The following is a 144,179-nucleotide window of genomic DNA, read 5'->3' on the forward strand; positions in this document are numbered from 1 at the left end:
TGTAGCAGTACTTGCAAAGGTACGTGCATCTTCATAATCCTTCATGTAATTTGAAATCTATATCTTCATGTAGTGTGCCAAGTCCTCCTACTTCTCCTCTATCATCCTTCACTTCTTCCTACTATTGTTATATTGCGCATACTTCTCTAAGTTCTCTAGATTTGCTCCTTGTTATAGGATGATATTTGATTGGTATGGGTAATTCTCTACACATAGATGCAATACTAAATCTTGAAATTGTATCATCCTATTTCAAGAAATATACCATTGCTTTAGGTTTTGCAAGAAATTTTAGATTTCTACCATAAAAGAGAGTCTTTTTAGGTTGAGTTTTAAACCAGAGGTTTAGGAAAGCAATGGTAGGATTGCCAAAGTGTTACAACCCCTAATCTGTGTAGAACACGTAATAGGGTTATAATGTTGTACACAAGATTACAACAGATTATTGCACACAATGCAAAAAAAGATTATATCGTATTAGGTAATTAATAGAAAACTCAAATAGAACTCTGAGAATACATCATAAATGAACCATAACATCATAATGAAGATAAAAATCAGAGAATACAACTAAGAAATGGTAGAAATACGGAGTCTCTTTATGGTGCCAACTATCAAAAACTTTCTATTAGAGAGGAATCCCATCATAGGTCAACTCGTAATAAGGATAAAAAATGACACATACAAGACACCCTTTCAAGCACCACACCTGTAATAGCATAAGCAACTACACTTCATATGACATGCTACGTCTACTTACATCGTGAAATACCAAAGACTAATGTGTAGACCATACTAAGGGGAGTAAATGCAATGTAGTAAGCCATTAAAGGAGAAAAGCTTTTACATATTTGCAACACCATTCCTATATGGCTCTACATGTAGTCCTAATGTATGAGCTACCCTAAGCAAGCAAGGTATTGCTTAAAACAAAAACTAAATTGTTTATAGTGATACAAAAATAAGTGTTACTTGTCCTAGGCTACTTCAATTGAGCACGTAGAGAGATTTGAAGCTTTTTGCATTTTGATGAATACTTCATCGACACTTAGTTGTATGACCAAACCAGGACCAAACTCACGCTCCTTGGTAGCTACATCAAGCTATTCCCTAATTCATAGAAGGAATATTGCGGTTTTCACGAGGCCTTAGTGGTCTATTAACTTGTTTAGGTAGAGGAAGGAAGACTGCTTAGAAATGTGTCTCACCCTCTTCAAGAATCCACTTTTGTTATGTCAAGAAGTTTCTTTGCAAACAGATAAATAGAGAAGATTTCATATCTATATGATTTACAATTTATGGCAATGTTTATGAAAACTTATTTGGGAGGCTATACAAAAACCTTTGACATTGCCAATGGGGTTGTATCCCAAGTTGTTTGAGTGTGTGGGTGTGTACATAGGTGGGTGAGTTAAAACCCTAGATACATACCTCGAGGCATGTTTCTAATTTTAAGCCTTTTGGCAGATAAAAAAAACCTTTGATTTGAATAATTTATAGGTTAGGGTAAGGGGGTTGATAAGATAGCACCCCCCAACAAAAAGTGTTCCCTTCTGGCCACCAATAAGGTTACACCTCATGTTGACAAGATTGGCGAGCAAGCTATCACAGAGCTATTTCTTCACTCGTCTTTCATTGGAACCCATTTTTAAACATGGTAACCCAAATTGTTCCCGGCATTTCTTGGGGCAATGTTTCTAAGCATGTCGAGTGAGAGGTTTTTCATGGGTCCGCTCATCATCCATCATGAATGTCAATAGATCGAAGAGTGTTCATTTTCATGACACCATATTGGCACCGTTACCCAATTAATTATGTGGTTTTTTTACATGTTATAACTAAATTATCTTAGGATTTAGAATTAAAAATTTGGGTAAATTTTAACACTAAACCTTGGCTCCCTTAACCCTGGGTTTTGCGTTTCGATGCAACATTGGCGACTGTTATCACCCGCATTTCGCTACCCGGCTCAGGCCTCAGCCTCAGGCGGATCGGGGAACAGGACGGAAGGGCGAGAGCGCGAGAAGATTTAGCACCATGCCTACCGTCTCGCTCGGTCGAGATCGTCTGTTTGCAGCCCTGGGAAGGGAATACAGTAAGCATTTCCCCATTCTGCTCAATCTTTGTCAGGCCCTTTCAGCTCTCATAACAATGTCGCTGTCCTTTGGATCAATACTTCGGTAGTGGTAGTCCTCAAATGGCCCTTGAGGGGGCACATAAATCGAAGCTCTGATCGTTGCGCACTCAATGATTCATTCGATTCGATTCTTCAGTAGTGGTAGTTCTCAAAACGGCCCTCGAGGCAGCACATAACTCGAAGCTTTGTCCATTAGACGCTCAAAGAGTCATTCATTCCTCTCGATCCTCAGCTCCAAGGTGTGCTATTTACTGCATTGACCACATGCCTTCCCAGACCCTGTCCTGCATAGTATATAGTGGATTATAGTTGAATGACCATGTCCTCCGAAAGACATAGTGCACTATAATTGAATGGCTAGATGTTATCTGCATGCAAGCACATCATTATGGAGCACAGTTCGGAAATAGAACTGGAGAATGCTTTCACATCCGCTGTAGATATCCTTTCGTTTGAAAATGTAGCGTGGAGTTCAATTATTAATGGGGAGTGGCTAAGACGCTTAGGGATGATATTGGGTAATCTGCAATGATTGCCCCAATCTTCTTTTGATGACATGTATATGGATGGGGTCCTCACGGGCTTCGGGCTCCTGGAAGCCTGATAAATAGGTCCCATCTCCTCTTGGGAGATCCTAAATGTGGCAGCCAAATCAAGAGATATGAAGTTTGCCTTGGTAAGCTACAAAAAATACATGAAAAATCAATCCTCCATTGTTGGCGAATTTATGTGGTTTTTGTACAATCCCGGGAATGTAAAACTCAAAAATTCCTTAGTGGGTGTTTATATCACCAACTCTATTTACAAGGAACTAGGGGAAGTGACACTTCATCCCATCATGCCACATAGCCAAACTTTCATTGTTAGTATCCTCATTGCCTTCTCCAAACCTGCAACTCTGCAGTTCCAACCATAAAACATATAGTACCCTGATTTAATTACCCCAGTCCCTCAGCTACTGTCACGTCATTGCTTGCTGCTGCCATGACCTATCTCTTGGCAAAAATACAGCAGCTGCTTCCCCAATCGCTGCTTAAGATAATATGCACTGTTGCTCCAGGTTCTCACGCTGCTGCCCTGCATCAAAACACAGCAGTTTTCGACTTCTTTCGTGTGAGAACACTCTAGACAGCCACACTACTGATCTACACAGCCACACTGCTGTTGTACTTGTTACACAACCATCTCCATCAGAAACCCAGCATTGTGTCCTCCACACTGCAATCAACTGTTGACTCCAACCAAGCAGATCTCCTTCATCATCGGCATTAGGAAGTACCAGTTTTGGGTCCGGGTGTGTGTGAGTGATGACACACTCATCATGTTGTTTGTGGCATCATCAACTCCTCCTTAGCACGTCACAATATTTGACCAAGTTCGGCCCTATTTGGGCTTTGAGTATACACCTTTGGTTTGAGTGTACACTCTTAACTAAAATGAGGTGCATTTCTTGGTTTTGTTGCATTCTTTTAACAGATCATACTATCTTTGAAACCTTTTCAGCAAAGCATAACTTTGAGTCCATTCATATGCCATGTTCGGGCTTTCTTTATGATACGAGACATGTTGCTCACTTGGGTCCTAAATCATAATACGATAACAATATTGCTCCAACTGTTTTAGCAGTGGCATTGCATGGTTATTTTGTTGTTACATTCCAATTTTATTTAACTCATCTAGGCACAATCACAAGTGATAGGGGATGGGGACGACATTAAAAACATTCAAAATACACTTCAAAATTAATAGTCTTTTAACTTTACCTTTGTCCAGAATGTGCATCATCAAAGTAACATACAAAGGTATAACTTACACTAATTTATACTAATAGTAGGATGCAAATGGCTGGAGGGGACACCCCCCAAGGCAAGTACTAAGCTCCAAATAAGTTATAGAGAATGCCAAGTAAATGTGTCATGACTCGCTCGATAAGTTAGCATTGATAATCAAATTTCAATGAGTACAAAGTTGAAATATATAAATAAAGGGCTAGCGTGACTTGATTGAAGTAGATAGTTTACTCTGATAAAATCAAGATGTCAAATGACAAAAGAGTCAAGACTAATGCAAATCAAAATGACAAAAGGGCATATCAGGATTCATAAATGCCAAGACTCAAGATACATGGAGCAAATATAAATCAAAATGGACCATTAGTCATGCCATAGTTGCAAGCATCACTTGGAATCCTCTTTGTCATGATGATCACTGTGATCCTCCTTATCCTCATCTTGATGATACTTCTTTGGCTCTTCCACTCGTTGCTCTTCCCACTCCACAAAAGAGTCTACTTTTGCAATCGTGCTTTTACCAAGTATACCAAATCATTTGCCTTTTGTGTGCCAAGGCGACTTCTTTTTGTTGATGCTATATGGTTGTAGGAGCTCCACAATTGCTCCTAATAAAATGAACTAATTGCTTGAGTCACTTGACTGAGTACACGCGTTTTCAGCCCGGGCCCATAAGCACCAAAACTCTCCCACCATAATGTTGCTCCAATCTTAAAATGGTCCATAAGTACATTAAGACAACCAAAGGAGCCCTCTTGCTCTCTATACTGAGCTACATAATTTCTAATTTTCCTCGTATCAACATCAAGTAACATTCTCTCCAGGATAGTCCTCCAACTAACTTGCACTTCTTTATCTTTCATTTGATTGTCGCCTTGAAAACTTTGGATCCAAGATAATTGCTGTTGCATGCAAGGGAGAATAGTAGGAACTCCATCTATTGATGTGCAAGTCAACAAAACCCATGACAAGATCTCTGCTAATAAACTTCATTGTATCTACCCATTTGCCAGCAAGTGTATCAGCTAACTATCCTGTTCTTGGAGTATCATGAGATGAAATCAAGTACATTTCACCTCGAGAGTAAGCGACCACCCCATGGATAGATCTCCTGTGTGAGTCACTCAATCCATTTGCAATGAGTGACACATTGTTCTTTTGCCACAAGCAATGCAATACACAAGGTCTCTAATGAAGGAGCATAAGTTGGGCCATACTCCCTAATCTTTTTGCACATTGCTTTAAAATATTTTGACCTCACAACATTAATGCAATGTGGTCATGAAAAAAGAACATTGCAATAGCAGCATCAACTTCCTCTTTTATTTGTGGATCATCCTAAATAGCCCCAAGAGTGCATTTTTGCCTAGGATATCAATCAAGGCTTGCCCAACGCATGCTTTTATTCCAAATGCATCTCGAATAGATGATGTGTGAGTAGTATCATTACTAGATGGTGCTTGAGATACTTGAGAGCTTGACGCCATTGCAAATGTAGCACGGTCAATGATTGGCGGATGCGGTGGTCTTCTCGTTGAAGATGAGGCTCGTAGCCCCACATCCATCTCTATGAGCTCCCTTCTCTTCTTGGGAATAAACCGTTTGTTAGCATGTAAATCAATTGCCCATCCTTTATTAGCATGCACATAGTTCTACATTAAAACATTGGCCTTGAATAGCATTCACTTGTTGAAACATCCTTTATAGAAGGTGAATTAGCATCCCCGTGTTGCAGAGGTTAAACACATTAAATCTCGAGGTTTACCTTGTAAGCTTAAGATGCTTACCTATATCCTCACCATCAACATCTAGGCCTCCATATCTATAGCACCTCACTCTTTAATTTCAAAGGCTGAATTTACCAATTAAATCCAAAGCCCAATCAATACCGCTAGAATAAAGCATCAAATTTCTACAAAAACCACCCTAACAACTATGAACAACAATGTAGATCTAACATGCATGGCACAAGTAGACCTACAATCTTATTTCTAACCTACATGGTTAGAAAGTATTATTATACCTAAGTGACATATGATACCCCGTGCAGCGATGCCCAAACCTAGTTGACAAAAGACCTTGCATGCTACTCACGAGTCAAAACCAGCAAACTACTCCTTGTATGCTACTCAAAACCAACAAAGGGGAACTAAAACTCTATGTGTTGTTGCTACAAGTCATGTGCTAGTGATACAATCATAATATAATGGCAGCTTTTCTTAGTGGGCATTTCATTAAAGCTTTTAAGATCCATGAGGCAACATCTTTCTTGATGGGCAATGCATCGTAGAGTGGTGGTCTTCTTAGCTTCAACAAGGAAGTCTTCCACTTGAATGTATTTCAAACAAGGTGTTTTCTTCCATATGGTTGACACTTACTCTTAAGGTTGATATTAACACAATGAAATGTATTGAATGCTAAGGATTGTGCATATGGCACGTACTTTTGGTGTTGATGTTAAGACAATTCGCACAGATTATATGTTAAGGATTGGCCAACCTTGATGCATAGTCACAAGTAATGGCCGGGATGGACTTGTGGGATGTGGAGTGTTAAGAAATGATTGAGCAATGAGAGAGAGAATAGGGTTTGTAAGGAGAAACACAGAGTATGTATGGCAAACAGTGAGGAGAGAAGATAAGAGTAACTCAAATGAATGAATGAAATAAGGAATTGAATCTGATACAAGGGTGCCATAGCACGAAAGATACCTTGGAGTAGGGAGACTGCTGAAGAAGCCTTTGAGTTTGCAAACACAGGGATGAAAAGGTGCCACATGGAGTAGGGAGACTGTTGTCAAAGAGGAGACTTTGAATTTGCAACGCAAGAATGAAGAGGTGTTGGCTAGAGTAAGGAGATTACCATTGAAGGGTGAGGAGCCTCTGAGTTTGCAAATGCAAGGATGAAGAGAGGTGAATCTGGGTTGTCAAATGCAAGCTCTAGTTACCATAATGTTGATGCCAATCGGAGGTGAAGGTCGCCAGATGTTGAAGAAGCCAACATGATGCTAAATGCAAGATGCAAGCATTGGGGGTGATATCGATTGGTGAGGGTGACGTCTCAGACAATGAAATGCAAATGCTAGATGACGCCTGGGTAGGTGCATTGTCGCCTAATGAAGGAAGGGATAGAAATCAACACAGGCAAGGTCCAGTAGCCTTTGGAGATGATGATGTTAGTTGAGGATGTGATGCTAGGTGATTAGGAGTGTCCATAGGTTGTAAACACAAATCAAGGGACTATGTAGATGATGCTCGGTGAGTGGAGGGCTGATGCTAAGGTGGAGGAAGCTATCGCCAAGCCAGGGATGTTGATGCTAGACTGAGATGAGTTGCTACCAAAGTGGAGAAGTTGACGTTAGCAGAATGGACTCCAAATGCAAACTTGATGCAAGGATGTAGGGTGCTTGAAGAAGAAGATGGAAGGAGAGGGGGGAGAGAGAGAGAAGATGGTCTGACGAAGTGAATGAGTGTGGTGAAGAAGGAATGGGAGGCGTTGAATATATAGGCACGAAAAATCTTGAGTCTCGCCCATTGAAGTCTCTTAAGTGGCGCTTTGACTCTCTCAGAGGCTCTATAAGCCTTTTTGGGGTTGGAAATTGAAACCAAAAATGGAAATGAAGAAGAGAAATTGTAGGTAATGATGTGGTTTCTGTCACGGGGACGTGAAATTTGATGCTTTAATCTTGCCAATAAGATTTGATTAAGCTATTAATCAAATGTGCAAGGTTGTTTAGCACATATGATGCACATGACAGTTATTTCATGGTAACAGGCCAAGGACCCTAAGGATGCAGTGGGTGTCAAAGGCAAAAGTTGTGATAAGTTATGCTTGTTGGGTTTTGGGGGTCAGTTTTGACCCTAGGATAGTTGTTTGGCCAATAAGTGTTAGTGGTCACACTAGGGACTAGCGTAAATCAATTAATTGATTAATGCCAATCTAAGGGTCAACAGAGGTTGGGACCACTCCATGTTACAAATGGCCTAGCCAATTTAATTATGGATGGGCACATTTAATTTTGGGCAGGGTTAGAAAGGCTGAAATTAATTTTCAGGATTATTTAATCTTGAAAATTAATTAAATGGCTGGATAATACTGAAAAATGTGTTTAGAACGTTGCTACTTGGCCCATGCAAATTGAGAAAACGTTGGGGGTTGGGCTGGGTCTCAACCATTCACTTAGTTTACAGCCTAGGGGAGAGAGAGAGAGAGAGAGAGAGAGAGAGAGAAGAGAGAGAGAGAGAGAGAGAGAGAGAGAGAGAGAGAGAGAGAGAGAGAGCTGTTGGCCTATTTTCTAATCAGAGAACAACAATTTGCTGCAAAAGACAGCCATGTGGGAGCCTCAACAAGCAAGGGGCAGTAGGGAGACACCTTCTAGGGGTTGACAACAACATTGCTGATAAGGTGACAGCATTTTGGATATGCGTGATAGTAGGTGACTGCATTAAATGCATGTTGGAGCAAGTAGTAGGTAGATTTTAGGGCTTTCTCGCGAAGAAAATTAGATCTCTCTCATCTTGGCTTTCTCTCACCTTCTCTAGTAATTTCTCAAAGGATCTCAACATTTCTCAGCCATTCTCAATAGATCTTAGTCAGATTTGGGGGATATTAGGAGGATTTCTTCAGTAACCCTAAAATTTTGCAAAAGTTAGTTTTTGACAGTGATCTTTGCACCCGTGCCAACAGGAGAAGGCATCGTACACTACAATCAGCACCTAAAATCCGTAGAATTGATAGGGATTTCAAAGGCCAGCCCATCCATTGTAATTGGGGCAGCATTTGGCCAGTTGATGGTTCCATTTGTGCAAGTCTTGGGTGAAAATCAAGGGGGGATTGGCCCAAATTGCTTGCTGATTGTATGTATAGCAAGGGGCTTTTAGATTAGCAAAGGAGATTGTGGAATCTCAACTTGTACATTGTCCATTAGCAATCAAAGTTAAAGAAATACCGAAAGGCGTGCTAGTTATGAGGCCAACTGGGTGTCTATTGTCCAAGATTGTTAAGGTAATATGTGTATTTCAGTTTATGTTCAGTTATTAATTGCTATAATTAAGTTCTTGATTAGGTTTGACCACCCTATTTGAGAAGAAAGGCTAGTTTCATGGTTCTATTGCTAGGATACCACTCTATCCCTTGATTTGGTGGGCTCGAGGCACTTGATTGCAAGCAAAAGCTTTTATGCTAGTGTTGATTTTTGCTTTCAGCAGAGAAATTATAGCAATATGTCTTCATATAGTGAGATGAAATCAAGCAGTGATGATGCCTCTGAGTATGAACATTCACATGGGAATGAAGAAACGCAATGCATGATATTGGACAAGGCTCAGACCATGGACAACAATCTGGAAATGTTGTTGTTGGGCAAGATGTAGGACCTGCATGGCATAATGATGTTGATGACCAGCAAAATGAAGGAATTTGATAACTAGTTTAAGAATTGGATGAGGACAACAACAAATCTCTTTGCTGAATTGGCATAGGATTCTTAGTTCACCTAGTAGATTGGTCATTTGTCGGTGGAGATGCCATGGTACCACAGTAGCAACATGTAAAAGGAAGGGTGGGAAGGAGAAAAATGATCTCTCCCAATGATGCAGCGGAAGTAGAGTAAAAATTAGATGTTGATGGTGAATTTGCAACCTATCTTTGCCTTCTCTAATGATGCAGAGGATCTTCGTGGCTCAGTGAGTGCCTTTGGCTCTAATACCATGTCAAGAAATGATTGAGCAACTAGAGAGTAGGGTTTGCGGGGAGAAACATAGAGTGTGTACGGCAAACATTGAGAAGAGAAGAGAAGAGAAACTCAAATGAATGAATGAAATAGTGAAGTAAATTTGATAGAAGGGTGCGGTAGCATAAAAGATACCCTAGAGCAAGGAGATTGCCAAAGAAGCCTTTGAGTTTGCAAATGTAGGGATGAAGAGGTGTCGCCTGGAGTAGGGAGACATCCAAGAGGAGCCTCTGAATTTGCAACGCAGGGATGAAGAGGTGTCACTTGGAGCAAGGAGATTGCCATCGAAGGGTGAGGAGCCTGTGAGTCTACAAACAGAAGAATGAAGAGAGCTGAACCTGGGTTATCAAACATAAGGTCCAGTGGCCCTTGATGCTAACTCCAACTGGAGGTGAAGGTCGCCAGATGTTGAAGGAGCCAATAGGATGCCAAACACAAGATGCATGCATTGGGGGTGATGTCTATTGATGTGAGTGACCTCCTAGATAGCAAAATGCAAATGCTAGATGACGCTTGGAGTAGGTGCAGTGTTGCCCAATGAAGGAAGGGCAATAACTGACAAATGCAAAGTTGATCAGTCTGCAGTGATGATTACGTTAGTTGAGGATGTAATGCTAGGTGATTAGTGTCAGAGTGCAACGATGCGGAAGCGTGGGACCAAGACTGAGAGAGAGAGTGAACGCAGAGAGAAGAGGGAGAGAGAAAGAGACAGTGGAAGATGAAGATCTGCTGTATAAAGTGTGCTATATACAAAGATATGCATATATGTACACGGGCGTAGTGTGCGGGGCTGCGTGTCTCCACCTCGACGATGCAACTTGCTGTTCACCTCGAAGTCCGCTGCAGTTTGCACGATCTCCAGCCTGAAATCTGCAAAATAGAAGTGTGTGGAAGACTGCAGAATGTCGGCTATAAATAGCCAGCATGAATGCGCCCTGAAAAAACAGGTCGGCTGCATTAAATGCAGCCGACTGACCAGTACAGGTCGGACTGCCACGTGGCAGTCCGACTGGTTAGTCCGACCAGGTTGCCGTACTCTATGGCCAAGAATCTGATCATCGCTAATACCCCCTATCAGAGCCTGGACGGGGCAGAAGCCTGAGGGATCTGGCATGTCTCCGAAGTAGAGCCTGGGGAAGCGCCTTCGTAAATAAATCTGCAAGATTGTCCTTTGTCTTGCAGTACTCCACAGCTATGGTCTCATCCAGAAGCTTCTCCTTGATGAAGTGGTACTGGATCTCTATGTGCTTCGTCCGGGCATGGAAAACAGGATTCCGTGCCAAGGCAATGCAACAGTCATTGTTGCATTGCAGCAAAGTAGGATGAGTCTGGGGGCAGCCAAGCTCCTTCAACAATCTCCGAAGCCACACAGCTTCACATGTGGTGAAAGACGCGGCCCGATACGCCGCCTCAGTAGACGAAAGGGCTACCGTGGGTTGCTTCTTGCTACTCCATGAGATAACACCTGCACCCAAGGTAAAATAGTAGCCTGTAGTAGACTGCCTATGGTCCACATCGCCAGTCCAATCCGAGTCGCTCCAATCTGCAAGTACAAGATCTAAACCACCTGTGCCTGTTGGATAATGAATCCCTAAGTCAGATATCCCCCTCAAATACCGAAGTATCCTTTGGGCAGCTTGCCAATGCACCGACTGAGATTCACTCATGAACCCCACCAAGAGACCAACAACAAAACAAAGATCAACACGAGTGTTGAGGAGCCAGATCAATGATCCAATCAATTGACGGTAGCGAGAAGCATCCGCCAAGGGAGAATCAGAATGTGAAGTGGCCTTCTAGTTCGGATCCGTAGGAGTAGAAATGGTCCGACAATCCTCCATCGCAAAAGAAACCAAGAGCTCCTGTACATCTCTCTGCTGAGAGATGAAAATCCCCCTTTGAGACTGATAAATCTCATGGCCCAAGAAGAAGTGGAGTAGACCCAAGTCCGTCATCTCGAACGTCTGATGTAAAGCTGCCTTCGTCTCTTTGACCTTCTGTGCATGATCACCTGTGACAATCAAATCGTCAACATACAACACAAAAAGCACACAACCAGCCTTGGAAGTGTGTACATAAAGCTGCGGATCGGCCTTGGAATGCCGATAGTCCAATTGTGACTGAAGGAACGAATCAATCTTCTCGTTTCATGTACACGGAGCTTGCTTGAGGCCATACAAGGCTTTCTTTAATTGTAGACGTTCCCATCTGAAGATCCAAAGCCAGCAGGCTGCTCTACATAGATCTCCTCCTTCAAATCACCATTGAGGAAGGCCGACTTCACATCCAACTAGTAGACAGGCCATCTCCTATGGCCAGCCAAGGCAAGAACAGCTCGAATAGTCGCTATATGAGCAGTGGGGGCAAAAGTATCATGACAATCAATCCTTGGGCGCTGTGCAAAACCTTTAGCAACAAGGCGAGCCTTGTGCTTGTCCAAAGAACCATCGCTAAGGTACTTGGTCTTGAAGACCCATTTGACGCCAATCACCTTCTTATTCGAGGGGCGAAGCACAAGATACCAAGTGCCATTCCTCTCAATAGCCTCCAACTCGGCTTGCATAGCTTTCTTCCATGGTGCGGATTGTAAAGCCTCTTTCACGGAGGTTGGCTCTCGATCCTGCATAACACGGGTCATCAAACAATAGTTAGAGCAAACAAGCTCCGTAGAATGTGCCTGGTGCCTCCGTGACTGTTGCAGACCATCCTGCGGTCCCCACTCCTTAGGGACCCCCTCGATCCCTGAATCTCGGAGTGTGTCAGGGGCCCAACGAGGAGGAGGCCGGACCTCTCCTCGTCGCTCTCCATCAATTGAAGACTCTGGAATATCCACCGGTGGTAACTCCTCGGGGGTGACCGGTGGAACAGTAGACTCTGTATCGGAAACAGAATGGGAATCAAAAGGCGGTGGCTCCAAAGGAACTGTCTCGGGAGCCCAACTCTCCCCTGGATCTCCAAGAACGGGATGCTCCTCACCCGCTGCTATGGTCGGAACCTCCACGAACCGCACATCTCGACTGGTGTACACATCCCGCTTGACGGGATCATACAAATGATAGCCTTGGGACTGAGAGCTGTAGCCAACAAACACTTGTCTTCGGGAAGTTGCTTCAAATTTATCACGATGAGTCTTGGGAATGTGAGCATAGGCATCACACCCAAAAACCCTAAAATAAGAAACATCGGGCTTAGTCCCAAAGTAAGCCTCAAAAGGTGTCATCCCATCAACGGCCGAAGTGGGGGATCGATTAAGGATGTGGACTGTAGTCGCCATAGCCTCGGCCCACAGAAACTGAGTGTGTGTCGGTGCTCCATCATGGTGCACGCCATCTCGATCACACTTCGGTTCTTCCGTTCAAGAATGCCATTTTCTTGAGGAGTGTTGGTGTTAGCAAACTCATGGTGAATACCTTTATCTGCACACAAACGAGCAAACTCATTAGAAACAAATTCACCTTCCTTGTCGGATTGCAAGGTCTTCAATCGCCGGCCCGATTGGTTCTCCTCAAAGAGAAGCCAATCCTTGAAGTGGGAGAAAGCCTCCGACTTCAACGCCAAGAAATAGGCCGAAGTCATCCTGCTATAGTCATCTATGATCAACATGAAGTACGAGCTTCCTCTCAAGGACTCGTTCCTCATAGGGCCACAAAGATCCGTAGATACAAGCTCCATCGGTGAAGTAGACCGCCGCAAAGCTTTGTTGGGAATCTCATCCCTATGCTACTTCCCACGAATGCAGGAGACGCATGGCTATTGGCTCACCACTATGTCCGGCAACTTGTGAACAAGCTGTCCACGTGACACTCTCCGAAGATAATCATAGTTGAGGTGACCAAACCGAGCATGCCATAGCTCTGATTGTGTCTAAGAGGTAAGAAGAAGAGTAGGGAGTGCGGTAGAAGACATCAATTTGTAGATGCCGTTCTCCTCATATCCTAATGAGAGAACCTTCCTTGACCCACGATTAAGGACTCGCACCGAATTACTGTCAAACTCCACCAAAAGTCCAAGTGAACAAATCTTATGAACCGAAAGTAGATAATACCCTAAACCTGGCACATGCAAGACCTCTGAGGTATGGGTACCATCACGTCCATTTGGAATAAGCTGCATCTCACCCCGTCCGGCAATAGACACCAAAGAGCTATCTCCGATGAGAATCTGCCCAGCGAAGGTCGCAGCTGGGCAACACCAACTGATGAAGGAGTCATGTGCCGGGAGGCACCACTGTCAACGATCCACTCTCGAGCCTGGGGAGTTGTCATCGCAGCATCAGAAGCCTTCGGTGGAGAGTCCTCAATGACTGCTAGATGAAGAAACGCAGCTGATGAGGGTGCAGCCACCGCTCCAGAATCCTTCGTGTCCTTCTTGTCGGTGTCCTTCTTGTCTTTATCGGGGCAATCCTTCTTCCAATGGCCGGTCTTACCACAAATATGGCATGTGGATTCTTTTTCCTTGTCCTTCTTGGACTTGTTGTCCTCCTTCTTCTTCTTTTGGTCCTTCCCCTTCTTCTGAGAGGCTTGACCTGTCAAAGCTTCTGACTTGGAAGCATGCTGTTCCTTCAGTTGTTCCTCTTGGTCCAAGACCATAGGAACCAACTCTTCCCACCGAAGAGTAGACTCACGCCCCGAAGCAATAAGGGCGGAGTAGAAAGCACCGAATTGTGGCGGCAACTGGGACAAGAGTGTGATCGCCATGTCTTCAGAGGAAATCGGCTTCCCCGCATTCTGAACTTGCATCTAAAGCTGTCTAAGCTTGTTGATGTGCTTCCGCAACGAAGAAGACTTGTTCACAAACAAGGTCCGCATTTGCACCTCCAAAGAAACTCGCTTCATAAGGGTCATCTGGTTATACATCTGATCAAGCTCCAGCCATATCTCTCGAGCCACCGTCAAGTGCTCGATGTGGGCTATCACGGCTGTAGTACAAGATAGAAAAAGAAAAGAACGAATCCGGGCATTCAGTTTGTCCCAGTGAGATTGTGCCTTGGCCAACTCCGCACGAGCATCGGAAGAGAGTTTGGACTCATCTCTCACCGAGGGCCGGTCAATCTCCTCCTGCACAAGCTCCGCCAAATCGTAAGACTCAAGGATGGCCAACATCATCACGCGCCAGATGCGGTAATTGTCGCCATCGAGCTTTTGATCTGCAGGAAGAGCCGGTAAGACAGGCACCTTTCGATCCATGATCGTCTAGAACTCCAAGTCAATATCTGTAGACATCTTCACTTGTAATGCCTTCACCAACGCAAAAGCAGCCCCCTCTGACTGTGAAAATGCAGCCTGCTAGGGCTCTTTCTTCCACGTCCCGTACCTTCTTCACCCGCTGGAGGCGATGAAAAAGCAAGACCTGCACTTGAAAGCTGAAAACTCAGCCTTCCTCCTCTTCAAACAGCAGTAAACAGCAGCAAATCCACCAACTAGACTCCTTTTCCGTGCGCCCATGCTTGCTTCAGCCTTGTTCCGATACGCAGCCCTCCCGCTCGCCCTCGAACGCTGGAAACACAGCTTTGTGTCACGATGGAATCTCCTCTTTAGGTAGGTTCTTCACTCAGTCAGCCCTTCTTCACTGCTCTGATACCATGCCAGAGTGCAGCGATGCGGAAGTGTGGGACCAAGACTGAGAGAGAGAGTGAATGCAGAGAGAAGAGGGAGAGAGAAAGAGACAGTGGAAGATGAAGATCTTCTGTATAAAGTGTGCTGTATACAAAGATATGCAGATATGTACACGGGCGCAGTGCGCGGGACTGCGTGTCTCCACCTCGACGATGCAACCTGTTGTTCACCTCGAAGTCCACTGCAGTTTGCACGATCTCCAGCCTGAAATCTGCAAAATAGAAGTGTGTGGAAGACTGCAGAATGTCGGCTATAAATAGCTAGCATGAACGTGCCTTGAAAAAACAGGTCGGCTGCATTAAATGCATCCGACTGACCAGTACAGGTCGGACTGCCACGTGGCAGTCCGACCAGGCTGCCGTACTGTACAGCTAGGATTTGATCATCGCTAACAATTAGGAGTGTCCGCAGGTTGCAAACGCAAATCAAGGGATTGTGTGGATGATGCTAGATGAGTGGAGGCTGATAGCAAGGTGGAAGAAGCTGCCGCTAAGCTAGGAATGTTGATGCCAAATTGAGATGAGCAATTGCTAGGGTGGAGAAGCTGACGTGTTGAGATTGCAAGTTCAACACGTGTGGACATTGATGATGGACCGCCTGGCTAGATAGGTCCGCATGTCTACACTTAGCACGTTGGTGGTCATTATGATACTCACATGGCCATCGACTTATCACTTATTATATTTAGTTTGTTACACGTACCTACAGGCTACAGCTAGCAAAGATATTGTGCCAATCGATTAGTGTAGTCTGTTATGCATTGTTTGACTTAGTAGACCACTTTTCTTTATGTTGTATCTTATCTATACTTTGTGTACATTGTATAGTGTGTGGAAGAAGAGGAAGAAATCAGCAAGAAAATGTTTTGGCCTCCATCTCTCTTCTTTGTGTTCTTGAGTGAGCTTCCTCTTGTATATACAGTGTGTGTTTGGCGCAGCAGCTCAAGCAAGTCCCCCCACCACACGATTTTTGACATGGTATCAGAGCCGTGGTTAGGGCTCTTGATCATGGTGTTTTTAAAAATGTATGTAGCTATATCATTGTATGCCTTTAGTGTGTTTTAGCCATTCCTTTTTAAAAAAAAAATCTTGCACTCTCATTATCATTATGATTGCAAATGAGGGAGCTGAAATTTTTGAGGATTACAAAGCGGCCATCAACATCAAATGAAGGAGCTTTGTATTATGGAGGATGAAAATGGAGTTTTTCACAAGAAGTGAGTGGAGCCATTGTCATCAAAGAAGCGGCTAATAGAAGTCAAAGGTATTTGGTTGTTTTTCTTCTTCAGTTACAATTTATGAGCATGGAAGAATGCTCAAATAAGAGAAAGGTTGTTGTTTGTGGACATTGTTGTCCTATTGGCTCTTTCTATTGAGCAAGGAGCATGTAAAGATGCATATGCTTGTTGTCATTTGAATGGCAAGTGGTGTTGGGTTGGTTGCAATCCAAGTTGGCACATGTAGGTTGAGGTATGTCTCATGTGTATGCTCAGGGATGAGCATGTGGAGTGGAAGTAAGGAAGGCTTTCACATAGTTTGCACCTTAAAGGCTTCTCAAAAAGGAGAAAAGCTTGTGAAGAGCACTCTTGAAAGTGCATTTAGTTTTGACAGTTCTAAGCAAGGCCAAGGAGGCAACACAAATACATTTGGTACCATTGAAGGAAGAGTTCATGAGAGCATTTTATAGTCCTAATTTGCATTGCACCAAGAGACTGTAGATATTGTGTGGTTGAAAAGAAAAAAGAGAGGAAGGTGAAGGTGAAGAAGTTGTGCTTCAAGCAGAGAAGGAGGCTATGAGGTGGCATTCCTCCTCGAGCCTGCAGTTCCGGTCACGATGTCCCTCAACCCTTGCCCATAAAATGCCTCCTCTATTGTCCAGTCTGCTCCCATGTGGCCTCCTTGGCAGTCCTATGGTGCTCGCAACAGCAAGCTTGCTGCCATCACTATTGTCTCAAATTATGTTACATGAAAGCTCGTACTGCTATAACGGCTTGGTAGTTATCCTCTCATCTGAACAAGAGTACTGCAAGGCTTTCAAGCCTTGCGTGTATCATGCGTCTACCAACCTTGCCTCTACTCTCAAAGCTCTATTGCAGCAGCATGGTCATAGCAGGGCCCCCGCCATCTCCATGACCTATGAAGTAGGTATCAGATTTTTCCTTGAGGAAGACAAGGAAGGGAGCTGGAAGGTAATCTACAGCCAAGAACAAGAAAACAAGAGTTTCATTTCTGATCATCGAGACGTGGCCAGATTGATGCCTAGAAGATGAAGAGGCGTATTCTGGAAGGGAGATGCATTTTTAAAAAAAGATGGTAACTACATCATCAGACTTGTGAAGGACGTGACGGCACACGTCTACAGTGATGGAAGCTTGAAACTGAACCTTGGGAGAGAAGACACTAGCTTCGTGTCTCCATGTTCATAAGAATGTGAAGGCATAGTCACAAAGTCATGGTTGAAACGTCCAAGGCCTCGACCTAGATAGAACCTGTAGATCTTGGATATCAATAGGTGAGATGGCAACTCGATATTGACCACGCTATCCAAGGGAATATGAAGAATACAAAGGCTTTTTACTAAGGTGTGTGAAGAACTGCACAATGAGTAGTTACCCGTTTGAAAACAAAGATATAGGATCCCCCTTCAAAGCCCCCTTTCAATGCCCCCTTTGATAGAGGTAGGGAATCTAAAAACTCGTGGATCGCAGTCTTCGAAGTGTTTGATGACAAAGGAAGGACCACTGGTGTTGCTAAAGAAGGTATTTGAGGTTGCAATGGAATAGAGGCCAAACAGCTCCTAGAGGTGGTCTCTTGAAATTGAGTAGAAGAGGGATGGGTAGTAGGGGTATCACAGGTAATCTTCTTGATGTCCTCATTGGAGTTAAGAGTCCATGGAGCCATATGAAGGAGGAGGGGAAGTGTGTAGCTCCTATGGAGCCACGAGGGGGCAACAACTTTTGTCTCTCAGCGGAGTGGAGTGCAGAGTGGAAGGAGTCGGATGTCCCCTATTTTTTGATGGAGTTGTCCGAAGTGGATGTAACAAGGGAAGCATAAATAGATGTTGTAATAAACGGCTGAACACAAGGGCAATAGAGGAGAAAACACAAAAGAACATTGCAAAGAAGAGAATGCACAAGAATGCTCAGGAAATGGAATCCATGTACCAAACACGAGAATGCCCCGTACATTAGTAAGTCATTGGCTCGTAGGCATTGGCATCAGCTCCCTCTCTCCACAGAATGTATAGGTGATGATGTGACTGAATGAAGAGGGAACCCAATATAAATAGGAGAAAACAATGCTAAAATAGTAGCAAGACGGCCAGTATAAAATGCCCAAATAAGCATCTTAAATGCCAAAATAAAATACCTAAAATGCCTAGACATGCATTGCATAACTCCGATTCACATAGGAGCTATCTAGACTGCTAACAGGAGCGAAATGCCAAAAAGGTGGTATCCAACAACCTCTATCTCTCAGTGGAGTGGATTGCAAAGTTGAGGGCCGTGGAAGCCACTAAACCTGAAAGTAGGTGGGGGAAACCTCCGTAGTGCATTGCAGTAGTCTCCAAGAGGGCTTATTGCCTCGTGAGGTCTTAGAGCCTCCTTTTGCACAAGTGCTTAGTGATGTATTGCAAGCGTCTTATTACTTGGCTCCCAAACACTAATAAATGATACAAATGAAGCCTTTTTGGGGCTATAAATGCAAACCAAATAGGAGTTAATGGAATACAATGTACTTAATGACTTTGGTACTCAACAATAGTGAGGGATAGGTAGGTGTGGTTTGTCTCGATCGGGCAGGGGAGATGGTGAAGGATCTAACTCACTCTACTGTCTCAATGTGACTAAGCACACAGTCCATTGTGTTGGAGCTGATGGGCTAGAAGCAAGTAAGTCCGCCAAATCAGGGGCACCTCTTCATTGTGATATAGATAATGAGATGATGTCGTGCCTTTAGCAAGTAGGTAATGACCATATCAATTGCTATCTCCTCCAATGTCAGTTGATACTTGGTCTATGCTGGCATCCTCTACATCCATCAACTGCAGTCATATTAAATCCTCAAAGTCATATGTGTCTCATTTCTTGCTTTGTGTCTTGGGGTTAAAATCCCCCACTAAGAGAACGACCTCCACTTTGATCCATGTGTATCGTGCCTCGGGATCTTGCACCATGATGCTATAACTCTAACTTGCAAATCTTGTTTGATCAATATTGCTACTCCTTTTGATCCTTGGCTGGTGTCTCGGTGTCTTTGCAGCTCTTGTATACAGTCTCCCAGACAAACCCCTGCACTCTAGGTAGTCCTCTCTTACTTAGGGCTTTGGTGTCTTTGTGCAATCATAATTAGGTCGTGGTTTGTCATTACCTCCTCCATTCTCCTTGGATGTGTCCAAGATGAGCCATTACAATTCCACATTGGAGTTTGCAGCGTGGAGTGTTGTGGAATCGAGCACTTGAGACTTGAGGCTTGAGGCTTGATGACAATACAATAGATAGAGACAAGGGGAAAAAGAAAAGAAGAGAGGGAAGGAGAGAAAAACCACTTGAGGGGATAGGGAGGAAAGAAAGGGGAAAACTCCATTAAAAATATGCCTTAAAAAGCAGGAGTGCACTAATGGGAAAGGAGATTTAATGTGTCAAAGAAAAGATTTAAAATGACTTGCCTGATAGCTTGACGCCAGCGTAATGGCCACTGCATGTGCGGCTCGAGGCATTTATTATGTTGCAGTGTTGCACTTAACTTGAATGTAGAGCCCCAGTCACTCAAGTGCTCAAAAGCACTTGAGCACAGCTAGCTCATAACATTTGCTCGGTTGAGAGCCCCTTGATAATCATATGCAGTGAAAATATACGTGATATCCATAGGTTTTTACCATCTTCTTCAGGCATTGAATCCTCTTTCTTGGGGATACCATTCACCCTTGCTTGCCTTATTTTCTCCTCTTAAAGAGTGCTATTGATGATGTGTACCTCTTCTTTACGATGTTCCTTTTCCACTTCCAATTTGATATTCTTCTTGATGACCTCAACCCATCCTTGTTGTGTCCCCTTAAGCTTGACATCCATTGCTTTGCTGATTTCTTCTTTGAATGCTGTCAATGGTGTCGTCTTGAATCTCCCCTTCTTCTAACCTGGTGCTCTTCAATGCTGCAATCTCTGATTTTAGTTGTTGAATTCCCATCATCATAGCCACCTTTCATTTCTCCATTCTTCTACTTCACCTTTCAAGCTTGGTTAGTTTGTCAAGGAGACTGCGCTGTACCTGGTTTATGCTATTGTCTCGGGTCTTCTTCATATTTGAGACCAGTGACTTCAGCACTTTATCAAGAATCAAGATTATCTAACTTGGCATCTACACTGACCTTTTTCCCCACACAAATTTTCTCTGTCTTTAATCCTGTTTCTGCCCTGTTTTCTGTCACATGTAAACGCCTCACCTGTGTTTGACCCGTTACCCGGCGCCCCGGTTCATCTGCGCGTGTCTGTCCTGTTCTCCGTTGCAGTCCTGTTGCTGTAGCCGGGTGGTGCATTGATTTTGCAGGTCTGCAGGACCTGCACAGAGAGAGAGAGAGAGAGAGAGAGAGAGAGAGAGAGAGAGAGAGAGAGAGAGAGAGAGAGAGAGACGCCTAGTTCCAGACCTGCCCCTTCGCCTTTGTCGTAGTTCTGCCTCAGCTTAGAGAGAAGCATGGCTGGCCTGGATATGGCTTTTATTGAACGAACGGTGGCCGCCCTTGGTCCGGATTTTGATGCAGAGGAACCGAAGGATATGGTGCCTTGTACAGAGGAGATGTCTCCTACTCCTGACTTTCGGCCTGTGGGTAAATGCTCCAAGCATACGCCCGAAGAGACAATTGGTTATCAGGATCGTTCTTATGCTCACGTGGCCTCTGATTCTGTGGATTCGCAGGAGATTGACTGGGAGCATTTGCTGGAGTTTGCCAATACGTTGCTTGGCGACTATGTCCAGCATAATCATGAAGCTTTTTCTGACGCGGGAACTGAAGAGGTTCTGGAGGCAACGGTGGATCCGAAAACTGTCTTGCGCTCTTTTTCAGTGTTTAATGATCGTGTAGTTATACTCTTCTTCACTGGCAGGATCCCAGTGCTTTCCCATATTCGCCAGTGGCTGCACCATTTACTGCAAGGGGAGTGTGTTGAGGAGATTTTTGTTGGGCCTCGAGGCTTCTATGAGGTGCTGCTGAACTTTGAGAAGCATCGGGCTGAGCTCCTGTCCAAACTACCATTGTTCTTTGATCCCCGTTTGGTCCATGTTGTGCCATGGCGCGCCCTATGGCAGACTTTCAGCGCCTGCTTCAACGTGAATGCCCGGTATGGGTTGAGGTGGAAAATTGCCCGGTTGTGTATTGGCCATTGTTAAAGTATGCCATGGCCATTGTGGAAACGGTGTTGGTCCCCCCAAGCCTAAGGGCAATGAATAGAAACCGTTTGTGTATGTTATGGGACAGTGCCAGGAAGAGGTCTGCGTGGCTGCGCCTTAATTGCTCTGGCATGCATCCTTTGCATTTTCGCTTGAAATGGGGCAACTTTGCGGGACAGTGCCTTTCGTGTGGTAAATTGGGGCACTTTATGGCCGAATGCCCAGAGAGGCAACCATCTTCAGATAATGTGCATGTTGTGCCGCCCAGGGATGACATGGTGCTTGATGCTCCGTCACAGGAGGAAACCGAGCCATCCAGTGTTTTGGATAAAGGTAAACAACAGGTTTTGGGTTTGGATTCCCATAGCAATGATTGGATAGAAGCAGGTTCCAAAAAAGGTAAAAAGTTGGATGCTGGTCTGCCGGATTTTGGGTCTACTGTGTCACAGGATTCCATGCGCACGTATATGCGCAGGAAAGAAATGTTCTCTTCACAGCATGCTGCGTGTACTATGGTTCCTTCTGCTCCCCGTAATTAGTCTACGAGGAGAGTATATACAGACGGTCCCAAGGGCCCGCCTGCTAAGTTGGCATTTGATTCTAGAGGCAATGTACACCCTGGGATCGTCGCTATCCCCGTTCCATCCCCAAGACAGTGGATATCCCATCTACCTCTAAAGCTGGCCAGCAGAATTCTTTTGCAGTGTTAGCTGATTTTTTGGATGACGGTGTCCTTAACATTCTAGCAAACAAGGTTAAATTGAGGCAAGTGGTCCCTCCTTCCTGATTTTCTTTTTACAGATATATGAAGATAGCCATTTGGAATGTGCGAGGCATTTGTTCTCGCCATAAGCAACATGCCATGTGGACTGTCTTGCATGAGAATCAGTGGGATGTCTTGTGTGCGGTGGAGCACAAGAGTCACGGTGAAGCAGGAAAAGTTGTGGATTGCCATGGTTTTGGCTTGTTTTATGCAAGGACACATGTTGTGCATTATTCTAGTGTGCTTATGATTGTCCATGAGAAATATTAGCCTGTTCTTATTAAAAATGATGTACAGGGCTGCTTTGTGGTAATTGTTATTTTATTTGAAGGAGAGATCTTATGGTTGCTGGGCCTCTATGCTCCGAATGACCCTTTATCTCATCAGGATCTTTGGAAGACTTTGCAAAGCTCCATGTCACTTGGCAGAAGGGGTTTCTTGATGGGAGATTTCAATGTGTGTGTTGACTCTTCATAGTCCACTTCAGGGCATTCGGTGATGGATGCTCCGGAAAGTCGGGCGTGGAATGCCTTTGCTCTTTGCGGCACTTAAGCAAGATCTATGGTCTTGGTTATAACCTTCATCTCCAGGGTTTACTTTCCATTCCGCACAGTATGCATCTACATGGTCGCGGTTGGACCGAATGTACATCATGCAAGATGATGATTTTCTTCCTGAGATGCTGGAAATGAAAGTCTTGCAGCAATATGCCTTATCAGACCATTTCCCTCTCCAGCTTGAGATACTGGCACAACCCATTGCACTTTTTATGCAGTTGCTGGATAGACTCCCTTTATGTTTCAACTCGTCTTATTTGAAGCATTCAATCTTTCAAGGCTATATGCAGCAATTGATTGAGAGATTTTTATTGGACTTTGCCCCTGAGGGCAGAGTTTCTTTTGAACGACTGCTCTCTAATGTGCAACGGGTTGCTCGCCAGTATGGGATACATCATGCCTCTCTTTGTTGGCGGCGTCGACATGCAGCGGAAGGCTTACTGGCTTTGATTCGTTCGCTATTGGTGGATACCCCAGATGATGAATTTTTGTTGTCAGTGGCGCAGCGTTTGGCTGATCTTATTAAAGAATTTCAGTTGAAATCCTATCAGTAGGCCAAATTGCACAATTTGACTGACAATTTGCAAGATAGTGCTTGTCAGACTCATAAGTTCTTTCGCACCTTGCATGCTTCTCCTGCTCGAGAAAATATGACCAGACTCTAGGATTCAGAAGGTCGCATGGTCACTGATCCGCATACCATTGTCAATATGTGCAGGAATTATTTTCTGGATCTTCTTGGTTCTTCTCCGTCGCCTTCTGACCAGGTCACGTATGCACGTTTAGTCTTCTAAGATTTGGTCCGCCATCAGGTTCCACTTGATATGCAAGCTACTTTGGAGGCAGATATTTGTGAGGAGGAGGTTATGGATGTTTTGTTACATCTGCCTAAGGATAAAAGCCCTGGCTGGGATGGTCTCACCAATGAATTCTTTGAGAGCTCGGCTACCCAACTGGTGAAGCCATTGGCGGCTATGTTTCAGTAGGTTTGGGAAACAGGGGTCATGCCTTCCTCATGGAAAGAAGGCCTTATCAAACTGGTTCCAAAGGTTCCTTTGCTGTCAATGTTGCAACAGTGGAGACCAATTTCATTGATGGGCTCGATGTATAAAATCTTTTCTAAAGTGCTGGCTAATCAGCTCCACAAGCACCTTCCAGCTATTGTGCATCCTCTTCAATATGGTTTCATTAAGGGCCGCAACATTCTGCATAATATCTTAAATGTGCAAATGGCCATTGACTATGCAAGGCACTCTAAGAAGTCTTTCATTGCTGAACTTATGTCTGCTATGGGTTTTGGTACTCGGATGTCCCGATTGATCTACACCATTAGTGCTGCGGCTTCTTCGCGTGTTATGCTCAATGGTGGGGTTACAGAGCCATTTGTCCTTGCACGCTCGGTGAGACAGGGTTGCCCTTTGAGTCCTCTCTTCTTTGCCCTAGCGACCCACCCGGTTCTTTCAATGTTATCTTCAATGGCAGCTTCTGATCAGCTGGCCGGATTGTCTCTTCCTTTGGGACAGCACTTCATTAGCCAATCTTTGGTTGATGATAGCTTTATGATTTTGCGTGCAGACAAGGACAGCATTCGCAAGGCATTAGATGTTTGGACACTCTTTGGTCATGCTTCGGGTCTTCGCATCAATGCCTTCAAATCAGCCATTCTCAGCTGCACGGAGTCGGATTTATAGTCATTGGGCTGGCAGGGTCAGGTTGTTCCCTGTGGCTCCATTGTCAGGCATCTTGGGTACCCGTTGGGTGTTGATGTTCGGCCAAAGCAACTACTGGAGTGGATTTCACAGAAATTGGCAGCTAAGTTTATATATTGGAAGTTGCAAGCGTGGCCCTTCCATGTCCGCCTCAAAGTGGCTCAGACAATCATGCTGCCAATGCTCACATATTTCTTGCCATTGCTGCCATGGACTCTTACTACTTGGAAGGCTCTCACTCGCCCTATTCGTTTCATGTTATGAAAGAAGAATTCATTGCACGTAGGTATTTCGTGGATTTCGTGGTCACATACATGTACCCCCACATGCTTGGGTGGTGGAGCTATTTTGGATGCTGAAACTCATATGCTGGTTCTTTGTTGGTCTCTTTTTTGCGCTATGTGCGTGGATCATCACCTGTGGACCATTATAGCCCGTTATTTTCTTGAGGACAGCGGGCTTCGGCATGGCAATACACAAATTCGGGGCTCTTGGTTGCATGTCCTTAATACAGACTCTCGGTTTTCCAGCCCCTCCTCTTCTTTGTTACTGCATTTGGTCGGCTCCTGGAAAGTGGTGCTCCAAAAGGCACATTGGCATCCAGCAGAGGACCGCTTGCATACTAACACCTTTCAACTGGAATTGTTGGCAGTCTCGAGATTAGTTTCATGGGAAGACAAACATGAGCTCAGACCAAAATTTAACCGCATGGCCCGTTTGGGTGTGACTTCAGTTGTGGATGCTACCCTTGCCAGTCGTAATGTCTTCGCATCGTTTCGTACGGCCAGGAGACTTTTCAGAATCCCGCGTGGATACCATGACATATGGGAGCAGCTTTTGTTGGTGCTTCAGAGCATGCAACCCTTTCCTGCCCTTGCAGTGGATCGTCCTTGGCAGGACTGGGACCTTGCAGGCCGGTTGAGTCTGGAAAAGGCCTCTGCTAATCAGGTGTATCATCTTCTGATTAAAGATCATCAATGGCTGGGTGTTAAAGCTAATACTGTATGGGGATTGCAGAAATCTCAGTCATGGTGGAAGGCAACTGTGATGGAGGGCTGGTTGAAAAAGACACCTTTCAAATGTAAGGTCTTTCTTTGGCGGGTGATGATTGGTGGTCTTCCTCTTGCCTCGGCCCTTTCCAAGCGTCGAATCTCGAATGGCAATTGTTTCTTCTGTACCACTACTGTGGAATGGGCCCGACATCGATTTATTTCTTACCCGCTCGCCAAGATCTGGTCGCTCTTGTCACAGGTTTGGCGTACAGTGGTGGGGTCCTCTCTAACCCCTTTCAATTGGGTTTTTGTGCGGCCAAAAATACCCCACACCGCCACAGTTGCATATGAAGATCTTGTTCCACTTTTTTAGATACTGGGGATGCTGGCACAATTGGACCACTTGGAATGCCTTTCTTTTTGATTTGGCCTCTAATGTACCGAGACACATTGCCCGGCTTAAAGGCCTCTTGCATTGGCAGATAGATCTCATTCGGCACTCGGACTTGCTTCCTCGGGAGGACTTGCTTCCCTGGCATATGGCAATTTCCTCTGGGTCTTTGCCATGACTTGTGTAACTTTTTTGTGGCTTAGTACTGGGATCTTACACACGTTGGCTTAGAGCCCTTGTGTATCTTGTAATCATGTAAACTTGTACATTTTTTTCGTAATTAATACAATTACCTTTTACGAAAAGAGAGAGAGAGAGAGAGAGAGAGAGAGAGAGAGAGAGAGAGAGAGAGAGAGAGAGAGAGAGAGAGAGAGAGAGAGAGAGAGAGAGAGAGAGAGAGAGAGAGAGAGAGAGAGAGAGAGAGAGAGAGAGAGAGAGAGATGGCGGGAGAGAAGAGCGAGGACGTGCAGGTCGCCTGCAGCGTCGCCATCGCCTGGTGCCCCGTCGTCAACGCCTGCTCGTAGCCGTTTGCAGCCGCCGTCTGGCCGTCGCCCGCAGGCCCGTCGACGGCCTCTGAAGCCCGTCGCCTGCCTCTGACGCCGTCGTCGCCCGCAGGCCCATCGCCTGCCTCTGACGCCATCGTCGCCCGTAGGCCCGTCGCCTGCGGCTGATCCCCCCACCCTGCTGCCTGTAGGCCCATCGACTCCGTCCCTCGCCCTGCTTTCGCTCGCGTGAGCTGCAGGCTCTGCACCTGCGTCTCGCCCGTTCGCCCTGCGTCTTAGGGTTTCTGTTGGCGAGGCCCCTGCCCTGCGCCCTCGACTACCCCACTCTGCCGTCGACTGCCAGCCCTGTGTTCCACCCTCAGGCCCCTGCACTGTTAGGGATCCGCCCTGCCACACGCGTTCTTGGGACAGGCCACGACTGAGGCTGACAGGTAAAGTTCAAGTTTCATCGTCTATGCTTGTGGAATCCGCCCTTGGACAGCGCTGCTGTACTGAAGAGAGAGAGAGAGAGAGAGAGAGAGAGAGAGAGAGAGAGAGAGAGAGAGAGAGAGAGAGAGAGAGAGAGAGAGAGAGAGAGAGAGAGAGAGCGAGAAGACAGCACTATGGCTGGCTTGGATATGGATTTTCTCGACCGGACGGTGGTAGCCCTTGGCCCTGATTCCGATGCAGAGGAGCCAGAGGATATGGTGCCATGCACGGAGGAGCTGCCTCCGGGTTCTGAACTGTCGGGTGCTGAACTGCCGCCTGCTGGCAAACGCTCCAAGCATACTTCTGATGAGCCAATGGGTCCTCAGGAACGTTCATATGCGCAAGTGGCCTCTGATCCTGTGGATTCGCAAGAAATTGACTGGGAGCATTTGCTAGACTTTGCCAATACTCTGCTTGGCGATTATGTCCAGCATAATAATGAATCTTTTTCTGAAGCGGGAACGGATGATGTTCTGGAAGCCACGGTGGATCCCAAATCAGTCTTGCGATCCTTCTCGGTATTTTATGATCGTGCAGTTATACTTTTCTTCACTGGCAGGATCCCAGTGCTGTCGCATATTCGCCGGTGGATGCACCATTTATTGCAAGGGGAGTGTGTTGAGGAGATCTTCCTTGGACCTCGCGGCTTTTATGAGGTGCTGTTGAAATCGGAAACGCATCGAGCTGAGCTCCTGTCCAAGTTGCCACTATTCTTTGATCGCCGCTTGGTCCATGTGGTACCATGGCGCCCCATGGCCGACTTCCAGCGTCTGCTTCAACGAGAATGCCCGGTGTGGGTGGAAGTGGAAAATTGTCCGACGGTCTATTGGCCAATGTTGAAGGATGCGATGGCGGTTGTGGGAACAGTGCTGGTTCCCCCAAGCCTCAGGGCAATGAACCGCAACCGTTTATGCATGTTATGGGACACGGCCAGGAAAAGGCCCGCGTGGCTTCGCCTCAATTGTTCAGGCATGCATCCTCTGCATTTTCGCTTGAAATGGGGCAACTTTGCGGGACACTGCTTTTCATGTGTTAAATTGGGGCATTTCATGGCTGAATGCCCTGAAAGGCAACCGTCTTCGGAGGATGCGCAGGTGGTGCTGCCCAAGGATGACATGGTGCTTGATGCCCCGCCCCAGGAAGCCCTTCAGTCACCTCATGTCATGGATAAAGGCAAACAACAGGTCCTGGGTTTGGATTCCTGTCGCACTGACTGGATTGAGGCACGTAAAAAAAAAGGTAAAAAGTTGGATGCAGGCCTGGCGGATCCTGGGTCTACTGCTGCCCAGGATTCCGTGCGCACGTATACGCGCAGAAAAGAAATGGTCACTTCACAGCAGGCTGCGCGTACTATGGTCCCGTCGGCCCCCCGTAATCAGTCGCCAAGGAAAGTCTATACCGACGGCCCCAAAGGCCCTCCTGCTAAGCTGGCGTTTGATACCAAAGGTAATGTGATTACGCCCTGGGATCGGCGTTATCCCCGCCCCACTCCCAAGGCAGTGGATTTCCCTTCTACCTCTAAAGCAGGATGCCAGAATTCGTTTGCAGTACTGGCTGATTTTCTAGATGAGGGCGTCCTGGATGCTCTCACGGAAAAGGTGAAATCAAGGTAACAGGCGCCTCGTTCCTGACTTCCTTTTTTGAAGCTATATGAAGATAGCCACGTGGAATGTGCGAGGCATTTGCTCTCGCCATAAGCAACATGCCATGTGGACCGTCTTGCATGAGAACCAGTGGGATGTATTGTGTGCAGTTGAGCACAAAAGTCATGGTGAAGCAGGAAAAGTTGTGGATTGTCATGGATTCCGTCTGTTTTATGCAAGCACCCATGCTACGCACTATTCAGGCGTGCTGATGATTGTCCATGAGAAATATCAGCCTGTCCTTATTAAAAATGATGTGCAGGGCCGCTTTCTGGTTATCGAAGTCTTATTTGAAGGAGAGATTTTATGGTTATTGGGCCTCTATGCTCCGAATGATCCCGCATCTCGACAGGATCTTTGGTCCACTTTGCAGGCCTCCATGTCCCTTGGCCGAAGGGGGTTTTTGATCGGAGACTTCAATATGTGTGTTCACTCTTCTCAGTCCACTTTAGAGCATTCGGTCATGGATGCGCTGGAAAGCCGGGTGTGGAATTCCTTTGCTTTGCACGTACTTAAGCAGGACCTTTGGTCGTGGCTTCACCCTTCTTTTTCAGGGTTTACTTTTCATTCCGCACAATATGCAACTACTTGGTCGCGGCTGGACAGAATGTATATCATGCAGGGGGACAATTTTCTTCCCGAGATGCTGGAAATGAAGGTCTTGCAGCAGTATGCGTTGTCGGATCATTTCCCCCTCCAGCTGGAGACGCGGGCACAATCTATTGCACCTTTTATGCAGTTGCTGGACAGGCTCCCTTTACGTTTCAACTCCTCTTATTTGAAGCATTCAATTTTTCAGGGCTATATGCAGCAATTGATTGAGAGGTTCTTATTGGACTTCGCCTCTGAGGGCTTGCCTTCATTTGCACGCTTGCTCTCTAATGTACAGCGGGTTGCTCGGCAGTATGGGATCCATCATGCCTCGCTTTGTCGCCATCGTCGATCTGCAGTAGAGGAGTTACTGGCTTTGGTCCGTTCCTTGCTCCTGGATTCCCCGGATGATGATTTTGTGCTGTCATTGGAGAGGCGTTTGGCCCATCTTCTTCAAGTATTTCAGTTGAAATCTTATCAGCAGGCCAAGCTGCATAACTTGACTGACACATTGCAAGATAGTGCTTGCCAGTCTCATAAGTTCTTTCGTGCCTTGCATGCGTCTCCGGCTCGCGACAATATGACCAGACTCCAGGATTCGGAGGGTCGCATGGTCACTGATCCGCAGACCATTGTCAATATGTGCAGAAATTATTTTATGGAACTTCTTGGTTCTTCTCCCTTGCCTTCTAGCCAGGTTACGCATGCCCGCTCGGTCTTCTATCATCTGGTCCGCCAACAGGTTCCATTGGATATGCAAGCCACTTTGGAGGCGGATATTTGCGAGGAGGAGGTTATGGATGTTTTATTGCACCTGCCGACGGATAAAAGTCCTGGCTGGGATGGTCTCACTAATGAATTCTTTCAGAGCTCGGCCACGCAGTTGGTGAAGCCATTGGTGGTCATGTTTCAGCAGGTTTGGGAAACAGGGGTCATGCCCTCCTCATGGAAAGAAGGCCTTATCAAACTGATTCCAAAGGTCCCTTCGCCGTCAAAGCTGCAACACCGGAGACCAATCTCTTTGATGGGCTCCATGTATAAAATCTACTCCAAAGTGCTGGCGAATCGGCTTCACAAGCACCTTCCCACTATTGTGCATCCTCTCCAATATGGTTTCATTAAGGGCCGCAACATTCTGCATAATATCTTAAATGTGCAAATGGCTATTGACTATGCGCGACACTCCGGTCAGGAAGTGGTATTGATTCAATTGGACTTGGAAAAGGCGTTTGATTATGTGGACTGGTCTTTCATTGCAGATCTCATGTCTGCTATGGGCTTTGGTACCCGGATGTCCCGATTGATCTACACCATTAGTGCTGCGGCTTCATCCAGAGTTATGCTCAATGGTGGGGTTACAGAGCCCTTTGTCCTTGCACGCTCAGTCAGACAGGGTTGTCCTTTGAGTCCTCTTTTCTTTGCTCTGGCGACTCACCCGGTCCTTTCAATGTTATCCTCCATGGCAGATTCTGCTCAGCTGGCAGGGTTGTCTCTTCCTTTGGGCCAGCACTTCATTAGCCAATCTTTGGCTGATGACACCTTTATGATTTTGCAGGCGGACAGGGACAACATTCGCAAGGCATTAGATGTTTGGGCGCTTTTTGGTCAGGCCTCTGGGCTTCGCATCAATGCCTTTAAGTCAGCCATTCTCAGTTGCACGGAGCCCGATTTACAGTCATTAGGCTGGCAAGGCCAGGTGGTTTCCCGTGGCTCTATTGTCAGGCATCTTGGATACCCATTGGGGGTGGATGTACGACCAAAGGACCTGCTGGAGTGGATTTCACAAAAACTGGCGGCGAAGTTTATGTATTGGAAGTCGCAAGCGTGGCCCTTCCATGTCCGCCTCAAAGTGGCTCAGTCAATTATGCTCCCAATGCTAACATATTTCCTGCCATTGTTGCCATGGACGCCTACTACTTTGAAGGCTCTCACTCATCCCATCCGTTTCATGCTATGGAAGAAGGATTCACTGCAGGCAGGCATTTCATGGATTTCCTGGTCACATACATGTACCCCTAAGCGCATGGGTGGTGGAGCTCTTTTGGATGCAGAAAATCATATGCTAGCTCTCCGTTGGTCCCTTTTTCGTGCCATGTGTGTGGATCATCACCCGTGGACCATCATAGCCCGTTATTTTCTTGAGGACAGCGGGCTCCGCCATGGTAACACCCGGCTTCGGGCCTCCTGGTGGCATGTCCTTAATGCAGACTCCCGTTTTTCCAGCCCCTCTTCCGCTTTGTTACTGCACTTGGTCGGCTCTTGGAAAGTGGTGCTCCAAAAGGCCCGTTGGCATCCGGTAGGGGACCGCTTGCAGACTAACTCCTTTCAGCTGGAATTGTTGGCAGTATCGCGACTACTTTCATGGGAAGATAAACATCAGCTCAGACTGAGATTTAACCGCATGGCCCGTTTAGGTGTGACGTCGGTTGCGGATGCTACCCTTGCCACTCGCAATGTCCTTGTATTGTTTCGGACTGCTAGACGACTTTTCAAGATCCCGCGCGGATACCGTGATTTATGGGGAAAGCTTTCGTTGGAACTTCAGGGTAGGCAACCCTTTCCTGCCCTGGCTGTGGATCGCCCTTGGCAGGATTGGGACCTTGCAGGCCGGTTGTGTCTGGAAAAGGCCTCTACTAATCAGGTGTATCATCTTCTCATTCAGGATTACCAATGGCTGGGTGACAAAGCTAATACTGTTTGGGGGCTGCAGAAATCGCTGACATGGTGGCAGACAACGCTGATGGAGGGCTGGCTGAATAAGGCACCTTTCAAATGCAAGGTCTTTCTTTGGCGGGTAATGATTGGTGGTCTTCCTCTTGCCTCGGCCCTTGCCAAGCGTCGCATCTCAAATGGCACTTGTTTCTTCTGTACCACAACGGCGGAATCGGCCTGACATCGTTTTCTTTCTTGCCCGCTCGCCAAGAATATCTGGTCACTCTTGTCGCACATTTGGCGCACTGTGGTGGGGTCCTCACTAACTCCTTTCGACTGGGTTTTTGTGCGCCCGAAGTATCCCACACCGCCACAGTTGCATATGAAGATCTTATTTCATTTTTTCAGATTCTGGGGATGCTGGCACATTTGGACCACGCGCAATGCTTTTCTCTTTGATTCGGCCTCTAATGTAGCGCGTCATATTGCCAGGCTTAAAGGCCTCTTGCATTGGCAGCTAGATCTCATCCGCCACTCAGACTTGCTCCCTCGGGAGGATTTGCTTCCTTGGCATATGGCAATTGCCTCTAGGTCATTGCCATGATTGGTGTAACTTTTTAGTGCATTACTACGGGGATTTCCCACACGTTGGCCTAGGGCCCTCGTGCCTCTTGTAATCAGAAAGAGAGAGAGAGAGAGCGAGAGAACTTCTTCACCTGATGGCTTAGTGTCATCAACTATCTTGTAATCAAGTAGTCTTGTATTTTTTTCGTAATTAATACAATTACCTTTTACGAAAAAGAGAGAGAGAGAGAGAGAGAGAGAGAGAGAGAGAGAGAGAGAGAGAGAGAGAGAGAGAGAGAGAGAGAGATGAAATGATATATTAACGTCTACAAAAGGCCAAAATGACCTATGAGACCATGAGTTACAATCATGTGTATGATGGTACAACTGTCTGGGCAAAATATGTAGCACAAAGCAAAGTAAGAAAGGAAACTAACTATGGCTATGTGTAAAACATAGAGCTCTATCTAGTAACAATGAGCTCCAAATGGTACAATCTCATGTGGGTACGGAGGGCCTAGCTCTAGCCCGAGCAATAATCCCCTGTATCCGCCTATGAAGGTGTTGTTGGTGTCTGTATCGAGGCCTAGGACGTTTGGATCGGCTAAGCTGAACGGCTCGATCAATCAGTACTCCTTGTATGTGTGTGGATTGTGGCGGTGAGAGAGGCTCTCGTGTGGACTGTGGCTGTAACTGTATTGAAGTCTTCGGAGTCTCCTTGGGCTTGGATGTCTTGGAGCAGTTGTACTCCTGAGGCACATGTCACAAAGCCATCGTATCTCAAGAAGAAAGAGGCCAAGGCATCGATGATCGGTAAAATCCATGACTCTGGATAGTGGTTCAAATTTGTCTCTAAAGAGGTAGTGGAAACTACCACAGACCTCATCATATGCTGGGCAGCAGCGGTAGATATAATGCTCCTCTGTCTCTGGCTCTAATTGGCATATCTGGCATATGCGCTCCTTTGGTGGGATGGATCTATGTCTGCCAGTCTCAATCTCTAGCTGATGTGAGGAGGTGTGCAACTGGCCAATAGTATATATGATCCCATGGGAAACGTGGGTGTCAATGTATCTTGGGCGAACAATAAATCCATCATCTGTAGTATGAAGGAAATGCTCGCGGTAGAAAGCCATGTTTGTCCCTAGCTCCTGGCCTAGCATCAACCATGTTCGCTTGATATCCAACTGGGTAAGATCCATCCTGATGATCTTGCGGATCTCTAACCTGCTCAAATCAAGAGATGGTGCATTAAGGGAGTACTGGAAGGGGGGTAACTTGTCCATGCTAAAGCCATGTAGCTCAAACTAGGCCAACATCTGTGCATATCAACACGAAGTATCACCCTCTTTGGCAAGCTGCCTGGAGGACTCAAGGGCCAACCGTGCATGTCTGTGTTTGGTAAGTCCCATAGGCTATGTATGTATGTGATCGATTGGGTGAGGGCCTCTATCACAATCGGTGTAGTTGCTAGCTCGGCTCTGATGATCTCATGTGGCACTGAGGCCTTACATCTGATCATCCTGGATATTATAGACACTAGGGGTTTCTCCATTGACCTCCATCCGTCATAAGTGTGCCGTGGTCTGCTACGGTGGTCAAGACTGGGCTCCCATATCTGTACTCCATAAAGTAGTGTGGATGTGACTAGTGTATTGAAGAGCCATAGCTTGGTGCGGGGTTCTTGGAATTGCACATGTGAGCACATCCTCTCCAAACCACTTAGTGCTGTGTATCCACGAGTCAGTCTAGTGTCTGCTGCCTCTCGCATAGAAAAGGTGGGCCTTGCGAATAAGACTCCCAAGTATGTATAAGAATCCACATACTCCAGCTCCTCAAATCCATATGTGAATTTAGGTGCTGATCTCTTGACCCACTATGGTGTAGTATTAAATACCATCACCTTGGTTTTACCAAGGTTCACTGAAAGCCCACTGTCCAAAGTATAGGAGTGTAATGCATCCAAGTGTCTCTGTAGACCCTCTGGAGAGTCAGCTATCAATACAATGTCATCTGCATACAATAGGAGAGGTATCCAAGTGCTAGCTAGTGGAGCTTCTCTATCTCCTTCCTATGAAATATAATCAGCCATCCCATCAATGTACATGCCAAATAATGTAAGAGAGAGGGGGCATCCCTACTTCACCCCAATGGTGGAGTAAATAGGTGTTGAAAGGCCCTCAGGTGTCCGAACTCTGCCCACAACTCTCTCATGCTGTGCCAAAGTACCCCAATTGAGCTCTTTAGGTACTCCCACGGCATGCAATCTATTTATCAGCCTGTCTCTCGGTACTGTGTCAAAGGCTTTGCGTTAGTCCACAAAGCAGCAGTAGGTCCGTTGGCCATGGGCCCTTCTCTCCTCAATGATTGCTCTGAGTGTGATGACTTGATCCAATGTGGAGAAGCCTCTCCTAAAGCCAGCCTGTCCCTGTGCTCTAAGACTCCACATCTCTTCCCACCTGCTTAACTCATGCTCAAGGATGGAAGCATATAACTTAGCCAATGTATGCCCAACCATGATAGTCCGATAGTTACTGGGTAGAGTAGGGTCCCTTGACTTGAGGATAGGCACAATAGTTTTCGTGCTCCAGCTTTCTGGTAGGCCTTCACACATGGCTTTGTTAAACATGTAAGCTAGGAATCCTACCACCAAATCTCTAGCATGGTTCAAGTGCTCGGCTACTAATCCATCATGGTCTTGTGCCTTTCCTCTGCTAAGTCTGTCAATGGCCTCTCGGACCCTACTTTCTGTAAAGAAAGTGGTCTCTGGACAAGGCTCAAGTGGGTCAGGAAGAGGTGGCTGACCCTCCACAGTATAAAGACTAGCTGCATACTCCTCCCATACAGTGGTGGATGTAATAGGTGTGGTCGGGCAATGCTCTCTGAAAAGCCTCCAAGCCTCTTTAGAGTCCTGGCTTAAGAATAACTGATATAGGTCTCGCTTGAGCTGGGCCAAGAATGTTCTCTTCTTCCACCGTGTGAGGCGTCTAAAGAGTATCTGTGCCTATCTGTGGGTAGTGGACCCCAGTGCTATCTCTCTTTGTAGCCATGCTTTGGTCTCACGGCACTTATCATCATACCAGCTGTTCCGAGGTGTTATCCCGGTGGAGGCTCTCTGTGTGGGTTGTGAGTGTGGGAAGGCTACACCTACAGCGATGTGTAGGGCCTCACTAAACTGTCGAGTTAGCTCCTGTAATGAAACGTCGGGGTTTGCATCATGTAACAATCTAAGGATCTCCGCCTCATAGATATCCTCTGTCTCTCTGAAAAAGAGGTATCTCGGGTGTCGGTGAGTTGCATGATGGGCCTGCGTGATAGTGAATTGGAGGTCGATGGTGAATGATAGGTAGGCATGGTCCACTGCAACTCCGAGAAGGCGTGGGGATACTGAGAGGTCCTGGATGTGAGATATCAGCATCGGTGGGGCAAGAACATAGTCTATTGTGTTGGCAGCGTGTCGGTGAGGATAACATGTGAAGGTGCCGGATAACGGGTATCTAGCCAGGCCATTGGGAATGACCAACTTGTGTGTTGTGCCCATCTCCACAAGGCATCTCCCATATTCGGTGACATCTCCCATATCTTGAGATGTCCTCTCTAGCTGTAGCTTTGACACATCCTGCTCTTGGAGCATCTCCTCAGATGCATCTAAGAAAGACACTTGATGGGAGGTTGTCCTGGCATTAAAGTCTCCTAGCAAGATAACCTCTCCCTCCTTCAAGTACTCCCAAATATCCTCATCCAAAGCCACATATGGTGATTGCCCCTTGGGTGGGGCGTATCGGGACGCCATAGGGGGGAAATAGCATATGGCAACATACAAAGTGCGTTCCTCACCACACACTCTCACCCACATGTATCTGGCATGCTCATCTCTGCGGACTACTTGGATCATTTGTTGTAGCTCCTCCCTGAATAACACTAACACTCCTGACCCGTGATTGTTGTGGTCTGTGTGTGTGTCCTTCTTGCAAGCTGACTCCCCACCTACAGCTTGTCATCTGTGGAAGTGTAGTATGTGGTTCTTGATGTGTCTCTGAATGTCTCCTCAAAGGCTCCCACATCCAATCGGAGGGCTCCATTACAGTTCCAAACTGCCATTGCAAGGCTGGTCCCATAGGTCTCACACTGTCATTTGTGGGGCCTCTCCATGACTACCACTCTCCCTCCTCTGTAGAAGGCGAGTTCACCCTCCTCCCTGGCTGCCTTAATTTTTGGCATGCACTCCCTCATGTGGGCTAGTTGGGTTGGTGTGAGATCATCACCCAAAAACACACCGGTCCCCTTCAATGTACGGCGTTGAGCTAGGAAGTCTCTCCTAGCCTCCATGGTGAGGAAGCGGAGAATGAGTGCATGCTCTTTTGAGCTCTCCTTTTCTGTGCTTTTCTTGCCCACTCTCCAAGCGGAGACATGCGTGTCTTTCTTAATATTCATTAACATGTATAGCACCTTGGTGTTCTCATCCACTTTTTCATGCATCTTCAGCCTCGTCACCCGAACATGGAGTGCTCTCATTTTCCTTTTTTGTTCCTCCTCCAATGTGTCATTGATCATGGTTGTTGTAGGTGCATGTGCTATGTGTTTCCCCTTCTTTGCAATTTGAATCCATTGCTCCACCGCCTCGTTGTTGGGTTTTCTTGGGCATCTCTGCCCAAGAAATAGCCTCCTTCGTCGTCGTCTCCTTTTTTTGGAGTTGTTGTACTTCCTCTTTGATGCGGATGAGCTCCTCGGTCATGCTAGGTTGAATTTCTCCTTCCTCTAGCTTGGGGCTGAGCTGAATGTCAGTCAGTAGCTGTCTAAGTGATTGAATCTCCCCATCTTGGACTTCTATCTTCAATTCCAGCTTTTTAATCTCATTGTTCAGCTGCCTATTCACTATGCTCAATCCATTGTTATACTCCTTGACTTTGTTGATGGCATTGGTAATCATCTGCTCTATCTGGACCTTCTCCATTTTGGGGGCGAACTCCGTCTTGTTGTGTTGGGTCTGTGGGGGAGCTCGATTCAGAGTTCAGAATAGAGGATAACCATTTCAATGTATGTGAGGAACAACCATTTCATGACAGATTTACTGTCTGCAACAGGAGGGACTGTGGGGCTAGGAGATGGCAGCAGGGAATTGGGGGCTGCAGAGGTGGTGGGTGGGGAGCTGATGGATGGTGGAAGAGGCTTGCGTTAGGTGGCGCAGATAAAGTAGGCGACAAAGGGCTGAGGTGGCGTAGGTGACAAGGGGTTGTGGGATGGCGAGGGATCTAACGGCAGGGCCGATGGGTAGGAGCTGGCTAGCAGGTGCTGTCAGCAGAACAGGATTGCGACCTGACGTGGAGCTGGACCTGCTGTGGAGCTGTCGGATGAAAACGACCTGTCCTGTCGCGAGTGTCCAGCTGACATGGCCTGAGAGAGAGAGAGAGAGAGAGAGAGAGAGAGAGAGAGAGAGAGCGATGGCGTCCCTGCGTCGTGCCGCCCTGCCCTCGCCTGGTCTTGCACGCCCTCTCGTCGCCTTCATCTGCGCTGTCGCAGAGTGAAGACCCCTCTGTCTTCCTCGCGCGCTCGTGTTCCGCCCAGTCGCTGCCCGCCTGACGGTCCGTTGCTGCGCGCCGGTTACTCGTGCCTCCTCAGCCCCGTCGTCGCCTGCAGTTCCGTTCTTCCTGGACCTTCTTCGTGCTTGCTCCCTGCGCCGCCAACGACACCCATCGCGCCCTGTCCCTGACGCCCTACGCCTGCCGCCGCCAACGCCTTCTTCGCCTGGCGCCCTGTCCGTAGCCGCCTCTGACGCCCTGCTTCAAACGCCCTGTCCACGGCCGCCCTTGCTGCCCTGTCCCTTGACCTGACGGATCCCTGCCCGGCACCTTAGCCTGTCCCGTCGTGCCGTTGCGACCGACAGGCTGTTGTTTCGCCCTTCTGCCCCTGCACGGTGACAGGTACAGCTCAGCTTTTATTAGCCGTCTTTGCAGAGTATACCCCTGGACAGCCCCTCTGTATAGACCAGCGGGCAAGAGAGAGAGCGGGAGAGAGACAGGGTCAGTCCTCCTTCAAGATCAAATTGTCACACGATGGCTGGTTTGGATCTGGATTTCATAGACCAAACAGTGGCAGCACTTGGTCCGGATTCTGATGCCGAGGAACCTGAGGACATGGTTCCGTGCAACGAAGAGATGCCCCCTGGTCCCGACATTCAGCCTGCGGGTAAACGTCCCAAGCATACTTCGGAAGAGATAGGTGTTCCTCAGGATCGTTCCTATGCTCAGGTTGCTTCGGATCCTGTGGACTCCCAGGATGTTGACTGGGAGCATTTGCTGGAATTTGCCAACACGTTGCTTGGCGATTACGTTCAACATAATCAAGAAGCCTTTTCTGACTCAACACCTGACGATGTTCTGGACGCCACCGTCGACCCAAAAACTGTCCTACGCTCCTTTTCAGTATTTTATGATCGCGCTGTGATACTCTTCTTCACTGGTCGAATCCCGTTGCTTTCCCGTATTCGCCAGTGGCTGCACAGTCTACTACAAGGGGAATGTGTTGAAGAGATTTTTGTTGGCTCCCGAGGGTTTTTTGAGGTTCTGTTGAAATCAGAGACGCACCGTGCTGCTCTCCTGTCTAAACTGCCTTTATTTTTTGAACGCCGGTTGGTTCATGTGGTTCCATGGCGCCCAATGGCAGATTTTCAGCGTTTGCTGCAACGTGAATGCCCTGTGTGGGTAGAAGTGGAAAATTGCCCGGCGGTTTATTGGCCACTGTTGAAGGATGCTATGGCCGCGGTGGGCACTGTTCTCGTCCCTCCTAGTCTCCGGGCAGTGAATCGCAACCGCTTGTGTATGCTATGGGACACTGCAAGAAAAAGGCCTGCTTGGTTGCGCCTCAACTGCTCGGGCATGCATCCGTTGCACTTTCGATTGAAATGGGGCAATTTTGCAGGGCATTGCTTTTCCTGTGGACAGTTGGGGCATTTTATTATGGCTGAATGCCCGGAACAGCAACATACCTCCGATGTTGGCCATGCTGCGCCGCCCACGGAAGATATGGTGTGTGATGCCTCGTCGCTGGATGCTATCCACCAGCCCCAAGTTCTGGCCAAAGGTAAACAACAGGTTTCGGGTCTGGATTCCCGCGCCACTGATTGGGTGGAAGTACGTGCAAAAAAAGGCAACAGGGTTGTTGCTGGCATGGAAAATACTGTGCCTACTCCCTCACAAGATTCCACGCGTACATATATGCGCAGGAAGGAAATGTTGTCTTCCGAGCGCGCTGCTCCTGCTATGGTTTCCTCTGCCCCTCGTCATTAGCCTGCCAGAAAAATGTATTCAGATCGTCCAAAGGGTCCCCCTGCTAAGCTGGCATTTGATACCAGAGGTAATGTCATTACCCCGTGGGACCGTCGTTACCCCCGTTTCAACCCCAAGCCAGCAGATATGCCGTCTACTTCCAAATCTGGTCCTCAGAACTCTTTTGCTGTGTTGGCGGATTTCTTGGACGAGGGAGTCCTGGACATTCTTGCTGACAAAGTCAAATCGAGGCAAGCGGTGCCTCGTATCTGATTTGGTTTTAACTACACATGAAAATAGCCACGTGGAATGTGCGAGGAATTTGTTCTCGCCACAAGCAACATGCCATGTGGACGGTATTGCATGAAAATCAGTGGGATGTCTTGTGCGCTGTTGAGCACAAGAGTCACGGTGAAGCCGGAAAAGTAGTGGATTGCAATGGCTTTCGACTGTTCTATGCAGGGACACAGGCCATGCATTATTCGGGAGTGCTCATGATTGTACATGACAAATATCAGCCTATGCTTATTAAAAATGATGTTCATGGCCGCTTTTTGGTGATTGAAATTTTATTCGAAGGGGAAATCTTATGGTTACTTGGCCTCTATGCTCCGAATGATTCGTTATCTCGTCGGGAGCTTTGGCAGACTTTGCAGACCTCCTTGTCACTTGGCAGACGAGGCTTCTTCATGGGGGATTTTAATATGTGTGTGGATTCTTCCCAGTCCACATCGGAGCATTCGGTAATGGACGCGCCCGAAAGTCGTATGTGGCATGAGTTGGCTCTTGCTGTTCTTAAGCAAGATCTCTGGTCCTGGCTACACCCATCCTCTACAGGGTTTACTTTCCATTCTGCCCAGTATGCGACAACATGGTCGCGACTGGATCGTATGTATATCATGCAGAATGATGATTTTCTTCCCGAGATGCTCGACATCAAAGTGTTGCAGCAATATGGTTTGTCAGACCATTTCCCTCTGCAGCTTGAGCTGCTTGCACAACCCATTGCACCTTTCAAGCGATTTCTGGACCGACTCCCTTTGCGCTTCAACTCATCTTACCTGAAGCATGCACTCTTTCAGGGCTATATGCAGCAATTGATTGACAGATTCGTCTTGGATTTCTCTTCTCAGGGCATTGCGTCTTTTGAAAGATTGCTCTCTAATGTGCAGCGGGTCGCTTGGCAGTATGGGATTTATCATGCCTCTCTTTGTCGGCAGCGTCACAAGGCAGCAGAGGATCTGCTGGCTTTGGTTCGTTCTCTGCTGGTGGACACTCCGGATGATGCATTTCTGCTCGCACTGGACATGCGGGTGGCTGATCTTATTAAAGCATTCCAGTTGAAATCATATCAGCAGGCCAAACTGCAACATCTGACGGAAACTTTGCAAGATAGTGCATGTGAGACCCATAAGTTCTTTCGAGCTCTCCATGCCTCTCCTGCTCGAGAAAATATGACCAGACTCGAGGATGCAGAAGGCCACCTTATCCTGGATCCGCAGACTATTGTGCATATGTGCAGGAATTATTTCCGTGACCTTCTCGGTTCCACCTCTCCACCTTCGGCCCAAATTACTCAGGCTCGCCGTTCGGCTTTTTATGACTTGGTCCGCAATCAGCTTCCGCAGGACATGCAAACTACTATGGAGTCCGATATTTGTGAGGCAGAGGTTATGGACGTCTTGTTACACTTGCCTAAGGATAAAAGCCCGGGTTGGGACGGTCTCACTAATGAGTTCTTTGAAGCTTTTGCTACCCAACTGGTGAAACCGTTGTAGGCTTTGTTCCAGCAGGTGTGGGAAACGGGGATCATGCCTTCCTCATGGAAAGAAGGCCTTATTAAACTGCTTCCAAAAGCTCCTTCGCCATCTAAGTTGACACAGTGGCGCCCAATTTCTTTGATGGGTTCAATGTACAAAATCTTTTCCAAAGTAATGGCGAATCGGCTCCATAAGCATCTCCCGGCCCTTGTGCACCCTCTACAGTATGGTTTTATTAAGGGCCGAAATATCCTACACAATGTATTGAATGCTCAACTGGCAATTGATTATGCCAGGCATTCCAATCAGGAGGTCGTACTGATTCAACTGGACCTAGAAAAGGCTTTTGACTATCTAGACTGGTCTTTCGTTGCTGAACTTATGTCTGCTATGGGCTTTGGTCCGCGGATGTCTCGTCTCATATACACTATTAGCGCTGCAGCGTCTTCGCGGGTCATGCTGAACGGAGGTGTTACTGAGCCATTTGTCCTTGCCCGCTCTGTCAGACAAGGGTGCCCTTTGAGCCCTCTATTTTTTGCCCTTGCAACACATCCAGTTCCTTCGATGTTATCTCATATGGCAGCCTCTTCTCAGTTGGCAGGACTGTCGCTTCCTACAGGACAGCACTTCATTAGCCAATCCCTGGCGGATGATACTTTTATGATTTTGCGTGCGGACATGGATAACCTTCGAAGAGCATTGGATGTTTGGGGCCTCTTTGGTCAGGCGTCCGGCCTTCGCATCAATGCCCTCAAATCAGCCATTCTCAGCTGCACGGAGTCGGATTTGCAGTCCTTGGATTGGCAGGGTCTGGTTGTTCCTCGTGGCTCCATTGTCAGGCACCTTGGGTACCCTTTGGGCGTTGATGTTCCCCCAAAGCAGCTGCTGCAGTGGGTTTCTCAGAGAATGGTGGCTAAGTTTATGTATTGGAAATCTCAAGCCTGGCCTTTCCATGTTCGCCTCAAAGTGGCTCAGACTATTATGTTGCCAATGCTCACATATTTCTTGCCATTGTTGCCCTGGACTACTATGACTCTCAATGCTCTTACTCAGTCTATTCGTTTCATGCTATGGAAGAAAGACTCATTGCATGCAGGTATTTCCTGGATCTCTTGGTCACATGCGTGCACCCCCAAATGCATGGGTGGCGGAGCTATTTTAGATGCCCAAACTCACATGCAGGCACTCCGTTGGTCGCTTTTCCGCGCCATGTGCTCGGATCATCATCCATGGGTCGATATAGCCCGTTATTTCCTTGAGGGGCTTCAACATGGCAATACCCAGATCCAGAGTTCTTGGTGGCATGTTCTTAATGCTGATTCGCGGTTCTCCAGTTCTTCTTCGTCGCTGCTTACTCATTTGGTGTGTTCCTGGAAACACGTCCTCCAGAAGGCTCAGTGGCACCCAGCGGAGGATCGCTTAGCTACTAACTCTTTTCAATTGGAGTTGCTGGCAGTTTCGCGTTTACTTGCATGGGAAGGTAAACAGGACCTCAGACCACAATTCAACCGGATGGCCCGTTTGGGTTTGTCTTCAGTTGCGGATGCCACCCTTGCCAATCGCAATGTGCTTATATCTTTTCGTACAGCCAGGAGGCTTTTCAGGATCCCTCGTGGATACAGGCCTTTATGGGAACAGCTTTTGAGGGTGCTCCAGAGCAGACAACCCTTTCCTGCCCTTGCTTCGGATCATCCCTGGCAGGATTGGGACCTACAAGGCCGGCTGACTTTAAGCAAAGCTTCTGCTAACCAAGTGTATCATATTCTGATTAAAGATCATCAATGGCTCGTCACCAAAGTGAATGCTTTATGGGGATTACGTAAATCCCGGTCATGGTGGAGGGAAACTGTGATGGCGGGCTGGTTGAACAAGACACCCTTCAAATGTAAAGTTTTTCTTTGGAGAATGATGATTGGTGGTCTTCCGCTTGCTTCGGCTCTCTCCAAGCGCCGAATCTCCAATGGCCACAGTTTCTTTTGCACCACTGCTGTGGAATCCGCCCGCCACCGATTTATTTCTTGCCCCATCGCAAAGAAAGTCTGGTTATTTTTGTCGGCTGTTTGGCAAGGAGTGGTTGGTTTCACCCTGCGCCCCTTTGATTGGGTTTTCGGGCAGCCCAAATACCCCGCTCCTGCACAGCCACATATGAAGCTCATGTATCATTTTCTTCGATATTGGGGCTGCTGGCATAACTGGACCATTCGGAATGCTTTTCTTTTTGACTCCGCCTATAATATTCAGCGGCATATTGCGAGGCTTAAGGGCCTCTTGTATTGGCAGTTGGATCTTCTCCGGCATTCTGATTTGCTCTCTAGGGAGGACTTACGTCCCTGGCGTAGGGCAATTTCCTCTGCATCTTTGCCATGAGGTTGTAACTTGTAGTTCTTAGAATCTCTTCACATGATGACTTAGATTGTTGTCATGTATCTTGTAATCAAGTAATCTTGTACTTTTTTCATAATTAATACAATTACCTTTTACGAAAAAAAAAGAGAGAGAGTGAGTTATATTAACGTCTATGAAAGGCCACGTTGGCCTTTGAGACCAAAACATTACATACAAAACGTCTGGGAAACTTCCAGGTCCCAGAAAAGCTACCATCTAATGCTATGATCAACTAATTGAGTAGGTACAAAATGGTATATAGGCTGGGTACAATTCATATGTGTTCCAAGTATGGCGTGAAACTGCTCATGGAGCTTGGTCATCCTAAAATGTCCTGCATGGCGTGAAATTGCTCATGGAGCTTGGTCATCCTAAAATGTCAGAGGCTGAATCGGCAGGGCAGGGCCCTCCGGTGGCAGTGTAGTATTCCTTGTACCCTCGACACGTGCCTCCTGCAGGGGCGGGGGTGGGTGTGGGCTTTGGGCTTTGTTTCTTACCGTGGCTATGGCTAGGGTGGTCCCTTGCAGCCGGGAGGTTAGTGGGGCTGGTGGGGGCTCAGGGGTGGGGATGGTAGTTGGCTCTCGGTAGAATTCTGAGAGGGAGAGAGAGAGAGAGGATGATGGCGACTATGGTTGTGAGCTAGGGTTTCTACGCCTGCATCCTGCCCTGCTCATAAGGTTGCAACCTGTCCTGTTTGTCTGCTGCATCTTCTCTGTTCATCTGCAACTTTTGCTGCTTGTTTTCAGCCTTCTTGATGCGCTGCATCCTGCTGTGCACAGGCTGAGGCTTGTTGTATCCCTATGCCACACATGAGTGCAACCCTTGTGGCATTGCGCAGCCATACACAGTGAGAGAGATCCCCTTGGCTGCCTTCTGCTGCCTTGGAGCTTGCGTCTGCGCCTTGCTTCCCCTCGAGTGCCTGCTATACGAAGGGAACAGCCCCAAACATTGCATCTGCTGTGTCTTGTGGGCTGGTCCTTTTGTAGGGCCTTGCTGTGCCCCTTCATGGACTCCACAGACTTCCCGGGATGGACTGCACTGACCTAAATACCGTGGCTGGAGACCCGGCCATGGATGTTGAAGATGGTACAGCAGCAGAAGACACGGTTCCTTGCCCTGATGAGATGGCCTCTTCACCCTATGATTATCAGCCTTCTATCAAATGTAGCAAGCACGGAAGATTTTCCAATTGCCTTTGAGGCCCCTGATCTGGGTGATTCTTTGCCACGCTCGTATGCATAGGTGGCCTCTCCCTTGCTAGATCCCAAGAGACAAATTGGGAGCAGCTGTTAGAGTTTGCTAACTCTCTTTTGGAAGAGTAAATGAGGTTGTTTGCTCCGTTTCTGCCTTTCATGAGTGAGGTATTATTCTCTTCTTTACAAGCTGGATTCCTATTCTCACGAGGATCTGTCAGTGGTTGGTATCACTTCTTCAGACTAATGGTGTGGAGGAGATTTTTGTTGGTTTGTGTGGCTTCTATGATGTAGTGTCAGACGACCATAAAAGCCAGAGGAAAAGCAGTCAGAAGAAATGAGCACGAGCGATCCTTTCACCTCCCAGCCTTGCCTAGTTTATTGCTGGCCAGACCCATCGTGATCCGATTGCCAGCCGTCAAACCTTGGTGAGTCCTACTATTCTTGGCTCCCCTAAACCCCGTTCGGGCGCCCAAGAGCCCGGATGGTCATCCTCGTGCATGTTCCCCTTGATTTACCTTAATGTCACATTAATGTTTGTGACCTTAATGTCACATTAAATATCACTTTAATGTCACATTAATGTCACAGGTAGTGCTTCACTCTTCCTTGGCTCGGGACTTTCTTCTCCATCAGCAGCCCCTTTTCTTATGTAAATAGTTGGTGCATATTGTTTCTTGGCATTGAATGGCAGATTTTCAATGTCTACTCAAACAAGCATGTCTAGTATGGGTGGAAGTGGAGTGATGCTTGGCTGTTTATTGGGCCCTGCTCAAGGATGCCATGGCTGCCTGTTGGCCATGTGTTGGTGCCCCCTAGTCTGAAGGCAGCTAACAGAAACAGAATGTGCATGCCCTCAAATACAGCTAGAAAGAGGTCCAACTCGTTGTGCCTCAATTACAATGGTGTGCAGCCTTTTCTATCTGAACCAACGTATGGATGATGAGCAAAGTGTGCGCGGCATGGCGGCCTCCCTCCGGGGTGGTCGTGCTAAGAAATAGATTATTGAGCCTAGTCTCTCAAAACCACAACCACGAGCTCCTCCCTTAGATCTAGGTACACATGGATGGGGATGGAAGCTCGCCGCATTAAAGGAAAAGCCAAGGAAACTTTTGTGCCTATAGTACATGTGGGTCTTCATCATTGGACGCTCTCTGCACTTATTTGCATCATCAAGATGAGCAGGCCACTTTAGTTTCTACTACTCCCAAGGATCCACAGCCTCCGAAGGAGCCACAATGATGATAGCTTGCCCATGATCCACCTGCCCTGTTGGCCTTTGATGCTGATGGTCGAGTAATTACTCTGTGGGATCACGAGTACCCAGGATTTGCCTCCCACCCTGTAGATGGGCCTTCCTCCTCACACGTTGATCCTTGACGACCCAACCCTTTTGCAGTGTTAGGAGACTTCTTTGAAGATGGTGTATTGGAGACATTGGCAGCGAAGGCCTAGACCCATGCGGCCAAATCTGGTCAGCACTCTCGATCCCGTGTGTCGTTCAGTCCCAGGTGCCTCTTGCACATTCATCCTTTTTTGTTTGTTGAATCCATTGTAACTGGTTTATATATAATGGCCTAGAGCCACTTTGTAATCCTGTTTTCGTGTAACTTTTTTCGTAATTAATACAAACAACCCATTTTGTGAGAGAGAGAGAGAGAGAGAGAGAGAGAGAGAGAGAGAGAGAGAGAGAGAGAGAGAGAGAGAGAGAGAGAGAGAGAGAGAGAGATGTGTTTTGTTTTGTATGTTCCAGCGGAAAAAGAATTTGATGAGCTTTGCTTCGATTTTGGGATAGAGCTTGATGATGTGGTGAGATTTTCGGGGGATTAGTTTTCCTTTCTTGTCTATCTTGTTAGTTTGAAGCTATGATGAAGTGGAAATAATGGTTCTCCTTATTGCTTATGTCCTGTTACTGGTAGACTACAGAAAAGGCAATTATCAGGAAAGAGAAGCATCTTGATCAGGAAGCTGATGAAGATGAGGAAATTATTTACAAAATTGAAGTACCAGCCAATAGGTGAGCAGATAGCTGGATTTGAATGTGATCATGTTCGTTTTTTGTTTAATAAGATAAACCATATTATGATATAAATTTAGGTCATGTTTTGCGGAATTTGCTGTTGCAGTTCTTAATTCCTATTGTATAAAAGCTGCGGTAAACCCTGGTTTCTGAAACTCCTAGTCTTACTATGAATCCAAATTCTTAAAGATATTTGTTTACTGGGTTCTAAAGTTTGGATTTAATTTAAATAAGGAGCTTGAACTTCTCTTTTGAGACTTGTAAAAACAGATAGAAATGGAAAAATCTATCAGTATTTCAAGAGGTCTTGTGGCCAGTCAAAGCTATGTGTGCTCAACTTGCAGAGAAGGATTGGTAGGATCAAAAGAAAGGTGACTCTCCTGAAAAAAGGAGAATACCTGCTGAGAGGCCACACTAACTTGAAGACCAACAGATGGGCATGGAGGAGCACGTGTGTTGGACTTCATGGTTGCACCATAAGTTCTTCATCACTCACTTGTCATCCTTTGGGCATGAAATGAGAGAGAGCTTTTCACTCAACAGCCTTTAATGTAGCTTTTTTTTGCAATCTGGTGAAAAGACCTGAGTAGTACCCAAAGTAACTCAGAATTCAGTGTCAGTTACTTGAACTGGAAGAAAAGGAGGGGACTCCTAGTCGGTTATCGGGTCTTCAATATCACATGTTAATGTTTTATGAAATAGAGATCACGAGTTCAATGGATGGATTATAATGGTTTCTAGGCTCCCACTACAAGCAAAGCTTTAACATCATTTAGCTTAAAAATGTAAGAATGGTTGCACTAACAAAGATGTATGGAATAGTATTATGGGTTGAAGAAAGGAGGAAAGAAGTGATGAATAGGAGAGGGGAAAAACATGATTCTACAAGGATTTTGATGGTAAATTAAATAGTTGTATCCGAAACCCTCATGTCATGTTGCTAAGACATGCTGTTTACAAAGGATTCATGCAGGCTTTCAGCATATTCACTTTATTTGTTTTTGCACTATGAGAGACTACCATTGTAAGGAAGATGGTGACAATCTTTTGAAGAGAGTAGGGAAAAATTTAAACAAAGGTGCACTTGCCCCCTAGACAGTGAAATTGGTTGCTTTGCTATAGCATTTGAGATGTTTTTGCATGGACATTAAAGACATGAAAGGCAGGCAGTTGGAAGAGTACAAGCACACTATGCAGTGGTACCCAATGCTAAATACCATATGCAAAGCCTATTGATGATTGCAAAGGTGTGGGCAAAATGCACCTCAGCAGCAGATTGGATGGGACTAGGAAGCAGGCCCTGGCAAGGAAGAGAGGAGTTTCAGTTTCAGAAATGAATGGCAGCAGAAAGTGATTCCTAAGTTTTTTGTCAGTGAGGGTTGCTTCTTAATGCTTGTTACTTTTTGTTTAAATGGTGAATTTTGCCTTGAAAGCTGCACGCCTCAACACAATTTATTGCCTTTTCACTTTGCAGATATGATTTGTTGTGTTTGGAGGGCCTTGCACGAGCACTTCGTATATTTTTACAGAAAGAGCAAGCACCAAAGTTCCATGTTGTTCGAAGACTGCCTGAGTGTTTGGTTAAAATGAAGGTCAAGCCAGAGGTGAGTCAGATAATTTCAGCTCCATTGAATGTATAAGCACCAGCCTCTCCTTTTCAAGTTAAAGCTAACTCTGGAATTCGATTCAACTCTTCACAGAATGGGAATATTCTTTATACACATTGTGGAGTATGATGTTAGGTTAATGTTGGTAGCTTGTCTCTTTGCCGCAGAACTTGGCAGTGTAAGGTTCAATGTATAAGATATAAAAAGAGCTTACTAGATGGCATTTTGAGTCAATAAACTGCGAGTACCTTCACACTCTGGAAAATTTGGTGTAGAATTAAAAAATCTAGCTGCTACTCAGCCTGCTCATGTGATATGCTTACTGAAATGGTGGACATCTGGGAAATGTTTCCACAGTATTTGGTAGCTCAGACTTTGCATAGTATGTTCAATGTGTAGCAACTCTTACCCCTACCGACAACACACCTACAAATTTGGGTTTTAAGAGTAGCAGTTTCTGACACTGGAATCTTTATTTTCAAAAACATAGACTGGCAAAAACTTCACAGGATGCCAACAATTATGTGTGGACGTTTGTGTACAAAATGAGGGGAACCTTATTGAAGAACAAGACAAAAGTTGTGCACGAGTGGTTTTCATTGGTTTTCTTTGTATTAAAGGTGGATGTCTAAGAGCTGGTGGCATTGTTAAGGAAGTGGTGTTATCCATGGGTGGCACGTTGTAGATTTTCATGTCTCAGACAGTTTTCGTTGATTCCATGGCTGCAGACTGCTTCGATCAGACCTTTCGTGGTTTGTGCAATTCTAAGAGGGATAACATTTGACCAGGCACGGTATAACAGCTTCATTGATTTGCAAGATAAGCTCCATCAGAATCTTTGCAGGTATCCCACATCACTTCATTCTCAGCTAAGCTTCAGGTGCTTTATCCTTTATCCAGAATACTTCAGCTATCATCTTTTTTCCAATGTAAATGAAAAAGCTTGTCTCATGATTGGCAATGATGGCTTAATTAAAAACTTCTTGACGTGTGCATCCTCTCAATCTTTGCAGGTACCCCATACCACTTCATCCTTCAATAAGCTTTGTGTGGTCGATTTTGATCCAGAATACTTAGGATATGAACTGTTTTTCATCATAAAACGAAATGCTTGTCTCATGGTTGGCAATGATTGCTTAGCATTTAGAAGTCGGTGAGACATGGATACCCTTTGCACCTTATCTTTCTTATTTGTTGGAGAGGATGTGAGTCCTTTCCTGAGGGATAGAGCTACAGGCATTTGAGGCATTAGACTTCCCGTTTGAGAGTTTGAGGAGTTGTTATATGTAGAGTTCATAGATGACACAATTGTTTACATGGATGGGGGTCAGGAGAATTTTAGGGCCTTTGTAGTTGTGACGGAGTCTTTTGCAGAGCTTTAGGAGCTCTTATTGATTGACACATATACTATGGATTTTGGGACGATTCTTGGCTCCTTCATTGAGTACTGAAAACACATCATCAACAGATTCACAATCCACTAGAAGAAGACTGTCAACATAATATCCATCGTTGACACTCCATTTGACTTCTCTTGGGGCACAATTCAGTCGTAACAGATCATTTACCTATCCAAATATACTGAAGAGAGTGATAACCAGGGCTGCCCTTAGCAATTTTAACACACGCAAGCATCCACACAGACCAGACATGCACACATGATGGCGGACCAGTGCATGTACACATGCACAAACATGCTTGCACACACTAGACGCATAAATATATCCACATGCATGTGTGCATAAACTAAGTCAGGTTGGTCTGCACCAAAGAAACTAGGGTTCACTATTGCTTTGTGTTCCCCTGCTTTTTTAATTAACCAGGAGCTCCTTTAGGGCTGCTTTTCTATACACATACACATATGTATATGTTTATGTATCATTACATATCAGTCTTGCACATCCTGATGCTTGCAACCATGGATTCAGACAATGTACCAGCCCATTCTCCCCTCACATCTTGGCTTCAAGTCTTTGTATTTTGGTTTATATTCATGGGGTTTGCTTATGCAGCAGTGGATAGTGATATTTTTAAATACTAAAATAGAGCCCCTAGTTTTTGTAATATTTGAAGTATTTTGTTGTTCTTGATCATGTATCATGCATGAATACAGGGATTGCATGCTATTTTATTGCTAGTTCATGTGCTTGGATCTTTGGTCAAGTCTGCATTGACTGCTATCATTTCTGCTATTGTTTAATAGCACACACGCACATTTTTAGTCTTTGGCATTGAATTCAAGTTCATGATAATTTTGCGTCTCTCCTGCCACAAACCTTCTTCCATAAGCCTGTATTATGGTCTCTAGATGGGTGACAAAGTGATGGCATGCAACCTCAATGTCCTTCCAGATAAATAGCCATTCTCACAATATGCTGAAAACTTTGATGTGTGAACAGGCAGGTGTGCAAAGGAACAAATTCTCACAGCAGATCATATATAGCCGTTCTTTTTTCTTTCTTTCTTGATATTTTAATGTCACATTCTCTTGCATGGTTGTACATTTGTGTGGCACTTTTTACTCTAGGTAGTCCACTTAATGATTCAATTGGTTAACGTAAGGAAGTACTAGTTTGGTTATGTAGGAGGAGAACACTTGTTGCCATTGGAACTCATGACTTAGATACATTGATGGCACCTTTCACTTACGAGGTGCGGCATCATCCTTGAGAGAAACATTTGCAAATTGTTTTGATTAAATGTTCAAGCATTCTTCAGTGTCAACATTTTAAAAGTGGACCTTGAGAAAATGTTTTATGATATTGTCAGGCATTGTCTCCATCTGAGATCAAGCTTGTCCCATTAAAACAGGCGAGTTCTTATTTTCTAGAGTCTTAGGTTGTGCAGTTTTTTTGGGTCTGACATATTTATCTGGAAGTTTTCTGCTCCTAACATGGGCTTTGGAACTCAATTATGAACTGCAGACAAAGGAGTTCACCGCAGAGGAGCTTATGGACTTTTACAAGGTGGGCTCTATATATTAGAAATCCAACTAAGATGTCCAGCATGAATGCTACTTATCAATACATTGCATGTTTGACATACTTGGACACCCCCCTTTCTAGTATGCTCCTTTCGGCTAATTAGTCTTTGTTCCTTTAGAAAATTCTCTGCAATCCATGTATAAGATGCAAGCATAATTGTTAATTCAGGTATCATCGCTATTGCATACAAACTAATCATTGGAATTGTTACATACAGACGGACCAAAAGTTGAAGAAATTTTTACACATCATAGAAGGGTCTCCAGTGTTTCCGGTAATCTTTGACAGCAATAGGTGAGTTACATTAGAGGAATCTGCAAAGCTGATTCAAAGGTTGTGTATCATTTTAAGCTTAAGTTGAAAAGGATTGTGAACACAGGAGTAAACAAAACCTTTGTACTGGGGATTGGAATCCCTTTTAGTACAAGTATTATAGTGGTGAATCAAAGGTTGACTGCTTTGGGCACTTTGTAGTTACAAGAGATCAATGTTGTAGCATAAATGATGGAATCTGTATTTTTGTTGCTAGTGTAGTTCTTCCCTTGATGCTCTCTATGATTTTGCAGGAGGGTCCTATCATTGCCTCCGATAATCAATGGTGCACATTCTGCAATTACACTGGACACGAAGAATGTGTTTATCGAGTGCACAGCGACAGATTTAACCAAAGCAAAGATTGTGCTGAATACAATGGCAAGTATTGAGAGTTGCTTTCAATATTTATCAAAAAGCTACTTTTATGCATCATGCAATGATTCCATTCTTATGTATGTGTAGCAAATGGGTGTGCAATAACTTGTCTAGAATCTGTCCAAAGATTTTAATGGTTGTGACTTACAGGCAAAGATTTTAACTGCTCCCAGTCATTTTCCTGAGATGCTATTTGCATACAGGGCATTTTTCCATGGGCATATAACAGATATGTAGCCAGAAATTTTGGAGGTTTCATATTTAAATGTTTGCTCTGCACATGACTGCTTGTTTGATATGGAGTTATATCCATTTTCTAGGTTTACAGGTATTTTATGCTTTAAGTGTTGCTACAACTGAAAAGATGGCATGATTAGGCGTATGGATATATATGCTTTAGTACTGCATTCACCTGGGTCCTGAAAAGATTGCTGCCTTGCCTTGCTGGAAGGCAATATCTAGCCATCTCTAAACTGCAAAACATCTTGTAGTGGAGATATTGAAGACCCAAAGGTTTTAGTAATAGGGCACTTGGGTATTGGTTGGGGCTATAATATTCAACCATTTGCAGGTGCTATATGTTATTCTAGATCTATTACAAGTTGCTCATAGGGGATTTCAGTAAAACACAGAATTGGGACCTATTTTGGGGCATTATCCACTTGGTTATAGGTGTAGGGCCTATAGAGGGTATTGCAAGTCATATCCAGTCCCTACAGGTCATGTCTAGGGCTTAGACATGGCTCTCCAATAATCGATCTCCAGGAAACACTGGGCTCGAAGAAATTTCCCCATATTTGTGCCACTCCTTCTCATCTCTCTGAGAAGTGAAATGCTGAGTTAAGAATATAATTTTTGTTAAGAGCACCAATAATACACAGAGCTTTTTGTGTGTATCAAGCTTGAGGATAGTATTGTTTGAGTGTCTGAATGACACCTGTGACATAGCCGTTTCTAATTGTCTTTATGACAATTTTTTGTAGGCAATGTGGATTTTAATCTAGTGAGAGACATGCAGTCGTACCACCCCCTTGTTTGCTTGACTTAGTAAGTCCCCTGGTGGTTGACTTTCACCATTGCATCATACTGGTTGACTGTTCATGTCGCATTTTTCGCCCGTTTTTCACTTTTGCCTGCCCTTCAGCCAGATGATCTGCATGTCCAAGCCTCTCAGCCACTACAACTTATCACTGTTGGGGTACCCAACCAACTTGCCTTGCCCTTAGTGGCCCTACTTTGCTCAACCACTGCAGGCTAAGCTCCCGCTGGTGCTCCTAAAACCATATCTTCCACTAGAAAATACAAAACTCACAAAGAAACTTAACAGATGAGAGAGAAACCGAAGAAACTGCTGTATGCCAAGAGACCAAATCATCCTGGGGAAGGATGCCTGCACCCTACATGGTATCAAACTGCCAGTGAAGAAGGCCTCTCAGATGAGCAATGTGGATTTGCACCCTGGAATGGGAATAAAAAACGAAGGCATTCTGAGTAGTCTAGTTATGCCAACAACCCGAGAACCACAGGAAGTTAAACATAATCTTCATATGCGGTTGCATTTGAAGGGGGTTTTGTTGAGCCAACCCTCATCAGCACTAATTTCCAACATACCATGGTTTATGAAGGCCTTGAATGGAGTTGCCCTTTTATGTCAGCCAATCATGATACTTAATAAGCAAATGATAAATTTGATTAACCGATGCGAAGTTGCAACAAGGAAAGGCTATCCATTCCTTTGCGATAGATAGATCTACTAGCATTTGAGGCATCAGGTTGTGTATCCTTGAGAGGTGCTCCTTGATATTGAGTTTGTGGATGACATAATGGTTTATTTAGATGGGGATGGGGCAACTTTAGGGCCTTTGTTTCAGCCTTTGAGATCGTCCACACAGCTTATGGTGCTCTCATCAATTGGCACAAGTCTTGTGGCTATTGGGTAGGTGATAGTAGACAGGTCTAGAGATTGCGGTGCTCTCATCAATTGGCACAAGCATTATGGCTATTGGGTATATGAAAGTAGGCGGGTCTGTTGGAGACCCCATGAGGATTGCACTTGGGTTCCCCCAGGACAATGGTGCGATATCTTGGAAGTTTTGTGGGGTATTGACATCATGAGTAGTAGTTGGCACTGCAAATGTGCAACAGAAGATCACAAAAACGGAGAGAGAAGGGAAGAGAGGGATAAAGTGAATGCTGAGAAAGAAAGAACATAATTGCGTTAGAACATGAAAGTTGAATACAAGGCTATGTCAAACAGTCCCTGCATGATGCTGCTGATCTGCATTAGTGAAGGCACCGGGATAAGGTAAAAGGTTGATGAGAAGTGGGTGGTGATGAGAGAAAGGAGGTTTCAAGATGTATCGACGGATAGACAGCTCGCTGGTTGCAACAAATTAATAGGGCATGTGCAGTAGACTTGCTGACTTGATCCTTATAGCAGAACATGCAGTCTACCAGTGTTTAAATTTTAATGCTGATGCTTGGTCTAGCCTGCCATAAATGCAGCCAACTTGAAACGTCCACCTAGGATCCAACACAAGACTTGACATGTGAAGAAATGCTTTGAACATAGAAAACACAAGACAATTGTATGACAAAGCACAAACTGAACACAGAACACAGTTAGGGTTAGGTTAACTCAAAGACAATGAGCATAGAGAATGAAAGAAGTGAATGACTACTGAGTATACAATGCTCATGCAGCAAAGCACCCAATCGGGTCGTATAGGTGGAAGTATGTACTCTCTTTTCTCTAACCGACTATGTGGGTCCGCCATAATTTGTGACCACTCATCAATGGCCAGTTCTAATACACATTCATTTATATCTAGTGAATGCAAAGGAAACAAATTTAATAAATAATTAAATATGCAATAGAAAGGATACAAATTCTTTTCCTGTATGTATTGTGACAGCATCACACTTTTTTCCCAGTGTCTTGTCTCAGTATTTTCCTCCTCTCTTCAGCAAGCTATACCCTTTAGATATTTTCTCAGCAGCAGAGAGCCATCCAGCTTGACTCTGGACTTGTATCAGATAGAGTGGATGATAGGTCATTGCCATGAATAGGAGTTAGTTGGCAGCATTATAGCATGGTGCATTTGGGCAGCTAGAGCAACATGATATTTCTTTCTTTGTAGACACTCTCCAGCGCATGGTCAGAGAAATCAATGATAGCCAAGTGGTAGATTGGAGAGATTGCAGGGTGACTCAGATCATATGAATGGGAGTGAGAGGCCTTCTTATATGACTCAGATCATGAGGGACACTGCATGTTCACTTAGGAAGTCCCCACATGTTGCTGCATCAAAGACTTCCAGCCTACCAAATTGGTCGCTTTGTTAGCCTTGTATTTGTACTCATCTTCCTCTGACCAGAGAGCCAGGGTCATAGCATTCCTTTCTATGCTATCTTTCTTTCATGTATATAGAGATCGTGTCTGTGTTTTTACCATTGGTTATACTCTCAGTACTTAGCCACTGTGTATGTTGATACATAGTACAACAGCTTTTCCAAAAAGAAAAGAAAAGTGTCTGTGTTTTTATAATTAAGTTACATTTTCTTTACATCTCTCACAGTGCCTTCTCTCTACTTTAGAATATGAAAAGGGCCTTTGGTTGGATACATGCCATCTATTGCTGAGAAGCATGTGTAGAACCAGCTGTCCTGGCCTTGACAGGAAAATTTTCCCACTTTTCAGTTACTTCTCTTTACTCCAGAATATAAAGAGGCTGTGCTTGGGATGTCTGTCATCTATTGCTGAGAAGCACATGCATAATTTCAGCAGCTGGCCTGACTTCACAAAAAATTTCAACTTCCCTTCTTTACCTTTTACTGGGCATTTATCTAATGTTGCTTATTGTTGTTTGGAATGAGCTTGTTTTAGGGAAGTTTTTTCATACACAGAATTTTGTTTTACTTAATGCATATATGCAGATTATGTGAACTCTCTCTTTTTGCTATTTGCCAGTGATAAGGGGTATCTTATAAGTTGATAAGTTCTGCATTTATTGAACTGCAGGCTCAATGTGGTGCTAGTCTATGCGAATTTTCTTTTGAGGTTGATGTTTTTGCAGGTTACCATGTTCTCTGAATATTGTGCAAACGAATTTGAGGTTGAAGCTGTTGAGGTTGTGTCTGCGAATGGGGATTCAAACATCTATCCAGACCTCTCTGCACGTAACATGGATGTCAGCTTGTCGTATATAAGTAAAGCTGTGGGCATTTCGTTTGATGCTTCTCAGGTGAATTCCGGATGAATCTGGTATGGTCTGGACTGTTTTTGTGCCATTTTATGTAACTTTCTACAGAATTTCTGCTTGAAATACAGGTTGTAAATCTGCTTAATAAGATGCAACTACCTTCAAGAGCTGCTCCCAAAGATAACTCTGGACAGAAGATATGCATATCTGTGCCACCTACACGATGCGACATCCTACATCCTTGCGACGTTATGGAGGTTTGTCTTGGCTTCTCTGCTGGTGAATAGAAAACCACTAAGCTAATTAAATAAATCACTGAGTGAATCAAAACATTCTACTTCATTTAGGTGCATGTAAGTGGCAGCATGATGCGTACCAAAACCACTCATCGAGGGCATCATAAGCGCCTTAGTATGGATAATATACGTATCATTTTTCATTTGGGGAAGTAGCATATCTATGAAGACATGGCCTGTTCAAAAGCTTCAGCATTAAGGGTCTTGTGAGTGCATCTAAGTATGCAGGAAGAAATGCTATAATTGTTTCCTCATGGAAATAGCATATTTATGAAGACACATCCTCTTCAAGGTTTTAGCATTTTTACCATTTCATGTCTGTTATGCAGGATGTTGCAATAGCATTTGGTTTCAACAAGATGCAGTGGACAGTACCCAAATGTGTAACACAAGGAAAGCTGCAACCACTCAATGAGTTCAGTGATTCTTTGAGAGTTGAGGTACTGCACGGAGTATTAAGACTGGAAATTTTGTAGACAATGATTAATATTGTGACTGGTTGATGCCAGATGGTTTAATTTTATTACTAGTGGTACAAATAGAGTGTTTATCCTCTTTTTGTTGAAAAAAGGTGTTGCTAATTATACTACTAAAAAAGAATACAATGAAGCTAATGCTGAACAGTCTAGCTGGAGCTGAATGCAAATTAAAGGCCTGTCAGTTCAGGCTTTTTTTTGGGCGCGGGGGCGCGGGTGGGGAGGAGAGGGAAAGTTGGGGAAAAGAAACCATGGTGGAGTGTAACACCACTGGGGTTTGCCATCTTTTAGGGTGAAAAATGGGCTATAGAAAACCCAAGTGCAAAGGAACTTCTTCTGAAACTCCTATCAATGCCAAGACTCCCCTTGAAGCTGCTCCCAATGGATTCTGAGGGAATGAATGCTAGATGACTGAAGCTCCACCACGGTGGCATACACTGATGATTCTGTCACCAAAGAGGTCACTGCTGAAGATCAACTTGCAGTGGGCCTTCCAAATGTGCCACCCTGCAAGGCTGCCAATAATCTCGCAAACCTTTGATTGCGCACAATAGGCTCCAGTACCTTGCGACAAGATAGAGCCTCTAGGCCCGCAACTGCACATGACCTTGTTTTGATGATGCAGATTGTGTCATACATCATTGCCTCATAGAGTAGGTGATGTCTCTGACTAAATGCTTGCCAGGAGAAAGCCCCCCTGCCTTATAGGTGATGCACTTGAAACTGGGCTCTGCTCAACAGAGTATCATGTTGGCTTCTTTGTGAACCAATTGTGCAGCCTCACAAGACCATAGACAAAGCTTTGGGTTCTTTGAGGATTGTTGTTGCCAATGTGGACCCCATCTTACTGCCAATCGCTAGGCCGCCACATTCCATTAGCCATAGAAGTTTGAGACTCTCCTTGGCCATTGGTTATCTAGTTGGTGTTTCTAAAGAGTTCATTTGAAAGGGTCTACAATGATATGCTTTGCCTAGTGTGTGCTGCATGAAGGGGCTCACCGCTCAATCTAGATGAGCTTGCATCATGATGCGGTTGCCAATTCATGCTGTGTAGACAAAGAAACTCACAACATTCGGTGAAATCTATGAGGTAGGCTAGCTCCACTCCCTTGGATCTTTGTCCAACTCATCCAAAGGCTCCGTTCTCCCAAATCCAAGGTCTCCACTCCTGGATATTTGACCAAGCAATTGTCACAACTTATCTTGGAGCCATATGACTTGGATCTTCCTCCAAGGGCAGTTGAGTAACACTAAGACTTGTTGTCCTTGGTCTAGTGCCAATTAGCCATCCTCTTGCACGATGAAGAAAGTCTCTTGGGAGAGTGTGCCTTGACTTTGCTTGACTTTTTTTTTGGCAAATATGACTTCCCATCAGCCTTTCTCACCATTTTGACCATACACCTGTCAGAAGTGGAGCAGCGGTGGAAGCATAAACATGTGCTGAAATAAACTGCTGAAACACAAGACAAAAAGAGAAAAGAAAGAACACGATACAGATGAGAACTCAGATGTATGCACGGGAAATGGAATCCATATATCTGAACACGAGACAGTCGCATACAACAGTGAGTCACTGGCTGCGTGGGCACTGGCACTGGCTCCTCTCTCCACAGAGTCTGCAGATGGTGAAGATGAAGTGATTGACTGAGGAGGAGCCACTGAGTATAAATAGGCTGAAAAAGTGGGGAGCAATAATGCTGGTCGGACATCATTAATGCTGGCCGACTGGTGCATAAAAATGCTCCACTGGCATAAAATGCCACACCAGAAAAATACCTAAAATACCTAATAAAAATGCCCAGCCCAGATCAAGCTCAGACTCACACATGAGCTGACAAATACTCTGCTAACACCCTCTCTCAGATCATGGGTGATCTGATACAATACAATAGTACAATGAAAAGGGATCAGAAACTATACAACATAGAACCACCAAGTAGAACCATGGATACCCAAGCAGTGGGTGATCAAGCCACCACCAAGGTGCCTCGGAGAGAACCTGATATCGATGTCGATCGTACCAAACACCTGAAAATAGAGAAGATCATAACATGTCTCTGTGTCCGTCATCAATGTCTCGCAGGAGCATACAAGACCATCCCGTCAAAAATGCCTCTGAACATATGTGACCATGGAGTCCCCGCCTTTGGCCAGACCGCCAAAGTGTCTCCTCATGTGAGCTCCAGACGAAAGCCTCCCGCTCTCTATCAGATAACTAGCTCAGCATGAACCTGGATGTCAATCCCAGTTTCAGGATTTGATTCTGCCAGACTGAAGTCGATGCGTCAGGGACGTCTCTCTCTGGAACCTGTGCACCTGTATAAAAGTATAGATGAGGCGCAGCTGCCCCATTTGAACACGCGCTCACACTCCCTCTCTGGCACAAGAGAGTCGTGAGGGATGACCTCATCACCACCACTAGAAAGCAGCCGAGGAAGGGGCCACCAAGCCCTTCCCGCGATCCAAAGAAGAGGATCCCTTCCGCGCCTTGGACTTCACCTTGGTCGGAGGATCGGAGTCGGAGTCTGATGAAGGAGAGGACTCATCGGTAGAGTCAGCATCCCGCTTCGTCTTCTGCTCCTTCTTCCTGGAAGCCGCTAACTTCTTGCAGTCCTTCCGCAAATGTCCCTTCTTGCCACAGTGGTAACACTGGGCCTTCGACTTCTTCTTCCCGTCACCCCTCTCTGAAGCTACATAAGCCTCATCTCCATAATGTGCTGGAAGCCGCCCCTGTAATCTCAAGGATGTCTCATGGTGGTCCTTATCAAAGTCTTCAGGAAGAGGAAAAGGACGGAGAGGACGAGGAGTAGCTCCACAGACGATGTACCATAACCGCTTCTGCACAAACCAAGCTTTCATGACAGCACTCCATGTGAGATAATCATGTCCATGTAACTTATCATCAGTGGAAGTGCACGGAGGAGCCATATGGAAAGGATAAGAAGAGAAGTAGAGAAGAGATGGAATTGAGAGGAAACACAGCCAAAACACAAGCACAGACTACAGAAAATGAGAGTTCACATGCAATATAACCCAAAATCTGATCAATAGAAGACAAAATCTGCTGCAGAAAGTCAAAAAATCAGTCAAAAACTGCCAACAACAGCAAAAACGGCCTGAAGTAACAGCCACCCAGCCACGAGAGATGCTGAATCAGCAAAACGCAGGCTGTAAACTGGAGAAAACAGGTAGAAAACTGTCGCCAGCAGCTGCAGATGAAAAACGCAGGCAGCAGAGGGTGCGTAGGCAGCAGAGGGTGCGGAGGCAGCAGGCGATGGCAAAACTGCAAAAAACGCAGGCTGAAAACAGCCCCAAAACAGGTCACTTGGCTGCGACAGCAGTCGTCTGATCAGCAGGGGTACAAAACAGTCCTGAAATCAGCAAGAAAACACAGCAGAAACACAAATCCTGAAAACTGATACCATGTCAGAAGTGGAGCAGCGGTGGAAGCATAAACATGTGCTGAAATAAACTGCTGAAACACAAGACAAAAAGAGAAAAGAAAGAACACGATACAGATGAGAACTCAGATGTATGCACGGGAAATGGAATCCATATATCTGAACACGAGACAATCGCATACAACAGTGAGTCACTGGCTGCGTGGGCACTGGCACTGGCTCCTCTCTCCACAGAGTCTGCAGATGGTGAAGATGAAGTGATTGACTGAGGAGGAGCCACTGAGTATAAATAGGCTGAAAAAGTGGGGAGCAATAATGCTGGTCGGACAGCATTAATGCTGGCCGACTGGTGCATAAAAATGCTCCACTGGCATAAAATGCCACACCAAAAAAATACCTAAAATACCTAATAAAAATGCCCAGCCCAGATCAAGCTCAGACTCACACATGAGCTGACAAATACTCTGCTAACACCACCAAATACATGTTTTCTATCTGTGCTGTTTTGCAGAGGATGTTAACAATCTCCTGGTTAGATATCTGGACTTGTTTGATTCATGACCTTGTTATTAGAATCTTCTCCAAGAAGTAGATAATGTTCATGTCTATACATAGATCCAGATCAAACTTGTGACAGCTACTAAAGATCCAGGCACAACATCCCTCCCAAAGGAAAAAACTCAAGCAAGGTAAGGTGTGTTTTTCTGCTCATATAGAGCATATGGCTGGCACATACACTTACCTGATAACTTTTTATCCAGGTTTGATGCCATAAGTATTGAGTATGGCTTTGATGAGGAGTACAATGACATCGAGAAACTGATGCTGCAGCCTAACAGTAGGCTCCATGCAGAGCTGCAGGAAACAGGGCAGTCTCAGGAACCTCTTCGTCCACAGTTGCAACCAATTGACAGAGTTAGCTCATCCATACTTCGGTGAGACATGTCTATTCAGCTGCCCTAGTCCATCGCAACAAGTAAACTAACTGCGCTCGCTCTTGATCAGGTATCTGAGGGAGCAATACAGCCAGCAGCCGGAAGACGACATTTCCTCAGATGCCCTTACCATCGGCCTCGACAGAACGCACCGCCAAGCTTTTCTACCACATCTGTGGTACACCTCATATTAGTCATCCCCGGTATCTTCTTCAGTTGTTATGTTGTCCTGTCCTCATTCACTCTTCTGTTATTGTGTAGTTCTGGCATCAAACCAGTTCATCCGAGTGGAACAAGCAGAGCCCTATGGAAACATTGCTCTGCGCCAAGGAGCCCCTTCTCTCTCTCTCTCTCGATCCTAATAGAGTTGGTAGGTTGAGCATCCTAGATAGCCCAATGAATGTGTGTGCGCTTGCTGGGGGATCTTCCACAAGCTCTACCAAACTCATAGTAACCTATGATGGAAGGATGATCTGGGAGGATACTTATTGCCGTGGTGAAGATCCACTTTAAAGATGGTCTCCAGTTTCCTTCGAGGTTGGGATGACACTCTTGTAAGCTCTTCTGAAGAAGATTCCATGTTTGTCCACCTGGAGTGAATCCTTACACCTCTTGCTTGCTTAGAAAGGCTTGGATTTGGTTTTTTGGATTGATAATCCCTAAGCCTTTATTTGAGTAGTGTTTGATGATGGTTTGTTAGGCTATCTTAGCAAGGAGAATCGTTGGGCTTGTTCTGATTGGCTTGTGGGAAGTTCCAGACTCAATGGCATAACTAAGCAACAAAAGATGGAGAAACCACCCGCAAGAAGCTATATACTAGGTCATTGCCAATAGGACCTGGTTGACCATAAGAGTCAGGCTGGCTAGGCTATCTTAGTGGGAGAATCTTTGGACTTGTTCGAATTGGCCTGTGGGAAGTCCTAGACTCAATGGCATAACTAAGCAACAAAAGATGGAGAAAACCACCCTCAAGAAGATAGGTCATTGCCAGTAGGATGTGGTTGACCATAAGAGTCAGTCTTGCTAGGGAGAGTTCAAGGGCACTCTAATAGGTGAGGTTCCGTGGGATAGAATCCAACAAAGACACAAATTGATGGGCTGCTGTGATAATCCCATGTGGAAACCAAGGTATTTGACTAACTACCCTTTGCTCACCCATTTGAATCTCAATTGAACTCCTCAATCAATGTTATAGCTAGGTTTGTAAGAAAACCAATTGACTTATTTTGTTTGGTTTTCACTCATGCTACCATACAGAATGCCTCCAATGACAATCTCACTCTCTCTTGCATTAGGTCATCATCTGCAACATTCAAGGCAACATCATTTGCATACTCTTAGTCCAAGCGACTTTGCCTTTAAGATGCTCTGATCTTGGAACAAACACGTCTAGGTGTCATGAATGAGATCTTGAAGGATGAGTTATGTATGCTGCTTGTCATATCTTCTAGTGCCTTATAGGCTATAGCGAGGTGATGGGATGCCTCGTAGTGAGCTCTAGTCGGTGCCTCCTTTTGTGGAGGAGAGCAGGTAGACCAACAAATGGGCTACTTGGCATCTGACTAGAGCTGAAGATCTTCTAAAAGGCATGTAGCAAGGTGTCCTTCACATCCTCCAGAAAGTAAAGAACAAACTTGAGGGCCCATCTTGGCAGGAGCAGGTTTTCCCATTTTGTGACTAGAAAGCTTGAAGCAGCTTCTACTTTGTGAAGGGTATGAGGGAATGCCCCCATCTTCTTTGTCAATAGAGAAAAAATGTGACAAATTGTCTCTTCAATATGTCTTGGACAATCAATTTCTTGGGAATGGGATCATTGAAGTGAGGGCTATTCACATTGCAGCATGCTAAATATATATGCTCATGGGAAACTCTTGTAAAGGACTACTTGAGCATAGATAGAGAAACACAAAGTGTGCAATAGACATAGAGTGTAATGTAGAACTATGATGAAGAATAAATGCTGATATGTTAGAGTGCAATATACAAGTCAAGATGAAGAGAGATTCAGATGACGAAGAATGAATGCTAATATGTTGAATATGCTACAAAGGGGCCTCAAACCTTTGTGCCTTGAGGACTGGGGATGAGGTGAGTTGAGAGTGATGTTGGGAAGAGCTCCGAGAGTGTGCCATACTGCTGATGGATCCCAAAATGCAGCAGCACCAGCCCACCAAGCTGTGATGATGATGTCGGATGATGATGAGAGCAGAAAGTACAGGTGCAGCAGTCAAAATGCAATAGTGGAGAGGTCAATGATGACATCAGCACTCCCTATGGAAGCTGGAGAGTGTAGGATTGTTGGGTGGCCTGCTATGACCGCAAACACCGGCTCCATGGAACCTGATGAAGAAAGGCTAGATGTACTGAACAGGATCAGGGCACCCTTTACAGCAGCAGCAGTGGAGAGGTCGCTAGGCTGAGAAAGGTGTTGCCAGCTGAAGATGGCCTGGGGCTGGTCAGAGCTTGCTGACTGCAAAACAAAGCTGGGAAGGGCAGGAACTGGTCATGGGCAGCCAAAGGCTGATGTGATAGTAGGTGTGTGATCCTCCACTGATGATGATGTCCTCTAGGTGAGCAGCAACAGGTAGAAGATGGTGATTAGCTGATAAATGGCCACCAGCTCCTTTTTGATGGAGTATGGGCAGCAATGTGAGGATAGTAGGCTGATGGCTGAAGGTTGGATGTGAGAATGATCAAGAATGAAGGCATGCACTAAGAACTGACTCTATTTATGGAGGATTTTGGTGCATTTATCCTAGTATTTAAAAATACATCCATCTATTTTTTGTTAGATAGCATTAAATGCCTCTTGGACATTGTAATCGATGATTTGTGCAAAACCCAGTGTTAGTGGCTTGGTATCCCCTCTCGCGCCCAAAAAGATGTTGTGCCCAAGATAGTGAGTAAGCCACGCCCTTTTTTTTGAAATACTTGAGAGGTCCCACTCTAAAGAAATCAAGGGATTAGACCAAGGGTGTAATGATGGGCTGCCCAAGGGCCTACGATGATCACATATGGGATACATATCTTTGTTCAAGTGGTCCAATTTAATGGGTCTTTTATACATATATATGCAATGTACATATGTGCATGCCTGCATACACACATATATACGTGCATTCCTTTTCTTTGATGGCTTAAATGAACAAGACTTAAATCTTTACATCCTCTATAAATATCATCTTTACAAGACAAGGATGGGGTGAAGAGTTATAGACAAAGTAGTGGTGAGGTAACGATGGGTGTATGGTGCATAACACCAGTAGTAATTTGTTGTAGTAGATTGCCATGATGTGCTGTAGGATATGGTGCGTCCAAGTTGACCAGTCTTTGATGAAATAAGAGGGAAGGATACTAACACAGTGGAACAAGTTTTCACCTTAAATAGGTGCATGTTTTGACAAAAGTTTCCCCTATCCATAATGCTTAGTTTTTACAAAACCAAAATGCCAATGTATGAAGAATGCAAGGGGTAATCCCCAAAGTGTCATGCTCAAACAAAATCCTATGCAAGGTGCATTGGTGCTACTTTAGCATTGCCCTCATGGGGGAAGTGTTGACTTGCCCAACCTTCTTTTGCAAGTATGATCATCTAGGTACACATGGATAAAGATGGATGTGCATACAAAATGAATAAAGGGAATCAACATCCTCTAAGTACCAAGAGAAGAAGCTTCTTCCTCTCACCACTGGTTGTGAAAGTGAAAGCGATGGAGACCCCTTTCCATATTGTTGCCAATGTTGAAGGGAGGGGAGGATCAGTTCCAATCTGCTAAAGAAGATACTGAAGGATTGGGTGGTTGATCGTTTTGATCGAAGATTGCTTGATTATTTGTTGATGATGGCACGAACTCTTAAGGGAATGGTGCCTAGCTCCACATACTCTCTAGTAAAATAATAATGGCTCTCAACATCATGATAATTGGGTTGTTAGTAAGTGCAGTGGTACTCTAGATATCACAATAGATAACCATTAGGATCTCATATGTAAAGTACAACTCTGCCAATAAGATCGTCAAGTAGATGGCCTTGATTGTATTATCATATAAGGTTTGGCATTCAGCCTCGACTGAAGATGCATCTATAATATTTTGTTTTTAGATTGGCCCAGATGATGGGATGATATTTGGATTTGAGGCCAATGAGAGAATATAGCCACATGGGAGTGCTGGATATGAAGTACTTGGCCCGACTAGAGTTGGTGTTGCCTTGTATGGTTAGTCCTGACTCCTTCATTGAAAGACAAGCCATGCCAATAAGTACATGTGACATGCCTTAACATTTGTAGACATAAGATCCAATGAGAAACATTTGGTGCACTAAAGTATTGGCTTAACACATGAATAAGCTAAGCTATAGCTGTTGTGTATGAGCCATAGTAATTTACCCACTACCAAATGGTAAACATGCTCGTTGAAGGGTTGTGCATTGGAGTCTTCCAAGCTTCACATTGGGATCTAGTGGCATGAGCAGTGGGCATACTTTTGTTTAAGGTTGTTCCATCAAACTTGCTGGTTTTAGAATCTATGATGAGTCCTTAAGAAGAGAAATGATAGTATGCACAAACTTGGAAAAGGTTTTGAAATGATTTTTAGTAGCTAAGAATTTTTTAGAATAGGACAAAGTGAAGAGAAATGAGCTTGACCCAAAACTGACTATGGCTACCATAGGAGGTGCTCTGATAAATTGAATGGTATGACTTGGAGAGGAGAAATTTGAAAAGTCCTCTTGGTTGTGGTTAAGGGACTATACGATCTACAAAATCCCTATGATAGCCTTGGAGATAAAGCTCTATAGTAAGAGATAGATCAAGTCGAATTCTAGACTACAAAAACTATATCAGATTTGGTGGGGAAAGTGACAATGTTGAGCTATAGGTGACGTAGTATTGACGATTTTAATACTAGACAAGGATGCCCTTAGCTATAGAACATTTGTAGTCAGCTCACATTAGACTATTAGGTTGTACTTTGCCTTGAGCTATCATAAGACTAGTCTTGTCATGAATGACTCTGAACATAGTTGATGTGAAAAGACAGCTCTCTCCATGAGGCAAAGCTAATGGGATAGAGATTAGGCTATTAGGTTGTACTTCGCCTTAAGCTATCACAACACCAGCCTTGTCATGAATGACTTTGAACATAGTTGATGTGGAAAAGACAACTCTCCCCAATAGGCAAAGCCGATGGATGGAAAGTAAGTTCACCCCAAGCTGAGGCATGTAGTACACATCATCCAACACAGAGAAATTTGGGCCCTTGTTAGTATCAAACTTAACTTGGTCAATGTCATGAATCTTGGCCAAGGAGTTGTTTCCACAATGGAGACTTTCTATTATTGGTCAAGTGAGATAGAGATGTTCTCTACTAGTGACGTGATGTGTGGCACCCCTATCCACTATCCATGTAACTTGATGGTTGCGTAGACATGTAGGATGGGCCTTTGTGGAAGCCAAGTTAGGAGGTAACTTAGAGATGTGGACCAAGCTTCCGGAAACAGTGAACTGGTTGCTGTCCTGATTTTGGAAACAATATACCTATAGGGTTGAAGTATATGTGATACTTGTTTGCTAGTGAGAAATGCTTGGATTATATCACTTGAGTGGTAGATGCTTTTCGGGATATTGGCATTAGTGCATATTTCACAATGGCTACCAACGATGGATTCGAACAACAATATGCTATGGTCGTTGAAGGACGATGATAGATTGATCGGAGATGTGGTGGTTGGAAATGGAGTAGAAAAAATGATGGATGCTGCAATGGAGGAGAAAGTGAATCCTTTTTTTATGTTGCATTATGCATCCACGGAGAAGTGGCTCGCTAGGTACCAATAGGCTAGGAAAGATCGAGAAAAAGCACGATTGAAATTTTGACGCAGTATATGCCATCAATTGATTCCATATCCTGAGGGCATGGAAGAGATGCCACGGTTTCTATCTATACGGTGATTACATAGAGCTTTGATCGCAGCTTCTCGCAAAGGGGTATGAAAGTCCAAAATTTGGAATGATTTGTTGCTGGTTATATCAGGATATTGACTGGTTATTGTCTGTAAGAAGGATACTTATCATCTTCACTTGATATATATGCAATATATTGCGATTGGTTGGACATGTATCAACTCTTGCATAGAGTGGCAACTGAATGAGATATTTTGGGACTGTTTTGACGTTTGAATACTCTTGTTTCAACATAGAAAATACTGTTGGTTATAGCAGTGGGCTGGCTATATTTGGTACTGTTACTTGCATACAGTACAAACATTGATACTTATATGGATATAGTTTGTTGCTGGGATGTTTTGCCACTACCATAGAATGTTTTGAACTGATTTGAGCTCGGTTTATACAAGCAGGTTGTCAAGAAAACTGTCATGAATTGCAAGAAAATGTCTTGAATAGTAGAAAGCTGGTCTTGAACTGTAGGAAAAGGAGTCATATACTTACAGGTTGTATACATCACTCAATACCTAAGTTGCAACTATGGCAAATGCTCAAGGTACTGACAATATCACTCAAATTGTGGGAGAAAAGCTGGACAACAAAATTTTTACTTTATGGAAGTTCTGTATGAAGAATTTTTTGATTGGCAGCGGTTATTGGGACTTATGTATAGGTGATGAGCTTGAACTTGAAATACATGAAAGGAATCCGACAAATGATCAGAAAAGGGCTCATAACGCAAAGAGTATAAAGCATTTGATACGTCTATTTCTGTGAGAGTTGAATCCCTTGATTGGGATGAGCTGATTGCTTTGCTGCTGTATGAGGAAGTTAAGCTTGGGTTGAATACAGGTTCTAGTATGTCTCAAAGCAGAGACATTGTTCTATACTCTAGCCAGCGTGATAGAGGCCGAAAAGGCCGTGGCTCTTTTCGAGGTCAAGGAGACACTCGAAACACTTATAGATAGCATCAGCAGAATGTTTGGCATGGCGCAAATACACGGGCCAGTATGGATCTGGTGGCTTTAGAGGCAAGGGGAGATCACACCAACAAAGAAGCGGTGGATCTAGTTCATGGCAGACAAATGATCAGTGAAAGAGAGATAAGGACTGTCATTATTGCGGCAGATATGGACATATTGCAAAGAATTGTTACAAGAAATAGGGAGATATGAAGGCAAAGGGCAAACAACATGGGTACTATGCATCTTCTAGCGGTGCTCATGATGAGCAGGTTGATAGATTGTTTGCCATGTAGCATGTGCCTAAGAATGCATCTAGGCAGAACAAAGATGAGAGATGGTAGATTGATTCAGGGGCTTCAAATCATAGTACCTCAAAACGGTGTTTCGGGGCTGCCGAAACGGACCGGTTGTTTTGGACCGAAACGGAAATGGCAAACTGGCATTTCGACATCCTGCGGTCCATTTTGGGAGTCCAGCCGCCGCGGCCGTCTCCTTCTCCTCTTTCTCCTTTTCTTCTTCCTTTCCTCCTCCTCCTCCTCCTCCTCCTCCTCCTCCTTCTTTTTCTTCTTCTCCTTCTTTTTCTTCTTGACTCTTCAATCTTCACTCGTAAGTCGTGACATGTGTAATGAATCATGATTTCAATCATATGATATAGACTGAAAAGATTTGTATGAAATTTGGGTACATGTTGTTGTAGGCATTGGTATATTTATATACCCATATAATACTGTATTTATTTTAGTGTACAATCTGAAACACCGTTTCCCCGTTTCCAAAATTTGGCCGAAACTCTAAAACTCCGGTTTTTCCCGTTTCCGTTTTCCCTGTTTTCGAAACTCCCACGTAGTATACTTAAAATCATATGATACCCCATGGAGAATGGTTTGATGAGATGGTTGCAGGTTCATATGGTTATGTGTGTAGCGGGGATGACACCCAACATGACATTCAGCACATAGGAATTATTACGTTGTTGATGCCTGATGGTAAGAAAAAGAGCCTGCATGATATACTACATGTACCTACAATAACCAAGAATCTTTTGTGAGTTGGATAGATGGCAGAGCAGAAGTAGGTGAGATTTAATAGAGGTGGATGCTTTGTTGAAGAATATGGTAATGGCTGTAAATTGATTGCTAGAGGCCGAAGAGATGGCAGAATGTTTACTCTTAATGCGTTAATTATAGAATTGGAAGCAGCCATGTTTGCACATGATGATTGTGCTATACGGGATGTTGAGATATGACATAAGCAGATTTGTCATGTGAATGTACAAAAGCTGAAATCTATGCAGCAGAAGGACATTGTACTTGGACTGCCTAAGTTTAAGTATCATGACTGAGGGCATGTATGTGATGCATGTCAGTTTGAAAAGCAAATACAATTTCCATTTATGAGACATGTATGGAATAGCTCACGACCCTTGTAGTTGGTACATTCAGATGTATGGGGTCCGTCTCATAATGCTTCGTTTGGTGGTGCTTGTTACTAAGTATCTTTCATTGATGATTTCAGCAGGTATACTTGGCTTTACATATTGAAATATAAGGATGATGTGTTTGATGTATTCAAGGACTTCAAGAAGCATTCTGAAAATGAGTTGAGCTGTAAAATTTCATGTCTTAGATCAGATGCAGGTGGAGAATATGTCTCTAATTACTTTTGACATGTACCTTGCTAAACATGGGATCAAAAGATAGTTAACTTGCAGCTATATACCGCAGCAAAATGGTGTAGCAGAAAGGAAAAATAGGGTACTGATGGAATCGGCAAGAGCTATGCTGAATGAGAAGAGTTTGCTAAATGGTTATTGGGCTTAAGCAGTAGTGATTGCTGTCTATGTGCTGAATAGAATCCCTATAGTAGGGATTCATGATGTAACTCCATATGAGAGGTTGTATGGTCATAAACCTAACATTTCACACTTGAAGGTAATTGGCAGCATTGCATATGTGCATGTTCCTGATGAAAAGAGGAAGAAATTAGATCCTAAAGTTGTCAAGAGTATGTTCCTTGGTTATGCACAAGATCGGAAAGCTTACAAGTGTTATGTACCATCTACACATGAGACATGCTTGAGGATGTGACAGGTCCACTTATAGGAGGTTATGAGTCGTCCAAGAGGTTATGAGTCGTCCAATAGTGATAGCTTCGATAGTGAGTTGGGCATTCCATCTATTATGACACCTGGAGCAAGGCAGAGTCGTTATGTACCGCCTCATGATAGGCAAGCTCAAAGTGAGCCACAGTTACGGAGATTTGAGAGAGTTAGAAAACCTGTTGACAGGTTTACATACACTGGTTATTCAGCCCGCCATTATGCATATATGGCTAGTGTGACAGGTTACAAAGAACCTATAAGGTTTGATGATATAGCTACAGATGATAATTGGTGTGCTGCCATGGATGAGGAGTATGCAAACCTGGCTGAAAATGAGACATGGGAATTGGTTGAGTTGCCTGAAGGCAAAGTCCCCATTGGCTGCAAATGGGTGTATAAGGTTAAGTGCAAGTCAGATGGTTCGTTAGAACGCTATAAGGCCAGGCTGGTTGCAGAAGGGTATGCACAACAATATGGCCTTGACTATGAGGAGACTTTAAGTCCGGTAGCTGAAATGGCAACAATCAGAACTGTCATTGCTTTGGCAGCATGCAAAGGCTGGAAATTATGGCAAATGGACGTCAAGAATGCTTTCTTAAACGGTGATTTGGTTGAGAAAGTATATATGGAGCAACCTGAAGGCTATGTTTACCCGGACTTTCTTACACATGTATGTAAGTTGAAAAAGGCTTTATATGGAGTGAAACAGGCACCTAGAGCATGGAATGCTCGGATCAGCAGTTATTTACAACAACATGGATTTAGATTGGGTGATGCAGATCACAGTTTGTTCACGAAGAAGACAGATCATGGATATGTGTTTCTAGTGGTTTATGTAGATGATCTTATCATCACTAGAGACGATGAAGAGAGCATTGCTGAAATTAAATCATGTTTACAAGCTGAATTCAAAGTCAAAAACCTTGGTAAACTAAAGTATTTTCTTGGGATTGAGGTAGTCTCTACGCCTCAAGGTATATGGCTGCTACAGAAGTAGTATGCTCATGACATGTTACAGAAGTATGGTATGGCTGAATGCAAGCCTATGGAGACACCTCTTGATCAGAATGTCAAGCTACAAATTGATGTTGGGAATGACATAGAGAATGTGATGATGTATCGATAGATGGTGGGCAACTTGATATACTTGACTATTACCCGTCCTGACTTATATTATGCAGTGGGGTTGATTAGCCAGTTCATGCAAAAGCCTCGCAAACCACATTTAGATGCAGCTAGGAGGATCATGAGATATGTAAAGGGTACTACAGATTATGGGTTGTTTTATGCATATGGTAAATCCCTTGACTTGATAGGGTTTATTGATGCTGATTGGGCTGGTTGTGCCTATGACAGGAGATCAACCAGTGCTTATACATTTGGATTGGGCAACGATATGATTAGTTGGCAGAGTAAGAAACAGCCTACTGTTGCATTGTCTAGTACAAAAGCTGAGTACAGAGAAGCTGGCTTAGTGGCTTGCGAAGCAGTTTGGTTGATGAAATTGTTGAAAGACTTGGGAAGTTGGAAAGCAAAGTGAGATTACATTGTGATAACCTCAGCAGTGTTATGTTGGTTAGCAATCCTGTCTACTATGCTAGGTCAAAAACTATTGAGGTTTACTACCATTTCATTAGAGAAAAGATTCTTACAGGGCAGATTAACTTGATTCATGTGAAGATTGAAGACCAAGTAGCAGATATATTTACCAAGTCTGTTGGTAAAGAAAAGTTCATATACTTTAGACCACTACTTGGAGTTTATCAAATGGTTTGAGCTTAAGGGGAAGTGTTAGAATATCAAGCTCCCGTTTCTCTTCAATCAGTCTATCTTTATGTGTGTGATTGATGTTAGCTGGATACAGTTGTACATGTGTGTGACATTCAATAAGTTGGTGTAGTTAGTGACTTAACCACAGTTAGTCTTGGTTAGTCATACCTATGTGTATAAGTCTCTTTCACTTAGTATGATGGAAGAATAATGGAAGAAGAACAACAATGAGCTGAGGCTCATCTTCTGCTTCACTCTGTCTCTCTCCCTCTCTTCCAACACATGGACTATGCATATATTTGCTCACTTGAGATACTGCATACTGAATGCCAGGGCGTGTGTTGCAAAGATAAATAAGACAGCCAATAGCCTGGCTATAAATTGTAACATCGGACATATCTTCACTATAATGCATAGACAACTTTAAGCCTAGCTCCATAGGAGTGCACATAGGTTTGCAATCTTGCATACTAAACCTATGTAATAGCTTATCCACGTATTGTGTTTGTGACATGATGATACCATACTGATTTTGGGTGAATTGAATCCCCAAATAATAGTGTTGGTATCAAATGTATGTTTTAATTCAGCCTTATAATCTGCAATTTTTTTGTCTGTACCCCCTCATTCTTAATGTATAGAGTGGGAGTAGTTGGAGTATTTTTGAACCCTCTGCTAGCCAAATAAGCATCAATTTTGGAGTACCATACATGAGGAGCCTGTTTTAGACCATAAAGAGCTTTATGCAGCTTGCATACCATGTGCTCTTTTTCTTTAACCACAAACCCTGGAGGTTGTGACACATAAACATCCTCATGCAAATCCCCATTCAAGAATGTGTCTTAATGTCCAACTGATGTACTTTCCAGCCATAATTTGCAGCCATAGCAATCACACATCTCACCATACTCATATGGGATGTAGGAGCAAAAGTTTCTTTATAATCTATGCCCTTCTTCTGTGCATAGCGTTTTGCTACCAACCTTGCTTTGTACCTTTCAATTGTACCATCAGCCTTGCGTTTGAGTTTAAAAACCCATTTTGTGCCAATGGCCTTTTTGCCAAGTGGTAAATGCACAAGATCCCATGTCGAGTTAATGGCAATAGAGTCTAACTCATCCTGTATGACCTTCATCCAATGTACATCTTGCTGAGCTTCGTCCAAGGAAGTAGGCTCATTTGAGTTTAAAAACCCATTTTGTGCCAATGGCCTTCTTGCCAGGTGGTAAATCCACAACATCCCATGTAGAGTTAGTGGCAATAGAGTCTAATTCATCCTACATGGTCTGCATCCAATGTACATCTTGCTGAGCTTCGTCCAAGGAAGTAGGCTCATCATCATCCAATAGCCAACTCATAAACACATGCTCATAACAATCATCCACTTTTGTAAAATCAATCAAATGTGCCCCCCCCTGCATCATTTGCTGCATTTCTAGCAGTCCTTTTAGTGCGTTGAGGTATAGGAGCATCCATTTTACTCTCCTGGAGAGTTTGTAACAGCCATCTTGGGCCTGTTTTGGCTGCATTTACAGCAGCCCTTTCATGTTGTACTACTTCTTCCACTGCATGTGGGAAACCATCATCAATACCTTGCTGTTCGGGAGCATATGGTGCAGCAACAGCTTGCTGTATTAAGTCTGTGCTGGCATTTACAGTAGGCACAGACTCCAAAGTAAGTGGCCAAAGACCCTCAAACACATCACCAATGTCATGGGTGGATGGCATTTGAAACCGATCATGTGAAAATGCAGTATTTTCAGCAAATAGGATATTCCTATTGACAAAGACTTTCTTCGTGTGTGGGTCATACAACGGATAGCCCTTGCTCTCCGAACTGTAGCCAATAAATATGCATTTTACAGCCTTGTCATCAAGCTTTCCACGAAGCTCTTTCGGAACATGTGCATAGGCTATGCACCCAAACACCCGAAAGTAGTCTACTTTGGGTTTCTTGCCATGCCAAGCTTCGAATGGTGTGATCGTCTTCAGTGCCTTAGTGGGTGCACGATTCTACACATGATTTGCACATTGAAGGCCTTCTAGCCAAAATTTATGAGGTAGTCCCTTGCTTTTTACCATACAACGAGTCATCTCCATAAGAGTCCGATTCTTCCTTTCAGTAACACCATTTTGCTAAGGAGTCATTCTAAGAGTGGCTTGATGCGTAATGCCACGACCAAGCAAATATAGCACGAGACATGTACTCCCCCCTTCTATTTGTGCGAAGCGTTTGCACTTTTAAGTCAGTTTCAGCTTCAAGCTTTTCAACAAGATGTTTGAAATGCATGAACACATCGGATTTTGTCTTTAGCCCATACACCCATGTACCAAGAGTAGTCATCAATAAATGTAACAAAGTACTGATGACCTCCGAGTGTATGTGTCCTCATGGGACCACAAACATCAGAGTGAATAAGCTGCATTTTTCGGCCAGCACGCACTACACCAACCTTTTTGAAGGTAAATCTATGCATCTTGCCCAAAATACATCCCTCACATGCATGAGGAGGTGGAGTCTCCACTTGAGGCAATGCATCTATTATACATCTCGGAAGGGTCATCAAACTCCCAAAGCTCACGTGTCCATAGCGGGCATGCGATAGCTCCGCATTTTGCATAGTGGGTGAAAGAATAGTGATTGCTAAAGCATCATGAGATTGTCTGTCATATGTATCCAACAAAAATAGACCCTTATGCAGGGTGTCGGATAGCCTACGTGCATAATCCATCTCTTTGTCTCTAACAATGCATTTGTCATCCTCAAAGATGACTTGAAAGCCATGCTTATTAAAAGCAGAGATAGACAACAAGTTCTTTGTAATGCTAGGTACAAACAAGACATCTAGAAGCATGAAATCACAACCATCTGCAACAGTAATAGTGACTGTCCCAATGCCACATACATCATAACTACTGCTGTTCGCACATGTAACACACTTCCCAGCAGGGCCTGAATGCAAAGAGGTAAACAAACACTTTCTGGAAGTGATGTACTTTGACGTTCCACTGCCAAAATACCATGTTTGTTGCGTTTCAGCAGCATTAAATGCTGAATCAGCCATTGAAGAATCATAACTGCATGTGAGAAATGCATAGTCCTTCTCTACAAAGTTGGCTGAAGTATGATCATCAGCAGATTTGTTGGCTGATGTTTCTTGGACAGCCAAACTGGAGTTCTTTTTCTTCTCTTTGGCCAATCTCTTTCTGTATTCATCGATATAATGACCGAGTTTCTTGCAATAATGGCATTTTCCCTTCTTTTTAGTCTTTTTTGTGTCTTGGACAACCTTATTTGATGGCTGTCCAGCATCACCCTTTTGCTGATTTTTTACATTTTTCTTGACTTTTTCTTTGCCTTTGAACTTGGAAAGTATAGCCACATCACCTGAACACAATGCCACATTCTTCCGAGTCTATTTCTCTTGCAACAAGAGGCCTTTCAACTCCACAAATGTAAGGGGTTGTTGCACCGCACCAAAAAAAAAAAAAAAGACAGCATCAAAGAGGTGTGGAAACCAATATATGACTCTCGAAGAGAGTTCAGTGTGATGTTTGCCAATTTAGCATTTTGAATAACCTCATCAACATTGAGTACCTGCTCATGCAAATCCTGTATGCGAGTAAGGTGCTCTGTCACGCTATCACCTTTATCCGTGGTCACATTGGCCAACTCTCTACGAGGATAGGATATCGTGGCCTCATTGCATGCTGTAAACATACGCTCGAGTATATCCCATGTTGATTTTGAGGTCTTACAAGACCGAATGTGTGGAATAATTGCCCTTTTCATTGATAAGGTAATCAAAGAAAGTGCCTATGCATCGTTTGAGTCCCATTTTCTCTAATCCTTGGTAGGAGGGAGAGGAGAGGCAGCAGCAGTAGCAGCACCAATACCACCACTAGCAACACCAACAACCTGTCCTCGAGCGTCACGCTGAGGAGTCTAAGGTGCAAGACCTCCCGGTCACTGCAAATCACCTGTAACATAGTCCCACAAGTCCTTTGCCACAAGAAGGTTACGGACTAAAACTCCACAGTGGGTAGTTTGAGCCATCAAGTTTGTCCTCCTGAGTGAGGACACCAAGGATGTTGCTTCGATCATTATTCCCCTGACGTGCCATGCTGTCAATGATAGACAAAAATTTGCAGCCAAATACCTCAATGCTGAAGTAAAGAGTTTACCCCTCAGAGTACCAAAATCCCCCACGGGATTAAGAAACAAGTACCAAACTGTCACTCAAACGCCAAAGTGTGCATAATGCCACCCAAATCAGCTTTCAGCCAGTAAATTACAGCACTATACTGCTGTACCACATCCGCCTTGAAATGTATGTCCACAAAAGTACAAAATACACAACTTAATGCTGATTCTTACCAAAATTTACAGAATTTTTTCAAAATTCTTTGCCCAATCTGAGTGTAACAGCAATTAAATGTTGCTGTACTGCTTGTTGCATGCCTTGGAGTGCGTGTTGGGCAAAAGCCCCAAATTTCTTTTTAAAATTTGAAAGAAGGTGAAGAAATTTGTACCTTATAGGTGGAGTTTCTGCAGAAATGTCGCCTTAGGATGCATGTTAGTAGTGAACAACAGCTGAAATCTGCCTCGTGATGTGTGACGGATCCAAAAAACTGAAAAGCCCCAAATTTTGTTGAGCCAATGTGGAAGAAATTGCGCAATGTTTATGAGTTTGGTAACAATTTGCACAAAGGGCCTCCAATTGGGCAAAAGCCCCAAATTTTTGGTGGAAATGTCCAAGAAATTGAGAAATTTCTTCGAATTGGTTGTCAATACGAACTCTGGGAGCAAAAATTAGCAAAAGCCCCAAATTTTTGGGCAACACGAGAGATTCGAAAAGAGAAGTCTAAAATAGATTGGAAATTCCAGAAATTTCGAGAAAACCCCAAATCTGAAAATTAGGGTTTCTGGACTTTTTAGGGTTTGCAGAAATTGGTGGGCAGAATTGAGAAAATGGTAGGTAGAGCTGAAAAAATGGCGGGCAGAGCCGAAAACAGCAATAGCTCTTTCAAAACAGCAGCTCCTCGGGTTGCGTGTAGGCTGAAAACAGCAGATCTAGAGCAAACAAGAGACGGCTCAACTACATCTCCTTGACTTCAGCAGCACCTCACAGCAGCTGAAAACTCTTCCTTGAACTGAGAACCAAGCGGCCAGCTGTAGGACCTTGGGCGGAATTGCACCGGCTAACGGTGGCTGAACAGAATCCGCGCGTACGAGCTGCTCTGATACCAAATGTTGGAGAATGGCAACCAGCTATGGAGAGAGAGAGGAGAGACAATGACAGTAAGAGAGTGGGCTGAAGCAAAAAGAGAAGAGTGTACTTGCTAGAATGAAAGATAGAGTGAAGGTATAACTTATGTTTAGGTCAAGGGTTGACCTAACTAGCCTTCCACCAACTAACTAGAGTTAGGTTTATTTTACTCTAGAGCCTAGTGTCACTACTTTTAAGTTTCTAAGACACTAGGTGTGCACACCTTACATTGACACTTTAATAAGTGTCCACACCACACAAATTACATTGGGCATTGCCCATAGAATCGGCAAATTCTAACACCAAGCCCCACACCTACGTATTGAAGGTCTCCCTCTTTAATATCTAGCACTCTTTCAAGCAACTCTTTCTACTCCGCTTGAACACATCAAAGCACATGAGAAGGAAATCAGGTTGCACCGCAGTCTATGCAGAAATTAGGGTTTGAAAGCCCTAATTTTCAGAATTGCGTCAAATCAACCCATTGTGATTGTGTATGGTTCAAGTAGTAGGTGCCCGTGGTTTGTTTCAACAAAATCCTATTATGGGGAGGAACCAGTTCCCCTTTCAACGTGGTGTTGTCTCTCTCTCTTTCCATTTTCATGGTGATAATTCATCAAGTTGGTTAAGTTCAAAGCCTTGTCATTCTCACATTCTTTCCCATGCTTACACTACTTTGTCACCACACATGTGAAAGTTGCAGGAAGCATGGTTGCAGAGAAGCAACTAAAGTCCTCCACCAGTTGGCAATACTCTATTGCAAGTCCTAGGAAGAGGAGAGTGACAAGGTATTGGGGTAAATTTATGGTGATGCCCAAAAGAGGAGATTGTGAAGTGGCTGTACCAAGGAATCATATAAATAACTCACTATGTGGATATGACAAGAGAGCTATTGACTAGTCTGGTGCAGCGTCCTCTAAGGTGAGAGAAACCATGATGACTGTGTCCGATCAGCTCTTCCTGTGCTATGTGTAATGTGTTGATATGCAAGGTAGAATGGATCCAATCTTGGGGTTGGCCAGGAAGGGGAATGACCCATGACATTGGCTTACATCTGTTGGTTGCGTTGGTGTTGGGCCAGAGGTTGTTTTTGTGTATGTTCCTACGAGGACCTGCTAAGCGATCTTCTTATTGACCAGAGGGGGAATGCTGCTACAATGTCAGGGAGCAGCTATAGTTCAGAATGATCAAGCATGTATTAAAGTTACTTATGTTTTGCACCTCTTTTATTCTTTTGAAACTAACAAAGTTGCAGAACTCATTGATTCATAGTTTGTTTATTACTTAATAAAAAAGGCTAGTTGAAATGTAATGCTCTTTTGAACACTCATACCAGCATATGTTTGACTCATGGCATCTGTCTTTGATTACAGGTTGCAATGAGTGGATTTACAGAAGTTCTCACCTGGATTTTGTGTTCACATGAAGAGAACTTTCAGTTTGTGAAACGTGAAGACAATGGACACACTGCAGTAGTTGTTGGAAACCCTCGAACCAGTGAATTTGAGGTTTGACCTATTTGAAGGTTCAATGTCCAATAAGAGAGTCTTTTGCAGCATTCTAACCTGTTTGCATTGTTTCAGATGGCAAGAAGCAGTCTTCTGCCAGGACTTCTAAAAACACTCGGACACAACAAAGATCATCCACGACCTGTAAAGGTTTGGTCTAGTTACGTCCCTCACCTCCTTCATGTAGAAACAGACCTCTGTGCTTTCACTCTACCCCATTAAGTCTGGTGCCTCCAAAATGCTACACTGAATTTTCCTTTCTTTCCACTCTACAAAACTACACTACATTTCAACTTGTTGATGTAGAAGAAAAGTCATCCAAGAAATGTCTGCATGTAGTCTAGTTCATAGCTTCTGTACCTCATCATGAGTCAATTGTGGCAGTGTATGATATTCAATGTTCTTTTTATGTGACTCACATGTTTCAATCATTAGTGTTTTTGCTAAGACAATTTCACCCGTGTGGTGTTGATTGCAGATTTTTGAAGTTTCGGACATTGTACGGCTAGATTCTGATAAGGATGTTGGTGCTAGGAATCAACGCCATCTGGCCGCTTTATACTGCAATGCAATTTCAGGATTTGAGGTGAAGCCTTGTCACGGCTATTAGCTTGCCATCCTTATTTTCTACCTTGCTACAGGACTATTGTGAAGCTTCTAGCTCCATGAACTAAATGACTTTTTAAAAAAAAGGTGATACACGGCTTGGTTGATAGAATAATGCAAGTCGTGGGGGTGATGCATGTAGCAGCTGGTGACAACTCTGGCTACTATATTGAACCTTCACAGGCTAGTGATGCAAACTATATCCTACACTGGTTATATTCCTATGTACTTATTTTTACCATGGATATGTAGCACCTGCTTAACAACCTTCTTAAAAGTATGAAAGAACATGTTGCCATAGTGGATCAAAGGTATAATTTTGTAGCTTGAATAACAGGAGCCTGAGTTCTTCCCAGGACGGCAAGCAGACATAATTTGCAAAGGGTTGCGGATTGGAACTTTTGGAATTGTACACCCAGAAGTAAGTGCTCACATCCATATATTTGCTTACTTGAAATCACCCACATTGCAGAGGTAAAATATATGAAATCTTAGAATCCCAGTCTGTTAGAGAGTTGTATATTGCAGGCAGCATGCCATGGAGTTACAATTTAGGATTTTGGATTTTAACTTTTTAATGAGGCCAAGAGAAGCATGTCTCGTCAGGTAGAAGCACAAAATCTCTGGTATTATTTTTTTCTTTTTGATGCCATATAAAGAGTGGCTAATACTTTCACTCAAGGTAACAGGGTAACATATATAGGGGCTCTATAACCATGCTGGATCAAGGAGAAGGAATGCACAAGGTTACTTGGGTGACCTGGGGGCAGAGGGGAAAGAAGCCAAAATAGGGCACTATAGATTGGGGATTGCCATCACACATAGTGAAGAACAGATTGCACTGCTCGGCATCACTGAGGGATAGCCACCTTAGCTCGTGCCCATGATTAAGCCTCCTACTATGCAATTCTGTAAGGAAGACGGCACAAAAGGATAACATGAGTGATTCTTGCAGAGCTGCAACTATGAAGATACCATGACAAGCAAGATGACAAATTCCTCTCCCTTCCCAAACAGCCCCAGGAGGACCAACTGAAAGTCTCAATGGTGCTGTGATCTTCTCAATGCTTGGTACTGGTAAGCTTCCACTCTTTTCCCTACATCAGCAGATAGCTGGCAGCACTAGTATGGCCACATCGTAACACTCAGGTGGTCTGATTGCTCAGGATGAGATGTCCTTTAGCTGTCCAATGTGCGAGTATGTGTGCCACCAAGAGTTAGCAGTGTTCTGAATATATCCAGTCGCTAGAGCTTTAACAAGGGCTCTTGCTGCAAGAATAGGTTCTTGGTACATAATGCAAGTAGGGAGACTTCCATTATCTATGTCTTCAAGAGCTCTTTTGCTTAGGCTGTTGTGGTGGATGCAAGGTCCTGGTTTACAGTGGAATTGACTGGAGATTCTAAAGGCATTGGTTTCTTGGAAGTGCAAGATAATTGAGCAAAGGCTTGGAGACTCTAAAACTATTGACGACCACCTCTTGTGTGTGGCATGTGCTTTGGTACTTGACACAATAACAAGTTCATGGCAGATACAGAGGTAGAGAGTGTTCTATCATTTGCTTCTTTAAGAGCAATTGACTGGAGGCTCTGAAAACCGTGGCTTCTTGGAGGTGCAAGATAAGTAAGCAAAGGCTTAGTCTATCATGTGGTCAAGTAATTACAGGAGGTCTTTGGTCTATTGTGAGAACAAACTCTTGTCTATTCATCACTAGCATTGGGATGGGTGATGAGGGTATGGCATATTTCACAATTGAGGGAAACTTTGAAACAACATCCTGAATTTTCCAAAAGGGCGAAACATGAATGGGAATGCTATGTCATCAAGGGTAGATGAAGGATTTATATAATATCTGAGTCAAGAAGATTTTAGGATCCTTGAATAATAGCACCTGCTGCCCTATTTGCGGGCTCTCTATCTGCAACAAATTCCACAACATGCTCTAGGCCAATAAGCTCAACACCTGTAACCCACTCTGCTGCAAGTACATCTGCTGACTTTCTTGTTCCCGATGCATCATGTGAAGATATGAAATACATTTCCCCACAAGAATAAGCAACCATACCATGAATGGATCACTTGCGTGTATCACTCCAACCATCAGCAATCAAGGAAACTCCATTTTTAGCCCACATGCTCTTTCTAGTCACTGCTGCTTGCTCAACAAGGCGCTTTTCCTTGTCGAGCAAAGTGGTGCGTAAGGTCTCTGATGATGGAGGTACATACGAAGGGCCATACTCACCAATCTTCTTGCACATCAATTTAAAATACTCTGACTTGGCTGCACGAAATTGAATGTGGTCATGATAAAAAAAGCGTGCCACTGATGTATCTACCTCTTGCTTCTTCTTGGGATCCCAACTACCATCAAGTGTGCTTTGTCTACGCGCAACATGTGGCGTTGTTGATGGCATGGCCGATGCAATGCCTGCAGTAGGTGTGGAGGTAGCACTTCTTGATACTGACCCTGCTCTAGATACATTTGATGGAGATGGTGTCACAAAAGTTACAGGGTCAACTGCAACATGTCGTGGTCTAGATGCAAGACAAGCTTGTTGACCTGCTACACTGTCACGAAGCTCCCTTTGCTTCTTCAAGGTCACATTCAGACAAAACTGCACCTCTGAATTAGGCTCATGTAGGAGATGAGCTCGGACCTGACTTTGTATAAATATTAAAATGAAACAAGTGGCAATTGATAGTCCATATTCTAATATTTAAGTAACTTTGAAAAATCAAAATCAATAAAAATTTGAAATACAAATGCTCGGCTCAATGGATTACCTTGTTTGCTCCACTAGTTCGCTTGTATGGGCAAAGCTTGCAAGTCCATGGTCGAGATCCTCCACCACTTAAAGAGCGGTCAGCATTTACTTCTTCCCACCATGACCAATCATCAGACCTTCTTCCTCGACCACCAACCCGACGAGCGGGGCGGAAAGATGAAGCCATTTATGATTTCAGGCTGAAAATTGAAGGCTCAAGAGTTGAGAGAAGGAAAAATTGAAGGCTGAAAATTGAAGGCTCGAGAGAAGGGAGAAGACTCAAGAGTCAAGACTCACTCAAGAGTCGAGAGAGAAGGAAAAGGGAGAGAAGGGAGAAGAGAAGGTAGAAGGAAGAAGAGAAGGAAGAGAAGAAAGAGAAAGAAGAGAAAGGAGGAGGAAGAGAAGGAAGAGGTTGGAGGTGGTAGGAGAAAGAAGAGAAAGAAGAAGAAGAGAGAAAAGAGAAGGAAGAGAAGAAAGAAGAAGAAGGAAGAGAAATAAGGTGGCTGGGAGCAGGATGCAGGTGGGAGCAAGACGCAGGCCAGGACTTGGCGGGAGTAGAACGCAAACAAGGCGCAGGCGGGAGTAGGTGAACTGGGTGCAGGCGGGAGCAGAACGTGGTTGCAGATCGTCCACGCAGGATAAGCGGGCGGCCGGCCGCAGGTAAGTTGTGCCACGTGGCGTTCCCTGTCCTGTTTCAGACAGGGAATGCAACAGGGAACGCGTTCCCTGCTGCGGTCAGACAGAAGACAGGGAATGCAACAGGGAACGCGTTCCCTGCTGCGGTCCCTGTCTGAAACGGGACAGGGAACGTTCCATCAATGGGAAACGTGGTTCACGACGGATACGTGCCGGGGACGGCGATTCCACGTGCTGGGGGGCCGTTCTGGCCGTTTCCTGTCACTATGGTGCAACTCAAAACCTTGAGTACTATATAAAAATATATCCCTATTTGGTGTGGTTATAGCTTTAGAAATGATAGGACATTAGGCAATGTCTCTGGTTGTGCCTTTTCATTATCAGATGTAGGGCTATCCTTTGTACTTAGTTTCATATATGGAGGCAATGGTACAACGATTACTTTCCCTCCTCCATATTGAAACACTACAAAATCTTGTATACACACTCCTGTGTTGACAGATAAAGAAGGCCTCTCAATCTATCCTTGAGTATATACATGCTAAGAATGTGATTTACCTCACCAAGATCCTTTATGTCAAAACTATTGTGTAGATTCTGTTTCAATGTATTCAAAGCATGAACATCCCTACCACCAATCAACATGTCATCCATATACAAAACCAACATAATAAGGCTGCCACCTGCTGCCTTCTTGGTATATAAGTAGTGATTCACTTGACTCCTTTTTAATCCTTGAGATTGTATGAATGCGTCAAACTTATGATGAAGGTGGCTTGCCTGACCACACTTCTTGAGGAACTTTTTTCCTCAAAGACATGTTTCACTCATAGTTGTTAGGTACGAAAGGTACAATACGATAATATACGGTACTAAATGGTACCTTAAGATTTTATAAGGTACGATACGATATTAGTAAGAAAAAAAACTTGATTATTTTAGACTAAAGATAATATATAGATATTTCAAGTCTAAATAGTAGTGCTATTAGAGTATATAAGATGAATACTTGAGGGTAAAATGTCAAAACCTAATGTTGCATGTGCAACATGTGCTACTACTACCTACAACTTACAGCTACATACATGGGAGTGGATACATCATACATGAATGATCATATAAATAAGAGAATTGTGGGCTTGAGAGAAATTGTTTGAATCTCAAATAACCTAATCTCATGGGAGAACCATATTAATATAAGGAGCATTTAGCTCATCCCAAAGTGCAGTTCGAATGGAAAAAGATGTAACCATTAAGTTGGTACCTTATGGTACTAATACGTAAGGTACGGTACCTTAAGTATGGTATAGTATGAAACCTTCCGTACGTGGTACTGGTGCAACTATAGTTGAGAGAGAGAGAGAGAGAGAGAGAGAGAGAGAGAGAGAGAGGCATGGGGGAGAGAAATAAGAAAGAAAGAGGAAAAAAAAAAAATGAGAAAGAAAAAAAAAAGTAGGCTTGAAGAAGAGTGGTAAAAAAGTGTCTATTTTTTTTTGAACTAAATCGTACGGATACGTACCGTACCGTACCGTACGGATTAGTTCATACTACGTATGAAGACAACCTTGGTTTCACTGATTTATCAAGTGTATGTTGTCATAATAGTCTCTGTCCAGAATCCATGAGGTAACGCGACATGAGACAACATGGTACGAACCTTCTCTTGAAAAGTCCTATTTATACACTTTGCAATACTGTTTTTGGGCAGATTATAAGGGACAATGAGCTTCCTTTTTATCCTTTGTGACAGAGCCATTAGGGTTGACAACAAGTACCTTATATGGGCCCATCCACCGCTGTTGAAGCTTGCCAGGAAACTTGTCAAATCGTGAATCATAGGCTAGGAACAAATCACCTTCCTTGAACTCCTTGTGCTTGATGAAACTGTCATGGTAAGCCTTACGTCGAGCTTGCTTGGCTTCCATGCACTGTAGAGCCATCCTACGAGTTTCGTCCAAACATTCCAAGTGCAGGAGATGACATTGCAGTGAATCATCGTCCCCCAAACGCTCTTTGATAGCCACTCGCAAAGAGGGCAATTCCAGTTCAACAGAAAAAACAGCTTCTGTACCATATACCAGCAAAAATCGGGTGAATTGAGGATCCTTTGCCAATTCAGCAAAGAGATTTGTTGCTGTCATCATCTGATTTTTAAACCGGTCATCAAATTACTCTTCACCGGTCATCAAATTCCTTTTGACTTTATTGGTCATCAGTGTTGTTATGCCCTACATCTTGCCCAATAGCAACATTTTCAGTTGAGCGCTGTCCAAGATTATGCATTGCATTTCCTTCATTCCCACGTGAATGTTCATATTGAGAGGCATCATCACTGCCTGATTCCATCTCATTGTATGAAGACATTGCTGTATTTTCTCAGCTGAGAGCAAAAATCAGCACTAGCACAAAGCTTTGGCTTGCAATCAAGTGCCTCGAGCACACCAAATCAAGGGATCGAGTGGTATCCCAGTAATGGAACCATGAAACCAGCCTTCTTTGATAGAGTGGTAAAACCTAATCAAGAACTTAATTACAACAATTAATAATTGAGCATAAACTGAAATGCACATATCACCTTCATAATCTTGGACAGTAGACACCTGGTTGGCCCCAAAACTAGCACCCCTTTTGGTATCTCTTTAACTTTGATTGCTAATGAATAGTGTACAAGTTGAGTTTCCACAATCTCCTTTGCTGATCCAAAAGCCTCTTACTGTACAAACAATCGGCAAGAAATTTTGGCCAATTGCCCCTTGATTTTCACTCAAGACTTGCCCAAATAAAGCCACCAAATGGCCAAATGATGGCCCGATTTATAATTGATGGCATAGTATCTAAAATCCCTGTCAACTCCATGAATTTCAGGTGTTGATTTTGGTGTGCAATATCTTCTTCTATTGGGACGGGTCAGGTCCCAAGGTGGTTGCGAAACCCTGGCCCGATTTAGAATTGATGGCATAGTATCTAAAATCCCTGTCAACTACATGAATTTCAAGTGTTGATTTTGGTGTGCGATACCTTCTCCTATTGGGACGGGTCAGGTCCCAAGGTGGTTGTAGAAACCCTAATTATGCAGAAATTTAGGGTTTGCAACAGAAATTCTCTCATTGTCCACCAAATTTGGCTGAGAATGGTCGAGAAATGTTGAGATCTTTTTAGAATTTATTGGGGAAGGTGAGAGAAAGCCAAGATGAGAAAGAAATCTAATTTTCTTCACGAGAAAATCCTAAAATCTGCTTGCTACCTTCTCTAGCTTGGATTTAATGCAGTCCCTACTGCTAGGCACCTCCAAAATGTTGTCACCTGATTAGCAATGTTGTTGCCAGCCCTTGGAAATTGTCTCCTTGCTGTCCTCTGCTTGTTGAGGCCTCCAGATGGCTGTCTTCTATAATAAATTGCTGTTCTTTGATAAAAAAATGGGCCATTAGTTCCCTCCCTCTCCTAGGCGGAAACTAACTGAATGGTTGAGACCAAGTCCCCAAAAATGTTTTTGAAGTTTGCATGGGTATTTTTGCCAAGTGGCAACCTTCTAAACCCACTTTTCAGCCTTATCCAAGCATTTGATTAATTTTCAAAATTAAATAATCCAAAAAATTAATTTTAGCCCCTTTGACTCTACCCAAAATTAAATGTGCACATCCATAATGAAATTGGCTAGGCAATTTGCAACTTGGAGTGGTCCCCAACCTCTGTTGACCCTGACTGACAATAATTAATTAATTAATTAATGCTAGTCCCTTGTGTCACCATTGATACTTATTGGCCAAACAACTATCCTAGGATTAAAATTGACACCAATTGACCCTCCTAAGCCCAGCTGGCATAACATATGACAACTTTTGGCTTTGACACCCACTGCATGCTCGGGATCCTTGGCTTGTTACCATCAAATAATTGCCATGCACATCACATGTGCTAAACAACCTTACACATTTGATTAATAACTCAATCAAATGTTGTCGGTTATATTAAAGCATCTTAAATTTTCATGTTCGTGTGATACCAAACCTATCCTTGAACAAACAATGAAAGTAGTCCCTAGTCACATAGTAACCGGAGTAGCTATCCAAGTACTTGCTAGTGGGGCTTCTCTATCTCGTCCTTTGGAGATATAGTCAAAGATCTCATTAGTATACAATCTATAAAGTGTTAGTGAGAGAGGACATCCTTGCTTCACTCTAATGGTAGAGTGAATAGGAGTGGAAAGACCCTCAATTGTTTGTTCTTTGCTGCTCCATATCAGCTCTTTAGGTTCTGCTATGCCTGATAATTATGCATCAACTTGGCTCTTGGTACCATATTGAAAACTTTGCGAAAGTCCACAAAGCACCAATAGATCCGTCTCCCATGGGTTCTACCCTCTGTGAAGACATGGTCCAATATTGAAAAGTCTCTCTTGAATGGGGCCCATGCATGTTTGTCAAGGCTCACTTTCTTTGTCTATCGACTAAACTCTTGTTCAAGGATGGAGGCATATAACTTGGCGAATCTGTGGTCATCCATGATAGTTGGACAATAGTACTGGATAAGGTGGGATCAGATGACTTAAGAATGTGCACACTGATGTTAGTACTCCTACGCTTTGGGAAGCCTTCACACATGGCTCTATTAAACATGTATACAAGGAGATTTGCGACCATGTCTAGTATGTATAAGGTGCCAAGCTACGAAGACATCATGATCTTGTAACTTACCTATGCAAAGTTTGTCAATGGCCTCCCGAACCATGCTCTCTACGAGGAAAGTAATTATGGAGAGGGTGGCAGTGGATTAGGGAGAAGATACTGATCTGCTATTGTATAAAGGCTGGCTGTGTGCTGTGCTCATGTGTGAGGACATGTAATGGGCATGGCTAGGCAATGATCTTTGAAGAGTTTCCAAGCCTCTCTAGAATGTTGGCTCAAAAATAGGTGGTACAAATCTTTTTTCAATTGAGCTAAAGATGTTCTTGGTCATTGGCAAAGTCCATGAGATCAGTATCATGATGCACATGTGGATCTATGATAGTAATTAAGCATGAGATCAGGATTGCGATGTATGTAAATGCTCGATTGTAATTTAGCATGGGATTGATATTGTGATGCATGTAGGGGTCTTTTAGAGTGCCTTTTTTTTGGGTGGGGGGGGGGGGGGTTTGCAAAATCACTACTGTTGGTGAGAACAACTTTGGGCAAAGGCATTAGGGCAAGTGCTAATGTCTAGGAATCTAGTGATGTTGAGCTCAGTAAGTGCATAACGAGAGTGCAAGAGAGGATTAATTAACATGGAGATGCAAATTGTGATGAACTGAGAGGAAATCTTTATACAGCGGTGCCTTGCACAAACAGGGAATAGGGCAGGTCGAAATTTAAATCAATCCAACGGTAGTGGTCCAATCTGGCTTGATACCAGGTGGGTTGGCGTCCAATTTAGTCTGGATGAGTCCTTGGGACAACTAGAAAGGATTAGTTGGATGGTACCATGTTCAACGTGCTTGCTTTAGGCCCTGAAGGACCTAGGCTGAGTGATAAATGCTCTAGTCTATCTCCTGAGATAACAAATCTCTCGGGCCTCTTCCCATAGACGTTTTTCTGAATCTCACCTTCTACATCCATTTGTTAGATGGGCCAGGAAATGATGGAACACTAGAGCCAAGAGAATGTAGATAGAGTGGTCACATGGGCTGTAACTACGGACAGCAGATGTTCTTCCTTGGCCATAAGGATTGGAGTTTCTCTCTCAAGACACACTGGATATGAATCACTTGGCAATGAAGCAGAGAAATTGTTACACTTTAAGCACAAATTATTACAACAGATATGTTTTGAACAATCACCCCATGAATGTCTGTCAACTGTACTGTTTTGGTTCGCGTTTTCTCTTGTGAAAGGAAAAGTCTCCCTTTGCCCACCACTTCAATCCTATTTCTGTAGACTGCTTCATTCCTGTCATCTGAATCCTCAGGAGAGTCCTTCACAGCCCTGCAGTTGCTTCCAAAATTCACTTGAACCTCACACCAGTTGAACATAGGATTTTTCCCAAGTTATTTCATAACTATTATGCTGTTTATTGTCTTTCTGGATGTTTGTGTTAAACTGTCGTACATGTATGCACTTTCTCAACTGTCATGTTTCAGAATTTTCTAAAGCATTTTAGAGCAATGAGGGTGTTGAGAGGTCCCATCTCTTCATGGGTGTTTTTATAATTGTCTGTTTGATTTTCAGGTTTTACAGAACTTTCTTATCCAGGACCCATGCTCAGTGCTTGAGATAAACATTGAGCCCCTTCTTTGAAGAGCTTTGATGGCTATGGCTTGGGTGACTGCATAATTTTTCCTGAAGACGAGTATTTCTGAACACAAAAATGTTGTCAACTATAGATGGCCAACAATTAGCCAAATGGCTTATTGTAATGATGAGTAAGTACACAATGGCTCCCTTATTTTGTAGGCATCATGAATTATCCATTCCATAGACATCGTCACATATTTGTCAATTCTCATGCACATCAGAACCTTGAGGTTCCATTCAGTTCTCAAATGTAAGTTAAAAAAAAGAAGAAGAAAAATTTGAGCTCAGCTCAGCATCAGTCTACTATATTGAGAAGACTTTTCCAGTCTATCAAAGGACAGCCTCAAACAATGTTGTGAGCGTCTGAGGTTCTGTGTTGTATTTCATTGGAGCAACATGAAGGCAAAGTGGAAAGTTTAACATTTAGAACTGGTCCATGAAGGCAAAGTGGAAAGTTTAACATTTAGAACTGGTCCTTGAATCTAAATTGGACTGCTATGGATTCTAATGGGAAGTAGGTTGATGGAAGTTCACAATTCAGGCTTTAATAAGGAGAGAGTTGCTAAGATTCATGTTTTAATGCTTAATGAGCTAGAGATGCACATTATGACTTTCTTACTCTTCTTTACGTCTGATCAAGTTGCATGGGTAGTTCTCTTATGTGCATAGACCTAGAGTAATTTTGTTGAGATCAATCTGGGTAAGATTGGATAGGTGTTCATTGCTGCTGTCTCTCTCCCACCCACTTGCTCACATACACACTCTTTGTGATCGATTGTTGTTGTAGCTCTTAATACAAGGTAGATTAGAGATTCAGTAGCTCAAATTACAAGCAAATTTGACATATTTTGTGGTGTCAATTTATTCATTTGATTAGTTACTTTTATGTTTGTTAGGATTAATATTTTCTTTTGTCCATTGTTTGCAATAGGTTTTGATAAGCAATGTTTTAAGCTTGTCTTCAACATATTAGCTTAAAGATAAACTTGTCCTATTTTGTATTACTTTTATTCATACAGCTATCTAGATATTTTTTTTGTTAAAATAGATTTATTAATTGAACAATTTAGTTGTTGTTTTCCCATGTCTATGATTTCAGTAGGTTTTAATGATAATAAGTTTTGAATAAATTGTTGTTACTACAATCAACAGAGTAGTACAAATATTCTATCTTATAGGTGAATTCTTCCTATATTACAAGAACTTATCAATAATTAGTTATTTTTGTTGTTTTGAAGTGTTATATTTCTATAACATGCAAGTATTGTGTAAGGTTTAGGTGAAGCATAAAACTCTCAATCGATTATTTTGTTGTGGTGAGTGATTCCTTTGTGCTAGATGATATGGATTTGCTAGAACTTGAGGTTAAAAAATCCTTTGATTTGTTGATCTTATATGTCTTTGGATTTTCATGCCAATTGGTTGAGTCATGAAACTCTTGTATCATATTATCTCAATTGTTGAGTCATAGAATATTTGAGGTGTTAATTCAATGTGCCAATTCGGATTTGTATGTCATATGGTTGCCATCTTTGTAACAACTGCTCTCTAATATCCATGTTTTTCTATAATATTTTGAGTCATTAGATTCTATTCGTTATAATGTTTTTTTTTGGCGAAAATTATTTATCTTATACTATTTTTATTTTATTTCATGTAAATGGTATGATAAAGTGATGTCTCAAAATTGAATCTGTATTTATTTATCAATGTACATATTTATGTATTTTGATATTGATGTTTGCGTTTATTTATAAAAGTGTAAATCTCTTAATGTTATGTTAATTTGTGTAACATATTGGTGATTACTAGTTGGAGCAAAAATGCTTATTATTTAGGGTTTAACACATATTTGTTTATACCTATTGTTTAGGTTATAATGCTTGAGAGAAGAATAAATATTCTCTCAATAAGCATATGTAACAGAAAAGATTATCATTGGTATTTATCATCGCTCATCTTGGGTACATATACATCTAACTATGAAGGAAGTTTTTAAGGTTAAAACTTTCGTAATTTTAGATATATCAATTGGAAGTGTAAAAAGTTATTAGACAAAGAGGTTAATTCTCTCCTTGTAATAGAGGTATTGATACATGTTCAGAATAAGTAATTTCGTGATATTAATGTAATTAATTGTCTTGTATTTACAAAAGTATATCCTTTGGATTGCTTTGAGTGGTAAAATATCGAGGGTTTCATAAGTTTTTTCAAGTGTTATTATCTTGAAATCGGTATATTGTTATGACAGTGTACAATCAAGTAGCTCACAAAGAATCGAGGGTTTCATAAGTTTTTTTAGTGTTATCATATCGAAATTGGTACATCGCTTTGAGAGAGTGTACAATCAAGTAGCTCATAAAGAATTTTGTATTTTTTAATGAGTCAAAATATATATTATCCAAGGAGGGTCGAGAATATGTAATCCATAAGTTGATGCATGTATTGAATCTCGATAGCACAGAATGGTCATTGTGTAATAGTGGCATTTCGCACAAGTGTAGCGCAAAAATTTTAATACGTGTTGAACGCTCTAAAGCCAAGCATTGGCTCAAAGAATGTACATCTAATTTGACTTATGTCAATTGCAATTTTTGTGCATATGTTCAAAATGAATGTGAGAGTTTGAGATGTACCAAAAGTATCTATATCATTAAAAGTGCATTGGAGGATTATATAATAAGGATTCTAGGTAAAACTTGGCATTAAAAAGCACTCAGTCTTGACACGGTACAATGTTGAGTCATAGCAAGAGACCTGGTTTACATGTAAAACTTTATTCTCTTAGTTGACTATTTTGTTACTTTTAAGATGGGTTAGCCAACTTTACTTCCCAATGGCAAGTACTTTGTCGCACGACAAACTTTATGTCTAGCATTCAAGTATCGTAGATAGAGGATGCTCAAGGATGAATAGTTATGCTTTATTAAGATATGTGTGAAAGCATCTCTGTGGATGTTATTGTCATTTGTGAGGGCCACGAGTCCTAGTGTTGAAAATAGAGGGTGATTGGTCCTTGAGTATAATGCGCTAAGAAATTACAATGTAAATGAAGAACCCACCTACTAGCTTCTATTTTAAATTAGATGGTAGAAAGATTCAAAGCCGAGTTGAGGATACTATTATAAGTGGAATGTGTGTGGCTCATATATATTTTAAAAATTGTAAAATCTCTTTACAATTTCAATTCCATAAGTTATAATATCTAACACTTATAAACTTTTAGATTTTTTGGCTAATAAAAATGATTGATTTGTAAAATCATACACTTGTAATATTTAATTTTTAAATTATTTTTAAACTTGTATATTTATGTAATTATATTCAAACTATTTGAATATGTATATATGTACTTTAAATTTTGAGATAAGATGTATGTGTCCGATTGTATATCAAGGGAGAGAAACGCTTACTCTAACCTTGATTCTTTTGATTATATATATATATATATATATATATATATATATATATATATATATATATATATATATATATATATAAAATCGAGATAATGCACATATATGCAAGTATCCACTTGGGAATAGGAAAAAAGCATCTCTCTTCTAGCATTAATTAATAGAGTGTACGTGTATATGTAACATTTTTTTGTTGACATATAACGTATATGTCATGTAAGGAGGTGGAAGGGAGGAATCATTTTAGATTCTACCTAATACAACACACAATTGTTACATCAATTAAATTTACAAAGGCGTTGAGTAAAGCCATAACTAGATATCTTATGCGAAGTCTTTTAATGATTTAAACCTCAGGGTTTTTAAAGTGAAACTACTTTAGGTCTTGTTTTATTATTTCATTTCACACATTCTCTCTTCATCTCTTTACATTTACCACATCCCTCCTAGTTGCTCCAATGGATGCTCACATGCACTTTGATAAGTGGATTCGTGAGACTCTCTTTGCTAGCTAGGGTGATGAGACCTTTGAGGTCTTCTCAACGAACTTGAAGCTTGAACACATGGTCTCATCACTAAATCCCCTTCTTCAGGCCTTGGAAAACTTTGTGAGCACTATCACTACTTGCACATACTCCATTGAGGGATCTGACATGACTTCGGTACCTCTGGAATAGCTCTTGATATTTTAAGTAAGGAAGAATCACCAAAAAGTGGTGAATATGTGCATGGCCCATGTGGAACCTTCGCATAGAGTATACGCTCTTGCCATGGGTAGTACACCAGGTACAATACCTTTGGAGCTTGTGGAGCATGTTTGTGTGTTGGGGATTATCTCATTGCATTGGATAGACCAATAGAGGAGGAGAGTGATGAAGATACAAGTCCACATGTTGTTGCTATCATATACATGGAAGGTGCATTGATTGAAGAACCAATAAATGTTTAAGAGGAATGTCGGGTGTGATAGTGGAGCAAGGGTTGGCTCTCATAGTGCCATCCTCTTTAGAAGAGCCACAAGTTGATAAACCAAACCTTGCCTCTTTGATACCCATTGAAGTAGATAGTATGCAGTACTTGCTTCTATCAGATGTGATGCAATACTTGGAAATGAAGAAAGAAGAGTTGTCCTTCGTCCTAGTCCAGGATTTCATGGAAGACCTAATCGATTATGATGACATGGATATTTTCTTTTGTTTTGGTTTGTGAGTTAGGTATGCATAATTAGGTTTTGCAAGTGTTATCATAAACCAAGTTATGTAAGAGCTATCATAAGAACTTATATTTTGAACTTGTATCATCTTGTGAAAGGACTTGAATGTGTTTCTAATATCTTATAATGTCTTGGAAAATTCCACTTAATCTCTACATAGGCTATTGCCCAAAACTTAATGATAAAATGATATTTGTAGAAAATAGTCCATTTTTATTACTTTAATAGAATAAAAGTTACATATATTACTTGTATCAAAACTTACTGTGTATTTGTAGAGAAATACATTTAGTTGAAGGCAAGTATATATTCCTAGCCATATAAATATGTTGAAGCTTAGCAAACATTCTTCAAATATATCCTCTTTTTATTATTCCTAGCCATATAAATATGTTGAAGCTTAGCAAACATTCTTCAAATATATCCTCTTTTTATATATTTTTTCCCTTGTGGAAGCCTTTCCAAGATGGTAGTATGGTAATCTAATCATTTACAATAATAGTTTTAGGCTTTTAAGTTTCACTTGTACTTATGTTATAGATTATACGAGAGTTCATGGAATGAGGACACCTTGTGGATGTTATGGAAAAAGGAATAAAAGCACATATATTGTGTAGAGGAAAAAGCTCAAAGAGAAGGTCGAGAAGGAGATTCGAGAGAGCTTAAATATATGGGTATAAAAAAGAATTGATGTAGTCAAATATCTTGATTTTCAAAATATCGAGTATCAACTTCAAGTTCTATCTTTATCACATCTTTTGACAACTTTTGTTAGTGAATAGGATAGGTGCTGGAAATACCAAATAGATATTTTGGCTAAAAAGGATCTCTCAATTTTCAAAATATTGTATCTTTTGATAGCTTTGTCAACGAATGACTATTGGGACTACCAAAACATATCAGACTTTAGATATTTTAGATAAAAAAGAAAACTATGAAAAGGACTTTACTATCTCCAAAGTGGAGGGGACAACAATACCATATTTGTACACATGGCGGACTCTCTTTGGCTCTTTTCTTAATCAAGGGATTAACAAAAGTGTCAAATTTTCACATTTTTAGTCCTAGTAGGTTTTGGGTGTAGAATTGGGCAAAATCAATACTATTATTGTGTGCATAAGGATCCAAAATCCGCATTCGGGGTTTAAAAACACTCAAAATGGATACAAGGAGGCTAAGATATGAAGAAATAGAAGTGTCACACCTAAGAGGACCCACACAATGTGCAAAAGGGCCTCCAACCAAGAGTGGTGGGAGTCCCCCTCGTGTTGTATTGATCCTCTCGAGTTAATGGAGAATTATGTAAAATCTATAGTGCCATTGCATTTGAAACGACCCAAAACCCTTGCTAGGCTCCAAAATCACTCAAAATAGACACGAGAGGGCCAATAAATGAAGAAATAAAGGTATGACCCAAGAGGAGCCACACAACGTGAGGGCCCCCTCACATTGTGTGCATACTCTCTGGGTGACTTTTTTGTTTCTTCGCATCTTAGCCTCTCAATGTCCATTTTAAGCATTTTTCAATTCTAAATGAGGGTTCTGGGCCATTCCGGATGTAGTGGCACTATTGATTTTACCAAATTCTCCATCCATAATGTCAACTTGGAAGGAGTCACACAATGCGAGCTGGGCCCTTTCGGACGTAATGACACTTGTTTTAGTTGAATTCTCCATCCAAAATGTCAAACTTTGTAGGACTAGCACTATGCAAGGGGATCCCCCATCAATTTTGGATGGGGGCCCTCTTGCATTGTTTGGGTTCTCTTGGGCGACACTTCTATTTCTTCATGTCTTGGCCTTCCTGTGTTCATTGTGAATGTTTTTGGAATCCATACAGGGTATTGGGTCGTTCAAAATGCAATGGCACCATCGATTTTACCAAATTCTTCACCCAAAATGTCAACTTGAGAAATAGATGGGGGACTCGCCTCTCGTTGGTTCAGTCCTTCCAGGTATCTTTTCCATTTCTTCATATCTTAGTCTCTTGTTATCTATTTTGACCATGCTTAAACCCCAAATGCACGTACATCCTGAATAGTCCATAAGCCTCCTGGGGTGTTAAAAATTACTTAAAATGAACATTGGCAGAATAATCGATGAAGAAGCTAGGTAGTAGTGACCCACACATGGTGATAAGACCTTTCCAAATACAATAGTGGACTTCCTCTTGCATTGTGTTGGCGATACACCCACATAACATGAGAAAGGGGGACACTTAAAAACCTTGAGGGTCCCTCCTCATGTTATGTGGGTCCATGCTTATATTGTACAATGTGAGGAGGGGTGGCTTGAAAATCTCTCTCTCTCTCTCTCTCTCTCTCTCTCTCTCTCTCTCTCTCTCTCTCTCTCTCTCTCTCTCTCTCTCTCTCTCTCTCTCTCTCTCTCATTACATTGTGTGGTCCTAGGGGCTCCTCTCGCATTATTTGGGTCCATGCTGACATTGACCCCGCATAACATGAGGAGGGGTGACTTGAAAATGTCAAACAATAGCCTTAAGGGTCCCTTCTTACATTATGCTAGCCCAAGGCCCCCCTTGCATTGTGTTGTTCCTCTTTGGTACCTTCCTTATTTCCTCACATTTTTGTATGCTTCTTTGTATCACGAATATGTTCCTAATTTCTTTTAATAAGTGTCAAAAAAACCAAAGGGGATGTTGATGTATGATTGTCCATGTGTATTCATAGATGGATCTTATTGTGATAGAGGACATTATCTCAATAATCTGGAAGGCTATTCCATTTTTTCTACCGAGTGGTATAGTGGCATGGCCATCAATAGGCATCTTGGTATAGAATGATGCTAGATTTCAATATCAAGGATATCAAATTTTATTCTAATACAAATGTAGAAATATCATAATGTATCCTATTATGAGATCAATCATTTACTAAGATAGAGTTTGAAATGATCTAGTGTGAATTGAATATTTCTCGTATGGGAAAAGAATGGAGAGATCACAAGATCCTTTGATTCCTTCATTCATTAAGGTTAAGGAATAAAATATTCCAACATGGAATGATATTTTGCTTGTATTTGAGAAAAATCAAAATGTTTTGGTATAATGAGTTGTATTGTGATTTTGGTACCTATGGTGCACTTAGTTGTAAATGTTTTAGTATCCATGAAGGTTATGAGAACTTTAGAAGAGTTCACAATGCAATTAATTGTATCGAGAGTTATTGTAGCTTATGATATATGATGTACCTTTATTGGATATGGAATTGACAAATAAAAGGGAGGTTTAAGTACAAATATTTTATTTTCACAATATGTCAAGAATATTTAAATACTACATTGGATTTTTTCCATGATTCTCTCATTGCTTGTCTCTTTAAGTGTTGCATTACTTAATTTTGGATTGGCTTTGTGGAGCAAGCATTTTATATGTTCATTAATATAATCCCTCGAGAATATTAGCTTTCTCCACTCCATTTCATATGTTCATTAATATAATTTCGCGAGAATATAATCCCTTGAATTAGCCGAATTGATATACTATTATATTCTTTTGAAAGTCAAGGGATATGATTGTATCTTTTGTGCTACTTAAGAATTCAATACATTTTAAATTACTTAATCATTTAAAAACCCAAGGTTAAACTAGTTAAGTATATGACACTCTTTGTTTGATATAACTAAAACTTTTGTATAAGAAAAACTCCAATAAATAAGATTTTTGTTTCAAAGGTTTTATTACTTTGACAAACTCAACAACGTTATGATATATATACTTGGATATTTTTAATTGATAGAAATGTTCTCAAAAATCCATGGTTATATTTTAATCAAGCAAAGGAAAATGGTTTGAGATATAGAAATAATAAGCATCAAGACATGTTTAGAAAATATCTTACTTCATTGCATGTATCCTCTTCTTTGTACCGTCCTATTGTAGCTTCATATCCTGCATATCCCAAAGATTTTTGCTACATTATAGAATCCTAATATTTCTTTAGAAGTAAAAGATAAATTATAAGATTTATTTTTCTTACTTAAGGATTCTTTCTCTCACGATCAAGATCATTGTGAAAATAACATATATCTCACCTATGCCACCACCCTAATATAGATTAGATAATCTCCTCAAACATTTGTATATATTAAGCTTGCTATGGAGATGATACACATCTCTCTTATACATATTTAATGATGATTCGGTCCTCTCTGTCTCCCACTGTGATGCTGATTCACTTGGAGCTATCTTCACGAGCTTCTCAATATTATTTAAAGTTGCTTTGAAGAAATAAGAATACCTCAAATGAGAATGTGTCAAGCATAGCATATCAAAGGATTTTTCAAATTGATCTATATACAAGCCATCAAATTATGAGCATTGACTAATCTGTTTTGTGTGTACTAAGCGTTAGAATCTTAATTAATGGTAATTGACAACTTAAAAACTTCATGCTATTTTATGCATTTTGAAGAAAATAGAAATTTTAATTAAACTAAAGTTTGTACTGTTTTCAATGACTTTTGAATTGCATCTCTTTATGCTGAGGTGAAATTTCTTAGAAGGCCGAAAGTTGAGTCCAAAACTCTCCTAATGTGTGTAGGTTTCTAGTCCTCTAATGCTTCTCGCTCTCTCTTGTTTGTGCATGTGTTGTGGAAACCTTAGTCAAGATATTCTATTTTGTTTTGTGGATGTTATTGCTCTATTTCATGAGTTGCTTCAGGCTGTCGAGGCTATTGTGTTGTGTTTGTTTCACCATTATTTGGTCATGTGTTGTTGAAGTTTCTTATTGAGTATTTTGCCTAGGCAAATTCATGCACCCTTACTAGCACACTTTCTCATCTTGTCTTAGGATTGAGGTGCATATTTTTATGATTGCTTGTCCAACATATTTTCTAGTGCCCTCGTTGATGAGGAGTTCCAATTTGACTTTGTGTTGGCTATTTTGACTTCACTTATGACATTGTTGTGGCCAATTGTTTGCAATGACTGAAGATTTTCCTTGGTTTCATGGGAAGCATAGTGAAGACTCCCTAATATTTCTAGAGAAACCAGAGCTGAGTTGCTTGATCCAAATAGTGAAAGACCTTGATGATAAGCTCTAGATAGTTAGGAATGAGTTGTAAGGAGTAGAGCAAGATTCGATCTTAGATTGTGAGAGGAACCTAAATTTGAAAAGACCATGATAGAAGTTGGACCATGAGACCTCTAGGGATACTTTTCTATCTAGATTCCGAGAGAGAGAGAGAGAGAGAGAGAGAGAGAGAGAGAGAGAGAGAGAGAGAGAGAGAGAGAGAGAGAGAGAGAGAGAGAGAGAGAGAGAGAGAGAGAGAGAGAGAGAGAGAGAGAGAGAGAGAGAGAGTCAATAGTCTAAGTTACGGGGAGAGGATAGAAACCTATGTGCAAAGAGAGGACCAAAGTGTTGAGAAGTTTGCAAGAGAGTATGGAAGGACACAAGAGCATTAGAAGTTTGTGTGCAAAAAAGAGAGGACCGGAGTGTTGAGAAGTTTGCAAGAGAGTATGGAAGGACATAGGAGCATTAGAAGTTGACATTCAAAAAGGTGAGAGAGCTGGGGGTATGTTGTTTTGTACTTTGTGGGAGGATGGAGATAGTAAAAGTTGAGGATTAGAGTAGAGTGAGGATAACATAGTATCAAGAGAAGAATACCAAGAGGAAGAGAGAGCTAGGATTGACCTTGGGCTTTAAATAACTACAAGAGAGATTGAGTTCAATGCGAGTTGGAAGACAAATTTCATATGAGCACAAGAGAGTTAGCTATGCCTATCCTATTATTTGTGTATGAGAGACGAGTTTACTTGAGAGGAACCAATCAAAGTTTTGTCAGGAGTAAATATAGCGAAAGGTTGAAGTAAAAGGGGATCATTTGACTAAGGATGAGTGGAGTGAAGAATCTAAAAGCATAAGTTCGTTGATCACATATAATTCTAGTGGAGCAATTAGTGAGTTACATGATGAGGAGGGATATATTGACATTATGTTGAAGCATGAGGTGGGTGAAGATGAGTCTTCAATGAGCAGAGATAAGCATGAGAGTGAGTTGATCTCTAGGGGAAGTGGGGAGAGATGAGATATTTTAGATTGTTTGGTTGATTAGGAGTGTCAAGATAGTTCAATAATGACGAGAGAGACAACCTTGAGAGCTTTAGTGAGAGGATTTATAACACTGAGAGCAGTATTTTTTGCATTGATAGTAGTGAGAGCATTGATATACTTATGGGTTTGAGAGAAGAAGAGAGAGTTGAGGAGGATGCATTGAGATCATTAGAGGACCATGAGGGGGAGGCCTTGGAAATCAAAAGGTTTGATGATGAGGTTCTAGATTCTGATTTGTTTTGTGATGAGATTGATGTCATTGACTATGATGCTGAGCTTCTAGATGTAGACACTAATTGAGAGTGTTGAGGTTCAATATTCTAACTCTATTTGTGTTGATGTTGTTGTTTGTGACTCAATTGAGTTTTGTTATTTTCTTGTGAGTTGTTTGATGGTGGTTTGTGTTGTGAGGAGAATCCTAAAGAGGATATTGTTTGTATGAGATTGTAGTTAGTAGTGTTTTGTGTCATTGAGTGACTCAGATTGATGTTGTTGATGGTTGATTGTCCTGATTTTATTTTGAGGGGATCTATTTGACAGTTCGTGAGGTTTGTATTGATAATTCTATGGTTGGTTTGGACAAGGACGTGGAAGAGAAAACTTTGTTTGATGATATTGATGTTTCTTTTAGTACTTCTAAGGTTGTTGACGATTTTGTTAATGACATTGATTGGGGTTTTGAGAGTCTTTAGAGTGATATTGATGAGGATAAGAGAGGGGATTTGAGTTAGGATTTGGAGAGGATTGAAAAGTTGAGAGAGAAGAGGTTTGAGAGTGGAGAGAATGGGTTGGAAGATGGTTTTGTGAGGTGGTTCTTGAGGATTTGAGTGTTGGTGAATTTTTGAATGATGTTGTGGATCTAATACTTTTTCCTTGTGATGATGTTGTTGTTGTAGTTTCTTCAACTTATTGTGATGATTTATTTGTTGAGGTTTGTCATGATGATACTAGGGATGGAGTTGACTACTCTATTGGATGTTGTAGACTAATTATAGTTGTGTTTTGTTGCTGACTTGTGTGAATTGGATGGGATTCCTAGAGAGACTCCATGTCTTGTTGATGTGCTTGGTTATTATGGTCTTATGAGTCTAGATGTGACTCTATTTGTGGATGAATGTGTTGAGGATATGGGTGGGACCCCCGCCTAGTATCACTTGATAAGCTTTTCTTTCATGAGAGATTGAGATTGGCAATAATGTTGGGATTGAAACCTTATTTGATAACTCTAAGACAAGCATATTTTCTCCTAGGGTGGATGTGAGGTTTGAGTATTTTTGTGGATGATGTGTTTTATGATTATGTGGATTGTTTTGAGTTGTTTTCTTTGGTCAACATCAAAAGAAGCGCTTTTCTTGAGAAATTGTGAGTTTTTGGGGTGTTGAGTGTGGAGGGCAAGATTTTTCTTTTCTTGAGAGATGAGGGGTGAGACTAAGAATCCTAATTCTAATCAAGGAACTATGTTTATATTTCTACATGATGCACGGGTAGTCTACCTTGGCTAGACATAGATACTTTACATGCATCCATCTCTTTGTGTGCTACATCGATTGCTTGATTGCATAGAATTGTTCCCACCTTGCATTTTTTTGAAAGCATGATTGCTTACACAAATTTTCTATCAAGGATTCATGTTTTTGGGAGGTGTACCATGTGGATAGAATTTGAAGAAGATGAAAATGTTAATGAAGGCCCGAGAGGGGGACCTAGGTGGCCATTGTGTCCTTCTCAAAGTTTGTTTCATTGAGATTGCCATTGGACATTTTTTTTGGCATGATTTGAGGTATCTATGCTTGCAAGTTTGGCTTCAAAGTCTAGTGCATGAAGCCTTGAAGACATTATAAGAGGTTAGAATAATGAAACTCTACAAAACTGATCCCGATTAACATATAATTCGGTGTCCCAAAGGTAATTGGGCACAAAGGTGTGCTTGAGGCCTAGGGCTATCTTGAAAATTTCCAAAAATGATCCCTTATGAACAATTATTTTGATTAAAGGAAAATTTTTTATTATATGATTAAAAAATAGAAATTGTAGTGAAGAAATATGTAAGTTCTATGAAAGCTAGAGTATTTAAGCCTTATGAGAATATAACTTAAGAAGTTGCACCATTTTTAGAGTAAATCAATGTATTTCTAGGGAGTGTTGGCCAATGTTTTAAGGGTGGTTGGAAAAAGTTTTTTGTCATTGAGTTTTGCTTTGCATTGGAGCCATGTGTTACAAAAAGATTTTGGAAGTCATCCTAGATAGTTAGGAGGGTTGTGAAGATTTGGCTTCTTTATGGAGTAAAGGTGATAGCAGTTATAAGTAGGCCAAAGGGTGACATGAATAGTTGATGTTGCTATTCTAGAGACTCCCATGTGTGTTTTGCTACTGTTGTTGAAGATACCAGCAACAAGTAGGTTTGTTTTGGAAAAGGCCGGTGTGTCTATATGATTTCAAAGTTGATGTGTCAACCTTGCAGTGAAGACTCAGGGAAGTTACTATATGTATGTCCTTTGCATCACGTGCGTTCAAGGTCTGTTTATAAATATCCTTATCTGTGAATTTTTTTTGAATAGAACATAACCCTTTTCTATTCAATTTGTAGATAACCCCTTTATATTACACCCTTTTATATGTAAAAAATGGTATTTTAAAAACACCTTATTTTGAACCCACGTGATGCACACATATATTCATTAGTAACTTACCCTAGCAGTGAAGATAGTGGGGCTACACACTTGGTCATGGCTAAAAAGGATTGTAATCAACCATGGTGATCAAAGAAGTATCAAGTCTAGCATCAAAGAGGTTGAGAAGACTCATATATTGATTGTAGTGTGAAGGAAAGATTTGAAGCATCCCCAGTCCAAGAAGAAGTGGTCATTATTCAAAAAAGGGGATTCCTTGGTTTTTTGGTGAGGTTGATGAAGATATGAACAATGCCATTATGAAGAATTGAAGATTATAACAACAAGATCTAGTGATTTGATGGCCATATTAGGTCGATTTTGAATCCAACTACATGAGAATATAGTCGATCTCCTGGAGAGAAAAGTTAGGACCTTGTGAGGTAGCTTCTACTTCAAAGCAACTCTTCTAGCACCTAGTGGAGATCGAGGAAGCAACTCTATCAAAATGATGGGTTGTATGGCTTTGAGGTAGTTGGATTGCTTTCTTGAAAGATTATGATTTTTTGAGAGAGAAGGTACTTGTAGGAGAGATCAACTTAGTATAATGCAACACAAAAGATCAGATGGCTAATATTTTTAGAAAGGCATTGGGTGTAGAGAAGCTTTGAAGCTTAATTGGATTTGTAGAGATGCAATTGAGCTTGAGGGGGAGTGTTGAGATGGCAAGCTCAACACATGCTGACATTGATGATGGATGGCTTGGTTGGATAGGTTTGCGTGTCTACACTTAGCATGTCGGTGGTCATTATGATCCTTACATGACCAATGACTTATATCACTCATTATATTTGGTTAGTGATGGTTGCTTGCAGCCCTAGCAATGTTTGAACATATTGCTAGCCTTGGGATATACTAAGCTAGTGAATTTAGCTTTTGGTCTTGCATGAAGTAGCACTTCACATCTCCATCAATTCCTTAGACTTCATATTGAAGTGTGAGATCTTGATATTTTTCAGTTTATATTTTGTTGTATCTAGAAAAAATGATCATATTTTCATAACAATAGGTTCATTTAGTTCTTTCTATTGGAAATTGTATGCCTAGTATAGCATGATTTCTCTTTAGAAACTTATAAATGTCTTTGTCAAACTTAGGAATACTAGCACTTGGAGCTTAAAATCCTACATTGTGAAGTGGTTTTATTTGCAAGTGCCACAATAGGCGTGTCCTCTAATTGTTGTGTATGTGTGTGATTGTACGCAAATAAATCTTGAAAACTTGTCATCCAGCTGTGTTGTTGCTCACCACTAGCTTTTTGAGACATTGTTACCATAGTTTCACTTTGTTGTGACGTGAATTTGAGTGTAAAAGTATAAGAGATTTGAAAGTACACACTGTGACATTGTTCTATTCACAAAAACTTTGACAAGCATGTAGGTTTCAAGTCCTATTGATGCTTATCACTCTCTTGTTTGTGCATGTGTTGTTCTCTTGTTGGATTTTGTGGATGTTGTTGCTCTATTTTCTGAGTCCTTTGAGGCTATAGAGGTTGTACTGTGTTGTGGTTTTTTCACCATTGTTTGGTCATGTATTTGGTCACATACACTAACTTGCACTTCTTATTTTGTCTTTGGGTTGAGAGGTGTGTTTTCACATTATATCGCTCATTAGGCATCTTTTGTAGTGCCCTCACTAAGGAGTAATAGAATGAAGATTCCCTAAGATTTCTAGAGAAACTAGAGTTGAATTACTTGATCTAGATTGAGAGACCATGATAAGCTCTAGATACTTAGATATGTATTGGAGGGAGTAGCACAAATTTGGATCTTGGGCCTCATGTTGTGTAGTACTGAACTATGGTGCATACGTGCATCTGCCCATCCTTGGCATGGTTGTAAAGTTAAAGAATGGAAGTCAATCCTTGAGTGTAGTTGATAAGAAGTACAACATGAGATGCTCATGAATCTATCATTCCAATTATGTGTAAAGAAATCAATAAGAAAGTATACTCGATCCTCAAGGTTCAACAACTCTAATCAAAGTTCAACATCAACCTCTCAAAGGAAACATCAATCTTAACCAAGATCAAGTGCATCAAGAAAAACAAACCTAACTCGACGAAAAAACCCTAGTTTAAGCACACATAAAAATATTTAAGTTATAAACCAACAAAACACATAGTCTCACAAGCAACCAAGCATTCAAAATCCTACCTCTACCAAATTTTGCACCACCAGGGGTTTTTAGTCCTTGCAAAATTGCATGACATATTTAGTCCTCCCCTTAGTCTACAAGCATTCGTGTGCAACAATAGTTCTCAGAAAAAGATGAAACATGAATCATTCAATCAAAAATCAAGTCTAGAGAGCTATCCATGAGCTCATCAAATCCACACAACTATAAAAAAACTGAATCCCTACCATCCACCCTAGGCGAAACTATTCATATCTCAAAGTTAGCAAGGTTTCAACCCCATCATTGTTGCTAATCTTAGTCTCCTCATCAAAGGAAAATCATCAAGAGATGCTAGAGGCAAGGGTTTGCCATCTCATCAACACATTCATCCACAAATGGAATCATAGCTAGACTCATAAGTCCATAAGAACCAAGCATGTTAACAAGACATGGGGTCACCTTAAGACTCCCAACTCATAGAACTCAACAAAACACAAGTGCGATGAGTATACGACATCCAAAGAGTGTTCAACACTATCAATAGTATCCTCACAACAATCCTAAACAAGGGAGTCATCACAAGAAGCTACAATAGCAATAGCATCACAAGACAACAAAGTCAGTTCCACACTCAAATCCTCAACAACTTTTCATTCCTCACCAAAATACTTATTCACATTCCCTTTCTTATTCCTCTAATTCCCAATCAAAGTCATCAATGAAATGATCATTAGCCCTAGAAGGATTAAGAGAAACCTCAGGTTCATCAAACAAAGTTTTCTCTTCATCAAAAATAACATAATCACAATCAAGAACACAATCGACAAAACAAACCTCAAGAAGTGGGATCCACTCAAAATAACATCATCATAATCAAGAACACAACCACCATCAATATCACAAATAACACAACCACCAACAACATCAATATGAGTCACTCTAGGACCTGAAACACCACCAACCACAAACAAGAACTTATTTAGGAATCTCATCACAGCATAAACCATCATCAGGCCACTCATTAGCAACAAAATAAAACTCAACTAAGTCATAAACAACAACATTAGCAAAAATAGAGTTAGAATCTTGAACCTCAACACTCTCTTGATTTGCCTCTGTATCTAAGCTCACTACCATAGTCAACCACATCAATATCATCAAAAAACAAATCAAAATCTCAAACCTTATCATCAAACCTTCCAGTTTCCAAGCCCTCCCCCTCACTATCCTCTAAACATATCAAGAAATCCTTATCAACTCTCTCTTTTTCTCTCAAACCCATAAGTTTATCAATGCTCTCACTACCATCAAGACAAACAATCTTGCTCTCAATGCTATCACTTCTCTCATTGAAGCTCTCAAGGTTGTCAAGGTTTCTCTCTCCTCATCATCCAAACTATCATGGATATCATCATCCCACAAATAGTTCAAACTATTTGTGAAACTATTAGGTCTCTCATCATCCAAAAAATTTGAACTATCTCGATACTCCTCATTTGTCTAACAATCTAAAATACCTTGTCTCCCCACCTTCCCCAGGAATCAAATCGCTCTCTTGCTCATATGTGCTCATCAAAGACTCATATTCATTCCCCTTATGCTCCAAAATAATGTCAATAGATCCCTTGTCATCATGTGACTCACTAATTTCTCCACTAGAATCATCTATGTTCAATGAACTTATGCTTCTAGATTCTTCACTCCACTCATCATTAGTCTAACAAGCCCCTTTTCCTTCAATCTCTCTTTGGATTTCCTCCTCACAAACTTTGGTTTCCTCCTCACAAACTTTGATTGGTTTCTCACAAGTAATTCTCTCCTATACTAGTAATAGGATAGACCTCGCTTAGGATAGGCACATCTAGCTCTCTTATGCTCATATGAAATTTGTCTTCAAACTCTTAGTGAAATCTATCTCTCAAGTGGTTCCTCAAAGCTTGAGGTCAATCCTAAATCTCTCTTCCTTGGTTTTTTTCTCTCAATGCTACGCTATCCTCGTTGCTTCCTAAAAAGTGTTAAGGTTCTTCTTCAACATCAACTTCCATTGGTCTCATGTCCTTCCAAAATGTCTTGCAAACTTGTCAACACTCTAGTCCTCTCTTTGCACACAAGTTTCTGTCCTGTCCCAAAGTTCAACATGAGTCTCTCTCTTTTAGAATCTTGAAACAAAAGAAGCCATAGAGGTCCCATAGCCCAACTTCTATGAGAGTCTTTTCAAGCTTAGATTTCTCTCATAATCAAGGACCTTCATTAAGCATATACTATTCCTTGCACACACAAGATTGGGATATTCTCTCACTAAGTAAGGAACCTTGGTTTGAATGGGAAAGGTGGAAGGAGAGCTTGAGGGTCGTGTAGGACTTTGATAGCTGTGAGACGGATTTTTTTCTTTGGTCAATATCAAAAGGACCACTTTTTCTTAAGTGATTGAGAGTTTTTGGGTGGGTGGAGTGAAGTGAAATTATTCTTAATTGATGAAGGGTGAAGTTTAGGATCCTAATTCTAATTAAGGTATTGTGTTGTATTTCTAGATGATGTAGGGAAATATATCTGGATAGATCCTTTCACTGCATCCATCTCTTTGTGTACTACATTGATTGCTTGATTGCATAGCATTGTTCCCATCTTACATTTTCTTGAAAGCATGATGGGTTCAACACATTGTCCATAAAATAAACATATTTTTGGAAGGTAAATCACATGGACATGTTTTGAAGAAGGTGAAGATGTGTTTTAAAGGGCTAAGGGGGATCTAGGATGCCATTGTGTCATTCTCAAAGTTTGGTTATTTAAAATTGGCATTGGAAATTTTTCTTGGCATGGTTTGAGGCTTCAATGGTTGCAAGATTGGCCTCAAGGTGTAGTAAGTGAAGCCTTTAAGACATTGGATGAGGTTAGGACAATGAAATTTTACAAAGTCAACCCTCGATGAATGTATACTCCAATGTCTCAAAGATCATTGGCCATTCAAGGATGTACCCTACACCTAGGGCCTTTATGAAAAATTTCAAGAATCACACCTCATGAACAATTGTTTGTAAATTTTTAGAAATAAGACATTATGTATTATTAAAGATGCTCAAAATCAATGCAAAGAAAAAGCTAAATTTTATTAGATTTGAGGTTATTATTGCCTTAGGAACGGTTAAATTAACAAGTTGTACCCTTTTTGGAGCGAATGAACACATTTATGGAGAGTGATCACCCATGTTTTGAGGGGTGATGCAATAACGTATTTTTTGGTGGAGGACTTGATCACCAAGCTTTGTTGCACTAGTGGAGCCATGTGTTGTAGAAGGAGTCTAGAATCCATTGTGGTTAGTTGGGGGCTTGTGAAGATCTAGTTTTGTTTTGGAGTAAAGGTGATAGGTGCTATAAGCAAACTGGAAGATAACATGGATACTTGACCATGCTATTCTAGAGAATCCCATGTGTCTTCTCTTACTTGATGAAGATGCCAACAAAGTAGTTTTGTTTTGGAAAATCCTAATGTATTTGTTTGGTTTTTGCAGAATTGTCATGTCAACCTCATTATGAAGATACGAGGGCTACATGCTTGACCCGAGCCAAAAAGGATTGTAGTTGACTTGGTGGTTGAAGGAAGCATCAAGTGTAGGATCAACTAGGTTGAGGAGGTTAAGATGATGGTTTAGTGTGAAGGAAAGATTTGGATAATCTTAAATACGAGAAGAAGTGGGTGTTATTCTGGAAAGTGACTTGCTTGGTTTTCTAGTGAGGTTGATGAAGATATAAGCAATGCCACTGTGAAGAGCTAAAGACTATAGCAGTAAGATCTCGTGATTTGATGGTCCTATTATGGTAGATTTGGAATCCAAGCATGTGAGAAAGTGGTCAGTGTCGTGGAGAGAAAAGACAAGTCCTTGTCATTCAACTCCTACTTCAAAGCGATTTGTTTAGCACCTAAGTGGAAATCGAGGAAGCAACCTTGTTGGAACACTATGTTTAGATCCAAGGTAGTTGGATGGGTTGTTGGAATGAGGATGATTATTATCCCTAGTAATGTTGAAATAACTTGCTAGCCTTAAGATACATTGAGCTAGTGCATTTGGCTTCTGATCTTGCATGAAGTGGTGCCTCACATCTCCATCAGTTCTTTGGACTTCAAGTTGGTTTCCTCTCAGTTTTTTGGGAAGTATAAGGCTCTTGAGATTTTTTAGTTTATATCTTGTTGTATCTAGAAAAAAAATTTGATTTTCATAGTAAGAAATCCTTTTATTATGTTTTGTTGGAAATTACATGCCTTGTGTAGCATCATTTCTTTGTAGAAACTCATAAACATCTTTGTCAAACTGGAGGATACTAGCACTTGAAGCTCAAAATCATATGTTGTGAAGTGGTTCTATTTGTAAGAACTACAATAAGTGTGTGGGTTTTGAGTTTTCGCATCAATGGGAGTCCTCTTATTCTTGTGTGTATGTGTGGAAAGAAATCTTGAAACTTGTCATCAAATTGTGTCATTGCTTAGCACTAGCTTCTTGAGGCACTCCTATCATAGTTTTAGTTGGTTGTGATATGAATTGAAGTGTGAATGTATAAGAGATTTGAATTTACATATTGTGACATCATTCTGTTTACAAGAACTTCACCAATCATGTAGGTTTCAACTCCTCTTGATGATGCCTACTATCCCTCTCTTATTTGTGCATACATTGTGAAAAATCAACTTAATTATGGATGGTATTGCTCTATTTTTTAAGTTGCTTGAGGCTATAGAGTCTATAGTGTTATGGTTGTTTCACCAGTGTTTGGTTTGTGTTATTGAAGTTTGTTGTTGAGTTTTCTACCTAGGTAAAGTGATACACCCTTACTGGTGCTCTCCTCATCTTGTCTTTAGGTTGAGAGGTGCATTTTCATATTTCACTAATCGCTAGACAACATGTAGTATATTTAAATGTGATAACATGTGATATAGTTATATGTGATAGCATAATCCAACTACATTAGATAAACATGTGGTATGTGTATATGCAGTGACATGATCTAAATATAGTAGATAAATATGTGGTCCTTGTATACCTAATAATGTAATCCGAATTTGCAAAATATACATGTGGTTGATCTACATGTGTTCATGCGGGATATGTGCACATATGATAATGTATGGTACATATACACATTAATGTAATCAAAATTTCTTAAGCACATGTGCTAATGCATGCATATGACATTTCAAGGAATATGATATACCGATTTACTCAAAATGATGGCAATTGAATACACACATATACGTGTGTGTGTATGCGTGCGTGCGTCGCACACGCATGCACACATACACATATGTAGATACACATGCATGTGCGTGCATGTGTGTATAGTTGATTGCTCCAAAATTTACACACGATTTTGTCTTTTTAATTTTTTACAATGTTTGGCCATACATGAAAAAATCTTACATTATATGTGCAAGAATGCTATAGTTAAGGATCCTTGCCCTAATGAAGCTGAACAATGAAGGTCATATCCTTGTCAGTGAGATGGTGGTTCACTTTTTGCATAAATGGCACCCAATTGTATGTTATCGAAGAGGTTAGTGAGGTATTCCTCTACCATTGTTTGTAGAGCTTTCCATGGCATGGGGCCATCCACCACTCATGCCTCCATGCCTTGTAGACCACCTTTTGGAAGGATGTTTTGATATGAGTACCTATTATCATCTAGAGCAAGGGTACCTGGTTGTGGAGGATGCTTATGCAAAAAAGATATTATTATAAACAATATTCATTTCATTGGAATGAATGCATCCATTGCTAATGACTACTTTATGTATTGAATTTTCTTTGCATTCTAATATGTATAGGTAATGGTCAAAAATATTATGAATTGATGATTGAGTAATTAACATTGCAATTATTGATCCTTAGAAATTTTATTGTTGGGGATAAAGGCACATGTGCCTAGCCAGATGTGTATTACTATATTGACAGTATCTGCACACATGTACACTACAGGTAGTGGGCGCTCATCATTATCACTTTGTTCTTTATTCTTTCACAGACATTTGAATAAAGGGAAGGCCAATCACGCATTCTGACTTTTGGAGTTCCAACATCTTCTCTCTCTCTCTCTCTCTCTCTCTCCTTCCACCATAGCTCTTGCTTCCACTTGTGTGCTTCCACTCTCTTCAACTCGTAGTAGAGCCAACCACTTGAGGAGCTTCTTTATCCTTTGCTTTAGCCCAAATTCAAAGCTTCAACTTAAGGTATCATGGTAACCAATATTTCTTTCTCTTGGGGTATGCATTGAGTAATTCCTTCTTGTGGCTTGTTTTAGCTTGCTCCATGTTTGTTAAGGAGCTTCCCAGGGCTTATTTGAGCCTTATTGAGTGCTTATTGAATTGAGGAACAACCATTTTATCCATTTTTTAGTGGATACAGAGAATAATGTAGAAGTCATGGACAGTTATGGCAGCTTGACACACATCGCTATCGTATTTTGGCCATAACTTTTGTATAAAATATCAAATTTAGGCATTCTATAGCTACAAACAAAGAGCGTGACAAGATCTACAAATTTGGGTGCTCAGATAGTTGATTCTATGCAATTTTTTGTTTCACAAAGAATATAACTGTTCTAGTTTGGATAGCAAATAGTAAACTCCATAATGCATGTATGATGCTTTGAGGATGCTATTTTGGTGCGTGGATTGTATATTGGGCTTTGATTGAGCTCACATTCACTCAGTCTTAACTGCCATATCCATGCTATTCATAGTGGATATAGCAAGTAGTTATTTGATAAATGTTATGCTCATTATGCTTTGAAGCTACTTGAGTACCACATATTGGATGTATCGACACTTTGGTTATCATATATGCCTATGGATATGCTTATGACATGCTCCTAACTTGAGATTGAAGCTTGAATGCTTTGACATTGGCTATCATTCCTATCCTTGGATATTACTTGGATATTACAGTCAGAGTCTTGGAGACTACTTGGCTTCAATGCTTCCAAATGTATTCTGTATGGATCTTGGATACTTGGATGCCATTCATATTATGTTTTAAGCTTTTCTTGCTCATTTGGCATTCGAATTTTGCTTTATGGGAGCTACTCAGCTTTATGTGTACTAAGCCACATTGGCACTTGGATGTACTACAAGGCATTTGGTTTATGCATTTGAGCTTGAGCTTATTACAGTGAGATAGTGGGACTCATTGTGACATGTACATTCTCTCTTGATATTTATTGAATGCAGTTAACCTATCATGGGCTGATTTGATCTCTTAGCTTGGACCTAGTACTTGTCTGTTAGGGTGTTGTCACTGGTATTTTAGTGCTTCTGGGTTATGCATCCAGTCGTTCTCTTCATTTACCTTTGAGACCTATCTTGTGAATGATGTCTATGCCTATTGCATGCATGGTTTCTACCATACCACAGTTGTGACAATCTCCACTCTCTCGCTTGATTTAGTAGTGGTTTTGGAGATGATTTGCAAGGTATTATAATAGCACATCTTGCCCTTCTTTTGTACTTGCAGTGGTTTTGGAGCTGATTTGCAGGGTATTACAATAGCACATCTTGCCCTTCTTTGTACTTGCTTGGTCTCATTATGGCTCATGGTTCTTATGACAGTGCTATCTTCAATTATGAGAAACTGTATGTGACCAATTACAGCTATTGGAAGACCTAGATATGACATGTTTTAGTGTAGAAATTAGAGGTTAGACCACTCAAAAATAGGGGTACCAAACCCAAAAATATTGCGGTTGGGGATTGGGATGAACTGTATGAGCTATGCAAGTAGACAATCATTTTACCACTCTCCAAGTAGATTCACTACAATGTTATAACCAGATTGCATATGAGCTTTGGATACACATTAAGAATCTTTATGATGACAAGCGGAGTCCTACATCTCAAATATATTGGTTGAAACTACTAATGGACTTTGTCATGAAGGAAGGGACTTCTATATCTATACACTTGACTGAGTTTCACTATATCATCAACCATTTGGCTTCACATGAGATTGGTTTCAAGGATACACTTGGTACTCTACCTAAGTCATGTGACATCTATTGTACAACTCTCTATGCTAAGGATGGGTTGAAATTGCAGGATGTTGAGAGTGCCCTCTTGACTAAAGAGGTGAATAAAAAGAATATGGATGTTGAGAGTGCCCACTTGACAGAAGAGGTGAATAAAAAGAATATGGATGCTTCCCATATATCCCATGCATTGATTGTGAGAGGCTGATAGGATGGAAATGGCCATGGTAGAGACACTAACATGTCTCATTCTAGGACACGTGGATAGTCTTATAACAAGTCCCTTGGCCATAAGTCTAATCTTACTTATCATTATTATGGGAAAGTAGATCATATTCAACCATGATGCCATAAAATGCACGAACACAAGCACAAGAAAAAGGGAAAGCAAAAGTGCAGGATAAGAATAATGATCAAAATATTGTGTTTAATAAGTCTAGTGTCAAGATTGAGAAGATTAATATGGCACAGCCTGATGCATTTGATGATCTTATCTTGGTAGCTTCTTCTTTGGATGCTACACCAATGAGTGATTCTTTGTCAGGATATTCTCAATGTTGATTGATAGATTCACAAGATTCATTTCATGTGACCCCTCATAGAGATTTGTTTCACTCATATCATAGTATGATTGGATTCGTCTGTTTGGGTAATGACCTGGCATTGGAGATTTTTGGTATTCGTGATGTCCACCTATGTTTTGATTCAAGCAACATGTTTCCTCTTCACGATGTATGTTATATACTAGATTCACGAAGAGCCTTATCTCTACTGGCACCTTGGATGATGCAAGTTATGTTATCTCTTTTGGTGATTCCTCATAAAATATTTCCCATTGGAATCTTGTTATTGTACATGGTGCTAACTCTAGTATCCTCTATCCTTTGCTTGTATCTAGGTCAATTGACCATGTTTTGGTTGTGGTTGCAATTTTGCATGTATCTCTTTGGCATCGTCGCCTTCGGCACACGTCTTTGAAAGGAATAAAAATGCTTACCAGTTTGCAGTATCTTTCGCCCCTAGACCATAAGTTTTTTGAGTCTTGTGATTATTTTTTATATGGCAAGTAGACACATAGTATACATAAGATGTCTAGAATGAAGCGCATTGGTGAGCCCTTGGCTCTTGTTCATTCAGAGGTATGTGATTGCATGGCCTATCAACAGTCACTAGGTGGTGTGAAGTACTTTGTCACATTCATTTATGATTGCTCACATAAGGTCTAGGCTTACCCTGTTAAGTAGAAATCGGATGTCTTGTACACCTTTAAGAATTAGCTCGCTCTTATTGAGAACTAGTCTAGGTATATGCTGAAATGCCTAAGATCTGATAATGGGGGTGAGTATATCTCGAAAGCTTTTAACCAATTTTGTGAAAAGCAGGGTATTAAGTGTTAGTTGACTACCCCTTACATCCCTCCCCAGAATGGTATTGTTGAATATGAACAAGATGATTCAGGAAAGAATATGTAGGATTTTTATTTAGGTATACTTACCACAACACTTTTGGACGGAGGTAGTTACTAGTGTCATACACTTGATTAACTAGTCCCCTTGCACTACTATTGGTTGTCAGGTTACAAAGGAGGTTTGGACTAGAAAACCTCCATCATATGTACATTTGTGCGACTTTGTTGTGAGGAATTTTGCCATGTTTCCAAAGACAAGTATAATAAGCTAGATCCTAAGTCCATGAAATACATATTTCTTCGTTATGGGGATGCAAGTGAGATGGTATATCACTTATGGGATCCACAGACTCACAAGGAAAATATGCATAAGTAGTTTGAGTAGGTGGTTGAGATATGTAGGGTGATCTTTTAGGAGGATCTTCCTCCTCTTGTACAACCAACTAGATAGCTTGCACCAGCTAATACTCTAGTGGCCTAGGCCCCATATGTTGTCCACGATCAACATGCTTTGAGATGATCACTATAGCTAGATGAGCACTTTACGCTCTCCATGGATTATGTTATGGTGACAGATGGAGGTGAGCCTCTCTCTTATGAGGAGGCCATACACAAAGATTATAGTCACTCATGGGACAAGGCTATGCAATAAGAGTTTGACTCCTTGCAAACTAGCCATACGTGGGATAAGGTTCCTTTGCCTAGTGGCAAGAAGGCATTGCCATGCAAGTGGGTATACAAGTTGAAAAGTATCCATGGACGCCCCAAGCCCGCTTATAAGGTCAGCTTAGTAGCTAAGGGTTTCAAGTAGGAATATGGTGTTGACTTTGATGAAGCCTTTTCTCATATGGTCAAAATGACCCTATGCTTGGTACTAGCAATGGTTGCTGTGCTAGATCTGAACCTTTTTATCAAATGGATGCAAAGATGGTTTTTCTACATGGGGACTTACATGATGAGATCTATATGCAACAACTTGAAGAAAAAGGCAAGGAATACCTAGTGTGCAAGTTGAGAAAGAATCTTTATGGCCTTAAGTAAGCACTTGGGAAATGGTACCACAAGTTTGATGCTTTTATGAATTCAAAAGGATATAGCCATAGTGCATTGGATCCGTGTTTATATATGAGGAAGGGTCATGATGGAAGCTTTATGATTTTGGTACTCAATGTAGATGATATGCTTATTGCTGGGAGAGCTCATGATGAGCTGGATGCCTTGAAAACTCAGCTCAAGAAGAGCTTTGAGATGAAGGACATGGGACATGCCTCACATTCTTTGGATGTGCATCATGCATGATCACTATAAGGGTCTCCTTTATTTGTCACATAGAAGGAATGTGTGCAAAAATTCATTGAGCGGTTTCATATATAGGATGGTAAGCCTACTGGCTGTTCTCTACCTTCTCATGTGAAGATTAGTCAAGTTGATTGTCCACAATCTGATGAATAGATGGCCAAGATTCCTTATGCATCCTTAGGGGTAGTTTGATGTGTGCCATGATAGCCACTCATCTTGACATAGCATTTGTAGTGGGAGTTGTGGCATGCTATATGGCTATACCTGGTAGACGACATTGGCATGTTGTCAAGGGTACCATGAGGTACCTGAAGGGCATAAAAGCTACGTGCATATATTATGGTGGCCAGGATACATGATTTGTGGGATATACTGACTCTAATTATGCAAGATATGCTAATAGTAGAAAGTCCACCTTTGGTATGCCTTTATCTTTGTTGGAGGTGTTGTTTCTTGAATGTCGAGGCTACAAAAATACAGTCTCTCTCTAGTATCAAGATCGAGTATGTTATAGCCACTAAGGCTTGCAACAAGGCTCTCTCGTTAGGCCTTCTAGTAGTAGACCTTGGTATTATTGATGTGGTCCCTACACTGCATTCAAATTCTATGAGTGCGATCCAGTTGGCCAAGAATTTGGTCTTCCATGTGAAGACAAAACACATTGAGGTGTGTTACCACTTCATTAGAGAGGTCATCGAGAGGACACGTCTATTGACCTTGTTAAGATCTAAACTAACCAAAATCCTATAGATCTACTCACGAAAATTCTCTCATCAAAGCATTTTTCCTTTCTTAGAAAGTTGATGGAAGTTGGATGAGATAATGTCTTTCCTCATCCGATTGTACTTATGTACACTTATACTTTATCACTTTTTTGTTGTTCTCTCCGTACTAGGGACACATTCACCTTTAAGTGAGAAGTTATTGGGGGTAAAGACACATGTACCTAACCACTCGTGTATTACTACACTAAGAGTACCTACACACTATATACTATAGTTGGTGGACACCCATCATTGTCAATTTGCTCTTTATTCATTTAGTGACATTTGACTAAAGGCCTGCCATACATTGTGACTATTGGAGTTTTCACATCTTCTCTCTCTCTCTCTCTCTCTCTCTCTCTCTCTCTCTCTCTCTCTCTCTCTCTCTCTCTCTCTCTCTCTCTCTCTCTCTCTCTCTCTCTCTCTCTCTCTTGCTCCTTCCACCATAACTCTTGCTTTCACTCACGTGCTTCACTTTGGAGGACTCACTCCCTTCACTTATATAATCTAGACTCTATAGGAGTATCAAGAGTAAAGTGTGTAAAGAAGTTTTGATAACTTTTTGTAGTTTTTGTATGTTGAAATTGATCATCGTAACTAATGTTATAATCAAGCAGCAAAATAGAGCAAGAAGATCTTCAATTTGAAATCAGGAACATACTTCATTTAAACTTTTAAGCTAGTGCAATAATTTTATAGTCGAACAAAGTCACATGTTCCATGTATGTGGGAAGCACTTATAAGAAAAGGGTAACATTACAAATAATATTCATTCAATTCAAATGAATGCATCCTGCACAATTTGAAGATTCCTTTCAATTCAAAAATCCTTTGGGATTATACTATTTGATTATGTCGAATCCTTGTTGATGCTTTAGGGGGATTTTGATATGCCCTCCTTGCTCTTTGACGTGGACTTTGGTGAGGCTTCATTGGTAGCATCCTTGCTCCTTGGGATGCTCATGCCACATTATAGCAAGAAAGAGTGCTTACAATTTCACTACTAGCCTTGCAATGGCCTCTATAGCTCTAAGAGTAGGAATGATGTAATAGAGCTAGAGCGGAGACAACACAACAACGTTAGCAAACAAGCAAGTCAAAAGCGAGATGTCTAGTGTAACATGTACATGTGTGAATGGCGCTTGAGTTCAAACTCGAGCACTTGACCACTCCACCTAATAATGACACCATCTCTTTCACACAAGGTGGTTCCACATTTATTTTGGCCTAAAGAATAGTAGTGCACTCTAAAAAATAATTTTAGATATTTATTAAAGTTCATTTTTCCTCTAGGGATTCCCTCCAAAATTCCAATTTAGGGCTCTTGGTATATCACCAAGAAGGTGGAACTGAATTGGCCCTTTTTTTTATACCACCAATCCTTGCTTATAGCCATAATGGAAGATATGCATTTTTGCCTATTTTTGGTGATTTGGGGATATTTAAGACATGATAGAATCACTCATTAATTCCACCAAGAAATCATCTTCATAACTTACAAAGCACGTAGACATTCTTTTATGAAGCGATCCTATCTATATTGTCCCTATGGTAGAAAGCACCTCTTGATTTCTAATCAATAGAGGCCTTCCATAAACTCATGCATGAGCCTTGAGAAGCTCGCTTTCAAAATGATAAGCTCAAAAGAGAACCAATATTTCTTAATTTCCCTCAAGGCCAATATGCCTAGAATCCACCCTCATTTCTTATGGAGATGTTGAGAAGGACCCCTCTAAGAGTGGATTGAGGAAGCAGGATTGGATTAAGCAAGGGGTGGTACATTGGAAAGATGAGAAGTAGCATTGTCAAAAACTATATCTAAGCTAGTAAATGCTTCATTGAGATGAATATGATATGGGTCTCTAAGCAGAAGCTTCTTTAGAGCTACCTTAGTCCTAGCTATTTTTCTTATATGGCAAAAGATTTGAGAACTAGTTGAATAAGATTAGAGAGTGAAATCCTTAAATGCGGTGCTTTAACTTTAAGGCTCACACACGCACACACACACACACACACACACACACACACACACTCTCTCTCTCTCCTCTCTCTCTCTCTCTTAGAATAGAGTATGTTCACATCGAGTGATTTCTTTATCTTAGTATGTTAGCTCTTTTCAAGCCCATTTTCTACCCTCTTTAAGGGCTAGTATAGGATATTTTGTTTTTTATTTGTTTTGATTCTCATCACACATTTCACCCTTTTTGGTCGAGATTATGGTTTCCTTGCAAAAAGAGAATGAAGCCACTTCAATGGAGTTGAGCCTTATAGAAGACATGTAAAATTTTGGGATATCATTCCAGATATCATGAGCACTTTACGAGTATTACTATTTCTATGTACTACACATGGGAGTCATCTCCCTAGAATCCAATATCTACCATGCCAAGGGATAGGGAAGATACACTATTGCACCATAATTGAGTACTTACATGACATGAAGCCTATAATTGCACCTATATGTAGTTTTAGATACATACATACTTGAGAGATCACTATCAATTGTGCATGCATGTTCCTTTGCACACATGTTGGGGAGAATCAATTACTCAATTAGAAACCTTGGGTAAAGAGAGTAAGGAGGTTAAGTGAGTTTGAGGGTTGTGTAGGGCTACATAATCTATGAGATTATGATTTTGTTCATCAATGATCTTATCAAGATTATTAGCGAGTTGAGGGCTAAAGTGGAGGTCATTTCTTATTTCCAAAGAGAGGTGAGATCTTGGCATAAAGGACTTAATTTAATAATGGATCTTTGTATTTTCTATTGTGTATAGGGGACCACATTATAGTGTAGACTAGACATGCTCTTCCTAATGCACCCATCTTTTTGTGTGCCGCATAGAATGTTTTGTTTGCATGACATTATTATTAAGATGCACACTTCTTCAACAATCATGACTATTTGAGCACATGGTTCATTAACCAAAGCATGAGTTTAATTAGGACACTTTTGCATTGATAATGCAAGTACAATGGAAAAATAAGCCTTTACTTAAGATCTGAAGAAGGCAAGGATGTATTTATGCGCTTATAAAAAAAATTCTTTAATATATAGTGCAATTCACACTTTGTGTTGAGGAATTTGTGATGTTTTGAGCTCCTTGCACCATGCTTGGATATAGTTACCATTCTCCAAGCTTAGATTCATTGGCATTTTGATAGTAGATATAAGCACATTTTTAGATACTTCTAATTTTTTAGGACAAGAAGATTGATTGGCATGGGTTGATATTGGTCCTACTCATGAGGCTGGGCTATTCTTCTTGATTTTCTTGCTGGAAGTTCCATCCAAATTATTATTGCCTATTGAGGGATAAGACAATGTTAATCAAGGGGGACTCCATCTTTGCCCTTCAAGGAGAAGCCTCCACATTTATTCATTATTTATGAATTTTTTTTGTTTAGTGCATATGAATGCACTCTTGTGTGTGACTTTAGTTAATTTTTAATAATCCAAAGCAAAGAAATGCAAAAAGGAAAAAACAATGAGTATAGGAATCATGAAAAAAGACAAAAAAGCAAGCATTACATTTTGAGTGAAGGGATGGCATGGAGGAAAGTGGCTCAATGTGAAGGTTTTATGAAAAGCATTAGAGCTAATATCATGAAGGTGGCACATCTATATAAGTTGCAAGCTACAACATTAATTTCCCCCTTCCCACTAGCCAACAAATCAATGACAAGTGGTTGTTATAATTGACTATAGTACACATGATTTCTTATTGGAGGGGACGACTATTATTGGAGGGGGCCATTATGAGGTCATTGGATCATTATTGTGGTGGAATGTTTGGATTATAAGGTAGTGCTATTAGTGTAATTCACAAGAGTTCTAGACAAAATTCAAATATAATTTCCACATTGCAAATTATGACAACATCATGAGCTTCTACAAGGGGGGACCACATAGCAAACTAGGTGCAATTGGGTGTAGGGGTAAGGTGGGGGTCAGTAGCCCCTTGCCCCCCAGTTGCACCTAGCTAGGTATGTAGTTCCTCCCTCTCTCATAAAAGCTCATAATGCTGAAGACTTGTAAACGCCCCGAACAACGTAGTATGCTTAACAATTATGATATTTGCTTGTTTTCGAGATTTAATATAAAAGAGAATGAACACTTAAAGTTGAAAATGAAAATTACTCACAAAATTACAGCCATGAAAATGTAAAAGTAATGGAGACAAGATTGAGGGTTGAAGATGGGCAACCCCCCCCGAAGGAATGTATTTCTGCTCAACCCAAGTCCCTTAGGGAAGAGCTCAGTTACAATCAACCTGAGAGTGAGAAGAAGTAATTCTCACTCTCACAAGATCATGCAAAGATGTACAAACACACATGCATTATCTATTATGCAATGATAAGAACTGATTTCTTTACAGTATGAGAGAAGAAAAAGGGGAATTCAGCCTTTCTCCATCGTTGATTAGCAGTACATGGATAGAGCTTGCTTCTTGTAGCTAAGATGGAAGAAAGAGCTCAAGAAGGAGGTGCTGTAATGAATTTACAGGCTTGCTGTCTTGTAAAACAACAGTGATAGAAGAGGGAATATGGAGGAATTTGATAATGGAGAAGTGGGGGATGATGATGGGGATGGATGGGGCCAGTTTCTGGCTATCTGTGGGTGCTGTACATGAGTTTACAGCAAAGAAAAATGATGTTGAATGAAGAAAAACGAGCTCTTATTTATAGGAGAGGGGAGAGCTAGTACAAAAGGGGAAAGTGGAGTAGCACAAGACAAGTGTCCAGCCACATGTCATGAGATGTGACAAGTGGTGGGACACTTGGAAACTTGTGTGACAAGTGTCTTGACACTTGTCTCTTCTCTATAGCCTTCCTTTTTGGGTTGAATACTGTCAAGAATAGAAACAACCAAATTTAGTAAGCACAGTCAGAGTACAGAACTTACTATTTTTAGAATGACATCCCTATTTTTTAGGACTAGCATTTTTAGGCTAATTCGAGGCTCCTAAAAATTTAGGAACCTCCTAAAATTTAGGGATCTCCTAGAATTTAGGGACCCCCCCAATATGGGTATCATATGAAAGCTTTTTCCGTGTACATCGCAAAAATGGTATCTGAATCTTCATGTGACTTTCCTATGCAAAGAAATGTGCATTTCAAGCTTTCAGCCCACACATGCACATTATACAAGCATTTCATGATCATGCCATCTTGTTGATTGTAACTGTCTGTTCTGGTGGATCTAGCCCACACTTCAAGGCATCAATCCTTTCTGTGTGCGAGTCTAACCCTGATATGCGTGAGTTCTAGTCACAGGCGCCCAATCGGGTCATATAGGTGGAAGTGTGAATTATCTTTTCTCTAACCCACCGTGTGGGTCCACCATAACCTGTGACCACTCATCAGTGGCCAGCTCCAATGCACTTTTCTTTATATCTAATTAGTGCAAAGGAAATAAATTTAATAAATCATTATATAGACAAATTAATGAAAAAGGATACAAATTCTGTTTCTATAGAGTTGTGACAAGACTATAGGAAAAACCCAGGTTGTCACATGCAATGAAATTAGCTAGTGACATTATGTTTGTTTTTTGTTCAAGTTCATGTTTTTGAATGTATGAGAACACAACGTGTGTTTTTTACTATATGATATTAATCTTGTTGAATTTTATGTGTCTTTAACCATATCTTAGAAAAATGAAATATCTCTTTTAAACTATGCATTAGATAAGAAATACTCACAAGTTTTTGAAGCTAATCAAATTTGGCTAAAAACTCATCATATAGCCTAAGCTATCGTATTAATAAAGAACACCTTGCAAACATAAAACAAAATAATAGAAAGTTGCTTAGTCCAAGATGTGGTGGCTTTTAGATGTTGCTAATTTTCTTGGTTAAAACTTAACTTATAACTTCATAAAAGCATAGTGGTAGCACAAAAAAGCATATAAAGGTGCTTTGTAAAAGTAGCATGTTGAAGAGTTGGCATAGGTATCTGTTTTGTTTTATAATTATGGGGGAAGGTGTTTTTCCCTTGTATTTCAAGAATATAAGTACTTTTCTTTGTTTTTCTTTGTTTTCCATTTTGACAAAAATGAAAAAGGATAGATTTTGACCCTATGAAAGATTATACATGTGAAGATTCGAATTGCCTTTGCTAAAGTGAAGCCTGTAATGATGAGACAAATCAAATGAGCAAACTACATTAATTCTAATTACAATATTTATTACTTTCTTATTCAAACACAACCAATAATGAAATATTTAATGATAAATAGCTAAGTAATTGAATAACTATATATATATGTATATATTGTGTCTCATATTATTGAGTAATACACTAACTATACACACCCTATCTCTCACTAATTAGTTAATTAACTAAAACACTAGCTATCACTAAAATTGATTTATGAACTAGTTAAGTATTAGCTCACTAAATAACTAATTCATTAGCATACACTAACAACACATACTCCTCTCTCTCACTATTAGCCATCACTAACTAATTAGCTATAACACTAGATAGAAGTCATGACTAAGTAATTTATTATTTAGTTAAGTTATTAATTAAGTAATTAATATTCACTAATTAGTCCTTATATTTTCTTTGCTTTTTCTAACACTATCTAATAAGCTAACTAATCACTAGGCTATGATTGACTAATCTCTCTCTCTCTCTCTCTCTCTCTCTCTCTCTCTCTCTCTCTCTCTCTCTCTCTCTCTCTCTCTCTCTCTCTCTCTCTCTCTCTCTCTCTCTCTCTCTCTCTCTCTCTCTCTCTCTCTCTCACATTTGCAACACTATACAACTAATAAGAATAGTTACACAAACCAATCAACTAATTAGTTAGACTATCCTATCTAGTCAACTAATTAGTTAAACTATACTATCTAATCAACACTATTGGGAGGCATGGGATGACTACATACTACTACAATTAGTAGGTGGGAAACACATTGATGTCACTAGTCGGCAGATATTGGATGTTTTTTATATTTCACTTTTATTCATCAAAATAAATTTTGAGGCTCAAGATGGAAAAATAAGGCAAGTTGCACTTGAAAACATGAGGAGAGAGAAACCTTTCAGATGTAGTTTAATGATCGAATGGCACCCATTTGAGAGCAATTGGAGGCTTAGGACTTGGACTAGTAGGGAAGGTAAGAGGGAGATATAGGCAATGCTAATTGCTAGACAAAAAAGTCAAAAATTATAGAGGAGAATTGAAGAATATGCAGTTGCATGTAACTTGACAGCTCACTAATTTGATCACTAATTGGATGGTCACTTCTGTTGTTGGATGGGATTGATATTTTATAAGTGGAGAATATGTAGTTGGACATAACCTGACAACCTTAGTGCTCACTAATTTGATCCCTATTGGATGTGACTTCTGTTGTTGGATGGGATTGATCTTTTATAAGGGTTGAGCTTCAAGTTGTTAAGAGTTCGTGTTGGTTTTATAAGGGTTGAGCTTCAACTTGTTAAGAGTTTGTGTTTCTTTTCAAAGTAAGGGTTGGATTTCCAATGGATTATTAGCATTTCTTTTCAAAGCATTGGATTTGTGGTGGATTTTTTTTCACCATTGTTTAGATTTTGGATTTTTAATCAAGAAAAACCAAGAAAAAAAACCATTATTACTTGCACCTATAATAAGGGAAAAGGGCTTCTTTTCCCACATGGGAAAATGCCTAAAACTTCTTGTGCAAGAAGCCATTATTTTGTGGAAGTGGTCACAGAAAAGGTGCTAGCCAATGAAGATCGTGGTGTGTGAGAGTGACTAGATCACTTGGAGAGAAGGTAGCATTGAGAGCCATGTTGCCGTGAATAGTGTTGGATTTTTTGTGAATACTTGTGACATGCCACTTGAAATTTAGCTCTTAGGGTACGATGTTTTGGTCCATCAGGAGGCAATTCTAAGCGATGCCACCCTAATACCACATGTAATGTGCCACATAAAAACTAGCTTTTAGGGCATGATGTTGTGGTCCATCAAGAGGCAATTCTAAGTGATGCTGCCCAACACTCATTGGAATGACATGAATTTAATCACTTAGGTTCTCATGATTCCACATCGTGGCAGAAGTGCTCTAGCTGAATCCACTAGGATCGTCAGATCTCTAAATCGACTGGGGTCACCTAAAGACTCACTAGTGTCAGTCTTTGAGTGTATGATTGGCATGAGATCACCTGAACCAAAGCGGACTCGTGTCACACTTGGTACAAAGAGAGTGAGAAATGAGGGGGAGGGTTGCATTTTGACCCTTCTACCCATAAGGCATAGTCTCACTCCGATCCCCTAAAATGATACAAAGTTAGGCTTTCTATTCAATTTTTGATTGGGTCAACATAATTTCCTAGCTAGCACAACTCTTGAAAGAATCTCCCAGCTAGTTGAGGCCACCCTACTATAGGATGGATACATTGGAGGTCATGCCCTCTTTCCCTCAATGGGAATTTTTAGTTAACTAATTACCTACCATAGTTATATTTGAACACTTAAAATCAACTTCATTACCTAGCCTTATATAGCACAAGTGCGTTCATGTAACTTAGGGCACAATAGAAAACAAGATCCAACAACCATTAAGAGACAATTCTTTTATTATTTTGAAGGATTCGTATTATAGTTTCCCTTCCACCCATATGGAAGTAACATCAACCCAAAGGTTTGGTGTCATTCAAGAGTCCACCTTGTCAACTAGTATCAAGTCCACCTTGAATGACACCAACCCAAAGGTTTGGTGTCATTTAAGAGTCCACCTTGTCAACTAGTATCAAGTCCACCTTGAATGACACCAACCCAAAGGTTTGGTGTCATTTAAGAGTCCACCTTGTCAACTAGTATCAAGGCCCCAAAAAAAACATTCTGGGTCATGCTGGGGCTAGGTAGATCCTAGGAGTTAAGGACTTTACTAGTTGAAGCACCCTTGGCACCCTTTTCTCCTCCTATCTAAATGACTCCCCACTGAGTGATCTCTTGCAGTGGGCTTGCCAAAGTGGTGATTTCTTGCAGTGGGGCCGGTCCAAGCTTGCCAAAGTGGTGATTTCAACCCCCTTAGAACAGGGTCATTGCAACTAGCTTTGGGGGAGGCCTAGTGCATCCTTTCTTCCTTTCTAACCTGATTTTGATTAGATTTAGTTAGAATCCTACCCCTTACAATCATAAACAATTCATTCTTGATGTATTGGTAGAACATGGCATGCACAAACAAAAATATTTTGATCATTTATACAAAGTTGAATCACTCTAGAAGGCAATCTACGAACAATCCAGAGTTGTTCTTTCCCTTGGGATCTATTCAAGCTTCAACCACAAACGGAATCTAACATGCTTGCTACTGTGGGATAAGACATCAATCCCTTTTAGGACGTTTCTCAAATTTGAGCTTTTCTAAGTTTGATTCTCCTAGGATGAATAGTCCATTTTATCATTGCAATAGCATTACATGATGAACACACAATAGTAATGTACTTGAAATATTCATATTACAACATATAACTTCTTGAATGAAGGAATAACCCTAGACTACACATAACTTTTAGGACTATCATATGGACATGAAGCATACATCATAATTGACTACCACAATTCATAATCGTGAATATTACAAATCACATGTTTCGTGAATGAAGGAGCATGAGCAAACTACATCATATTTTCAGGATTACCACATAGACATGTAGCATAGGTCATGATCAACTATAGGAACACACTATCCTGAATACTACGGATCATGTGTTTCCTAAGTGAAGGAACATGAACAAGTAACATTAAAATTTCAGGATTACAACATAGGCAGGTAGCATATGTCATGATCAACTACGAGAATACACTATCCTAAATATTCCAGATCATATGTTTCTTGGAACATGGACAAATGGCATCAAATTTTTGGGTTACCACATAGACAAGTAGCATACATCATGATCAACTACATGAGCATACTATCTTGAATATTATAGATCACTTGTTTCTTGAATGGAGGAACATAAACTAACAACAATAGATTTTTAGGAGTACTACATAGACATAGCATACATCATGATCAACTACAAGAATATAGTATCTTGAAGGATTTGCATTTCATATGAGAGTTAGATCTTGAAAGATGTGTACTATGTGGGCTATCTATAAGATACGACTTACGAAGAACCTAACTGATGCACATTTCCTCTTCTTTGCCTAAGAATGTGTATTGGCTCTAATTATGACGTGCATTCATTAAGATAATATCAAATACCATCTCTAACCTGGTTTGAGTCACAAGATAACTATCCTTTCAAACAAACTATCTTCTACAGCTTATCGAGATTAGGGGAACTTGAGTTTGCATGGCACAAATTGGAATGTTGTCCCCTCTTGTGTTTGCTATTGTGGCTCCCATGGCTCTCACCACTCCCCTGGCTCCTATGACTCTCAAACTTTCCCCCTTCGATGCCATGATAGATCCCCTTCAATGGCCTTCAATGGACTTGATGAGATTCCACTTATATTGTAAGAAAAATCTTCTTCTTCTCTATCTTTCTCTCTATTTTCTCTCCCTCTATCTTAGCCTCTTTCTTTCTCCATCTCTCTCTTCTTTCCCCTACCTCTCTCTTACCTTATGTATATCTACATCTTGTCTTCTCACTATCTCTCTGTTCTCTTTGGGTTGAGAATATCAACATCTTCGGATATGATCATTGCCCCCTTCCCTCTCCAAGGCTTATTATCCTAGCCTTTGAACATGCTAAAGGGGGGAAACGGGGGGGCAGCCTTTAACCATCGAAGGGGAAGAGGCTTTAGTATCGGCTGTGATGATGATGATGATGATGATGACTATTGATGATGATGGTGATGATCATTGGTGTGGAGAGAGCAGAATTTCCGTGGCCAATCAAGGAATGATTCATGCAATGTATCATAGTAAAAGACCAATTGTTCCTTCTTGAAATTATACTTCTTAGCACACAAATCATGAAGCAATTTCATTCTCTTTTTCCCTACTTGATATAATAATACTTGCAATTTAATCTTTTGTGCTAGAGAGATAAGTCCTTGCTATAACACCTCTTTTTCACCTAAAGAATGATTTAGTGTGAATCTTATAGTTGGTAGCTCAATCTCCAAAGGCAAGACACATTCCTCCCCATTAACTAATTTGAATGGGTGTAGCATGTTGTACTCTTGAAGGTTGTATTATATGCTAAAAAGTTCATAATATCTATAGCAAAATAATATTCAAGAAGATTTAAAAATTTCTTTGCTCGCTAGTCAGAAGCTTGGGATTGATGGGAAAATACAACACAGTTGGGTCAAATGACCTGGGTAACCCTCCTAGAGATCCACTGTTCTTATGTCATAGCCTCACCCTCGTGGTACTCATCAATAGGGCTAGGAGACCTAGATAAAATATAAAAGGATGAATAAGGTTGAGCCTCATCCCAACAAAGTCTCCATAAGTCATACTCGAGGTTGCCAACTAGATCAATATAGATGCAATAGTTGAGAGATGTTATATATTATCCCATATACTGAGTCCATTGGTGGGTCTTGTAGAATAGCTAGCAAGGTGGCACGAAGATCCAATCCATAAACTAGAAGTGATGCCAGGAGGCATATTCCACGGTGGATTTCGTGAGGTTTTGTAGTGGATTTCATAAAATTATATTTGTTGCCAGGGCTCATATACAATGTGGATTCCTTGTGCGATGGGGACGCCTGTCCTTTTCGGGCGTCTTGTTAATTTAATGTGCAAGTGGGTCATTTCATAGCGGGTGATTCTGCAAAATACATATTTAAATTAATGGACGTTTATGAGTTTGGAGTGCGCACTCGTAATAAATTAAGGTTAGGATTGAGTTCTAACCAATTTATTTATTTTGTAGCTGAAGATTGCTAGGTATTCACTTTTGTTGGTTTAATTTTATTATTTTCTAACAATTTTGAATGCTTCAATTGATGTGTAGAGTAGGCAGCGGTGGTGGTGTTGGGAAGTACTAGGCGCGATAGCTTGTATTCAAGTTATTTAGAAGGAATTGTCATTTTTGATAGGCGCGCATCTTAGGCGTGGCACCAATATTTATTTTGACGCGCTTATTTTTTGAAACACCTGATATTTATTTATTATTTTGTATGCGCATGGGTGCACGATTTAAATATTTGTTATTGGACATTGTATTTGGGCACATCTCGACTCTTTGGATGCCCAATCGCTTTATTTTTTTATTTGACAAAAGCAAACACAAAGGCTAAAGTGTGCTAATTGTAAATTGGGCTATTTTTTTGAGCTTGGAGATGAATAATATATCAAATACATGCTTTGTGGAGTGCTCACACAAGGCATGGGGGGGAGATTGTACCCAATTAGTCTTTTGCTTCATGTCGTGCAAGTCTTCTCTCTTGTTTTTTGTGCAAAACTAGAGTTCTTTTGTTCTTGGGGACCTTCCGGCGCTCGCTATATGCATGCATACAATATCCGATCTGTGCACTAGTGGTATCAAGCTGAGATTGAGGGCTTCCAATCACTTACCATCTCACGCGAAGGCAGAGCTCCTGGAATGATCGAGCTCTACAGTCAGTCTCGTGGCAATCTGTCAATACCAGCATGTTCCTGGCAGTGAAGAACCCCCTACTACCCTGTTGGATCACGAATGACTGGCCTCTACAGGCGGAGGACCACTTGGGAAGTTCCTTTGCAAAACGTTTTTTCTCAGAGAGAAGCAGATAGGTAACTTCAATTAAGTTGAGATTAGAAAGCTTATTAAGCTTTATAAAAAGCCTAAAGCCCAAAATTGTGACATCGACGGCAACAGTATGTACTCCCTGGCGACGATGTCGACGTTAACATCCTCTCGTCCCGGAGCAGTTCAAATCGTTTGATTAAGCTTTCTTTTCAAAAAGCTAAAGCTTAAAGGTTTAAGCTATTACTAAAGTTTCAAGAAACCAAGCTTAAATCTTATCCATAGCCGGCGTTCACAATGGACAATCACAAGCTCGTTTTCCACCTTTCTGTAAGCCCGTGTTCGTGCCTGCATTCTGACAGAGCCAAATTCCAGCAAACAGATTGCTATATGCAGTCTGTACACACGAATTATCTTCTTGGAAGACGACCGTGATATCAAATTCAGCATCCGCAAAGAAGAAATACTGCAAAAATCCATTTAAAAAAAAGAAATAAGCCTTGTAAACCCGACTTTAAGCTACACTAATCCCGCTAACAAGATTTCGAGTGTGTGAGGTCTTTTGGAATTTTGGAGGATGTCCGATCAAACCATGGAAGATTTAATGGCCGAAGGTGATCTACCGGAACCAACGATAGAGCAAAAATTGGATTTGATTATTATGCAGCTTCAAGAGGAACGAAGAGCACATCAAACTTTGCAAGCTCAATTGGCCAATCTGCAATGATCTACCACCGACCAAGATGGACCGCAATCTAAAGATCTTATACGACGTACGATCGATGCAACACTTAAAGCGCAATCTATTCGGAAAGAAACAAAGATAAGTAAAAGAAATTTCAAATTTCATACTTTCAATGGGTCACGCAATGGAAAGACTGTACTTGCTTTTATAAGTCAATTTGATGATTATTTCCATGAAGAACAGTATGCTGAGAAAGATAAAATTAAGTGTGTCACTAATCATCTAGTGGACAGAGCATCCCTATGGTGGACTACTGTCCGCAAAAGCATTGATTGTCCTACTACTTGGGAGACTTTCCAAAAGAAATTTTTGCAAAATTTCATTCCATCCCAATTCCACGAAAAAGCAATCAAACAATGGGATCTTCTACAACAGAGGGATCGTGAGCCTATTTCACAATATAGCGAGCGCTTTTGGAATGCTTTATTGCAACTTTGAATGCTTGAAGATGTACTTGAGGCAACCCATAAACACAAGTTCGCTATTACCAATAATGTGTATAAAGCCAAACCCATAGTCTGTTACAAATGTCATCAACCTGGACATCTAGCGGCGAATTGTCAATCCAAAAAGCCAACTGTTCACATCAACTATTTGGGAGCGACAGAAGATGAAGAACATGAAGAAATGCCAGATTTCACGGAAGACGATGACGATATGGGTACTACTTCAGATACTTTACCAGGTATGCCAAATCTCCATTCTTTATTAACGACGAAATGTCTTATGCATGGTAAAGAAAAGACTGTTTCACATGATGATGGGAGCACACACGACTTTATTTCTGCAAAATTGGTCAAAGAATTGAATTTACATACTGTTTCTACTCATTATTGCATCAAGGCTGCATTCTTAGGCACTAGATACAATGGAACACAAGAAGTGCATGACTTAGAAATTAAAATTGGTGACTATATTGAACGTAGAAATTTCTTAGTTGTGCATTTACAATCTAGTGACATTATTTTAGGAATGCCTTGGCGTCATGAATACAATCCCGATATAGATTATGCCACGCATTCAATGAAGATTCATTCTAATGGGAAACAAATCACATTGCATGATATGCACACTTTCAATAATTTTCCATTGCTTAGTCATACACAGGTTAAACGTGCATTACGAAAAGGTAGCAAATCCTAGTTAATATGGGTGAATGAAATTGAAGCTAAAGAAAATCAAATGTATCCTAGGCACCCACAATTTCTTTCACAATTTCAAGATTGTTTTGCTGCTGACTTACCATCTGGCTTACTAGCTATACGTCCCGAGATCACAAAATAGACCTAATTCCTAGATCACAGCCACCATGTAAAGCACCATATAGACATAACCAAATTGAACAGAAAGAAATTCAAGCCCAAGTTGAAGAATTGTTAACCCGAGGACTCATTAGACCTAGTAATTCTCCATTTGGTGCACCTGTCCTATTAGTGAAGAAGAAAAACAATACCTATAGGATGTGCATTGATTCTTGTGCCCTAAATAAGATCACTGTTAAAAATAGATATCCAATTCCTAGGGTAGACGATCTTATGGACAAACTACAAGGATTTGCAATATTACGCAAGATAGATATTAAATTTGGATACCATCAAGTACGAATGGACACATCTGATATATTCAAAACTGCATTTAGAACACAATTTGGACATATGAATTCTTTGTCATGGCTTTTGGTTTAACTAATGCACCAGCCACATTCAGTCATATGATGAATCACATATTTTTGAAGCATCAACATTGTGTCATTGTTTTCTTTGATGACATATTGGTTTTTAGCAAGAATGAAAATGAACATTATGAACATTTATATTTGGTTTTCAAATTATTGAAAGAGAATCAATTATATGCTAATCCTGAAAAGAGTGAAATTTTTCAAATACAAATTGAATACCTAGGATATATTGTTTCATCTGAAGGTATTAAAGTTGACCCTAAAAAGATAGAAGAAATTTCGAATTGGTTGATACCTAAAAATGTGCATGAATGACATTCTTTCTTAGGTCTTGCTAGCTTTTACATAAAATTTGTGAGAAATTTTTATTGCTTGCATTACCTTTGACAAAATTATTAAAGAAAGGCATTGTGTATCATTGGTCTGACAATCAACAAAAGTCCTTTGATTTACTGAAACATGCTTTAACTCATGCTCCTGTATTGCAATTACCTGACTTCAATAGACCATTTTTCCTAGTAGTCACTGATGCTAGTGGATCTGGAATAGGAGCAGTCCTTATGCAAGATTCCCATCCCATAGCCTACTCTAGCTGCAAACTTAAACCCTCTGAACTTAAGTATTCTATTTATGATAAGGAATTGCTAGATGTAGTACAAGCTTTACATAATTGGAAACACTATTTAATGGGATCTGAATTCATGATCAAAACTGACCAGCAAAGCATTAAATATCTCCTTAGTCAACCACAAATATATGACCGACACATTAAATGGGCTGCCTCTATTCAAAGTTTTCATCCACTCATACAATATCAACCTGAAAAAGAGAATGTTGCCGATGCTTTACGTAGAAGACCGACTATTCATAATATCTCTATGATATCTTTTGACTCTCTTCTCCCTATGAAAGATACCTACGACCAAGACCCTAGTTTTCAAGATGTTTGGAATAAATTAGTTGCAAATAACTGGATTCCAATTGATTCATTGTCTTACGTTGATGGATTTATGTTCTATGAAAAAAGATCATGTGTAATTGTCCCATTTCGATAATTTGTTTTGCATGAAATTCATTGTCCCCCATACCAAGGCCATAGAGGAATTATTTCTACTTTGCATACACTGATTGAAGATTTTTATTGGCCACATATGGAATCTGATGTATCTAGCTTTGTATCTGAATGTTTAATTTTCCAAAGAGTTAAACGACACCATGGTAAACAATATGGTTTATTAATGCCTTTACAAATTCCAGAATGACCATGTGAACAGATCTCAATGGATTTTATCACTGGTTTGCCTAACACTAAAGCTAATCATGACATGATTTGGACTATTGTCGATAGGTTTAGCAAACAAGCATATTTCATTCCATGCAAGAAAACGTTAACTGCATCTCAAGCTGCTCAATTGTTTTTGAAAACTGTTTTCACTAATCATGGTTTGCCAAAAGTTATTATTTTATGATCGTGATTCTAGATTCTGCAATAATTTTTGGATTACTTTGTTTGCTAATTTAGGAACAAAGATTGATTTTTCATCTGCATTTCACCCTGAAACAAATGGGCAAACAGAAGCTACTAATAGTACAATTTTAGATCTTTTGCGTGCATACACAATTTCAAAACCACAAACATGGGATACACATTTACATTTACTTTAGTTTGCATACAATAACACACCACATACAGCAACATAGAAAGCACCATTTGAAATTATTTATGGATATAGATTACCTACACCTGTTACATAATTGTCAAACAAAGTTCAAGCTGCTGATGATATTGCAAACATGCATGCTACTATCTTTGATGAAGTTAAAGATATGATTGCGAAAGCCCAGCAATCATATACAAAACAAGCCAACAAGAAAATAAAAGCTATGAATTTCAAAGTTGATGATTATGTTTGGTTACATATTGAAAAGCGAAGATTACAAAGTGTTGACAAACACCCTGTTGTAAAGTTAGCCCCTAGATTTTATGGACCTTTTAAGATCATTTACAAAATCAATGACAATGCATTTAAACTAGAATTACCACAACACTGAAAAATCCACAACACTTTTCATATTAGTTTATTACGACCTTTTAGAGACCAATTACTTGTACATCCTGTCTATGAAAACCCTCCTTTGTTAGAAGAAGAAACAGAAATCCTTGAACCTAAAACTATTCTAGATACTGACTTTATAACCACTAGAACTGGCCGTAGATATTCTAGATATTTGGTTAAGTTTAAAAATCATCCTGTTGAAAAGGCCCAATGGATGCATTCTCGAGACCTAAGTGCTTACCCCTCATAGTTGGCTCCATGTTGAGCTAATAGCAATTGAGGACAATTGCTATCCCACCCCGGGGGTATGATGCTAGGAGGCATATTCCACGGTGGATTCCATGAGGTTTTGCACTGGATTCCGTAAAATTATATTTGTTGTTGGGGCTCATATACAAGGTGGATTCCTTGTGCGAAAAGTCGAAGGGGACACCTGTTCTTTTCAGGCATCTTGTTAATTTAATGTGCAAGTGGGTGATTCCATAGCGGGTGATTCTGGAAAATACATATTTAAATTAATGGACGTTTATGAGTTTAGAGTGTGCACTCGTAATAAATTAAGGTTAGGATTGAGTTCTAACCAATTTATTTATTTTGTAGCTGAAGACTGCTAGGTATTCACTTTTGTCAATTTAATTTTATTATTTTCTAACAATTGTGAATGCTTCAGTTGGTGTAGAGAATGCAGCGATGGCGTTGTGGGAAGCATTGGGCGATAGCGTGTATTCGAGTTATTTAGAAGGAATTATCATTTTTGATGGGCATGCATCTTGGGCATGGCACCAATATATATTTTGACGCGCTTATTTATTGAAGCGCCTGACATTTATTTATTATTTTGTATGTGAATGGGCGCATGATTTAAATATTTGTTATTGGACATTGTATTTGGGCACAACCCGACTCTTTGGGTATCCAATCACTTTAATTCTTTAGTGGGACAAAAGCAAACACAAAAGCTAAAGCATGCTAATTGTAAATTGGGCTATTTTTTTTAGCTTGGAGATGAATAATATATCAAATACATGCTTTGTGGAGCACAAGGCATGGGGGGAGATTGTACCCAATTAGTCTTTTGCTTCATGTCATGCAAGTCTTCTCTCTTGTTTTTTGTGCAAAAGTAGATTTCTTTTGTGCTTGGGGACCTTCCGGTTCTCGCTCCGCACGCATACAGCATTTGATCTGTGCACCAAGAAGAGATACTCATGTAGGGAAAATTTGACTAATATCCTACTTGGTAAACAAGGGGGAAGGTCTCATGGTATTCCTCCTACACAAGGTTTTCGAAAGAGTAATAAGAAAGTGTTTAGGTTTATAAACCTACTTTATTGATAATAACGACCCATAAAAGATTTACCATTCCATAATCCCTAGAGATAAATAGATGATTATGGACTTTATATTTTATTTATGTATTCATTGAAGAACCCTAAGGAAACCAAGTCTTCGTCCTTACTACTTAATAAAACATCTTATCTCAAATTAATTGATTTACATGTATTAATTCATTGATTCTTATCTTAATTCCAATATTTTTAGCTTACGATATAGTAACAACTATGATTTGAAACCATGTGAAACATACCCAGTCCTAAATCATAAGAATGGTAGTTTGGTAGCCATGTAGATATCCAATCCAAGCCATCACCATCTGTGCTATCCATGAGTGTACAAATTTAGGAAATTATATATCTCTTAGGTCTTCCTTGTAAATAACCGAAGCATCTGACCTTATCCCACAAGGATTGACCTCTAGGATCCTAATGACACATCTATAGTCTCTAGTAGCATACTACCATCTAGCTAAAATGGTCACTATTTTGTGAGCCGACAAAGACTAGAGATAGACAAGTGCCACGCTTGATTCAATGAGAGCGAGAAACGAGAGGGAGTTGAGCATCGACTCTCTACCTGTTAGGCATAGTCTCAATTAGCCCCTAGAACGGTGCCATGCTAGGATGGTTATGAATTACAAGTCAACTTCTAAATCATGCAAGGAGACACTCTACTAACTAAGTCTATCCAGTCATAGGATGCCAGTTCTATTGGGAGGACCATCCACCCAATTCCCATAAGTAAATGGGGTGTATTTTGGTCTTTCTAAATATGCATGCTACTCATGTTGTGGAATAACTAAAGAAAACTTCCTTAATTATCTTGGCACCGGGTTCATTAGCACATTTTCTTATGCACAAATATAAAAACATTCATTTGCAAACAAGTGTTTATATTATTGCCATATCTACATCATACCCACTCCAAAGTGTAACAAAAAACAAAACCAAAACCAAAACATGGGTCACCACCCTACCTTCCATATCTCAAGCTTTATAAGGCTTAACCACATCGGGCTCATATAGGTTTCCTTCCTTATCAAAGGGCTGTGTGTGAGATTATGTCATCAAACCATTGCCTCGTTGGTTCTCACTCGCCATAAAGGAGACCCTTCCTATACGTGAGACCTCACATGCCTAAATGATGGTCAATCACCTTAGGCAATCTTATTCAACTTTGGATGAAGAGCTTGGGTGAGGCCCTAGGAAAGACACAACACCCTAATCCTATCCAATTGTCGAAGACACGAATGTCATTAGTTTCATTTGAAGCAATTTATGCCAACCAAAATCAATCATGCAAATTGGTAAAATATTTTTTAAATCCTTTCCAAACAATATCTACCTTAGACTAGATAACTTTTCAAGGAGTAATTTTAGTAAATTCTTATCTCCATCAACATATTGCAATTAACTCATGGTTGAATCCAATCTACACATGCATGTAAATATGCACCCATATTCAACTATGAAAGAACTTCACCAATTTTAATTATTGGAAAGTAAGAAAGGAGAATCTAAGTGATTAGCTTATCAATTTTGGCCATCGAACAAAGGACAAAGTGAATCAAATAAGCATTATTTGTATAGAAAATAACAATATCTAGACCACAATCTCATTATCATGTTAATCACAAAACCTAAACTATGACTTAATTGTTGTGTTGATAATATCCCAATGATAATGTTTTTAAAAATAATTAAAATTTTGGATTAAATGTCTTTTCTTAATATTTCTTGTGTTTTCCTTAGGAAATTTTACTAATAATCTCAAGGGAATATAAATTAACGTCTAATAAAGTTTTCTTATAATTCATTTGAATTATATAATAAGTTTTTAAATTTTTATATGAATATCTATAATTTAATTGTAATTATACAAGATAATTCTTATTTATATTTAAATTTTTTATTTTTCATATTTTAGTACACTCCTTTATTATAGATTTGAGCGCTTACTTGAATTTTCACATTAATTGAGAATTAATGAGTCTAGAATTAAGTTTTTTTTATAATTTACAAACATTTTAGGAATAATTTATTGATTTTCTTAATTTATTTAAAAATTTCCAAAATAAAAGTAATAAACCTAAGTTGGCTTGATTGCTGTATTTTTGGAATTAGGGATGGAGAAGGGGCCACCAACTTAGGAGCACACACACACACACACACACACACACACACACACACACACACACACACACACACACACACACACACACACACACACCTCACTTTATGGATGGGTCTCCCCCTCCTCCTCCTCTCCCTCCCCTTAAAATTCAATAATTTACTTTAGAAAATTAAAATAAGTTATGAGATATCAACAAAATTAATGATAATTTAGGATAAGGTTTAAAATTAATTAATATTTTAGATTAACTTAAAATTTTAATATTTAAAATAAATTTCAAAAACTAGTAAGAATTTTTTATAAATTTTAGATAAGATTATTGTAATTGGGAGAAATCAAAGTAATGTAAAAAATTTCAAAAAAGTAAGAGAAATGAGATCAAGATAAATTAATTAGAAAGAAATAAAAATGAAGTCATATTAAATTAATTTAAATTAAATTAATAGGTAATGGAGAAAAATGAAGTGGATTATAAGTATGCACGTGTATTTATTTCCTCATGTGAGTATACATATGTGATGAATTTTTGATAGTTCACATGCAAGAAAGAGGAAATTTGGCACCATCTCATTTATTTATTTTGGGTACATTACAACATCATTTCATATTACCCCACATAGGGCCCGTGGTTCTCTACTTATGATGCTAGAAAGAGAGGATGCATCTATATTGGAAACAATTATGCATACAACATTGTTGGCATCGGGGATATACATTCATCATTACCAAAATCTGGTACTTTGTATCCTTTACATGAATCTAGTGTTAAAGACTATATTATAGCTATCATTGAACATGCATCTCTTTCTTTATGGTATCATCGTTTAGGGCATATCTCAGTCATGGAATAAAATCTTTGTGCTGTTTGAACTATCTTACTTGTCTAAATCTTTCTCATCTTGGCTTTTGGGAGTATTGTCTCTTTGGAAAGAAAACAAAAATCTTACAGAAGAGAGATATTGGGAGTAGAAGTTCAAGTTGTTTTGATTTGGCTCATAGTGGTTTGTGTGGGGGTCAACGCCTACAGTTTCATTGGCCTAAGCATTACACTTTTTCACTTTTTATAGATGATGCCACAAGGAAGGTTTGAGCTTATCCTTTTTGCAAGAAAAATGATGTGTTGGATGCATTTCAAAAGTTCTTGTCATTTGTGCACTGAGAATCGCTCAAGGTAAGAAGCTGAAGTGCTTGAGGATTGATAATGGTGGAGAATACACCTTACATTAGGGAAAGTTTAGACTAAAAAGAAGCTCTTTAGCTTAAGGGATAATAATATTTTAATTGTGCAAGATTTGAGGTGGACCAATAGGAGAGGGGATGTTGTACACATTATATCTCGTCTCCTTTGGCCCACCTTTGCTAGTTTTTCCAAAAGATATAGTGGTTTAATAAAAAAAGGGGGCTACAATTTGAATATTTTATAGGCTAATGGGAGGAGGGAAACTTAAATTTTAAAATTTAAAATATTGCATGTGGTTGAAAATGGTTTTTTCAAGTTTATCATAACATGACAAATGTATAGGGACATTTTTGCATTTGGTGCAAAAGAAAACGGCCATTTCGACTAGTAATAATGGCACCATGATCAATTTTTGTGCCACTTGCCAAAGCCTTTGTAAGGTTGCTCACATGGGGACTTGAACTCGTGGCCCTTCATTATAAGGGCCAAGGCCCTACCACTAAGGTAGAGAGCCATTCTTGTTATATACTTGGATTTAAAAAACATCATTAAAAAATGTTATCCTTGCCTTTCCTTTATTAAATGAAAAAACTAGGGCTTTGTTGGTCAAAATCTCTTTTGGTTCTCATCATGACATCCAAGCCAGCTATCTTATCTAGTTAATAAAAGTAATCCTCTCCTAATCCAATTCTTACAAGGCTCTTTTTGAGTCCATATTTTCCCTAATTCATGCCTTTACCAACTTTTGTCTAAACAATGATATCAAGAAAGAGTTGGTAGCTTCTAAGAATCCTACTCAAAATGGTGTGGCTCAAAATATAAATCGGACTATTCAAGAAATGATCCATAGTATGCTCTATAATACTAGTCTCACTAATGGATTTTGGGATGAAGTTATAAAGACAACATTGCCTTTGATCAACAAGTCCCCTAGCAAGCCATTGGATGGCAAGATACTAAAGGAGTTATGGTAGTTTGGCAAGAGACCTAGTTATGATCACCTGTGTGTGTTTTGTTGTGAGGCATTCATGCATATATCTAGGGACTAGTTGAGTAACCTTAATCCTAAAGAATTGCATCTTTCTTGGATATGGAGAGTCAAGAGAAATGAAGTATCGCTTGTGGGATCTTGAATTAAAGAAGGTAGTACACAACCATAAATGTCATCTATAATGAGGATAAAATGCACAAGCAACCTATTAAATCCATAGAGTGGCATTTCAAGAGGATGGGCAGCCAATACATAAGTAGATTGTACGACCTATTTCACACGATACAAGACTTGGATAGCCTACAAATGCTAAGGTGGGAGTGCCATGATATGGTAGAGAATATCATGTCATAGGATAAATGCTAGGTCAAACATACACATGACTTATTAGGGTGTTCAAACACACTCCTATTGTTTTAGGAGGTTCACCACAAGTTCTGTGACTATCTCTCACCTAGTCTCTTGCACACAAACTTGAGATTCATTTGTAGTAAACATGTTATCCATGCTCTCTACATAGAAGGTCACACATAGCACACTCCATGGCCCAATGTACACATCTTAAACTCTCAAGCCCTCTATGCTCTTCATCATGCAAAATAGAGCATGGTAAGGCATAGAGAGAGCACAAGAATGGATGGAGGCTTCACTCTATGGGTCCCTCACCCTCACCCTCACCCTCTCTCTCTCTCTCTCTCTCTCTCTCTCTCTCTCTCTCTCTCTCTCTCTCTCTCTCTCTCTCTCTCTCTCTCTCTCTCTCTCTCTCTCTCTCTCTCTCTCTCTCTCTCTCTCTCTCTCTCTCTCTCTCTCTCTCTCTAAATGCAAATGCTAGAAAGCAAGGAGAAAAATTTGGCTAACACAAGAATAGCCATTTTGATTCATTCTCAACTCTTTTATACACAAAGTAGGACTAGGGTTTCCCCTTGACCCTTTGGGATCCTACCCATCTTTTGACCAAGACCAATATTCCTCCCTCAACATGCATCTAATTTGTTTTTGCCGGCATCTCGAATAAAATTACAATCTGCACAAGAAGAAACCTAGCTCTCTATACATCAAATGGTTTTGTACCAAAAAAGTTTGTGGATTGCCTATTCTTCTCTTTCTTCATATTCTTGCATTAAAAAATAGTTAATATTTTTCCTCCCTCCTAATGGACTACTAGTTCCATGGCACTTACATGGAATGAGCTTGCTATGGTTTTGAGAAGTGTTGGGCAAGTCAATGAAGCGATATTGGAGGGCTATGTTCCCACGATAGTGTGGTGAAGATGGGACGTCATGAAGGAAGTTGTATGAATTGGGAAGTGGACCACCAATGTTGATGGGTATTCATGTGTTTCATATCTTTGTCATGGTGCTCTCCCTAAGGGTGTGATTACCTATCTTGGTGGTGTGAGGTGCTCGTGCTATGGAACCAAAAGATGGGTGAAGTTCTAAGTAAACTCGAAATGTTGTCCCACACTTGAGGGCCTAGTGTGTGAGAGGTTGTTGTGTTGTGCTAACCTCATGGTGATAGATCTTCCAAGCAAGCTTAGGATGTCTTGCCCTTGATGGGCCTTGAGGTTGATGTGAGAAAGTAGGCTAGGGTGTACCCCTAGGTGTTGTGTGTGTGTTTCTTTATTTTTATTTTTATTTTTTATTTTTAAAATAAAATAAAATATATTATAAGATGACATATAGCATGTCACTTAGGAACTAGCCTAAGCACATGTTGGAGGCTTCCTTGGCCAAGCATATACTCTTTTAATGAGTTACACAACTGCAAGTGCCTCTGATGCATGCATATGACAAACCTATTGTCTAACTTATCTTTTAGAAGCTTAGTACAATAAGTAGGTAGTAGTAAGGCTCATGGATGAAGGTAGATCATGGCCACTCAGTCAATTCTCACATTGACATCATAGAAGATTGGTGGGAGATGCTCTTCATATGGTGTGATGGGTTGTCAAAGTAGTATGATGAGCAAGAATAGGTAATTGTAAGTTGTTATGAAGGCAAGTTCCCTAGGCAATTGGTAGATTTCTTCACAAAATATAGAAAGGAGGGAATGAGGTCAAAGGGATGGAATTGGTAAATCTTCTTTTTCTTAATGGCCTTTACATTTAGAATCTTTGGAAAGTTGTACCTCCCATACTCCTGTGTGTCATATTCACTACCATGTCAACGTGGATAGAGACATATGAGTGGATTTTCATGTTTGATCTCTCCAGAGTAATTAAATGCCTTCCATGCTACTTTGTCTTGCTCCATGAGGGGGTAATTCCATTTTTGCTATCCTGCTCAAGCTTCCTGATGGTTCATAGTGAGATATCTATTGATACCCTCATGATTTGAGAGGATGCTCTGAAAGCATTGATATCCACTTATTGAGCCCATTTCTCAGCTAAACCTTCAGCAACTCAAATAAGTACTTGAACTATTTGTGGGGGGGTAGGGGTTTGTTCAACCTATCAATCTCATTGATATTAAAATAAAAATTACTATCCTACCAGACTCTTCTTGTGCCCTATACCTTTGAAGTTTCTCCTTAGGCTGCTCTTTTGCATTGCCCTGTTTTTCATTCTCCATGAGCTCAAGTGGAATGGGTTGGTCTAATACCCTTTGGGGTTGTGCCCTAAGTTTTTCCACCATAGTGTCATAATTCTCTCTCTGTTCGACAATCTACTCTATAGTGGGCCCTACTATGAAGTCATCAAATGGTGGAAAATCAGGAAGATCTATTGGTGGTGTCCTGGTAGCTAGCGATTCCAAAGCAACAAGAAACCTAGGAGAAGACTCTTCCTCTAGAAGCTTGATTTGGTTGGAGACCTATAAGTATATCATCAATAAGCAGTAGGAAATTTACAGAGGAATAGCCCTTTTGAACTTGCACACCACAAATTGAAGATCAGTAGGAGCTCAAGGCACAGCTTGGAATTGTGCACAACATCTTGGATAGTACGGAGTAGATCAAGGAGGTCTATTTTATGTTAGCTAAGCCCACAAAGTAAGACTTTGTATGACATCTATGGCAGAAGGGATATGATGATTGGGAATTAAAAGCAATGGGGCTTCTAGAGGAAGAGTCTTCTCCTCCTAGGTTATTATGATTCTTTTTATATTTCCATGCCTAGATCATTGGATACCTTGAAGAGTATTCCCCCATGTAGTCATTGGGCTTCCCTCTCTAGAGAGCTCACAACTAGGGCTAGCTTATCAGTTATTTTCTACTGCAAGGTATCAAAAGTGGTCTTCCATTTCTCTCTCTCCTACAAGTGCTACTTGTGTTCTCTCTCCTTATGTTGGGCTTGGGCCTTCTCCTAAAAAAGTTCAAGGTTGCATTGAGTCAATTGATGGTTCAATTTGACGATTTGCTTGCTCATCTTATCATTATCTCTCCTATATTCTCTCAAGTTTGTCTTTGTTTCTTCAAGCTCTTTAATGATTTCTTGTAAGATAGCATCCTTATATTCTAACTATTGTTGAATTTCTTCCTTTAGTGTTGCTTCCTTCCTATTCATTTTTTGGGTTTTCCCCAACAAGGATTTCTCTTTCTCCTCTAACTCCTTTTGAAACCCTTCTTTTAAGGAGTTCTCCTTCTCCTACCATGTCTTTTGGGATTTTGTCTACAATGAGTCTTTAACTTGCAATGCTTTCTGAAATTCTTCCCTCCATGTGGCTTCTCGAGTTCCTCAATTTTTTCTTGAAGTTCCACTTCCTTTTCCTCTAGCTTTGTCTCAAACTCTAAAGCTTGCTTTTTCCTTAAATGATATAGTTCTTATATTCCTCCTATGTCTCCTCTAATTTATCATTTTTTCCCTTGAGTGTGTCTGCCTTGGCTCTTCGCAACTCCTAACACATTTTTTCCAAAGCCTCTATGTTGCCCATTTTACCTTGTGGCTTTGAGCGCTCTTGCATGCTTCTAGTGGATTCTATGCATTGTTGTTTTTCTTTCTACATGTTTGTAGTGGTTTCCTATGACGACGATTTTTTGGCAATCTCTGAGATGTGACCTATAGCTACTCCATCTGCTTCATTTACATCTACATTTGCTCCATTTTCTTCTGCAAGTTGAGCAGGAGCACTGGGTTTGTAGACCCTTCATCTACTTTTTCTTGATCATGCTCGAAGCTTGACTCTCCTCTTTCAACCAAGATTGCACCTATTTATTGATGCATCAATATTTCAAGACACTCATAGCCTTTATGAGGTACTCTATTTCTTGTGCTACCATTTGTTCTCTTTCCACCTCCTTTTTTCAACTTCCAGCTTAGAGAATTTTGCAACCTTCTCCACTAGCCTCATATCTTCTTCTTCCACATCCCCTTTACCTCTTCCACTACTCTACCTACTCTTCTTTCTCCTCTAGGCTGGGTGATGGGTGAGGTATTAATTGGGCTCCACCAATACCTAGATGGTTGGTAATTAGATGAGTCAATGCACCACCAAATTAATGATGGTATTAAAGTCTAACCATAATGCATTCAATTCCTAGTTTTCAAGATTCCCTATCATAATGCTGTCCATGAACCATTTAAGTACCCTAAGCTAGCTGGTTGTGGCCTTGATGTAGGTAAAGAGGTGGTGGAGCACCTTTATTGTAACCTTGAGTTCCTCATCCTTGCTCCTAGTAGAAGCACCCCCTTTTGGGTTACAACTTGGTCCCTCCATTATTGGGGTACTTGGGCATGTGAGATAGGTTAGAAAGGTTGCTTATTTCATTAGCTTTGCTCCTTACAACTCATCTTATGTCACTTTTATCCATTTGACTTTATTAACAATAGGTAACTATTAAATGGGGTCATGATGAGCACAATCCTTGGCAATAGTATCCTTGTGGTGGAACTTTTTACACTAGAGACAAGAGATGTTTGTGGGATTGAGGAGAGTTGGCCTTCACTCTTGAGTTTGAGTTCAACTTGCCTTCTCCATTTCTTAGTGCT

General features: G+C 41.4%; 1 protein-coding gene and 1 pseudogene across 2 annotated transcripts; one reads left to right on the forward strand and one right to left on the reverse strand.

Moving 5' to 3' along the window:
- Window positions 1–1,905: 1,905 nt before the first annotated feature.
- On the forward strand, window positions 1,906–90,108 carry LOC148022885 (tRNA synthetase beta subunit family protein). Of its 2 annotated transcripts, XM_087695828.1 has the most exons (19): window positions 1,907–2,095; window positions 46,846–46,901; window positions 47,012–47,109; window positions 48,587–48,716; window positions 49,448–49,563; window positions 51,305–51,371; window positions 51,489–51,530; window positions 51,644–51,685; window positions 51,921–51,997; window positions 52,270–52,396; window positions 56,470–56,637; window positions 56,724–56,852; window positions 57,221–57,331; window positions 79,127–79,261; window positions 79,337–79,411; window positions 79,740–79,847; window positions 79,955–80,050; window positions 80,205–80,288; window positions 89,470–90,108. In XM_087695828.1, exons 1-19 carry the CDS (start codon window positions 2,038–2,040, stop codon window positions 89,536–89,538), a joined length of 1,788 nt encoding a protein of 595 aa, XP_087551954.1. In that variant the 5' UTR covers window positions 1,907–2,037; the 3' UTR covers window positions 89,539–90,108. The 2 variants fall into 2 exon arrangements, 1 of the variants encoding a protein (XP_087551954.1); XR_015693557.1 differs by lacking the exons at window positions 80,205–80,288; window positions 89,470–90,108 and having other exon boundaries at window positions 1,906–2,095; window positions 79,337–79,421; window positions 79,955–79,995.
- On the reverse strand, window positions 34,801–36,030 carry LOC148022886 (uncharacterized; annotated as a pseudogene).
- Window positions 90,109–144,179: the final 54,071 nt, after the last annotated feature.

The sequence above is a fragment of the Lygodium microphyllum genome, chromosome 16 (assembly GCF_053477565.2).
Source record: "Lygodium microphyllum isolate KBCC chromosome 16, Lygodium_microphyllum_v1.1.10, whole genome shotgun sequence".
NCBI classification, from domain to species: domain Eukaryota; kingdom Viridiplantae; phylum Streptophyta; class Polypodiopsida; order Schizaeales; family Lygodiaceae; genus Lygodium; species Lygodium microphyllum.

What these genes read in the sequence shown, in the direction of transcription:
- LOC148022885 (XM_087695828.1), top strand. Translation starts at nt 2,038, where the DNA reads ATGCCTACCGTCTCGCTCGGTCGAGATCGTCTGTTTGCAGCCCTGGGA. An exon ending in TTTCGTTTGATGCTTCTCAG is followed by an intron (nt 56,638 to 56,723) that starts GTGAATTCCGGA and finishes CTTGAAATACAG; the next exon opens with GTTGTAAATCTGCTTAATAA. An exon ending in ACTATATTGAACCTTCACAG is followed by an intron (nt 80,051 to 80,204) that starts GCTAGTGATGCA and finishes CTTGAATAACAG; the next exon opens with GAGCCTGAGTTCTTCCCAGG.